Genomic DNA, 138,677 nt, shown 5'->3' with positions numbered 1-138,677 from the left:
GGTTCCTGCAGAGTTGACAGGATTATGATTCCATTAGTCATCGGGCCGATTCCCCTTGGTTGTTAGAATGACTTGATTCTTTCCTTCTGTCAAACACAGCCCTGGCCCTAAGCCCCACCTCTCCAGAACCAAGCTGGAGAAGGTACCCCATTGGATGAGGGTTTCACCCAGAACCCACCCGGCTTCCTTGGATATCACTGTCCTGCTTGCCACTGAAGCATCTCCTCTCTGTTCAGACATCCAGGACAGAAGAGTCTCAAAGGGAGGAGGGCTCCCACATGCCCATGAGGAAGGGGAGTTCTAAGTTCAAGTCCAGGAACAGCCATAGGGAGAGGAAGGTCCATGGAGCGGACAGCCTTTCCCTCCTCCCTGCGAGGATACAAAATCACCAAGCAGCACCAGTGTCACTCCACCCTAAGTGATGTCCAAGACCATTCCCTGCCCCTCCGCCTCTCCTGAAACGGTCAGTCACAGAGAGAGCTCCCTTAACGTTGGAGCAGTCCCCTGGGCCAGGCTGGGTCAGGTGACCACTCAAGGAAGCTCCCAGGACAGGGAAAGAGTAGGCGCATCCAGGCCCAGGGTCCTCTCCAGCCCCTGGCGCGGCTGCACTGGGGCAGCAGGTGCAGTTTCCCAGCAGGATGGAGCGGGTGTCTCGGCTCTTGACAAATTGTTTTTCAGGGCGGTGCACTCTTGGGTGCATGAACTGAGGATGCGAAAGAGAGACGGGGAGGAGGGAGGGAGATGAGGGGCGTCCGGAGAGCAGAGAAGCGAGGCGGGCGGGCGGCCGCGGTCCACCTCCTCCGGCGGGCGCTCAGGCAGCCGCTAGGGTGCAGCTGTGGGCCGATGCGGGCGCCGGGCCGCGGGCGGAGCGCGCCGGAGACCCGCTGGCCGCGCTGGCGAGGAGGTTCGGGTGTTGTGTTTCCACTGTAACGATAATTAGGCGGATTCTGTGTTTATTTAGGCTGAGAGCTGTAAGATAAATGACAGCTTCGAAGATGCTTTTCAGCACTTCATAAATCACCCACCGGCCCGGGCAGTTTGCTTCTGCCACGTCTGGGTTCTTCCTCGCGTCCTCCCCGCCACCCACCCCCGACCCTGCCCGCACTCACCGGGAAGAGGGCACCCCCGGGACGACCCGGGTGCCCTCGCCACACAGGGCAGAAGAGCAAAGGGGAAAGTGTGTCCGTCCTTCCCGAAGCTCGCCGGCCCCGGGCAGCGGCCGGGAAAGCTGTCAGGAGAGACGCTTCCTCCCAAAGGGGTCCCCGCGGGCTTGGGGGGCTCGCTTGACGGGCAGGCCTGCCCTCCTCCGGGAGAATACGGTCTCTAATGGGCTCTAATTCAAGCTCTCTTGCCTGCGCCTCGCCGACACAGCTGGAGATTTACAGGAGACACAGACAAGTATTTACAGTGCGGTGGACGTTGCTTCTTCCTCCAGTGAAGGTCCTCGCCTCTCCCGGGGACTCCGCCGGGCAGAGGTTCCTGTCCTTGCCCTCGGGAGAGCACATTCTTGCAGAAGGCTTGTGGCCAACAGGCCGTCTTTCTATGGGAGCCTGGGACTCCTTCGCCACTAAGAAGGGCAAAGACCTGGAAGGTGAGGCACCCCCTAATCAGGCCTGAGTCAGGTCAGTTCAGTCCTTGGGAAGAGGGAGTGCGTGTGGGGAGTCAGATGCTGAGCCTGTGGAGCTGTGACTGGAAGCTGCAGACAGCACAGTGGAGGTGATACCTTCCCACGCGGAGGTTTCAAGTCAGACACTGCGGGCTCTCAGGTCAGACATCAGGGTCGCTGGTATGTCCCCTTCTCCCCGTTTGAAAACATGGATCTGGGGAAACTGGCCTTGGGTCAGACAGCCAGGTTGTCTTTCGGTAGGCAACAAGCCCCAGTAATCTTCTTATGAGACCAGTGCTGCCAAACTCAGGTCATCCACAGCTTGGGGAAGTCCAACCAAGCCTCCAAGGAGAGGGAGGGATTTCTGGCTCCAGACACCAAACTACTGAGAAGGGGCCCACACGGCCACTGCCCTCTTCCACAAGAACATGCTCCATCACTTCAATCATGTCCGACTCTGCAACCCTATGGACTGTCCCCTATGGCTCCTCTGTCCACGGGGTCCTCTAGGCAAGAAGACTGGAATGAGTTGCCATGCCCTCCTCCAAGGGGTCTTCCCAATGGATGGAACCAGCCTCTCTTATGTCTCCTTCATTGGCAGGCGGGTTCTTTACCACTAGCACCACCTGGGAAGCCCTCCACCTGCATAGCCTTCGCCTAATAAAGGGTCTGCTGTTACCCTGGATAACAAAGGCAGCTGCCCATGTGGAACACTCTGCCTACTGATAGTCCAGGAACCACAGCCCCTGGGTTTATAGAGCCCATCCTCACTGGGAGGGAGCTATCTGGACCACCAGAATGCACCCAGAAAAGAAGAAACTGGGCCAGACACTAAGCTTCAGAGATTGGAAGATTAGCTACTGACATTTCTGATTTGTAAGACATGAAAGAGGCTGCTCTTTCTCTGACAAGGAAACTAAGCAGAAAGGACAAATGTGGTGGGTCAGGTCCCCAACTCAGGGGCTCTGAATTGTCATGCTAGTGCTGGATAATCCTATGAGCTCTAACAGAGCTCTATTCAGCATTTATCAGGCACCATCTCTGTGCCAGACACTGCAGTAGGTGCTGGAAATAAAAGATGAGAGATACATCCCTTTCGTCTTCTACTCTAAATTAAGAATGTGTGCATGCTCAATCATATCCAACTCTTTGCGACCCCATGGTCTCTAGCCCACCAGGCTCCTCTGTCCGTGATTTTATACAGCAGGAACACTGGAGTAGGTTGCTATTTCCTTCTCGGGGATCTTCCCAACCCAGGGATCGAACCTGCATCTCTTAAGTCTCCTGCACTGGCAAGCACATTCTTTACCTGAGCTACCAGTGAAGCCCTCTAATGGAAGAGATGAACATAAAAACAAAGCATTACAAACAGCTATAGTGGAGATGTGTACAAAATAGGATGAGGACTGACTGGTACTTCATTGATGAGATGTATTTCCTTTTTCAGCAAGGGTGCTCAATTCTCCATAGTGGAATATTGCTTAAATCTGAGTAAAGCTATGAAAATACTGTAGTTAAGAACATGGACTCTGCTGGGGGACATATCGAGCTGAAATTCCAGCTCTGCCACTTACTAATGATATGATCTTGGGCAAGTTTAACTTCTTGTACCTCTTCTATAAGATGAGAAGAATGATTACTGTGATTATTATTTTATTGGGGTTACCTCATAGGGTTATAGTGAAGTTTAAGTGAGAGGATGCCAAAGTGCCTGGAATATAATAAATGCTCAGTAACTGTTAACACTGGGGGTGGGGGATGGTGTTGTTGGGGAGAGAAAGTCAGAGAAATGCTCCAGTCCCCTGAATAAGAGAGCAGTAAAGCTCTTGCACAGTCACTGCAATCTTCTCCAGTTTCACAGCATTGTATCATTATTTAAAAGGCTTTGGTTCTAATCCCACCTCTTCCCTTAGCTGGTGATGTGTTCTTGCTCAATTTCTGAGTTTCAATTTCTCCCTTGTCAAAAGAAGGGTGAACTTCCTTTTACAGTCTTTTCACCTTAAACATTTTCTAGTTCTGTTTAAGAATGCACACAAAAAGTGAACATTAATATGTATATCAATAATTTTACAAATCAATTAACAAAGTTCATTGTTGCAACAGTCTCCAGCGATACTCAGTCACTGATAAATGTCCTTTGTGGCACTCAAAATGATGATATTTTAAAAGCCATCCTCAGTCTTGACAAATATCTCTGTGACGCTATCAATAGCCTGGTAACCACACGGAAGCTGTAGCAATGTCAAGATTGAAGAGATCAAATCTCTAATCCCAGACCATTTCGGAAGTTGACTCCAGGCCCAGGTTACTCGGAAGAACTTAGATCTACTGTTTTTCTTTTGGAGACTTGGATCTCTCTGACTCATCTTCATCCTTTCAACTCTCCTTGTTCATCCAATTTAATCAACTCTACTGAATATTTCCATGAGCCAGACATCTTGGTTAGATGGTTGGTATAAAGACAAATGTGACTCCTTCCCTCAAAATGTTCACTGTCTTTTAAGGAGAGATACATGAAAACATACCAAATAAATGTAATAAAATACTGTAAATGCTGTGATGGAAGTCTGAGGAATGGGACACTGAGGGTGGCCAAGAAGAAGTGGTTGATTATCTCCCATGCCTCCATAGCGTCCTACACATCCATACTTGTATGAATGAATCAATCAGCAAAGAGCCTAGAGTAGAAGATTTTGGTGAAGAGAATAGCAGGAAGGGAAAGAAAGCTATCTGCCTCCCGACAATGCTATGAGACAAAGCAGTAAATTAAAGGCAGGTGGCATGGAGTTATACATCTCTGAGAACAACTCCTTGAAGCTAGAAATAGATATACCCTTAAGAAATGAGAAACCAGACTATAAAGGTGGCATAGAAATACAAGAAATTATTATTAAGTAATTTTTTAAAACTTTGAACAGAGTTAAAGATTTTGCCATTTGTTATAAACTGGTATATGTAATTTAACCCGAACCACGAGAAAGTTGGTATTGTGTGAATTCTGAGGCACTTCGACATGTTGTAGGAGTGATGTGGACTTTCTTGAGTTTTACACATTCATAAGTGAATGGTCTGTATCTCATGCCTTTGTTGGTTTTCTGTGAGCTGTAGTTTCTGGGAAATGAGCAGCTCTCATTCCTGTAACTCTTCTAACCCAGCCATTCGTGTGCCTCCTTCATGAAGATTCAGTGCAGCTGTGGTGGTGTTATCCCTCTGATAGGAACTCTAACTCAGTGTAAAGCCCCAAAGATCTGTTACTTATTTTTATTTTATATTGTACTATATTTTATTTATAGTGTTGTGTTTGTTTCAGGTGTATAGCAAAGTGATACAGTCATATATATATATATATATATATATATATGAATTAACAAAAGCAGTTCCCGTCTTTTGATGGGGAGCTCATGGTTTATAATATAAATGGCATTATTTTGAGAGAGGGATAACTTAGGTATGGCATTGGGGTTTTTTTCTTTTTGTAGCTTGAGGCAGTTGTAAAATAATGTAGCTTTTTGCAACTGTGTTTTTTTTTTAATTTTTTAAAATAAAAAAGAAATAGATATACCCTGAAGCTGGTATTGCCTTTCTCTCTGATCTAGCTTATAGACAATTCTAAGGCTGCACATTGCCTAACCAAAACAAGTTGAGCAGGGTAGGGACAAAGGCGGGCTAGGAGGACTTTCTGCCCCCACACACCAGAAGAGCTGAATCTCCTCCTCCCCAGACTGTGATGTGGAAGCAAAATAGTCATAATGCCGGCTACTAAGGAAGTTGGACAAAGATGAACCAAGCCTCTCTAATCTTCATGATCAAAGGCCACATTGCATCTTGTTGCATCTGGGACTCACTTGCTCTATAGCTAAGGATCTGGCATGCTCAAAGGAAGACAGTTATAGGTTTATCTGTCTTATGGCTCACAGATTTCACCAAACACCAAGAAGGCTGGGTGAGAACATGTGGACAGGGCAGCACAACTAGCCATACCCAGGTAGAAGAACCCCCAGGGGGTTCACAGGGGGGAGGGTTGACACCTTCCTTGGAAAAGATAGTACATTCCTTCACTTATGCTTTGGTGTGAAGTGCTAAAGTACGAGAAGTGGAGCAGCTGTCAAATTTACTACTAAGGTCCATCTTCATAGCTCAGATCTTCAGAAAGTATTTTACAATATAATAATTCAACTCTCCTCAGAGTTTTGCTTCATTTCTGCTCCCTTGGAGAAGCAAGCAAAGAAAGCTAGGCATTTCTAACTCAACCCTGTGTTGGTTTAGATGCACTGAAATCCCCTGCGTGGTTAACTTTAGCTTTTTCCCATTATCAACAATCTCAGAGAAAGCCTCAAACACTAGCCAATGTTTACAAGCAGATCTCAGTAACTGTCACCCAGTAATCTCTTTCTGCTGACCCCTGGCTTCAAACTTGGCTCTGCCAGTGCTCTTGACTTTTCCCACACTTCCCAAGCTTCCAGTCAAAGAAAATGCAGCAGAGCCTGTTCTCCAGTGTGAGCATGTAAATTCTGCCCTCAACAACTCCAGGACTTCCCAGCTCCTGGCTTGGACCCTATCCAGAGGACAGATAGGCACAGACAATGACTTTTTTTTTTAATCTGCTCTTCAGGTTAAGAAGATGGTGTCCCTAATTCCTGCCAGGAGGACCTGTTATTTGAATGCTACTCTAGAGAGAGGAGTCACCAAAACCTGGAACACTACTTTACCAGTGTACCTTGGAAATCTAACAGTTGAGAGCTTGGACTAATGCTGGGTGATTCTATTTGACTCAACAAACATTTGTTGAGTGCATACGAAATACCAGGCACTGTGACAGGTGCTGGCAATTATTGCTAACAGCCTGCCCTTCTGATGCAGTTGGCTCGGGTTAGAGATGCTGTTACATAACTGGGGAAAAAGGGACTGACGGAAGAACTAAGCTCAATACCACAGCTCTCCCTCTTTCAGAGAGCGTCTTACATGTGAGAAAAACAGGAGTACAAAGGGGCCAGGCGCAGGACATTTCATTTGCACTAAGTCAGCTGATTATCTCTCCTTCTTCTGAATTCTGGCTTGGTAGACAGAGCTTGGGATGTGGAATCAAAAAATCTTGGGTCCGGGGACTTCCCTGGTGGCCCAGTGGCCACTGTCAATGCAAGGGGCCCTGGGTTTGATCCCTGGGTAAGGACCTAGAGTCCACATGCTGCAACTAAAGATCCCGCGTGCCCCAACTTAGACCTGGCTCAGCCAAACAAATTAAAAAAATAAAAAGACTTGGGTCCAAATTCCAGATCCTGCATTTAGTTGTATGAGCATGGGCAAGCTTCTTGACCTCTGAGTCTCAATTTCCACTGATATATAGTGAAAATAAAAGTAGTTGTCCTGCCTACCTCATACATAGAGAATATCAGATGAGATCATGTAATATGGACCAGTGCTTCTCAAACTTTAATGGGCATGTGATTCACCTGGGGATCTTGTCAAATTACAGACTCAGAGTCAGTGGATCTGGGTAGGCCTGAGATTCTGCACTTTTAATAGGCTCCCAGATGATGCTATTGAGGCTGATCCAAATCACACTTTGGGTAAAACGCTATGGACTGTTTACTGGTGGTGGTGATTTAGTCACTAAGTCATGTCTGACTCTTGCAACCCCATAGACTGGTAGCCTGCCAGTCTCCTCTGTCCATGGGATTCTCCAAGTAAGAATACTGGAGTGGGTTGCCATTTCCTTCTCCAGGGGATCTTCCCGACCCAGAGATCAAACCCAGGTCTCCTGCATTGCAGGGAGATTCTTTATCAAGTGAGCTACAAGGGTAGACTGGACTGTTTACCAATCAAATGGAAAGGATGGCTCTGAGGAACATCTCCACTAAGTAAACATCCCAAACTCATTCAGAAATCAACAGAGCCCTACTAAGTGAGTAGAACTGAGGTAGATGGTTGCTGTGTGGATAACAAGAAATTTATAACATGTCTTTGCTTACTTAGGTGAAACTATTAGAGGATAATAAGAATCCATCCAAACTTAGCAGCTGGGTCAAAAAAAAGTTGGATTCTTCTATCTTCTTCAGTTAAAAATATTTACCCTGGATGTAAAACACTGAAATAAAAATCAGGAGGTCCTTCATCCTATTAAATCATATCCTACAGATTGCAACTATCTCCTGCCAAATTCTCATTGAATCTTTTGAAACTGTTGGAACAGATATTCTTGAGGTTAGAGACCTCATAGCCTCCCCAGTCATGGGCTTGGGCCTTATCCTAGTGTTCAGAGACCCTTTAGAAGTCATTTCAATGTGCTTACAGTCATTGACATTGTCCCAGATGAGAAATATCTACCTCTTGTATCACCTCACACCAGTCAGAATGGCTAGCATCAAAAAGTCTGCAAATAATACATGCTGGAGTGGGGGTAGCCAAAAGGGAATCCTCCTACACTGTTGGTGGGAATATAACTTGGTGCAACCTCTATGGAAAACAGTATGGCGATTCCTTAAAAAGCTAAAAATAGACTTACCATATAATTCAGCAATCCCACTCCTGAGGATATGTCTGGAAAAGACAGAAACTCTAACTTGTGAAGATACCTGCACCCCAATGTTTACTGCAGCACTATTTACAATATCCAAGACATAGAAACAACCTGAATGTCCACTGATAGATGAATGGATAAAGAAGATGTGGTATATATATATATACACAATGGAATATTAATCAGCTATTAAAAAAGAATGAAGTAATGCCATTTGCAGCAATATGAATGGTCCTAGAGATTATCATAGTAAGTCAGACAGAGGACAAATGGTATTACTTAAATGTATAATCTAAAAAATAATACAAATGAACTTATTCACAAAACAGAAACAGACTCACAGACATAGAAAAACACTTATGGTTCACCAATGGAAAAAGCAGGGGAGGAAGTTTGAGATTAACAGATACACACTACCATATATAAAATAGATAAACAACAAGGGCCTACTGTATAGCACAGGGAATTAGATTCAATATCTTTTAATAACCTATAATGGAAAAGAATCTGAATCACTCTGCTGTATACCTGAAACAGATACAATATTATAAATCAACTATACTCAGTAAACAAACAAAAGAGAAACATCTATGTCTCTTTCAAATGCCTTCAGAAAATGCCTCTCCATTTCCCTAATAAGAATGATCATTTAAAAAAAAAAAAAAACAAAAAAAAAAGAATGATCATTTGCTCTCACTCTTAGCAAGTTTAATATTTGGTTAACATTTGTAGAACTCCTGTGATTGCATGTGATGTACGGTTAGGCCATTCAAGATGGCTGTTTTCTTGCTGTTTGTGCATCCCCTGTTTGACCAGTCCCTTCTTCACTCATATGACTATCCAATCCTCTTAATTACAGGGCTTAATTAGCCCCTGGTAACTGATGAGCCCACCTGATGTTGATTTCCCTTATAAATGGTAGCCTCCTTCTACCCTGGAGCCCACCATCTGTCACAGATGATAGGGTGTCAGTCACTCCAGGACCCTTTGGGTAAGATTCCCCTACCCAATTAAACCACTGATGTTTTTGTCGCTGTTCTTAGGTTCTTTCTTTGGTCTCAAGGCTGAGAAACTACAAGGGGTTATCCTAGTAGTGTGCAACAGAGAAGAAATGAGCTTGAGTCTTCGTGTCCCAGTTGCCTACAAAGAGATGATCCATTTCTCAGAACCTGCATGGCCAGGCCTGCAAAGGCCAAAACAAAGCATAAAATTGGACAATTATTGGAGCAAATATCATAATGAAATATTCCTGATGAGAAGCAAGACTTTCAGATTTTAGTCTTATCTTTGCTATCACCCAGCTTGTCTGGGATGGAGTTCTCAACATTTCTAAACAGAATTTACCTGCTTGTAATGTACATACCTCTTCTATGGCTAGAAAGAATTTATGATTCAAAAGAGAAATGAAAAAAAGAAAGTAGTAAAAAAAAAAACACAAGAAAGCAAAACACATTGCTTTTTGTTTACTTAAACAACAGAAATTTATGTTCTTAAATTCTGGAGAGTAGAAATCAGCTATCAAGGTGTCAGCAGGGTTACTTTCTTCTATAGTCTCTTGTTGGCTTGTAAATGCTGTCATCTCCTTGTCTTCACATGGTCTTCTTATGTTCTAATCGCCTCTTCATATGAGGACACTAGCCATATTGAATTGGGGCCCACTCTAATGGCCTCATTTTACCTTAATTATCTCTTTAAAGAACTTGTCTGCAAGTATATTCTTGAGGTCCTGGAGAACACATTTTAAAAATAACATTCCCCTGGTGGTTTTTACATGTATTTTCACAACAGTTGCTAATTTCCAGCTCCTCTTTGGGGCTGGAGAGTCGGATTCAGCTGGAGCTAACAGAAATCAAATACATGTCTAACGAGAGTTCCTGAAAGTCTCGACTCCAGAACTTCTCTGGAGAGCAACAGGCACTGGGGCCCCTGCTCCTGCAAGCCTGCTGCTGATGCAAAGCGGGGAGTGTTTCCTGGAGAAGGGAGGCCTGGGAGGGGTAAGTGGTGACAGTTTATCTGAAGCTGGCGCTGGGTTCATTAAGAGGCCTGGTGCAGTTTATCTGCTTCTTGTCCACAAGGCTCAGCTTCTCTGCACGCTGAGTCCAGGTCTTGTCACCATCCCAGTCCTGGTGGCGTCAGGTTGGAAGAGTGTGAAACAGAGCATCCCCCCGCTACCCCACCCCAATCTCGCCTTGTCTCCAACTGTCTGTCCTCAAGGGGTCAGATAGGAGCTGCAATTGTAGGAATAAAGCTTGAAGCCTTCAGTCAATACTTTCTTCCCCCAGACAGTAAGGTCCTGGAAGATGATTTGGCTGCTCCAATAAAGAAGAAAGCCCAGACCTCAGCCGAAGGAGCTAGAGGGACAACAGAGATATGGACTTACCTTTGTCAAAGCTACCTTGCCTTAAATGTAGCGGACACCTGTTTTAAGTGGTCCCACTTGTCTTCGACACATTCTAATAACAGAGAATGGGACAAATTTCTGTGTTTCAGCAGAGGAGGTCCAGGAATTGTGAGGCCTCTTTCTTAATGCCCCATAGCAACTCAGTGGTGGAATAAACAATGGAACTTATCCTGAGTCCTGGACCAGCCCTTCCTGGCACTGAAACCTTTACCTCAGGCTTTCAGTCCTCTTCTCCACTCAGCTGCCAATATTACAACCATCTTTGAGAGTAAAGATGCTCCAAACCCCACAACAGGGTTGTTTGATAGCCAGGGACGATCATACTGCACCATCCGCTCCCTCTTTCCTGGTTCTCCAAAATCATCAGGACAACAGGTGCATCTGTGGGGGCTGAAAGGCCCAGTCTGTGAACAGAAAGAAGGTCCTTTGGCCAGACCCAGTTCCTCCAGTGCAGAGGAAGGTGCAAACCTGTCCAACAACTCCAAACACTGACCCAGCAGGAAGGGGACACCCTCCTAGAGGGCCAGTGCATTATTCAGCTATTTTGAATAGACTCAAAAATTGAGACTATTAACCTCTGGTTCTATCCAAAGAGTACTACCACTGTCTACTATTGGAATCCACGTCCAAAGGGTTATTGACTTTTACCAGGAGTGTGGGAGACAGTAAATGGATTTCTCTAAGTCAAAAGGAAGCAGTTGTTTTAATGGGAAATCTGCCTCTTCAAAACCCCCAAAGCTGTCAGGAGCCCCATTGTCCCCCTCTCCAAATTCTGCTTCTTTGAGGGACCAATTCACACTTACTCTTTGCTATCTGCTTTCTATAACCCACCAGCTGGGTTACTTTTTCACCCCAGGTGGAAGTACCAGGGTTGTCACTGTGTATAACCAGGCAGCCACGTTCCTAAACACGTGTCAGTGGCCACGTAACTCCATACTCTCATACTCAGCTGCCCAAAGAGTGTCTCTCAACTACAGCATGGTCATTGAGAGCTTGGGACCTTGGAACGAACTCTCCTATGTTTAAATCTCAGCTCTTTTTACTGGCTGTATACTTAATCTCTCTAAGCCTCTATTTCCTCGTATGTTAAATGGATGTAATAAGAGTATTTACCTCTTGGGTTTTAAATGAGATCAAGTGCTTAGCGCAGGGATTGGGCACATAGTAAGCACCCCATAAATGTTAATTATTATCGTGAATGCCACTCTGTCTTTAGGGGCTTCTAGGGAGGAGGTTTCTGCACTCTTCACACTAAATTCCATCCTTCCTTCCTTCCTGTTGTCCATCCCAGTGGGTCTTTCTCTACTTTGTCTGTCCCCAGCCTTCACATAACAGGGTCATCCCTGCTGTTCTTTGCCCAGCAGATGTCCTTGCTGTCTTATTCTCCTGGAAGTAAAAAAGGGCAGATGGATTATTTAGCTACCTCTTTCCAAAATCTGTAAATAAAGAGCAAAATGCCCTGCCACCAGATAGCCGGAATCAGGACCCACTTGACCTTCTATTTAAACCTTCAAAAGCCCCTGCCCCATCTAGCCCTGCTGCCCTTTGGACTAGGGTGGGGGTCTCGAGAGAGGTATGTATTTGAGGTCTGTAAGTGGCTCTCCCCAGCTCCTCAGAAGGTTGCTTATCAGGGAGTGAAACACCAGCCCTAGCTTGCCATGACAGCAGGAGCTGCCTGAGAAGAGAGGCTGAGATAAATTAAGGATCCTTCATCCCCGTCAGCGTGGGCCAGACAGAAACCAGGTGCAAGGCCGTGAGCCTTCAACTTTTATAAACAATCTTCCATCGCCCACTGTAGCAGCTTGAGCCTGAGATGGGGATTAGAAGAACAGCTTCTGCAGGCCTGGGGCCTCTCAGCTGGACAGTCAGTTAAAGGGCACATAAGATAACCGGCTGCTGGGAAAGATGCTTGAGGAAACCCAGCCATTCGTCAACAGGGGGTTCGCTTGACCTGGCAGGAGAGAATCTGATATCTAAACAGTTCCCTGCGTCCCTGAAGCACTCCGAAAGTTCCACAGCTAAATATTTGATACCACACCAGATGATAGCCCAAGGCTCTTCTCACCAGTGGGAGAAGGCTGCCACTAGACAGGAGAGGAAGCCTAGTTAGTACTGGATTCACTAAAATCAGGCAGGACTTGAGGTGGTGGCATCCCAGCTATGCTGATTTTGCGGTCCTTTAAACTTGTCCAGTCCAACCAGGGGTAACGAGCTTGCCTGCCAAGAGCTGCTTCTCTGGGAATCCACAAAAAGACATGGAACCTAAATATCTTTTGAAGGCAGCTGTCCCCGCTTCCAGTCCTCCACCTGCCCCTCACTTCTCTGATAGATGTTTTGTTTGCAGGAATCGAAAAAATAGCCATGACCCATATGCTCAGATGGTCGACACCAGCTTCATCCACCTGAGATTACAAAACAAAGTGAAGTGCTTGAATCCCCTCAGGGAGGTGAGGACAGACTGGCCTGGCTGAGCATGAAAGAGCTTTTGTGTTTACAAGTCGTATTTACTCAGCAGTGGGGATGAGGTCTACAATTCCATGTTCAGAATTTCTTGTGTAACGCTGAGAAGGAAAGCACATTTCAGAGAGAATTGCCTCCAAGAGAAGAATGTTCCCCCTCTGGTTGGAAGGTAAGAAATAGGAGTCAAAAATAAGGCTCTCAGATCAGTCAGGCTCAAGCTCATGTCTCCGCTCTGGTATTTAATCCAGTGATCGTTGTGATCTTGGAAAGTTATGCGACCTCTATAAGCTTCAGTTTCCTTGTCTGCACAGTGGGGATGGTGGTAACCAGTTGTAGAGTGGTTGTGAGGAGGATTAAACAGTGAGACTTGTGAAGAAAGCACTTACCAGAGTTATTCAACATAACAGTAAATGCAGCTACTATCAGTAATGAGGTCTCTACCACTGGAAGAAAACATAGAGATAGAAAAATGAAAATTATCTAAGAACAGTTTGGAAAGGGCAGAATTTCAACGCAGAACACACATTCATTCTTTTAAAACCCCCTTGGCATTATAAAAATATTATAACATATACATTAATAAAAGGATATAATGGACTCCCATTTACCCAACAATACATAGCTTCACAACTATCAAGGCCAATCTTATATCATCCATATCCCCTACACAGGTATAGTCTGTTTTAAGTTAGCTATTTTGGCCTTAAGTGTGGATTATTTTCTTATAGGAGAGGGAATATGGGATTTAGAGTCTAAAAACTTGTTCCATCCTTGATTAGCTGTTTGACTTTGGGCATGTCACTTAATTCATTTAATTCTCAGTTTCTTCATCTGTAAAATGATGTTGTTAATAATTAGACCTGCCATACATACTTCAAAGAGCTCTTGCATAGAGGAAATTAGATGTCTGTGAAAGGGCCTTGTGAAAGGAAGTCCATGCCAATAGTACTGGTTGTTACAGCTCCACCTCTCAGTGGGGGTGGCACCGAGCATGTGCTCAGCAAACATTTATTAAGGTTATGTTGAGTGCCAGGCCAGGTCAGGTCAAAGACCTGCTCTGCAATCTTCGATTGCATCCCTGAGCCTAGCTGGTCACATTGCAAATACTGTCACTAAGGCAACAGGGATCACTCAGTGTGTCCCAGCCCTACACTCAGAGAAGTGCATCCCTCAGTATACACATCCTGTTGGACCGAGAGTCAGTTCTTATACCATATGTCCTTGTTCAATGTCAAGGCCTGGAAAATGTCAAATTATGTCCAGTCTCCAGTGCTGTATTTCCATTAAGGATCAGAGTGAGAATTACAGAGACAGTGGGTAAGACCTCAAATTACATGTTGAAAAAAGAAGCTTTTTTCATGTCAAGAACATAACCCAAATCACCCTTTCAAAAGCTATTTGGGGATAGGTCTTAGGTCCAGAATTTAAAGCTACAATGGGAAACCAGAAGGGGATCCCTGATCCAAAGGGTGACCCTGAAGCTGTTTTGGCTAGAGCTGGAGAGATGCTATTTCTCTCTCATTTTTCTTCCCTTAGAAGAGAATTTCATCTTTGCCCTGACCTCTGCATCCTGGTAGCCCATGAAAACATTTTCCTGCTCAGCAGGGCAAAACCTCTTATTTCCTGCTGTCCTTTTCCCATCTCCTAGCTCCACACTGAAGTCCTTGCTGTAGACAGATTTCTCCATCAGGTTATTTTCTCACCACTGAGCCCCAGCTGTTTTGCATCCCTGAAGCATGTCAGGGCCAGAGAAGAAATGAAAGGACTGAGGCAGTGTCAGCTACAATGGGACCCAGGTCACTAGTGATCAGATTTTTTAATGAACCTGAAGGCCAGGGACTTGAAAGGAAGGTCAGGGTTCACAGAAGGGTGATGGCAATACGCATCCAGATTATTAAATCTTGAATGTGAAGACATCGATGTTCTTCCTATACCCATTCCTCCCAGGAGCTCAATGCTACACTGAGCAGTTAGGGCTTCATGACCTGATTGCATGAGCAATCAGCAATCTCCTGGAAACCTCTGATTTCATTCTGCCAGAGGAGCATGAAGGACATTTGACAACTGGATTATATCCTAAGACTTTGGTTCCTACTCTGACTCCTCAGGTTGCCGACTTCTCCTTTCTCCCAGAAATAATTCAAGGTCAAGTTTTCAAAGTGGTTCCAGAAGAAGAATGTGGTATACAGAGGGGAATTCTTGCTTAATCGTCCCCTCTGGCCTGTCCCTAATACAACTGTTTCTCTCATTCCCATCCGATTATACCTCTGGGTTTTGAAGATTTTGATTTCTTGATTCCAACTGGAATGAGGGCTTTCTTAGTATTATGATCCTAAGCATCAGTGAAAGGAACACTTTTCTTGATGGGAATCAATCTATATTTATTTCGATTCAGAAATGTTTTCTTTATTTGCTTCTGGGAGCAAGGTACAACTCAGCCTTCTACAAAGGGGTGATGTGCAACTTTACTGGTGGTTGTGGTTAAGCCAGCCATGCAAATGTTTCCAGGACATATGTTCCCAAGAGACACAGGGAAAGACCCAAAGGGAATCTTAAAGTCATTGAGAGATCTCACGGTCATCTGGTCCAGGCTCCCATCCAAGAACTTTCCTTTCAGATGGCCATATGCTGATGCTTTAACATCCCAAGTTATAGGAAGTTGATTAGAAAGTCCATTCAAATTTGGACAGCTTTTATTGCCAAAATTCTTCCTATTACCTTCCTAATCTCACTCATAAGAGTTAAACAGGATAAATGGAAGCCCTTCCAAGAACCCCATGTGATATTCTTTCAGATCTTTGAAAATTTCTATAATATCTGCTCTAAGTCTTTTCTACTCCAAGCTAAGCATTTTCAGTTACTTTAATAATGCCCTATACAGGAAAAGAACAATGAACTGGTAGTGAAAAGACCTGGGTTCAAGTCCTGGCTCCACCAATTTTGGTCTATGTAGCCTTAAGAAAGTCAATGAACTTCTCAGAAGTTCATCTTCTTCCTCTGTAAAATGAAGATTAAATATATATGCTTTACCTACTGTTCTGAGGATCAAATAAGATAACATAATACCACAGAAATGCAAAGGATCATAAGAGACTATTGTGAACAATTATATACCAACAAATTGGATAACCTTGAAGAAGTGGATAAAATCCTAGAAACATACAACCAACCGAGACTGAATATTTAAGAAAAAGAAAATCTAAACAGACCAGTAATGAATCAGGAGATTGAATCAGTAATCGAGAATCCCTAATAAAGTAAAGCTGAGGACCAGTTGGCTTCACTGGTAAATCTACCAAACATTTTAAGAAGAACTAACATCAATCCTTCTCAAATGTTTCTAAAAAATTCAAGAGGAGAGAACACTTCCAAACTCATTTTACAAGGCCAGCATTACCCTGATACCAAGGCCTGATAAGAACACTATAAGAAAAGAAAGTTATAGCCAATATCCTTAATGAACATAGATGCAAGAACCCTCAACAAAATACTAAAAGATGAATTCAACAGCACATTAAAAGGATCAAACACTATGATCAAGTAGGATTTATCCCTGCAAGCATGAGTCAACATATGCAAATTAATAAATGTGATGTATTGCATTAACATAATAAAGGATAAAAACCATATAATCACCTTAATAGATGCAGAAAAGGCATTTAACAAAATTCAAAATCCTCTCATGATTCAAAACTCTCCACAAATTAAGTATAGAAGAAAGTACCTCAACATAAGAAGGCCATCTATGACAAACCCACTAACGTCACACTCAGTGATGAAAAGTTGACAACTTTTCCTCTAAGGTCAAAAACATGACAAAGATACCCACTCTCATAACTGCTATTCAACATTACACTGGAAGACCTAGCTGGAGCAGTTAGGCAAGAAAAATAAATAAAAGGCATCCACCTCAGAAAAGAAGTTAAATTCTTTCTAATTGTAGTTGACAGGAACTTATATATAGAAATACCTAAAGACACCAAAAAACACTATTAGTACTAATGAAAGAATTCAGTATAGTTGCAGGATATAAAATTAACATACAAAAATCAGTTTCATTTCTATACACTAACAATGAACTATCAAAAAGGAAATTAAGGAAACAGTCCAATTTATAATAGCACCAGAAAGAATAAAATACAAGAAAGTGAAATATTTGTACACTAAAAACTGTCAGACACTGATGAGAGAAATTGAAAAAGATGCCAATAAATGGAAAGATATCTCATATTCATGGATTAGAAGAATTAATATTGTTAAAATGTTCATACTACCCAAAATGATCTACAGATTCAATGCGGTCCTTCTAAATTTCAATGGCATTTTCACAGAAATATAAAAAAGAAATCCTAAAGTTCATATGGAACCACAAAAAATCCTGACTAGTCAAGGCAATCTTGAGAAAGAAGAACAAACATGGAGACATAATACTTTCTGACTTTAAACTACACTGTGAGGCTATAGTAATCAGAACAGTATGATACCGGCATAAAAACAGACACATAGACCAATGCAACAGAATACAGAGCCTAGAAACAAATCCACACGTATATGGCCAACTAATCTTTGACAAGGGCATCAAGAATATATAACTTATAAGAAAAGGATAATCTCTTCAATAAACAGTGTTGGGGAAATTGGATATCCACATGCAACAGAATGCATTGGGCCCTATCTTACACATATGCAAAAAATAATTCAGAATGGATTAGATTTCAATGTAAAACCTGAAGGATTTCCCTGGCAGTCCAGTGGTTAAGACTCCACACTTCCTCTGCAGGAGGTATGGATTTGATCCCTGGCCAGGAAACTAAGATCTTGCATGACATGCAGTGCAGCTAAAAACAAAGTAAAACCTGAAACCATGTAACTCCTAGAAGAAAACATAGGGGGAAAACTCCTTGACATTGGTTTTGGCAATAATTTTTTGGGTATCACACCAAAAGCACAGGCAACAAAAGCAAAAATAAATAAATGGGACTATGTCAAAGTAAAAACAAGCAAAGTAACATACAGCAAAGTGAACCATCAACAAAATGAAAAGGCAACCTACGGATTGAGAGAAGATATTTGCAAACCATACATCTGATAAGAAGTTAATATCCAAAATACACAAAGAACTCATAGCAAAAAAATAAAAACTGGATTAAAAGGACCTGAGATGACATTTTTTCAAAGAAGGCATACAAATGGCCAACAGGTATATGAAAAGGTGCTAAACATCACTAATCATCAGAGAAATGTAAATCAAAACCACAGTGAAATATCACCTCACGTTGATTAAGATGGCTAACATGGCTGTTATTAAAAAGATAAGAGATAAGTAGTGTTGGTGAAGATATGGACAAGGGAACCCTTGTACACTGCTGATGGGAATGTAAATTTGGACAACCATTATGGAAAAAAGTAATGAAGTTTCTCAAAAAAATAAAAATAGAACTACTGTATGATCCAGCAATCCCACTTCTGGGTATACATCCAAAGGAAATGGAATCAGTGTGTTGAAGAGATGTCTTCATCCTCATGTTTGTTGCAGTATTATTTACAATAGCCAAGATATGGAAACAGCCTGGGAATTCCCTAGTGGTCCAGTGGTTAGGACTCCATGCTTTCACTCCCAAGATATGGATGCACTGACAGATGAATGGAGAAAGAAAATGTGACACACACAGGAATATTATTTAGTCTTTAAAAAAGAGATTGTGCCATTTGCAACAACATGGATGAAACTGAAGGACGTTATGCTAAGTGAAATAAATCAGACACAGAAAGACAAATGCTGTGTGATCTCACATATATGTGGAATCTAAAACAGTTGAACTCATAGAAACAAACAGTAGAATGGTGGTTGCTAAGCACTGAGATATAGAGGCTATGGGGAGATGTTGGTCGAAAGGTACAACCTTTTGGTCATAAGATGAATAAGTTTACAGAAACTAGTATATATTATCGTGTTGTTGTTGTTCAGTCACTAAGTCATGTCCAACTCTTTGTGACCCCATGGACTGCGACACACCAGGCTCCCCTATCCTTCACTATCTCCTGAAGTTTGTTCACATGTCCATTGAGTCAGTGATGCTATCTAACCACCTCATATTCTGCTGCCCCTTCTCCCTTTGCCTTCAATCTTCCCCAGCATCAGGGTCTTTTCCAATAAGTCAGCTCTTTGCATCAGATGGCCAAAGTATTGGAGCTTCAGCTTCAGCATCAATCCTTCCAATATATATTCAGGATTGATTTTCTATAGGATTGACTGGTTTGATCTCTTTGCAGTCCAAAGGACTTCCAAGAGTCTTCTCCAACACCACAACTCGAAAGCATCAATTCTTCTGCACTCAGCCTTCTTTATGGTCCAGCTCTCACATCCGTACATGACTACTGGAAAAACCACAGCTTTGACTATATGGAAATGGGAATACCAGAACACCTTACCTGTCTCCTGAGAAACATGTATGGGGGTCAAGAAGCAATAGTTAGAATGGGACATAGAACAGCTGAGTGGTTCAAAATTGGGAAAGGAGTATGACAAGGCTGTATATTGTCATTTTGCTTATTTAACTTATATGCAGAGTGTGCATGAGTGAATGTGTGCTTAATTGCTTCAGTTGTGTTCAACTCTGCAAGTCTTTGTAGTCTGCCAGCCTCCTCTGTTGGAGAAGGCAATGGCAACCCACTCCAGTACTCTTGCCTGGAAAATCCCGTAGATGGAGGAGTCTGGTAGGCTGCAGTCCATGGGGTCGCTAAGAGTCGGATACGACTGAGCGACTTCACTTTCACTTTTTACTTTCATGCATTGGAGATGGAAATGGCAACCCACTCCAGTGTTTTTGTCTGGAGAATCCCAGGGATAGGGGAGCCTTGTGGGCTGCCGTCTATGGGGTTGCACAGAGTCGGACACAACTGAAGCAACTTAGCAGCAGCAGCAGCAGTAGGCTCCTCTGTCCATGGGATTCTCCAGGCAAGAATACTGGAGTGGGTTGCCATGCCCACCTTCAGGGGAACTTTCCAACTCAGGGATTGAACTTGCATCTCCTGCACCTTCTGCATTGCAGGCAGATCCTTTACCCACTGAGCCACCTGGGAAACTCCTATAAGCAGAGTATATCCTGCGAAATGCCTGGCTGGATGAATCACAAGCTGGAATCAAAATTGTCAGGGGAAATATCAACAACCTCAGATATGCAAATGATACCACCCTAATGGCAGAAAGTGAAGAACTAAAGAGTCTCTTGATGAAGGTGAAAGAAGAGAGTGAAAAAGCTGGCTTGAAACTCAACATTAAAAAAAAATAAGATCATGGCATCCAGTCCCATCACTTCATGGCAAAGTGGAAGCAGTGACAGATTTTATTTCCTTGGGCTCCAAAATTACTACAGACAGTGACTGCCCCCATGAAATTAAGACACTTACTCCTTGAAAGGAAAGCTATGACAAACCTTGACTGCATATTAAAAAGCAGAGATATAAATTTGCTGATAAAGGTCCATAGTTAATAGTAGTGTCTTATATATTTGGTATTTGCTGAATGAGTAGATACTAAGTGTTCTTACACAAAACAAAAGCAAACAAAATTATGTGAGGTGATGGATGTATTAATTAACTTGATTGTGGTAATAATTTTACAATGTATATGTATATTAAATCATCACATTGTACTTTTTAAAAAAAATCACATTGTACAACCTAAATACATACAAGTTTTATCAATCACACCTCAATAAAGCTGGGTGGAATGAAATAATCTATGTCTACATTATTTGATGATTGTAAAATATTACACACATGCTTTTTAATCATCATCACTTTCCTCCATTCTTGGTGACTTCCTCTGACCTCTCTAGTTCAGAGTGTTCAGCTAAATATAACACTTGCTAGTTCAATAGGGGTTTATGAGCCACTGTTCTAGGCGCTACTAAGATAAAGACGAACAAAGTGGTCTTTGCCTTCAAGGTAATCAGAGGGCTATAACACACTAGACTAAAAGCCATAATAGAGGCTCCTGCAGAGAATACTCTAGGAATACAGTTGTAAAATTTCCAACACAGATGGAGTGGAAAAAGCGACAATGGGGCTGAATATTAGAGGATGCATAAGCGCTATCCAAACAGAAGAAGGTAGGAGGACATTCTAGGTAGAGATAAAACATGCAAAGACATGAAGTTCAGTTGGAACAAAGGTATTTTGAATTTAAAAAGTCACTGTTTCATCAAAGGACATAATCAATAGAGTGAAAGGCAATCCACAGAATGGAAGAAAATATTTACAAATCTTCTATCTGAGAAGGGGTTAATATCCAGAATGTATAAAGAACTGTTACAATTCAACAACAAAAAATAAACAACTCGCTTACAAATAGGCAGAGGACTTGAATAGACATTTCTCTAAAGAAGATACACAAATGGCCATAAACACATGAAAAGATGTCCAGCATCACTGATCATTAAAGAAAAGTAATTTAAACCACAATGAGAAACCACATCACATCCATTAGAATAGCTACCATCAAAGAAAAAGAGAAAGAAAGAAATGAAAAGAAGCATTGGTAAGGATGTAAAGAAATTAAAACCCTTGCGCATTGTTGGTAAGAAGTGAGCAGCTGCTGGGGAAAGCAGTATAAAGGTTCCCCTCAAAATTATATGAATTATCATACAACCCAGCAATTCCATTTCTGGGTATATACTCTAAAGAATTCAAATAAAGGCGTCAAAAGATATTTATGCACTCATGTTCATTGCAACGCTATTCAAAATAGCATAAAGGTAGAAGCAACTCAAGTGTCCATCAACAGGTGAATGAATAAATATGATATAAATACACAATGGGGTTATCCCTGGTGGCTCAGAGGTTAAAGCGTCTGCCTCCAATGCAGGAGACCCGGGTTCGATCCCTGGGTCGGGAAGATCCCCTGGAGAAGGAAATGGTAACCCACTCTAGTATTCTTGCCTGGAGAATCCCATGGACGGAGAAGCCTGGTAGGCTACAGTCCATGGGGTCGCAAAGAGTCGGACACTACTGAGCGACTGACCAGAACAGAACAGAAATACACAATGGAATATAATTCATTCTTAAAAAGGATGGAAAATCTATATTTCCCACACCACAACATGGATGAATTTTGAGGACATTATGCATCACTTTGCCAACAAAGGTCCATCTAGTCAAGGCTATGGTTTTTCCAGTGGTCATGTATGGATGTGAGAGTTGGACTCTGAAGAAAGCTGAGTGCCGAAGAATTGATGCTTTTGAACTGTGGTGTTGGAGAAGACTCTTCAGAGTCCCTTGGACTGCAAGGAGATACAACCAGTCCATTCTAAAGGAGATCAGTCCTGGGTGTTCATTGCAAGGACTGATGCTAAAGCTGAAACTCCAATACTTTGGCCACCTCATGCGAAGAACTAACTCACTGGAAAAGACCCTGATGCTGGGAGGGATTGAGGGCAGGAGGAAAAAGGAACGACAGAGAATGAGATGGCTGGATGGCACCACTGACTCGATGGACATGAGTTTGAGTGAACTCCGGGAGTTGGTGATGGACAGGGAGGCCTGGCGTGCTGTGATTCACGGGGTCACAAAGAGTCGGACATGACTGAGTGACTGAATTGAACTAAACTGATGCTAGGTGAAATAAGCCAGTCATAAAAATGACAAACATTGTATGATTTCACTTAAATGAAGTATACAGAGTAGTCAAATTCATAGAGATAGACGGAACGGTGGTTATCGTGGCCTGGGGAAAAAGGGAATGAGGAGTGATTATTTAATGGATACGGAGTTTCAGTTTTTCAAGATGAAAAGAGTTCTAGAATTATTTGCACCAAAGTGAATGTGCTTAACACTTGTGCTCTGTACACTTAAAAATTATTAAAATTGTAAATTTTATGTGATGTGTATTATACCACAATTTTCTGCAAAAGATATTTTGGGAAAGTTAAAGGAGTTTGTAAGAACTGGGTATTCTTGCCAACTTTTTTAGGTGTGACAATTGGTTTTATAGGACAATATTCTTTATTCTTAGGAAATGCATACTAAAAAATTTAAGGGAGAAGTGCAACCTATTTTGAAATTCATGGATGGAAATATGGATGTATAAATAAAAAGTTATATAAAACCAACCTGACAAAATGATAACCGCTGGATTCAGGTGGTAGATGTACAATGTTCATTGTACTATTCTTTCAATATTTTCTCAATATTTGAAAATTTGTATAATAAAATTTTGGGAAAATAAAAACCTTCTTAATTACTTTATGAAGGTGGAAATAATGACTAAGCCATCACACATGCAGAAAATAGATGCTTCAGTAGGAGTTAACTCTGGGTATGACTGCCCCCAAAAATCAACAAAACAAAACAAAAAATAATCACAACCTGTATTAATAGAAATACAGTACTCATAGTGTGACTCTGGGCAAGTATTTACCCTCTACAAGTCTCAGTTTCATCGTGTACAAAATGAGAAAAGAATTAAATGAGATGCAGCCATGAAATTAAAAGACGCTTGCTCCTTGGAAGGAAAGTTATGACCAACCTTGATAGTATATTAAAAAGCAGAGACATTACTTTGCCAACCAAGGTCCGTCTAGTCAAGGCAATGGTTTTTCCCGTGGTCATGTATGGATGTGAGAGTTGGACTGTGAAGAAAGCTGATCGCCGAAGAATCGATGCTTTTGAACTGTGGTGTTGGAGAAGACTCTTGAGAGTCCCTTATACTGCAAGGAGATCCAACCAGTCCATTCTAAAGGAGATCAATCCTGGGTGTTCATTGGAGGGACTGATGCTAAAGCTGAAACTGCAATACTTTGGCCACCTCATGCGACGAGTTGACTCACTGGAAAGACTCTGATGCTGGGAAAGGTTGGGGGCGGGAGGAGAAGGGGACGACGGAGAATGAGATGGCTGGATGCCATCACCGACTCTGTGGACATGAGTTTGAGTGTACTCCAGGAGTTGGTGATGGACAGGGAGGCCTGGCGTGCTGTGATTCATGGGGTCGCGGAGAGTCCGACACGACTGAGCGACTGAACTGAACTGAACTGAACTGTGTGTAAAGAGCTTGAAACATAAGCGAATATTGAACAAGTCTCCATAAGGATTGGTAGGATTGCAAGAAAAAGGAGAATGCTACAGTCCTAATGGACCTCTGTGCTGGTGGCGCTATGCTGAACAGTTTATACTCTGCACCTGGTTTGGTCAAAGCACATTCCTCTGGTTTCTTGGGTGATATTGTCATGTAATATAATGAGCTGCTGAAGGATAACAGGGTTTCACCTGGAATGGGAAAGACTGAGGTAGGGAAGGCATTATGACTGTCTTCTGATAGCTGAAGGATTAGCCCTAGGAGCAAAGGGAGAAAGTTTATTAAAACAAATCTCACGTTAAATAAGGTTTGAAGAGAAAACTGACTGTGTTAGGAAGTTGTTAGCTCCCTTACTTTGGTGATGGGTGAGTTGCAATCAAGAGGCTGGACAACCACTTGATGAAAACATTGTCATAAAAACGAGACTGGGCCAGATAATCTTCACGGTTCCTTCCAATTCAGGGAGTCTAAGATGCTCTTAAAATATAGCGCCTGGAACTGAATGATGCTACAGAGATGAGTTAGTGAGACAAATACCCTCCTTACTAAAATTATTGTTACTTAAATCTTGAAGATCTCTATGTTATGTGAAGAAGAGAGAAAACTCAAAATTAAATATATTTGTTACATCTGTCTGTTGTTAATATTATGTCACCTATGCCAAATGTTTGATCTACTCATCTTTACTCTTGTATTCATTCACTTATCTTTTCAATATTTCATATTTATTTACAAGATTTGTCTTTCCCCCCAGGTATTAAGGATAAAAAAATGAACAGGCATAAGAACAAGAAACACATGCCATGTAAGGGCCCAGTGGTGAAATTAAGAGACATGGGCAGAGCAGATAAGGACAGAGATTCACTCTGGCTAGGGATGGTGGGAAATCTTCCTTGAAATATTTAAGCTGCATCTTGGAAGACGGATGAGGTTTTCCAGATATAGAATGAGTAGAAAATCTTCCAGGCAAATGGAAGAGCTTATTAGAAGTCAAAATAGAAAAGAGTACCATGTTTTGGAGGGAAATGTAACCAGGTAAGACCAGGTCTCAAGGATATATGAAAGGCCAAGAACATTAGGAATATGTATTGCAATTCTAAAAGGAAAGAGACTTAAACACCCATCTTTCTCTTTCTTCTCTTCTTCTCATTTTTCAAGATCCCCTCATAAAACCCAGTATGTTTTCATTCTTTAAACTTGTGACCTCATTTTTTCACAATGTTAAGAATTTTCTTTCCTCCCAGCTATGCTTATATTTTAAGAGAATTTGAAGCTATGCTGCTGCTGCTGCTAAGTCACTTCAGTCGTGTCCGACTCTGTGTGACCCCACAGACGGAAGCCCACCAGGCTCCCCCACCCCTGGGATTCTCCAGGCAAGAACACTGGAGTGGGTTGCCATTTCCTTCTCCAATGTGTGAAAGTGAAAATTGAAAGTGAAGTCGCTCAGTCATCTCTGACTCGTAGCGACCCCACGGACTGCAGCCTACCAGGCTCCTCCATCCATGGGATTTTCTAGGCAAGAGTACTGGAGTGGCTTGCCATTGCCTTCTCCGATTTGAAGCTATAGGAATCTAGAATTAGTCTCTTCCTGGTAGTACATTTCAGATTATTAATTCCTCAGAATACACCCTACCTCCTCCTTACTCCTTTTGTTTGGCTTGTCATGGACCTCCCATCAGAACCACCTCTGCAAGCTTGTCACTCTTGGATTCCTTTAATGTTGCCTCCAATTAATTGAAATTCCTTTTCCCTCCATTTCTTTAGCTAACAAGTAGTGCTGATGATGGGAAGGATTAAAGTGAGAGCTGAAGAGGCTCATGAAGCCTTAACTTGACCTATAAAAGAACTCTAGCATGATCCCTGTGAAACCTGTATGCAGGTCAAGAAGCAACAGTTAGAAGCCAACATGGAACAATGGACTGGTTCAAAATCAGGAAAGGACTATGTCAAGACTGTATATTGTCACCCTGCTTATTTAACTTACATGAAGAGTACATCAAGCAAAATGCCGGGCTGGATGAAGCACAAGCTGGAATCAAGATTGCCAGGCAAAATGTCAATAACCTCAGATATGCAGATGACACCACCCTTAAGGCAGAAAGCAAATAGGAACTAAAGAGCCTCTTTTTTTTTTTTTTTAAAGAGCCTCTTGATGAAGGTGAAAGAGGAGAGTGAAAAAGCTGGCTTAAAACTCAACATTCAGAAAACTAAGATCATGGCATCCAGTCCCATCACTTCATGGTAAATAGATGGGGAAACAGTGGAAACAGTGACAGACTTTATTTTTTTTGGCTCCCAAATCACTGCAGATGGTGACTGCAACCATGAAATTAAAAGATGCTTCCTCCTTGGAAGAAAAGCTATGACCAACCTAGACAGCATGTTAAAACACAGAGATATTACTTTGCTATTGATGCTTTTGAACTGTGGTGTTGGAGAAGACTCTTGAGAGCCCCTTGGACTTCAAGAAGATCCAACCAGCGCATCCAAAAGGAGATCAGTCCTGAGTGTTCACTGGAGGGACTGATGTTGAAGCTGAAACTCCAATACTTTGGTCACCTGATGCGAAGAACTGACTCATTTGAAAAGACCCTGATGCTGGGAAAGATTGAGGGCAGGAGGAGAAGGGGACGACAGAGGATGAGACGGTTGGATGGCATCACCAACTCAATGGACATGCATTTGGGTAAATTCCGGGAGCTGGTGATGAACAGGGAGGCCTGGCGTGCTGCAGTCCATGGGATCACAAAAAGTCAGACATGACTGAGCAACTGAACAACAATCATGATCCCAATATGGGTTCAGTCAGTTCAGTCACTCAGTCATGTCCAACTCTTCGTGACTCCATGGACTGCAGCACGCCAGGCTTCCCTGTCCTTCACCATCTCCCAGAGCTTGCTCAAACTCATGTCCATCGAGTCGGTGATGCCATCCAACCGTCTCATCCTCTGTCATCCCCTTCTCCTCCTGCCCTCAATCTTTCCCAGCATCAGGGTCTTTTCAAATGAGTCAGTTCTTCGCATCAGGTGACCAAAGTATTGGAGTTTCAGCTTCAACATCAGTCCCTCCAGTGAACACTCAGGACTGATCTCCTTTTGGATGCGCTGGTTGGATCTTCTTGAAGTCCAAGGGGCTCTCAAGAGTCTTCTCCAACACCACAGTTCAAAAGCATCAATAGCAAAGTAATATCTCTGTGTTTTAACATGCTGTCTAGGTTGGTCATAGCTTTTCTTCCAAGGAGGAAGCATCTTTTAATTTCATGGTTGCAGTCACCATCTGCAGTGATTTGGGAGCCAAAAAAAATAAAGTCTGTCACTGTTTCCACTGTTTCCCCATCTATTTACCATGAAGTGATGGGACTGGATGCCATGATCTTAGTTTTCTGAATGTTGAGTTTTAAGCCAGCTTTTTCACTCTCCTCTTTCACCTTCATCAAGAGGCTCTTTAGTTCCTATTTGCTTTCTGCCTTAAGGGTGGTGTCATCTGCATATCTGAGGTTATTGACATTTTGCCTGGCAATCTTGATTCTAGCTTGTGCTTCATCCAGGCGAGTGTTTCTCATGATGTATTCTGCATATAAGTTAAATAAGCAGGGTTAAATAAGCATATGTTGAATATATAGCCTTAACGTACTCCTTTCCCTATTTGGAACCAGTCTTTTGTTCCATGAACAGTTCTAACTATTGTTTCCTGACATGCATACAGATTTCTCAAGAAGCAGGGCAGGTGGTCTGGTATTCCCATCTCTTTAAGAATTTTCCAGTTTGTGGTGATCCACGCAGTCAAAGGCTTTGGCATAGTCAATAAAGCAGAAGTAGATATTTTTCTGGAATGTTCTTGCTTTTCCAATGATCCAACGGATGTTGGCAATTTGATCTCTGGTTCCTCTGCCTTTTCTAATTCCAGCTTGAACATCTGAAAGTTCACGGTTCATGTACTGTTGAAGCCTGACTTGGAGAATTTTGAGCATTACTTTACTAGCGTGTGAGATAAGTGCAATTGTTTGGTAGTTTGAGCATTCTTTGGCATTGCCTGGGATTGGAACGAAAACTGACCTTTTCCAGTCCTGGGGCCACTGCTGAGTTTTCCAAATTTGCTGGCATATTGAGTGCAGCACGTTCACAGCATCATCTTTTAGGATTTGAAATAGCTCAACTGGGATTCCATCATCTCCACTAGCTTTGTTCGAAGTGATGCTTCCTAAGGCCCACTTGACTTCATATTCCAGGATGTGTGGCTCTCGGTGAGTGATCATTCCTTTGTGACTATCTGGGTCGTGATGATCTTTTTTGTATAGTTCTTCTATGTATTCTTGCCACACATTCTTCTTAATATCTTCTGCTTGTTAAGTCCATACCATTTCTGTCCTTTATTGAGCCCATCTTTGCATGAAATATTCCCTTGGTATCTCTAATTTTCTTGAAGAGATCTCTAGTCTTTCCCATTCTATTGTTTTCCTCTATTTCTTTGCACTGATCACTGAGGAAGGCTTTCTTATCTCTCCTTACTATTCTTTGGAACTCTGCATTCCAATGGGTTATTCAGTTTTAATCCTGTTTTCGTCTCTATGTGTACAGCAGTAGTTTTAATAAAGAACTGCTGAAAGAAAGAAAGAACTGTAAACCCCCCCCCATCACTACTATTTAATGATTTCAGCAAAAATTGATACTCCCTTTGGTCAAGGGGTTGAGAGTGACTATCTGCAAAGAAGATAAAATATGGCGTGCCTGCTCGCTGTCTCCGCCCCCGCCGCCGCCGCCGCTGCTTAGGGCCTGGCTCCGCTCCTCCTGCTTCTCTGCCTTCTTGCCTGTGCACTGCCGGGCCGGCCGTCATGGCGAACGTGACCGACAGGAAACTGTACAACCAGGGCGTCCCGCGTGGCGCCAGCGAGAACGAACTGAAGGAGGCGTATAGAAAGTTAGACAAAGAATACCATCCTGATAAGAATCCAAATGCTGGTGACAAATTCAAAGAAATAAGTTTTCATATGAAGTGCTATCAAATCCTGAGAAGCGCGAACTATATGACAGATATGGAGAACAAGGTCTTCGGGAAGGTAGCGGTGGAAGTGGTGGCATGGATGATATTTTCTCTCACATTTTCCGTGGAGGCTTATTTGGCTTCATGGTCAATCAGAGCAGAAGTCGAAATGGCAGAAGAAGAGAAGACATGATGCATCCACTCAAAGTATTTTTAGAAGACCTGTGTAATGGCAAGACAACCAAACTACAACTCAGCAAGAATGCGCTCTGTAGTGCATGCAGTGGCCAAGGTGAGAAGTCTGGAGCTGTTCAGAAGTGTAGTGCTGGTTGGGGTCGAGGTGGTCACATCATGATCAAACAGCTGGCTCCAGGGATGCATTCTGTGTGTTCTGACTATAATGGAGAAGGAGAGGTAATTAATGAAAAGGGCCGCTGTAAAAAAAATGTGAAGGGAAGAAGGTGATTAAAGAAGTCAAGATTCTTGAAGTCCACATAGACAAAGGCATGAAACATGGACAGAGAATTACATTTACTGGGGAAGCAGACCAGGTCCCAGGAGTGGACCCAGAATACATTTTTCTTTTGCTAAAAGACAAAGAACATGAGGTGTTCCAGAGAGATGGGAGTGATTTGCATTTGACATATAAGATAGGACTTGTTGAAGCTCTGTGTGGATTTCAGTTCACATTTAAGCACCTTGATGGACATCAGATTGTGGTAAAATACCCATCTGGCAAAGTAATCGAACCAGGATGTGTTCTTATAGTTCAAGATGAAGGAATGCCACAGTATCATAATCGCTTTGAAAAAGGTGATCTTTACATAAAGTTTAATGTGCAGTTTCCTGAAAACAACTGGATCAACCTAGACAGGCTTTCTGAATTAGACGATCTTCTGCCATCTAGACCAGAAGTTCCAAATATTATTGGAGACACAGAGGAGGTAGAGCTTCAAGAATTTGATAGCACTCAGGGCTCAGGAGGTGGTCAGAGGGGTGACGCCTATAATGATAGCTCTGATGAAGAAAGCAGTAGCCATCAAGGACCAGGAGTGCAATGTGCCCATCAGTAAACTCTGCAAACAAGTTGCACAGGTGGATTTTCTTTCCACATTGGCCTGGTTTGTTTTCTGCAATCCAGATGGAGCATCTGGTCAACCCAGATGAACTGATGGACATCTGTTGGTCTATGTATAACTTTTAAAATTGGTATAGTACCTACAGAGTGTATAATTTAAACTAACCACAAAGCTTTACATCTTCATCTCAACTGTTTTATAGCAGAATAAAGCACTTGAAAGGAAACAAGACTCCCTTTCACACATGGGTTATAAATTTCAGTCCTGATATCTGTGCTTTATTTTTATCAGTTTTGTGTAGATTTTATGTTTCATATTTTCAATTCAAATCCCACATTGTAAAGTTTGTGTACAGTCCTGAAGCTTTGTGTTTGGCTGCACCTGCATAAGCTGCTACAAATAGAATAAAGAATTTCATAGCCTGTATCTATCATTTAGATGCATGGAAAAATGGGCTTTGCACACAGTGGGTTTGGAGCTGACTGGGAACAATAGAAAAAATATCATTAGTTGAGCTGTGGTTGTAAAGTTTTGGATGGGAGTGTGTTTCTTTTTCTTTCTTTTTTGTACCATCTTGTGAAAGGTTTCTGGAACTGAATAATAAAAGGCAGTTGGTGTTTATTTAAAAAAAAAAAGTGGCGTGCTTGAAGTCCCTTAGCTTGTGAAATTACCAAGACCCATAATTTCAGTATGGTTGTCTCCAGGCCAGCTTCAGCACAAGGAAAAAGGACTGGCAAAATGCCTTCCCCTGAATAGTTTAATTTGTTTGACACATCTTACTGGTAAAAGCTCAGGTGAAAGGATACTGAAGCTGGACGAGGACTGGGATCTCTAAATATGTTGAAAATGTTATCTGTTCTTTCTCAAATATGTCTCTCCCCTTCAGGTATTTGCTCTGTGATAGCCTTTTCCCTTGGCAGCCGTTGAGTCTCTGTGCCTCGTATTTCAAAACTGATAAGGAAAGGCGAGACCCTCCTGTTTTGCGGGGCACCTGGGGAAGAGAGGCCATATGTGACTTGGGCTGTGTAGCCTCACAGACAGTGCTCGCCCACCTCCCACTTGTTTGCAGGCCTCGCTTGGCTAGACAGCAGAAGGTAACGGAGAAGGAGAAAATAAATGGACTTTCTCTGAAGGACTCACACATGCACTCTCTCTAGTGATCTCCTTATCTGCACACTTGGCAAATTCTTTACAACATCTGATCAAGGAAGGGCTTTTTTTGATGTTTCTGCATGTTCTAGATTTACTGCCCTGCTGCTGGGATATGGTGAGATGCCCTTATCAGAAGCCTCTTCAGAGCCTTTTCCAGATGGCTTGCAAAGTCTGTGTATTTTTAAATAAACATCAAACTAGTCCTGGAATGTGGCTTCTCTGGGGCTAAAGCAACATTTGCATAAAGCAGGAGACTAGATGCCAGACCCTAATCCAAATGTGTCCCTTCTCTCTCCCCTTCCTGTCTCACCCTAGACTTCCCATCATGTTAATTCTGCTGTCAGAACCACTCCATAAGTCCCCAGGATCAGGACTGAGCTACAGGAGGGGAAGTTCCTCATGGCCTCCAGGCTTCTGCCTTTCCAGCTGCCTTGAGCCTGACTCTGTTGGCCAGTGATGGGAGGCTCACAGGTGGAAGGAGTTGAAGATTTTTGATCTGCTTATTACTCAAAGGCTTCAAAGCTCTGATCTATATGTTTTCCATGATCAGGATCTCCAATAGAGTTGGGGAGGGGCAGGAGAGGTGTAGGGGGAGGCTGATTCACGTGAAAGCAGACACCTGGGCAAAAAAACTGAAAACCCCCACTTCTTATCCATCCCTGTATCACAACTCCCAGTACCTAGGAAGTCATAGCATTTGCATACCCATCATAATGGGTTCTCAATGAGAATCTCTTCCCAAATTCATGTTAATAGCCCCCTTCCCATTGTCCTCAGGCTTGCTGTAATATGCCAAACCTGAACCCCTCAACATCAAAGTCAATTACATTCAAAGTGCCTACATATTTCGAAACTTGGAGAAGACACCCCCCACAAGTGGAAGATTCCTGAAGCAAAACCTCCCATAATGGACAAACCCTGGACCATATGGGGTTTTCATAGAATCCAGGAGTCAACCAATATCTGACTTGGACTCTGTTTGCAAGAATTCTTGATCTTTTAAGGGTTACACCCACACATATATATGCACACACACACACTCCCTAGTTAAACCTGGTCATCTTGAATATTGGGGTAGTCTGCTTGATTTCTCTTCTTCCACAGGAAAAAAGCAGTGACTTCAGACTCTACAAAAAACAACTGGTGGTCTGAGAGCTAAGGAAGGGTTAAGAGTAGGATAAGGTGGAAGACAGGCTGACATCCTAAATGCATTGCATCCAGATATGTGGACTTACATATAAATTCTAGAGGGTCAGAGTCAGAAAAAGGAAATGATATGTTGCTTTTCAGATATGTGACCTTGGGTACATTACTTATTTTCTCTGAGCCTTAGGCTCTTCATATGTGAGAATAATGATCATACTAACCTCCCAGAGATGTGATGAGACATAAAGGCTAATAATCAAGTGTTATATAAATGTCAATAACAACAATAATGATAACAAAAATAATAACACCTGCCACCAAGAAGTGAAGTAGGGAAAAGCAATGCAAAAGAAGTAGAGTTACCTGGACAGCAGAACTAGAGAAGCTGCCTTAGCCTAGGTAAATCTGCACTTCCTTCTCTTGAGATAAGAGGGCTGCTCCTTCTCACCTTCCACATTGTTTCTCTACTCTAATGCTCCTTTCTCTTCTCACAAATTACACAGACTCAGCTCAGCAAATGTTTTTTCCCCACAATGGCTGCCAATCTGGCCACTTCCTCACCGACCTTGGGGATTTGTGTGGATCATAGTATCAGTGACTAATGCAGCCCTAGAGGTCAAGTAGATGGACACAGTTTGAAAGAGAGAAAGGATTCCTCCCATTTCTCACCAGCCTGCTCCATTGTCTTTCCCTGCTCAAGCTATTCTATCTGTACCAACAGATATATAGTGCCCAGATCAAGAGATATAAATTTCCACTCTACTTAGACCTGGTCTAATCACACTTTATATTTTCTGTTCAATTCTAGACACTTTGTTTTGCAGAAAATATTAACTAAGGAAGAAAGAGCAGGATGAGGAAAGATCTGGAAATCAGGTCTTAGGAGAAACAAATTAAGGAACTGGAAATGTATATTACTCGAGGGGTACACATGACAGCTCCCTTCAAATATTTGGAGACAGCCTGTGGAAAAGCAATTAAGAGCTGTGGGTTGCCTCCAGAAGGCAGCAAAGGAGTAAGCTCAATGGATGCAAGTCCTAAGGAGACAAACTCCCATTCCATATAAAGGAGTATTTTCTAGTATATAAAACAGTTCAAAATCAGGGGAATCTCCCTTATAAATAGTGATCTCCCCATTGCAAGTGGTGCCAACTCCAGAATATTGTAGTGAAGATTGAATGAGGGTATAAAGGATAAAGTCTTTACATTCCTTCCATATCCAAGCTTTTTGTTGTTCTTTTGCCCCAATTTCATTTGTCCCACTTTCATTCTCTAAGTCTTTCTCAGATGGGCACCAGTGAGGTTGAAATAAGCAAGGAATACCCAGCAGTTGTCAGCTTCAGCAGTGATATGTCTTGGGAAACTCACTCACCTAAGGAGAAACAAAAGACTCTTGAATTATGTTCAGGAAATGTGTGGGGAAAGAGAGAAGGGAACAGAGTCCATCTCTCTCTACAGCTAAGAAGCAGCTAGATGGCCATCAAAATATCCAAAGGCAACATTGATTTGAAAGCTGGGTTAGTAGTTAATGGTATCTCATTATTGGGAAGGTGTTTCTCTCCACATCTGCCAGTTCAGTTCAGTTGCTCAGTCATGTCTAACTCTGCGACCCCATGGACTGCAGCACGCCAGGCCTCCCTGTCCATCACCAACTCCCAGAATTCACGCAAACTCATGTCCATTGAGTCAGTGATACCATCCAACCATCTCATCCTCTATTGTCCCCTTCTTCTCCCACCTTCAATCTTTCCCAGCATCAGGGTCTTTTCCAATGAGTTAGTTCTTCACATCAGGTGGCCAAAGTATTGGAGTTTCAGTTTCAGCATCAGTCCTTCCAATGAATATTCAGGAGTGATTTCCTTTAGGATGGACAGGTTGGATCTCCGTGCAATCTCAGGGACTCTCAAGAGTCTTCTCCAACACCAGTTCAAAAGCATCAATTCTTCAGCACTCAGCTTTCTTTAAAGTCCAACTCTCACATCCATGCATGACTACTGGAAAAACCATAGCTTTGACTAGATGGACCTTTATTGGCAAAGTAGTGTCTCTGCTTTTTAATATGCTGTCTAGGTTGGTTATAACTTTTCTTCCAAGGAGTAAGCATCTTTTAATTTCATGGCTTCAATCACCATCTGCAGTGATTTTGGAGCCAAAAAAAAAAAAAAGTCTGTCACTATTTCCACATCTATTTGCCATGAAGTGATGGGACAAGGTGCCATGATCTTAGTTTTCTGAATGTTGAGTTTTAATCCAACTTTTTCACTCTCCTCTTTCACTCTCTTCAAGAGGCTCTTTAGTTCTTCGCTTTCTGCCATAAGGGTGGTGTCATCTGTATATCTGAGGTTACTGATATTTCTCCCAGCAATCTTGATTCCAGCTTGTGCTTCTTCCAGCCCAGCATTCCTCATGATGTACTCTGTGTGTAAGTTAAATAAGCAGGGTGACAATATACAGCCTTGACGTACTCCTTTTCCTATTTGGAACCAGTCTGTTGTTCCATGTCCAGTTCTAACTGTTGCTTCCTGACCTGCATACAGGTTTCTCAAGAGGCAGGTCAGGTGGTCTGGTATTTCCATCTCTTTAAGAGTTTTCCAGGACACGAGCCATGTGCAGCCCATCAAGCTTGCCAGGGTCACCAAGGTGTTGGGCAGGACTGGTTCTCAGGGACAGTGCACGCAGGTGCACGTAGAATTCATGGACGACACGAGCCACTCCATCATCCAAAACGTGAAAGGCCCCGTGCGCGAGGGCAACGTGCTCACCCTGTTGGAGTCAGAGCGAGAGGCTCGGAGGCTGCGCTGAACTTGTGACTGGGTGCTGGATGTCTGGGTTGACGCCTTGGCCCACCAGGATGATCTGCTGTTAATAAAGCATTTATATTGTATGTAAAAAAAAAAAAAAGAGTTTTCCACAGTTTATTGTGATCCACACAGTCAAAAGCTTTGGCATAGTCAATAAAGCAGAAATAGATGTTTTTCTGGAACTCTCTTGCTTTCTCCATGATCCAGCGGATGTTGGCAATTTGATCTCTGGTTCCTCTGCCTTTTCTAATTCCAGCTTGAACATCTGGAAGTTCACAGTTCCCGTACTGTTGAAGCCTGACTTGGAGAATTTTGAGCATTACTTTACTAGCATGTGAGATAAGTGCAATTGTTTGGTAGTTTGAGCATTCTTTGGCATTGCCTTTCTTTGGGATTGGAACGAAAACTGACCTTTTCCAGTCCTGGGGCCACTGCTGAATTGTCTAAATTTACTGGCATATTGAGTGAAGCACTTTCACATCATCATCTTTTAGGATTTGAAATAGCTCAACTGGGATTCCATCACCTCCACTAGCTTTGTTCACAGTGATGCTTCCTAAGGCCCACTTGACTTCATATTCCAGGATGTCTGTCTTTAGGTGAGTGATCACATCATCGTGATTATCTGGGTCATGATGATCTTTTTTGTACAGTTCTCCTGTGTATTCTTGCCACACATTCTTAATATCTTCTACTTCCGTTAGGTCCATACCATTTCTGTCCTTTATTGAGCCCATCTTTGCATGAAATGTTCCCATGGTGTCTCTAATTTTCTTGAAGAGATCTCTAGTCTTTCCCATTCTATTGTTTTCCTCTATTTCTTTGCACTGGTCACTGAGGAAGGCTTTCTTATCTCTCCTTGCCATTCTTTGGAACTCTGAATTCAAGTGGGTATATCTTTCCTTTTCTCCTTTGCTTTTCACGTCTCTCCACAGTTATTTGTAAGGCCTCCTCAGACAGGCATTTTGCTTTTTTTCATTTCTTTTTCTTGGGGATGGTCTTGCTCCGTCTCCTGTACAATGTCATGAACCTCCATTCATAGTTCTTCAGGCAATCTGTCTATCAGATCTATTCCCTTGAATCTATTTCTCACTTCCACTGTGTAATCGTAAGGGATTTGATTTAGATCATACCTGATTGGTCTAGTGTTTTTCCCTAAGTCTGAATTTGGCAACATCTGCCAGAGGTCTGAACAAAACACTTCTCCCCTTTGCCTTTCAATTCAGTTCAGTTCAGTCGCTCAGTCGTGTCCGACTCTCCGTGACCCCATGAATCACAGCACGCCAGGCCTCCCTGTCCATCACCAAATCCCGGAGTTCCCTCAAACTCATGTCCATCAAGTTGGTGATGCCATCCAGCCATCTCATTCTCTGTCGTCCCCTTCTCCTCCTGCCCCTAATCCTTCCCAGCATCAGACTCTTTTCCAGTGAGTCAGCTCGTCGCATGAGGTGGCCAAAGTATTGGAGTTTCAGCTTTAGCATCAGTCCTTCCAATGAACACCCAGGATTGATCTCCTTTAGAATGGACTGGTTGGATCTCCTTGCAGTCCAAGGGACTCTCAAGAGTCTTCTCCAGCACCACAGTTCAAAAGTATCAATTCTTCGGCGATCAGCTTTCTTCACAGTCCAACTCTCACATCCATACATGACCACTGGAAAAACCATAGCCTTGCCTTTACAATCCCTTAAACCTTAAAAACCCTTCATTAAGCTTGCAGAATTGTGTGTGGTGTGTTGGAAGGAAAGGAAAGTCCTTTCTCTCCAGGTTCATCTACATAGAAAGATTACTATTCACATACATTAGGGACCCATGAGCTTTTCTCTCTCCTTTCCCAATCAAGAACTTCAGACCTCAAGAGAGAATGGACCCTAAGATTCAGGAAACAGCTCTCACTTCCAGGCTGAAATGGAAAGAGGCAGTAAGGGTGTTGAGTGAGACCCACTCTGACTCCAAAAAAACTATGTCTGGTGCCTTGTCTCAGTTGAAAGGAGAGGATGGAAGAGGACGCCTAACCCCACAGAAGAATCTGAGTTATGTCTCAGCAACTGAACAAACATTTACACTTGTCACCAAAAATAAAACTAAAAACTAGAGAGTTCTGGGGAGAGGGAAAAAAAGAGAGAATCCTGTCTTTTTTTGTTTTCCAAGGGAGAAATCTGAGATTGGGAGCAGCTCAGCCCCTGGCCAATGCAGAAGACATAAAAGCAATAAGTATTTTGTACTGATTAAATTAATTCAGACCTAAGACCCTGTTTTTCAGAGAACTGCATGTAAGAGGGCTGGAGGTAAAGAAAGAGTAAAGCAAAACATTTTTCCAGTTTCCACATCCCTTTGACTTAGAGACAGTATTCAAAGAGAGGAATTTTAAAAAACAATTTTTTTCCCCTAGTGAAACAGAGGGAGTTTTTCATAAAGGGAGGACTCTGGAAGACACTCTGATTATTTTTGGTAGATTTATTTAACACACTTTTGAATTTTTTTTTTTAAATAGGATGTTGAAGAACCCAAAGCAAGGACTGACATGGGGCACTAACTGAATGCTTTTTTTCTTTTGTTTTGTGTCTGTCTGTCTGTTCTTCATCATTACATTCTAGGGATAAGCACAAGCTCTTTTTCATTTTTCTACTCAAGGTGGGAGACTCAGGTAAAGTCTACTGAACTCTGGTCCAAACACCCAAATGAAAACCAGGGGGAAAAAATCAGCTTTCCAGATCTCTGGTACTCTGTGAAGGAGAAGTCCTGTTTGGGATTGTTTGCTTGTTTCGCTTTCTCTTAATTTTTGCTTTCCCACTGAGTGTACAGCCCCATGCCACCCAACACAGAGAAATGACTCATAACTTGCCTCCTTCCTTTTCATTTCTATCCTGGGAATTCTGTAGAGATGGATTAGAGGAAAGTGTTTTTAGCAAAGGGCCCTCTTCCTTTTCACCTCTACGCAGAAAACTTTTCTTTGAAACTTCATTTTATACCACTTAACAGTCGAAACATAAATTCCAAAGAGTGAAGAGAAAGAGAACCTTCCCATGCAGGTAACAATACTTGTCTCCCCAGCCTGCTTTCCCTAACTGCTGCAGCCACGTGTGCAGAACTGTGTACAAGGTCTGCTTGATTGTATTTCGGAGGCACAAGTAACAATGCTTGTTTATAGATAGGTCTGTGAACGTGTGAGAGAAGTTGGCATATCTCTTTGGGAATGTGCCAAGGTGTGGATTTCAACGGGTTTTGAAATATGTGGCAAGGCAAGCCTGCACACCCTTTCAAAGGTGTCTTTGCAATCCCCATCCAATGCATCCAAATCACTGAATTTGAATTGCTAAATACAGACCCCCTGCAGGATTAGGAACTTGCCTCACCCCACCCATCCTTCAGAGAAGGCGTGGCCTTTTGCCTTCCTCTAACTCAGGGTAGTGTCCCTCCTGCCAGGCCCCAAAGGTGGGGATTGAAAATTGAGTTCCAAAAAATGACTGAGTATTAATTGGAGAGACAGTGGAGTAACTGGAAGTGGTGGAGGGTGGGAAGCTCGGGGCTGGAGAAGATCGTGGGACAGCTCTTTCTGCCAACTGCCAGCCTGTTTCCTCACACATGCCTTGGAGGCTTTTCTTCCGCACAGCTTGTTGCCTAGCTTCTGCCTCTTTAGACTCCCCAGCCCCCAAAACATTAGCTTCCAGCAAAGGCTGTGTCTGAAATGGAGAATCAGAGAACTCTGGTTAAAATTGTCAGACCCATGCCTAGGACCATTGAACCTTTGAGTTTTTTCAGGTCACTGCTGAGAAATTCCCTTCCCCAACTCTGTTCTTCTTAGGGGGCCCTTGATCTAGAAATCTAACCCTAGAGAGGAACTCCAGGAACTGGAGGTGATTTTTTCTTTTCCATGACACTTTTCACTTCCTTTTTCTTGCTTTAAGTTAGGTTCCTGTTCTGTGACCAGGATCCACATGTGTAGGGCTACGGTGGGAGTAAGCAAGAGGGTGTCATTAATTCCCAACAATTTCCAACAATGCTAACTAACCACACCAGAATGGATGATCTTCCCAAGAGTTCTGAGAAACTTCCAGTAGGTAACCACTATCGCCCTTGACTTTGTTCAGCATTAAAAGTAATGCTCCCCTCAATGTTCTCTTTCAGACCCAAACAAACCTAAGAACTCCCGTGTGTGATTTCACTTTATTGGGCCTAGAAGGGGAGGACATCCCAAACATTTTTAGAAAAGGAAACCTTGATCCATTGGCGTATAAAGGACACTGCACCCTGTGGAGTTGAGTTGAGTGATGGAGAAGTGAAAGGAAGGCTTGTTCGCAGCGGAAGCACCTACCTAGATCTCCCTACAGAAGGACAGTTTCTTTATTTTCTATCAACATTTCTACCAATCTAAACATCCAGCTGGGCCTTCAAACCCCTGACATTTCTAAAATTGAGTCTTTTCTTGAGTTTACACTTGCTACAGTAAAGGAAGCTCAAACAAAACAAACAAACAAAAACTGGGAGCACACTTGTTCTGGAGCTGCAAAGGGAATTCTGTCATTAGCCTGAGATAAATACCTTTAATGAATGAACGGAAGTCGAAGAAGAAAATATTTCCTAAGTCCGCATCCATCTGTCGCCCTACTTTCATTATTTTCATATGAATCCATTGATCATGGTAACACTCTTGGACTAATTAAACGTCTGAAATGACATCATTTCAGAACACCATTTTGGGGAGTGACCGACTTCTAGACAAGAGGAATTTGCTTCAATATTCACTTGTCCAACAAATATTTACTGAGCTATGTTCCAGGCATTGTTGAAGGCACTAGAAATGCAGCAATGAGCAAAACAGAAATCTCAGCTTTCATGGATCTTACAGTCTAAAAAGTTAGGAAGTTAGAGGATATTTTCATATGTGATGCTGGTAACATGCATGTCACTTCTTTATTGTCTTAGGGCTTTTAGTATCTTTGGAAAGAGAATCCAAGCTATTACAAGTTTACTAAATTTTTCTACCATTAGATGTAGTTCAATGACACTAATAACATGGCCCTTTGCAGTCCTGGATCATGTCCCCAACCTGACAGTCCCATTTTAGCCGATCTCCATACACCCCTTCCCCAAAAAGACAATCATTTGCTGAGTCGTCTCTCCTCTGGGAGGCCCAGGCACTGGTCCAGCAACAGTGGAGAGACCAGGGCATGACCCCACGACCGGGACCCTTCCCCGCCCTCTGGCCTCCCCTGGACAGGCAGCTCCTCTGGGGCTGGGGGATGGGGGGCTGCAAGCCATTCAGGGCTGAACTCTCTGTGAACCAGGAAGGGAAGCGGGTGGGGGCTGCAGAGCAGAGCCAGCCGAGCTGGCTGGGGAGGCCAGGCTTCTGGGCAAACCTCTCTGGCTGAGTAAATACTGAGCTGCCTCATCTCCAAGGTGGGGGTTGAAATGGAGCTGTCAGGCCAGAGTAAACTGAAGGGAGCTTTGGAGCCTCTGAGGAACAGAAGGTACATGTTTTATGGGGCTCCCTCCCTCCTATGTTCTCCCCCTAGGCAGAAAGGGCTATAGGGCTCAGAATTGTCTAGACCCAAGCTAGTGATCTTGAGAGCTGGAGGAAACTGACTGGAGTGGGTGGGGGAGAAACAGTAATTTTAATTAGCTCAAACTAAGCCTGTAGACTATATACAACATGATGCTCTCCCCACCCCTCCCTACCACCCCCTTTCCCAGACCAAGTTTAACATTCTTTCTCACTTACGTCTTCTATTATCAGAAGGAAGGATGAGTAAAGCTGTAGTGAGATAATGCAACTTATATTAAAGACTGGGAAAGCAGGCACAGAAAAGTTAAGTGACTGATTCAAGGGCGCCCTTGGCAGAGGAAGCTCTGGTCTCCTGACTTCCTACAAAATTCTTCTCTGTATCCACTTATTTCCCAATGAAGAGAATGACAGTGGCCAAGAGGTCCTACTTTGAATGGAAGTCAACAGCTGCTGATCCATTCTGTTCCCCCAGGAATGGACATTAAATATTTTGCATCTCTAACTCCTGTTCTATGAAATTGCAAAAGATGAAGCATCTGGAATATTATGGTTGAGTCATATAAAGGAGGCCATGCAAGGAAGTTCATAGAGCTAGGACCGAACCATCACAAAATAAAATCTGGTACAATTGCAGGGGGTGCCAAAGTCATGGACAACGGTGAGAATGTGCTCCCAGAATTATGCAATGAGACTGTCTGGCCCAAAGCAGGTCTCATTCCAATGTTGCACTTGCTATGAACTAATATTCTGTGGGGCTACCCTGAACTGTTTCATTCATAACTGTTTTACTTCCCAGCAGCAAACTCCATGGTTATGGTACCACATGAGTCTACAGGTACGGCGCTGGAGGATGAAGGTTAAAGAATGTCTACTTCTAGCATACCAAGGCCAAGCACACCTCAATAAAAATGTCTTATATGAATACCTAAAACAGAAAACCTCTACTGTACACTGCCAGGCAGTGTCCTAAGCATGTCTCATGCATCTCACTTATTCAACTTCCCTCATTTTACATCTGAAGAAACAGAAGCACAGGGAAGCTGATTCACTGGCATAAACTCACTCACCCAGCTGATAAGAGAACCACACTGAAACTAAGGGGAACCACACTGAAAGCTAAGCTACACAGAGCCCTTGCCCTCCACTACTCTAAATTAGGAACTCAACGTGTCTGCCTTCAGGACTTCTGACCCACCCTCCCCGTAGAGAAGGGAGAGACAGTCCTGGAGGCCCAGGACAACTCTCCTCTTCTGCAGGTGAGTGGGCTGAGACCTGAAGGAAAGGGTCTCAGCCAGACCCACCTGAGTGTTCTCAGCTGCTAAGAAGGGAATCCCCTCTACCTGTCCTTAGCTCCAAAACCTGTCTCTAGTCTCACCCACCATTCAGGGATCAGCCAAGATATGAGTGTGAGAAGAGAAAATGTCTGTGTACCCCAAAGGGTCAAGATGTACCCTGGAATTGATTAGGGACATGTTCCCTTTAATAATTATAGGTGTTAACATAGCTCACATTTATTTATTAGGGACTGTTCCCTAATATTTTATACATATAAACCTATCTATTAATATCAACCCTATGAAATAGATGCCCACCTTGGAGAAAATTAAACTGGGCAACCTGCCCAAGGCCACAAGGCTGTGAGAAGCAGGGCCCACCATGTAGCCTCCACTCCACCCAACCCTCTGAATGATTTGAACCCACATATCTTGGCCTTCCTCTCAGGTTCATCTGGATCTCTGCCTCTTAGTCATCAGGAGAGGCCCCTAGCCTCCCCACCTCCTCCCAGCCCCATCCCACCAACTCCCCTCCAGCAGCCCAGTGGTATTGGTGCAAGGAATATTCACAACAAAGACATCCACGTTAAAAGTTAAGAACTTCAGGGCTTTTTAAATCTCTTTTTCTTGTCTCTCTCATCCAGATCAAAGGGCCTCACATTGGAAGAACAAACGCTGAAAAAAAAAAGCAAATGAAAGAGGAAAAGTTCACACTTAGGGCTGAGAAACAGATGGTGCAGAGGGTTGGGTGGAGTGGAGGCTACATGGTGGGGGAGGGTCCGGCAGCTACTCCTCGGAAACCTTGACAAACTTTGAACCTGAGAACTTTCCCCCCCATGAAGAATCAAGGAGGGGGGTGTATCTTTATTTCAAGAGTTTTATTTTCAAAATAGGAGACTTTTTGGAGATCTTGTAAATGGAGGTGTTGGAATGGAGGCCTTTAAAATTTTCAGAAAATGTATTTTCAGATTTCCTGGTAAATAGAATTCCCTTTGCCCCCTCAATGGCTGTGAAAAAAACCCCTACCTGAAAGGCATGGTGGAGACTATGAAGGAAGCAGCATGTCATCTATTCTGGAAAGTTTAAAAATGTGGTTTTGCTTGTTTGATTGTTTGTACCAACCACTCCTTTGTCAAGTTAGATAGGAAAATACAGTGACCTTTTGTTTCTGCAATAAATAACTTCCATGTAGACCAGTCTGAGGCCTCAGATAAGTAGGATTTGGGGAGAGTACAAAGCAGGAAAGGAGTTAGGATCAAAGAGGATGGGGGGCGCTCAGATGTATTGTGGATTCTTTTGAGCAAGCCTGTTAACAGAGAATTTTGCCCCTCATCCCTCCATGGGGGCGGGAATCAAATGGTTCCTTCTGCTATGGCCAAAAATCCAATAGACCAACCTCCCCTAGGCCCTGTAAGCCCCAGTCTGAGGTGCAGGGTCATCATACTTTGGGTCCTGCTCTAACAAAAGGTCCTTCCTCCTTGGTTTTCTGCCCAGTGGTCCAAAGTTTGCAGGATCCAGAAATACCCCAACCAGAAGGCTCTATCAGCTGACATCGAATGGCTCCAAGCAAGGGGAGTTTTGTTTCCACAGACACTGCTCTGTGCCCTCTGTCAAGGTGACCCCTTTGGGGAAGCCAACCTTGGTGGCAATTTCAATTAAATGCAGAAAAGCAAATAGATTTTTTTTTTTTAAGACAGAGGGCAAAGTATCAGCTTCTGGGAAATCTGGGCTTCCTCTTCCAAACCACTTGTCTTCTCCAGCTGGACTGTGCAATTATTGATAACTTGGCCTCTCCTATAACAGCACCAATTTCATTAGGAAGCAAATGCTTGGCGTTTCTTGCGCACACTGCTAGTCTTTTTCGCTCCTTGTCTTCCTTTGAATGGTCGAGAAATCAATAGATGGAGTGGATAAGACGCCTCCTTGGTCCTGCTGCCCGCTCCCAGCTGTCCTGGCCCAAGGCACTGGGGCTCCCGGGCTCCCCGGAATCAATAAACCGGGCGGGAAGCCGCAGACCTGCGTTCTCTGGACTGCACTTCGGGGCGGGAAAGCGGACGGTTTGCTACCGTCTCGGCGCTGCCCGACTCTGGCCCCCTTCCCTGCCCCCGCCTCCGCTGACCAAACGGGACCTGTGGTCAGTGGGACCCGCCGGGAGACAATTGCTACCCCCGCGGGCGCGGCGTCGGCTTGTTTGGAAAGCCCGGGGGCGCTTCGAGGTAAAAAGGTCAGCGCGGAACTGGGGTTTACCTCCTCCGCCCACCCCAGGCCCCTGGGGCTCCAACCTGCCGCTGCCTCCCCCGCACCCCACCGACCCCTCGGCCCGTTCGCCGCGCCTCCCACGCCGTCCAGCGCTGTAGACCCGGGCGGTCTCCGTGAGCCGGAAGGACCGCACTTCGGAGGCGGCTGCTACGGCCAGAGTCTCCCAGCCGCGCCGGTTCCCGGGCACCGATGTCCCGGTTGGGTGGAAAGGTGCCGGCCTGGGGGCGGGAGTAGAAGGGTTAACCTGTGTGCCAGTCTGATGTTTGTCGGGCGACCCACCGTCTGACTTTCGCTAAGCAAGAATTGTCAGGAAACGGACAGTACACAGCCTTCCCAGCCAATATTTATTGAGGCCCACTCTATGCCAGGCCTCGCTCTGGATATGGGGGAGGGAGGAGGGGGAAGGGGTAGAGGGCGCTTCCCTTCGCCTTTCCCCAACTTCCTCCTCTTTTCACTCCCTTTTCTGTTCCTTCCAAACAGACCCACTCTTCTCCTTTCCTGCCTTCCTCTCACGACGGTCTCCGAACTGTTTCCTCGCCACCGCCTTTGCCCTCCAGGTCTTGCCACGTTCCTCCAATGACGGCTGTCAGATTAGGAAACCTAGGACCGGGTTCTGCTTAGGCCCCACCCAGTAAGTCCTTCTCTTTACCCAGCTGAGATCATAAAGCTCAGCTGCTTCCAACTCAGCCAACTTGCATCTACTCTTTCCACATCTCTCCCCCAGCGATCTTGGAGAGAACCTCCTTTACCCCTAGACAGAGGAGCAGAAGAGGCGGGAGGAGGGGAAAACAGGCTTTATTGAAATGAGGTAGCTGGAGGTACAGAGAGAACCCGGTTGCTTGGGGCTCAGGTTTCCGGAAAGAGTGGTGTCTCCACTGTCCCAAGGTTCAGAGAAATGCTTGATGCTGGTCGGAGCTCTCCCTTCACCTGGGCCTCCCTGGGCTGCAGCAGGGGTGGGGGTGGAGATGAGGAAGAAGGTCCTGGCTTTTCCAGGAGGCAATAAATAGGGGAGAAACTAGTGGGGGCGAGCCTGCGCCTTCCTGGTAGAGGCTTGCTGGGGTCCAGCCTCAAACAACATTCCAGAAGTCTCTGAAGTACCAAGTTCCAAAACACTTTGGTAGCTTCCAGATGAAGTCGCAGCGGGGGTGGGGGGGCTGGGGGGGACAGGTCTCAGAAAACAACTTCTGGAGGCCGCTAGTGCAATACAAATGTGCCAGGAGGGGGTTAATAGGGTTCGATGGGGTGGTGGGGGGAGATTTTTTGGTCTGTCACAAGGCAGCTGGTGCTATTCTAAGGTCTGTGGCAACTAGAGAGATTAAGCATTGGTCATACGCCAGCACCCAAATACCTCCCACACAGGAAACCTTCTCTCTGTCCTGGGCCTAGAAGAGGGAATTAGGATAAAAAGAGTGCTTGAAAGGAGAGTCCTTGAAGCTCAAAGGCACTAGACTGAACAAATGGAAGTTGGAAGGGAAAGGAGAACCCGGGAGGTTGGGACTTGCTCCCACCCCATCCGAGGGCTGATCCCCAGATTAGAGGCAGAGAGAAGCCCTTCCCTCACATTAGACAGGTTGGGTCTCCAGTGCCTCTGGTCTGGTAGGGTCCCCAGCCATCAGCACCCTGCCCAGACTGGAGGAAAGCAGTCCCCCATTCCTGCCAAAGGCAGCTCTGAACTGGCGCCCCAGCCTAAGTAGAAGAGCTGAGGCCAAGATTAGGGAGAACAGAGGAGAGGGCTGGACAGGACTCCTCGGCGCTCTGGTGCCGAGGAGTCCCGGGTGGGAGGTTTAGTTCAGGAGGTGACAGAGCTGGGCGAAGCTTCCGGGGAGGTGCACGTGGACTGGTCGGAGGTGTCTCCAGTCGCCTCCTTGGGACAGCCTGGAGGGGCTGGGGGCACCCGGCCTCCCTCCCGCTCCCGCTTCTTCTGCTTCATGCGCCGGTTCTGGAACCATATCTTGACCTGCGTCTCATTGAGCTCCAGGGTGGCAGCGATCTCTACCCTCCGGGCCCGGCTCAGGTACTTGTTGAAATGGAACTCCTTCTCCAGTTCGGTCAGCTGCCGCGTGGTGAAGTTGGTGCGGAGGCCACCTGGCGCGCCCAGGCCCAGCTCGGACACCTTCGCTAGGGCGGGGCAAGAGAAGGGCCACGTCAGTTCTCTCCTCTTTCTCCTTCCCCTCCCCTCCCCCCACCCTGCCAGCTCTGCACCCCCAGTCACCATTCTATCCAGTTTCAGCTCTCAAAGTTTCCATGGATTATCAGGCACCCCTCCAGGCAACCTGGAGCAGCCCCCTACACTTTCATCCCCCAGCTCCCCCTCCTCCGAACACCAGGTCCTGGGCCTGCGCTGAGCACACAGATCAGGAAGTAGGGGTGTGTGTGGAGACTTACTCTTAAGGATAACTGGGCACTCACTGGGTGGGGAGACCCCACCTGACCTGAGACTGAGCACAGTGCTCCTACCTGCCTCTACCCGGTGGTGCAGACAGGAACCCAGCCCAGGACACCTTAGTGCAAAAACAGCAGAGCCGCTCTGAGCCCCCAGAGAGGGGGTGGCCACGTCTGAGCCCTACCTGTCTTAGGTGGGTTCCTCTTAACCTTCATCCAGTCGAAGGTCTGGGCTGTAGGGGTGCTCGTTTCTGACGCGCAGGCAGATTCCTTGTCCTCGGAGAGGAGATCAGCACAGGCCGGTGCAAAGCTCCCTGTCTGCTCGTTCCCATAATGGGGCTGCGGTGGAGGGTAGGGCCCCGGGCCCACTCCAGCGGTTCCATAGCCATCGGAGGACAAGGCCCCTAGCTGGGCCCCATAACTTGAAGGATGAAAATAGCCTCCATCTCCTTCCAGCTGGCCCAGAGGGTAGTACTGAGAAGACCCGTAGCTGGCACTGCAGGCAGCCGGGGAGTACCCCGAGGTTACAGAGCTGGGGAAGGGCACCCCTAATGCCGAGGATGGCTGTTGGGCCGGATAGCCTGAGTTCTGCTGAAGTGCAGAGCTGGGTAGCCCCCCACCATAGCGGGTCTCGCCTGCATAGCTGTCAACAGCGGAAGCCGAGCTGGGGGGGAAGGAGGTAGGGGCGCTGTGGGCGCTGTAGGCGCTGGGTCCCCGGTTACAGAGAGGGTACTCTAAGAAGGAGTTCATCCTATTATAGTCCATGCGTGGAGGCCGCAGGAGGGTCGGCCTGTTTCGGGGAGACACCCTCTTGCCCTACAACCTTTCGGCAGTATGTCACAGCGCCAAAGCTTGCATCCATGGCCTAACCCAGCTTGCCTGGGCCAGCGCTCCCCCAGGAAGGGGGTAGGGAGTGGGGGTGGAAGGGTGCATGTGATCTCTCCCAGGCCAATGGGCGCAGCGGGCCACAGTTTGGCAGCCCCAGCGCCCATCCATCACCCCCCAAGCATTAGCATGACAAAGACACTTCAATCACCCGCAGCCCATCCATCTGAGGGCGACATGGAAGCGTCAAAAACATCTTTCTTCAAAGACTTTTGGAAAGAAGGGACCAGAGGGAGAGGGGGCAAAAGTTAGAGGAATATTCAAGACTTTCCTCCCGTCTCAGTCCCCAAGGCCTTCAATAGGCTCCTAGGTTATTAGATTTGGACAAATTCAACCCAGCTGCCCTTCATTCTTCCCACCAACCCCCCCTCACCTCACAAAGGAGCAACCCCCTCCTAAAGTCTGTAGACCAGGAGATGGGGAATCCAGACTCCTTTGCCCAGAACTCCCACTCTGAGTTTCTTTCTCCTAATTTGGGGTGATGGGCTAGAACAGCCAAGTGAGGTGTGTTGTCTTGGGCCAAATGGATGACTGTGAAGGAAGAGGGTGCAAAAACACCTAAGGGTGTGAGGCAGGGCCTAGAATCTAGAGGAAGAATTCATTAAGTGAGGGGTGGGAAACTGGCATTTCAAGGAGCAAGACAAGATGACAGAACTGCGGAGAAGAGGATGAGAAATGCCCCATTCCCCTGTCCACCTCTTCACATAACCACTCTCTCCTCATTCACACATCCATTTCTCTCCCTCAGCTTCTTGTTATATTCTCTCTGTCTCAATCCATCTCTCTGTTCCTCCATCTCTCTCCATATTTATATTCCTTCCCTACCTATCCATCAACTCATCTCTCCGGATGTATTTATTCTCTCTCTAGCCATCCATAGCTGTAGCTGGCTCACTCACTCAGACTCAAATAACTCCCTGTGTCTCTCCAGAGAGCCACAATGAGCACAGAGCTAGGTGATGTTTACTTACAGGTGAAGATGAGGGAATTTTTATTCTTTTCCTGAAATGTTTTAAACTAGTGTAGTGCATTCTTCTGGTTCCTTCCTGCCCCACACCCCTCTCCCCCAGAATCCCAAGCCTCAAATCCATAAATTCAATAGCAGTTACATCTTAAAGAGTACTCAAGTTTCCAATGAATTTTCTAGGATAGATCAAAGGAGTTTGCTTAGAGAATGGGAGCTTCCATGTGGCGGTCTTGAGGCTCAGGAGGGGAGTCTCTCCCCTTTCCGCTGGGTGTGTCTGTTGGGTTATGGTTGGGGGAGGGGAAGAGAACAGGAAGTGCCTCCTTCACTCTGTTCAGACTGAGATGGAACTAGAGGGAAGCTGTTAGGTAGAGCCCATTGATTCCCCTCCTCCAGACTCTGGGGACAAGAGCTTGGCGCAGTCTAACACCCACGCTCATTTGTAATCTGTCAGGGTGTCTGCCTGGCTGAGGCCTGGGGCCGGGGCTAGGGCAAGTCCAGGAGGGCAAGAGTTCAGAGGAGGATCTCTGTAAACAACTGAGCTAAGGGGAGGAAGGGGAAAGCAGGTGGGACAGGCCCAGAGAGGACCCTCAAAACTTCTCAGGCTTCCCCACCCCAAAAAGGGCAGGGCGAGTCCTCATCTCTCTGCAAGGAGGCCCAAAGTTGTCTCTCTGTCTCTGCGTCACTGCTCCCTCTCTGTTTCCCAGTTCCCTTGCTGTGCCTGTTCTCTACTTTCTGTCTCTGTCACCAGACTCGCACTGCCTTTCTCTTTTCTTAATAACTTAGCCCCCAACTATGAAAAGGCTTAAAGCATTTCACAGGACCCCTGCTTCCCTCCCTCCTCATGTGTACTCTGCTTCAGAGGAGCAGGACAAGTTGTGGGGAGGGACCAGCTGGCAACCCTTCTAAGAGAGATGCAGTGGGGGAGGGGGAGGGAATGTTCAGTGCCAAGTGATGAGGATGGACAAAGGAAAGCAGGGTTGAGGTGGGAGGTGGAAGTTGGGGGCAGGCGGTGGCTGCAGAAGTATTGAAGAGAAAAGGAGTATTGAGGGGAGAGCAAGCATATTTCTGTTGCCCTTTTTGGGTTTGTAGATGCTCCCAACTATTTCCTCTCACTTTAAGATGTCCTCCACAGAGGCCTTTGGAAAAGAGGGAAGTAGGGAACCAGGGTTTCCCTTCAAACCTCACATCTGAGCTAGGCCTTTATCTGACCTGGCTGCCCTTCTTCTGGGAGACTTGAGACTCCACTTTCCACATTTCCCTCCCCGGGAGAACCTCCTCACCTCACCCCTTGCTCTTCTAATCAAGGAAACAATTTGAGGTCTAAAAGAGGAAGTAAATTCCAAATCAGATTGATAAAAGAGTAGAAATCATTCTGGGAGCTGGGGAAATGCAGTCTCCCTAGTTAATAGCTGAAGTCACCAATGGTCTATTATAAATACAGAAGGAAAGGGGTGGAGCAAAACTGCCTCAAGTTGTACTATTACTACTGCAGCAAAACTGCAGTAGTTGTTTAGGCCTCAGCTTCCCAGTTCATCCCTGAACCTTGCTACCTTCTCCTGTGTAGCAAAAAGATGAAAACTTTCCAGATTTCCTGCTGGCTTCCCTGGTGACTCAGCGGTAAAGAATCCGCTTGTAGTGCAGAAGACATGGGTTCAATCCCTGAGTCTGGAAGATCCCATGGAGGAGGAAATGGCAGTATTCTTGTCTGGGAAATCCTATGGACTGAGCCTGGTGGGCTACAATCTATGGGGTTGCGAAGTCAGACATGACTGAACAACTAAACAACAACTCCCAACCCCAGCAGAAAGGACTGAGAGAAAAGGCAACATGGGTTCTTAGGTTCCCAGGCTCTTCCTCCTTAAAAGAAACTTCACTGGCCTCTGGCTTGAGGAGAAAATCTGTGGAGCCTGGATTCCTTGTTAGGCCCACAGCTGAGGGCAACCAAAACAAAGTAATCCCCATCTGAAGTAACCTGTGGCCTATAGGATTATCTAGTTGACCAGATTAAATTCACCAGAGATGGTCTGGGTAGACTCAACACCAAAGTTAAAAATGGTTGATTTCCTCTTTTTACAATCTATTTAGACATAAAGGTGAGCAAGGAGAACACAGGCATATTTAGAACTGATATGATCTTTGAGAGATGCTGGTCCCTATACCACTAAGACAAGACCATTCTAATCAGAATAGGGATGTGTTAGTAGTTTATACCTGATTCTGGACTTTTCAGTGGAGGAAGCTGCCTTAGCTGAGGGTTGGCAGAAGCAATCGGAACAGATCTTTCATTAGGTCCTTAAGTGCCTCTCTGCCTGCTCTCCCAGCCAAAGCCCAAAATCAAAGACTGGAACTTAAGAATTAAAAGGATATTCGGGGTTATAATATTTTTCTCTATAAGAAATGATTTCTTGTTGCTGTTTTTGGGGAGGACGCAATCTGAATTTAGTGGTGTGTTTTATTGCAAGCTCATTAAATTGTCACATGTCTGGTTGAGAACTATAGACTGGATGGTGCATATTGTAATGGGAAGACTATTAGTTTTGGGCCTAGAAAACTTGGGTTCAAATCCTTGCTTAGCCATTTCTTAGCATTATAATCCTGGACAAGTTCTCCGGTTTCTCTGAATCTCAGCCTCAGAGAAGAAGTATGGGTTTAATACTGCTTACCTCCTTACACTGTTAGTAGGATTAAAGCAAACAAGAAAATATAAACCATAGAGAACTCTGTAAGTGTATGATATTAACATATACATGCACATTCTGAAATACTGAGTCAGTCTTCTGTTTTTAATATAACTGACATATTAAAATATGGAAATATGTGATGGGAAAATAGCAGATGTGCTATATTTTTATATACCATATCACCATATATTATGTAATGTGTACTTTGTCATATGTACATTTCATTGAAAATTCAGAAGACTGCCTCTGTTCAGGCAAAGAATTTTCTTCTAAACTGAAGAGGTTTTCTTTTTTTTTAAGTAAAGCCTAATATTATATAATTTATAACAAGCCCTAACCTTACCTAATATAACTGTAATATTATATAATCTATTAAAACTGCAGCAGAAAGATTTGAGGTTGGGCATTAACAAAAACTCCCTGACTTTCCCAATTTGGGAGAAAACTGTCCTTGTCAGGGTTGAGGGTTGAACCTGACTTCTGTGATGTCAGAACAGGATGTAAACCTTCATCTGGAAGGAAAAATAAGTCAGAGAGTTGGGATCTTGCTAAAAGGAAAGATCAGAGTGACATGAAGAGTTGAAATAATTTTCTACTTAATTGGGCTTATCCAGGTATAGTGGTTGTGGCCAAAATATCCACATTGGGAACTTTATTGAACACTGATTTAGCTGAATTTGTATCCAAATGACTCTCCAGATTGTGATTTTTCTGTGGTGGTTGGGAATTAGAGACAGTTTTGTGTGTTAGCTACACAGTCATGTCCAACTCTGTAACCCCATGGACTGCAGCCTACTCGGCTCCTCTGTTCATGGGATTTCCTAGGCAAGAATACTGGAGTGGGTTGCCATTTCCTTCTCCAGGGGATTGTCCCAAACCAGGAATCTAACCCAGGTCTCCTGCATCATAGGCAGATTCTTTACCATCTGAGACACCAGGGAAGTCCAGAGAAGGTTTTAGGAAGGCACTTTTACTGCTGACTTTCTCCTCAGAGGAGGAAGCAGTTTGTTATATTTCCTTCAGGCACCAAATATCTGCTTCTGAGTATGAAGAAGGATGGGGGTGGGGGAGCAGGGGGGCAGAGCTGGGTTGGAAAGGTCAGTGGAGTATTTGGGCCACATTAGCTGCAACAGGTGGAGAGACTGATGTAGGACCCAAGAGTCTACTTTCTGCAAACTGAGGACATGTATTCAATAGAGCTTATTTCAAGAGGATGTACAGTGGGACCCTTGAGTGTTTGTCAGAGACTTGAAGGAAAGGTGGGGAGAAGGTTTAGCAGAGCTATTTAGGGAGACCCATAATTTGTACCTATGTTCTGATACCCTAGCAACCAGATAAACACTGACCAAAGGGGATTTTTAAAGTCTAGTACGCTGGGAATTCCTGGCAGCCCAGTGGTTAGGACTCAGTGCTTCCACTACAGGGGCCACAGGTTCCATCCCTGGTCCAGGAACTAAGATCCAACATGCCTCAGTGTGACCAAAGTGCATGCATGCTCAGTCGTGGCTGACTCTTTGCGACCCCGTGGACTGTAACCTGCCAGGCTACTCTATCCATGAAATTTTTCAGGCAAGAATACTGGAGTGGGTTGCCATTTCCTACTCCAGGGGATCTTCCCGACCCAGGGATTGAACCCATGTCTTCTGCGTCTCTGCACTGGCAGGCAGATTCTTTACCACTTCACCACCTAGGAAGCCCTTAAATAAATAAATAAACGTTTAAAATTTTTTAAAAAATGAAGTCTAGTACATGATGGCAAAGAAGTTTGGTGCCTCATTTTTTTTATAAAATGTCCTACTTCTTAATACTCATATTCATTGAATATCTTGTGCCTGACACAGCACTACAGCTAATTACATATTTGTTGGGAAGATTTCTCTCCCTGCTCACTTAAATAATGCTTGGGGCATGATTGTTGGTGTAAATAGGCAAATTAAAATTCATTAAAATGGCTCTACCAGATACTTGGGAAGTGGGTTATCATCAGACATCAAAAGTCACCACCTCCATTTAAAAGCACCTAACACCATGTGCTATAATAAATATGTGATACATTGTTTGTGAAGACTAATGAATATACTTTTGGCATATACTGATGCAGAAAACTGATGCAGTTCTTCCATTTATTTTACAGTTGGAGAAACTGAGGTCCAGAAAGGGGAAGAGACTTACCCAGGCATAAGTTTTTTTTAAATGTAATGACTCAGGGTTAGAATGATTGGAAATAATTTCTCAATCTAACAGTCTTTTGCTTCACCATAATATTAATGGGCTGTTCTTCTTAAAAAATGACTCACCAAGAGTAGGGCAGACTGACCAGCAGCTTTCAGGACAGCACTGAAGCCTTCCCACTCCAGCCACAGCCAATTTATAACCAGTCTGTCCTACAGACCACTTAAGAGGAGCCATACCACATCAGGATGGGATAACTGAGTGCAGCCACCTGGCACTGCCCTCTAACCTGCCATTGAGGGGGGACAGTCTGCTGCCTTGTCCAAGAACTCCCTCCTCTTTGCCTTCCTTCTCCGTAGCCAGCCTGGAAAACTCAGGTTAAAAAGGATGACCCTAGAGATGGAACAAACAAAAGGAGCTAACTTAGAACACAAGTTAGGCACCCTGAGTCCTGGTCCCTTATGCATTCTAAATTGCCATGCATTCCTTTTAATTTGAAGTCAGATGGAACAGAAAAGAGAAGTCATTTCTTTTTAGAAATACCTTGCCTCTTTGTTCTTCTCTGGTGGCATCAAAGATGGTGAGTTTCATGAACAGGAAACAGGAGAAAGAAACAGAGGCTGTGTGTTGCCTGTAAAAACAGCTCTAACTCCTCTCTAATAAGCAAGGGAAATACTGGACCTTCTGATTTCCTGGATTGGTTGTTTCTCACCCCCAGGATGCAAAAAGGAGCCTAGAACTAAGCAGGTAGATTGAGTCTTTGGTTGGGTCCACCCAACTCCCACTCAGTTGGGCAGGGAAGATTCAGGAATGATGCAGCCTTGGGCAGAAGCTAAAATTCAGGGCCCTTTGGGTCTCTGGTTTGCGTTGGGGAGGATTGGAAGGAGGTGACCAGATAAAGTGGGTGAAAAATTGTTAAACATGGAGGAAGGCAGGAAGCAAGGTGGCACTATGATCCAGCAGTACTTCTCAGACTTTAGTATGTCTGTAAATTACTTGGGGTTCTGCTAAATTGAGATTTTGATTCAGTACATTTGGAGTGGGGCCTAAGAGTCTGCATTTCTAACTAGCCCACAGGTAGTGCTGATGCTGCTGGTCCATGGAGCAGCAAGTCTCTTAAAAAACTGGAGCCTCAGAGGCCCCTGAGTATTACAGACCAAGTCATGATTCCAGGAGGTGAATTCTCTCCAACGGAGCAGAGCCTGTATTTTTGGCATTGATGAAGTGTGCTCTCCTTTGACCAAGGAAAGCTGAAAGGTGGGCAATTAGCAAGATCCTTCTGGTATTCTCCATCTTTGTAAACAATCTGCTATAGCTGAAAGAGCATTTTTAATTAGCCCAAATTATCTAGTTTGGCTGTCCACAGAAATCAAAACCCCAGCTGAAATGTCTGTTTTATTTTGTTGGTGTAGAGATGGCTATGTGCTGTGATTTTAAAGATGTTAAACACTGCCTATAGGCATATTTTATGGAGAAATAAACACACAGACCAATGAGATGTATAGTGTGGTTTTAATATATATTCACTTATTTATGGGGAAAATAAACACACAAGCCAACAAGCTGTATTATTACTTTAATATATTGAGATTATTTCATATGTATATATTTTATGAGGGAAAATAAACTAATAAGATACATGATATTATAATAACACATCTAATTGTTCTATATTAATTTATTTATGAAAGAAATAAGTGCACTTTAACATGGCATAAGATTATTTAATGCAAGAGATGAATTCTACATTAAGACAGTTTAAGGGATTAAATTCCAGCTGAATAAGATGTGTGTACTGCCCACACTGAAAGACCAGATTTAAAAATAAATATGCAGGGTCTGTTTAGTCCTGTATGTCACGACCTGTGTCGGCTCCAGGCTTTTCCTGACAGTTGGTGCCTCTCAGCGCCTGGTACTCCAAGTCCCCGTCCTGCTGGTTCAGGGGAAAGTCTGGGAGGTCCGGGAATAAACTGCTTTTCAAGAACAGCAGCATCTGCTGGGGAGGTAGCCCTGCGGTGTCTGTTTCTGAGCCCGAGAAATATTAAATAAACCTAAGGAGGATGGATGGCTTTCCAGGGCCCTTTAAATCTCCACGTTCCCCGGAACAAACCAGGAGGCAGGTGGAAAGATCGATCCTTGCCTCCCGCTTACTGGGTTTGCAAGAAACCTGCTAAGGTGCGGTGGGGGATAGGAAATAGTGCTGAGCCGGCAAATGAAGTTGTTGGCAAAGACAGGTAGGTCTGCGTGTGGAGAACGCTCTGGCCGGGCATCACATCCCAGAGCGAAGGATCAAAAGTCGGATTTGGCGAGGCAGACCCAGCCATTATGATCCACCATTCACCCTCTCCCATTCCCACCCCCTTGCGGACTATCTGTCCGGCTCGCATCCTCAGCATCCGTTGGGCTGATTTTTCAAACAATACAAAAACAAAAAAGGAGGTTTCCGGGTTCCCTGTCTTCACGGGCATCGGGATGATCCAAAAAGGTGAAGGTGGGTGCGGGGACGGTCCCGGGGCTGGCCGCGCGCATCCTGAAGCGGCTGTCATGGCGGCCACAGTCTCTTCCCTCCCCTCCCTGCCTCCCGACCCCAGCGCCATTTTGAGCATCTTCCTGGCTTCCCTGTCTCTCTCCCGCTCTCCTCGCTCCTCCTTCGCTCCATACAAGTCAAGCGCCTCCTAACGCTGCCCGGGCCTCCCGGGGCTTGTCGCCCTGCAGCTCCTCGGACGCTCCTCCCAACCCCAGGAGCCTTAGGGTGACTGAGGGACCCGAAGAGCATTAGTGCCCGCCCCCGCTACATTTTCCACACGGCCTCCTTTCTTGTCCACTTGGAGGCCAGTGACCATTCCTGGGCACGGGACCCTGCTTCTCAAGAAAATCGCCGACCCCACTCCACTCCTTGGCCCTGCGCATGACCCCAGACCTCGGGTTCCCCAGGCGTCCTGCGCTCTGGAAAAAACCCCTCCATTCCTCTTGGGGCACTGAGGCGAGCAGCCTAGGAAGCCCTGGGGATCCTCCCAATCTAGCTGAACCTCTACGCCTCCCGCCACGACTCTGAAGCCTGTGTCTGAGATCTCTTCTTGCTCTCACTTCAGTTGGCAGCACACCCTCTCCCTCCAAGGGGCCCCTTTTGTACCACCCGGACTTACCCGACCCAGAGCAGAGCCAGAGACAAGAGACAGAGACCCAGAAAGAGAGAGGGCGGCCTGGCCTAGTGGGTGCGGGGAGGAAAGGGACTGGGTCCCAACACAAACACTAACTCGTTTCCGTATTATAAAGACATTTATTTAATCTATGAAAATAATGTACAATAAATACTTTCCCCTTTTCCTATTAGTAAAGAATTTTAATAAATAATCTACGGCCTAAAACTTGAGAGAGAGGAAAATAGGTTCCTCTAGTTCTTTTTAAGAAAGCACACCCGCCCCCTCCCCAGAGTATAATTATTCCTGAGATTTCGTTGGAAAGATTCTACCAAATGGATTTTTTTATGTGTCCTTTTAAAAAGACGCCCGTGTGTCCAATATTTTCGAGAAGAAAGGAGGTGGATTAAACGTTAGTTCAATAATACCTGAATTTTAGCAAAACACATAAAGAAGGTCCATACGACTTGGGGAGGGGGGTCCTTGGGTTTCCCCGCAGGCTGCTGAGGGGGGCCGGGGGTCGAGAGAGGAAGCGGGTTATTAAGGGAACTGCAGGTCGATGGCACACAGCGTGCTGGTGAAGAAGTCCAGCTCTTCCTCGGAAAAGGGAACCGGGCTGTCCAGAGAGCCCTGTAGACTAGGGGAGAGACCTCCGGACAGCTGGAGACAGGAGTCAGCCGCGAAGAAGCTGAGGTCGGGCAAGAAAGGCGAATCCTGCGGCTCCGAGAAGGCGTCTTCTGGCAACGGCTCGGGCTCCCGTCCGCCGGCCCCGCGCAGCGCACCGCCCGGGCTCCGCGCGTCTGCGCCCTCCACGCGAGCGGCCGAAGGCCTGGGACCGGAGGCGCCCGGAGGCCCCTGCGCGACCTCGGGCGGTTGACAACAGGCTGCTCGCGAGGCCCGCAGTACGGAGGGGCGGCCCGGGCTAGGCACAGCCTCTTCGACTGGCTCGCCGGTGTTCTGCGGCGCGCCGGGGCAGGCTGGCTCCCGGTCGGGCGGCTCTCGGTGCTGCGTCTGCCGCTTGTGCTTCATGCGCCGGTTCTGGAACCACACTTTCACCTGCCTCTCGGTGAGGTCCAGCAAGGCCGCGATCTCCACGCGTCGCGGCCGGCACAGGTACTTGTTAAAGTGGAATTCCTTCTCCAGCTCCAGCAGCTGCGTGTTGGTGTAAGCGGTGCGCAGCCTGCGCGCCCCGCCGCCGGCGGCCTCCGGCAGTCCCGGCCCATCTGCGGGGAAAGCGGGCTGGGCGTCAACGCGGGCCGTGTCCTCAGCCCAACCTCAACTCGGCTGAAATAAAAGACTGTCCCATCTTCCCAAAACAATGTCAGCGGCACCCCCGACCTGCCCGCCTACCAAAGCGGCTCGCTCCCACGGCTCTTGCCTTCTTTCTCGTCGCTCTCTAGCCGCAAGACCCGGCCAGAGTCAGCGCACAGCATTCAGAGAGCCGCCCACGGACCATGCAGGGGTTAGGGAGCGGCTCCCTTTCGCCCCCAGAACCTCAGAGCCCCTCCCAGGTCCTCCGAGTGGATCCCTCATTTCAGCACTTTCCAACTGAGCCTGGGGAGAGGATTCATAAAGAAAGATTGTTCCTCACCTCTTCTCCCTAGCCCCTAGCTCTCAAATTCCCCCTCTTCTAGAGCTAGATGGGATTGAATCTTTTCCTGACTCCAGATTCGACCCCATCCAACAACACTCCTCCACACAGCTAAATGTGAAACCTCAATCGAATCCTTTTCTCCTAGCAGAAAAAGATGCTCTTCCCCAACCAGCTTCCAAAATCTGCTGTAAGGAAAGGGGGGAAAAAATGCTGGCAGTGGCCAGGCCTGAACCACAACGGTCTTTTCTGTTTCCTAGTCCCTGGAATCGACGGGGACAAGAAACCCCAACAGGCTCGACACCTTTTTCTACCTCCCCCATCGCTCCTTCCCCCCACCGTTTTTTCTAACTGCCCCTCACCCAACCCCTATCACGCTTACCGACCTGCCGGCGATCCGACCCCGGAGACCGGGACGGAGGAGGCGGACGGGGGAGACGTGGCGGATTGGCTGGGTTTCTTGGCGGATTTCTTCTCTTTCATCCAGGGGAACTCGGGGGCCAGGGGGGCGGCGGGGAGCGGCGGCAGCGGCGGAAGAGCGGGCCCATCTTCGGCTCGCTTTTGGCTCCCGGGTCTCTGAAGGGTGGAGGCGCCGGGCTGGAGGCTGGGGAAGGTTTGCTCGAAAGGAGGAGGAGGAGGAATTAATGTCGACTCCTTGATTGATGAAGTTTGAAATGTCTCCAAGACAGCGGGGAAGGAAGTCAGACACTCGGCGAGCGATGGCTGGCTGTTTATAAACCCAATCTCCCTCTCAAATTCAAAATTCATGGCTTTCAATGGTGGGGGAGGGGGCCTGCTGGGGGGGCGTCAGGAGGGAGGATCGGAAGGGACCCCCCCTCCTGCCCCCCCCAGGTTTGTGTGATGCAGCGATTTTGGGAGGGGGAGATTTTGTTCTCTCTCTCTTTTTTGTTTTTTTAAATTTTGGGTCTTTATAATTGTATATTGCTGATAAATACAAGCGTATGGGGACTCTCTCTATTAAACCCAGGACTCCGGCGAAATTGCAGGGAATTCATGGTCACGGGACCCGCCTTGGCCAATCACTCGTCTGGGCCTGGTAGAAAACAGAGCATTATTTGCTTTAATTGATTCAAAAACTCTAGAGGACCATGACCTGGACACCATGAACCCCCCAGTCCTACATGCCTGCTCCCCATGCCCCACTTTCTCCAGAAAAGCTAAAGGAACCTTTTCTTCATCCCCTTCAGAGGAGGGGAGGTTCTGGAACCCAGGAAACAAGAGAACCTAAGGGAGAAGTCTTCCTCTTTTTAAAATATTTTTAATACAGTAAAGCTTTCTTTATAAGGCCAGCAGCATTCCCTGCCCCCACCCCCCCCAAAAAAAAGAAAGCTGAGTGAGGATCTCAATATGGGAGGAAGAGGTAGTAGAAAGAGGTTTTTCCCTTTGGGAAAGGTCTGTATTACAGTGCAATAAGGAAGAGAAGAGATTTACAATCATCAGTGTCACTATCCCCAACCCACCCCCAAAAGCAACAGATAAATCTTCGAAAATCGACAAGCACTCCTAGGCTGACACAGAGGAGTGAGATAGATAGTGAGGAGCCCTTTTGGGCCTCTGGCCTGTGGAGCTGTGAGGTCTCGGTTCTGTTCATTTGCAGCACTGCCTCTGCCCCTATGTCTGTCCACCTGGAGGCACCGGGCTCCTCTATGATACCCCAGCAGACAGGGTCTAAGATGCATATTCACCCTCTCAAGCCTATATCTGCATCTATATCCAGGAACAGGAACAAGAATCAAGAACCAAGGTAGTACCCAATTTGATTTAACTCTCAAACCTCAGGTCAATGTATTGGAAGGGGGTACTCCCCCCCACAGGAATGCCCTTGCCATTTTTATCACTGTATGTATGTATGTATAAATAAATATCCCGGACAGGATAGAATTCTCTGAACATGCTGCTGCTGCTAAGTCACTTCAGTCGTGTCCGACTCTGTGTGACCCCATAGACGGAAGCCCACCAGGCTCCCCCATCCCTGGGATTCTCCAGGCAAGAACACTGGAGTGGGTTGCCATTTCCATAGAGGGGGTTCAAAAATAATGATCAGAGATGATATCTCATTTCTAGCCCCTGGGGAAATTGTTGTTTTTATTTCTTTTCAGAAGTTCAAGATAGTGTGAACTTTAGGGAGTGCTGTAATTTACTGGAGGGAATGGGTACAAGACTCACAGCCCGAAGCAGTCGGTGGGAAACTAGATCTCAAAGCAGAAAATGAAAAGTCGATCTGGGGTAAGATTTTTAAATAAGTGGGTCAGAGGGACCGAGAGAAGATGAGGCGATCAATCTTAGCCCCCTGACAGCTCCCTCCGATGGCATCAAAGAATTTGGCTCTTTGGGAAAGCAGAGGGAACAGCCGAAATTCCCCATCCCTTTAAAAGGCCTGGAGGTGGGGGGTGTTAGCGAAAGAGAAAGGTGATTCTGGGAGAGCAGGGAAACAGATGGGAAATGGGGACAGAGGAAAGGCGCTGGGTTGGGTGGAAAGTTTTTCTGGAGAACTCCCACGGCTGCGGCCTCCCCTCCCCCTCCTTGCTCGCAGCTGCCGAGCAAGGAGGAGAAGGCTGGTTAGTAGAGAAATGGCAACTCGGCCGGGAGCTGGAACTAGAAACTTTCTGTCAGTGTAACAGCCGCGTGGGTGGTGGTAAGTATTCATCCGTGCGGGTGGGGGTGAGTGTTTAAAAAGGACAGAGAAATCTGAGGAGAAGGGTGGGGGTGGAGGAGAGCCAGGAGGAAAAAGGGGGAGCTGGACGTGGGGGCTGCAGGGACAGGGGGCGGCAGGCTCTGGAGGGCTCAGATCCAAGGGAGCTGCTCTGAAAAACTGGGCAAACTAGCCAGAGACGGTTGTGTCCAGCTTGGCTCCAAAGAAAGTAATTTTTGCCACTTGGAGGTGAGGATGGGGGTGGAAGTGGGGAGTAGGCACAGAAGAGTAGTTGTCTGCAGGTTGTGCAGGGAGGCCTGAGAGGGGTCTCCCTCCGGCCACCCCCTTGAGAAGCCCTGGAAGTTTTTTCACAGCCTCTCCAGCTGGCTGCAGGGTTGAGCGATTCTCTCCGCAACAACTCCGGCTGTCCTTGCAGGAAATACGGCTCTCTCTAACCCTGCTGACAGATTTTACGGCCAGATTAGAGAACAGCAGAAAAACTTGGGTGTTAAAAGGGGCCAAGAGAACCTTCCTTCCCAGAGTCGCTGCTTCCTCTCCCCTCTGTTGTGCTGTGGATCCTACTGTACAGATATTTTCCCCTCTACTTTGGCTGCTTAGCTCGGGGCTGAAATCTCTAAGAGAGAAGGGAGGGGGACACCAAGTCAAGGTGGCCCTTATTTTTCTTGTTTGCAATTCCAGTTTCAAGCCAAGGCTCTGTTTTTCAAACTCAAGTTAAACTTTCTGACTTGGCCTGCCTCTCTCCTGCTAGATAAATAATCAGTCCACTCTACATCCAGAGCCAAACATGGCGCTTCATCTAGTTACATCATTTAGAAAATGTTATTCAGGGAAGAGGAAGAGAGAGAGAAAGAAAAACCCTTGAGCGTTATTTGATCCCAATCAAACTTTGCACGCTCTTATGCCTTTAAATTATAGCCTGACCCAATGCTAAATTGCTTGCTGCTTGGATGAGCCTAGTCCAGTTAAAATCCTACTTGGTGGTGGTGTGGGGGGCAGGGTGTAGAATTCAGGTTGCTTTTTTATTGTTATTTATTGTTGCATAAAGGCTATAATTACTAACCTTGGACTGCCAGGATACAACATAAAAATGAAAATCAGCCCTGGCTTTAAGGCTGAGGGCCTGGAACGATTCTCACCGACACGCCCCCCCACCCCCCACCATCTCTACCACCAAATATATGCTCCTAATTAAGGAATGCGAGAGCATCGCTTACAATTAGAATTATGCAACTCTTCAGCAAGCAGCCATCGCTTCTCTTTCAACGAATTAGCTCCATATTTCAGCTTCCCTGTCTCCTAGCTCTTATCGGCTCCAGCGACGCGGCGGTGACATTTCATCTTTGACAGACCCTCTCTATCCTCGCTCCAATGTGATAAAACTTTTATGGAACCACGACTAAGAAATGAAGTTTTCCCAAGGATCGTGGAAACAGAGCGGCACATTAGCCTGGGGACCATTTTATGTACGCTTGGATCCATAGCTTCTCCCACCCTCCTCCTCTCCCCTTACCCTGGCAGGGGCAATCAAACAGGCCTCCTCTCCCTCCGCCCTGAGTTTTATTTAGTGATTTAATTTCACTTTAGTTTTAAGGTTTGACCTGAGAAGTCTAGGCCTCAGAATTTTTTTTTTTTTAAGATTAATCATTTTCCTTTGTTTTCATTTTAGACCCAATGGTGGTTGGGCTTCGGGTCACGTGACGACTTCTTTGTAGCTCCGGAAGAGAACTGTGAAGTTTAGGTTGAAGAAGCAGTAATGGGCCAGATTTCTGTTGTTGCTGATGGGTTGGGGGCGGGGGGGGGGGGCACAGGGAGGAGGTTGTCGCCAAATAAGCAAAAAGACAAAAGGTCAATCAATGAGGAAAAAGTGAGAGGCGAAGAAGCCAAACAGAAAAGACCTAGAGAGAGTCTCCTAGTCTCCCTTTGCCCCAAACTTGTTACTTAAATCTTAACTAAAGAAGTTGGAAGAATGTTCCAAGCTTGTGTGAGAAAAACCAAATAAACCTGAGACACAGATGGGGGAGCTAGGGCCCTGAGCAGGGGATCTTAAAAAGGCCAGGATAGGGTCTTCACCATTCTTCTTCCCTTGGGGAAATCTGGCAGTCAGCAGCCTGCTGCTCTGCTATCTAAATTGGACCACCAAGACAAGATAAAATTGATAACAGAAAGTTTATTCAAGAATTATATGACAGACAACCCTTTTAAGTAAGGAAAAAAAGTAACTACAGAAGAACAAAGAAAGTTCCAAGAGGGAATTAACTCTAATTCTACAAATTCAGGACTATACAGTGACAATTAGGAGCTGAGTTCATGCCTTTTAGAACTAATTACAATTGCTCATAAGTACAAGTTTAACATAAATCTATAGCTTTTTTTCTAGAGTACAATAACTAAAATAGCTGCTTTTACATGACAGGGAACACAATGTCCTTTATAACAAGTAAATACTAAAAAAAAAAAGAAAGTACAATTTTTTTCCTTTTTCCCTCATATAAATACATAATGTAGGGGGATAAATAATACAAAAAAAAGAAAATATTTTAACAAGCTATAACCAATAAATATATATGAAAATGTTCACTAGAACACACATTTTTTGAGCAATGCTGGACTCCTGCAGGCCCAGGCATCTCTCACAGTTGTTTTTATATCCATTAAAATGTAAACTCTAAGTGCAACAAAAGTGTCCTGTCCAGGGTTGAGCAAGGCACACAGGCCCAGCTGCAGCCCCCGCCTGGGACAGTTTGTCAAAATATACCCTGTTTTCACGTTAAGTCAAGAGAGCAACAGAAGAAAAGAAAAGTGTAGAACCTCGTGTCACCGACTGCTTTCTGTGGAGAGAGGGGGATGGACCTGCAGCTGAGATGGGAGACAGCAGAATGGGCAAACCTTTAGTCCTGACAACTTGCCTGCCCTCACCTCCCAGCTTTGCCATAAAAGAAAAAATATATATATATATATATTTATAATATAGACAGCTCTTTCAGGATCTCTCACCATCCCTGAGCCCTCTGAAGACTGTAATTGATAGGGGTGGGGTATAGATATTAATGTCCTAGAGCAGAAAAATATGGGACTAGAAATGGAGGGAGTACCCAATCAACCTTCTCCTATCATGGGAAGAAATCTGAGGATTCAGGAAAGTGGGAAGGGGACATGCTTTGTGCCCTTGGTTTTGAAATGTATTTACATTTTTTTTTTAAAGGAGAATTGCCAGGAAAGAAAAATCAAGATTTGGGGGAATTAACCACATAGAAGGAAGGTAAGTTGGTTGGTTGGCTGGTGATGGCCTAGCCATCTTGTCTGTTTTAAAAAGTGTGCTTCTTTGCCTGTTTCCCTATCTCTTCTTCCTCTACCCGACTCCATAAGGTGGAATTCCAACTGGATATTGCTGGAGGCCTAGGGTTGATGGGGTCATCTCCAATCTGCTGTAGATTCCTTTCCAATGGGTTGGCAGGCAGACTAAACAAGAGCTGCAGGACTTAAAAAGCAACCTCTCAGGCCAGGGGGAGGGGAAGGAGCTCCAGGCCCTTTCTTCCCAGGAAGCCTGGCTGCCATCTCCCAGCCTCCTCTTTCAGACCCCCGACTGCACCCCACAACTCCACAGCCCCCGCCCTCCTGGGTCTCCTCCACCCCAGGACCTGCCCCTCAGCCCTCCCTCTCCCATCACAGGTGTGTTAACTTGGGCGCTTCTTGGATTCTACCCTGAGGAGGAGGCGCATGGTGAGAGGAGAGGTCTGTGTAGGTGGGGTGGGAGTCGCAGGGTCCGTGGTGCTGGCTGGGGGCCATAGGGGGCGCCCCGTTGTAGTCCAGGTTCCCCGAGGGGTGGTGGGAAAGGTGGTTGAGGCCGTAGAGGGAGGGGCCGGCAGGGGGCGGCAACGGATCCGCGTAGCCGCCCCCGCCCACGTACACGGGGCTGCCCTGCATGGTAGGCGTCCCGTAGGCGCCCCCGTTGGTTTGGAGGACGTGAGGCTCGTAATCGGGCGCCGGGGTCTGGGGATACTTCTGCGGGGCGCCGCAGCCTTTGAGGGGGGGCTGGTAGTTGGAGGGCAGCGCATAGGCATTCTGGTGGGCTTTGCCGAAGGCGGGAGGGGACGGGCTCTCATAGCTGGGGGTCATGGAGTGCAAGGCGTTCATGAAGCCGGCCGTGGACTGCATGGGCTGCGAGGGGCTGCCGGCGGGGGAGGGACCCCCCGAAGACGAGGCCAGGCCCTTGGCCTTCTGGTCCTTCTTGTATTTCATGCGCCGGTTCTGGAACCAGATCTTGATCTGCCGCTCGCTGAGGTTCAGCAAGTTGGCCATTTCCACGCGGCGCGGCCGGCACAGGTAGCGGTTGAAGTGAAACTCCTTCTCCAGCTCCACCAGCTGCGCGCTCGTGTACGCCGTCCGCGCCCGCTTGGAGGCCGCAGACCCCGGGGGGCTCTTGTCCCCTCCCCCGCCGCCGCCCCCGCTGCCGCCACTGCCGCCTCCGCCTCCTCCTCCGCCGCCGCCGCCGCAGCCCTCCGCTGGACCCGAGGGGGAGGGGTGGGAAGGGGAGAAAATGAAATAAAAGATAATTACTGAACACGCCGAAATTGAATGCATCGTTTCTTAATAAATCCAGGCCTGGACTCGGAGGCCCCGCCGCCCTCCCCTTCGCGTCCCCGCCTCCTCCTCTCCACCGCCCCCCTCCCCCACCCGCCGCATTAGCGGACACTCTATAATAGTGGCATTTATTAAGAGACCTGTTCTCCTCTCACTGCCCCAGCTTATGAAAATTTGATCATGTCACGCAGACAGAGCCGCATGGCCATTTATTTAGGGCTGGATTTTCTCGCACACGCTTTCTCCCCCCCACCCCTTATCCCTAGTTCCAGGTGTAGAAGACACTCCTCCACCCTCCACCCCGCCCCGTATTGTGGCCCAGACAGGTGCTTGAGGAGAGCCCCTGGGCAAGTCTGGACATTCTGGGCAGGGCACGGAAATGGGGGGCGAAGAGGCTGCCATGCCTGGAGGCCAGGACCGCGGGCCGCCCGAGCGATTGTGATTAATACCCACAGTAGTAATACTTAATAATAATCAATCGTTGACGACTTTCCATCTACTGGCAGCGTCTCGTGACTCTGCGGCCTTGCAAAGGGCTGAGGCCGAGCACCGGGCCTTCTGGACCTCTCAGAAGTTCAGGTGGAGGGCGGCAGGAGGGAGAGGGTGCTGGCGGGGTCAGGGGTCGCCAGGTGGTGGGGGGTACGGGAAATGCGCCGCAGCTGCCGCCGCCGCCGCCGCCGCCGCCTGGGCGCCTAGGGGATGGGTGCTAGAATAACAGTGACATTCCTGGCCGGGACAAAAGCTGACGACGACGAAGCCAGAGAGCCGGTACCTGTGCCAGGGGAGCTGTTTTTCAGCTTGGACGTTTGCCTCGACTCTTTCATCCAGGGGAATATCTGTTTGGTGAGGGTGGAGTTGGAGCCGGCACCGCACTTGGGGGGGCCGCTTTTGCTGGGACCGCCCCCGTTACTGCTGTTGCTAGTGGTACTGGTAGGTGCGGCGCTGGGCGGGGGCGAGCCGGGCGGGGCAGGCAGGGGCTCCGAGGCCAGGCCCGGCCTCATGCAGCTGCCGTTGAGTTCCTTGCTCTTGGCGTGCGGGGCGGCGTTGCCCAGGGACTGCAGCGAGCACGCTGAGCGCTGGTAGTCACTTTCCAGGTGCGTGGCGGCCTGGAAGGGGGGCTGAGGGGGACCGTCGTAGCCGAAGCCATTGCTGCCAGGGTATGAGGGGTAGCCTCCGAAGAGTGCGGCGGCGGTGTTGTCGTAGTAGGTGGCTTTCTGCATCGCTGGGCGAAGCCCTGGTGGTGGGTGGCAACTTGCAAGGGCCTGATACCCTCACGACCGGACATTGGCACCCCTGGGGGTCACGTGGCACGCTGGACCCCCCCCTTTCTGCCTCCCTCCTCCCGGGATCTGTTCGAAGCGGTTGACCTGCGGGGTGAGAGAAGAGACACGGGGAGAAGAGGACTGGGGCTCGAATCCATCTTAGGAATTGAAAAGGGAACTGACATCAATAGGGTTTTCTTCTCCCCCACCCAACATCTTCACAGCAGATGCTGAGGCCACTTGCTTGGCCTGAAATGGATTTTTCTTATATCAGTGCTTTAATTTTAAAAGAAGAAGCCCACCAGTTTTCATCTTCACTTAAAAAAATAAGGACTCCACTCCTTTGGGAACTGCCTGGGTATAGAATCTTACTATGGCAAGGGCCATGGCTTCTCTCCTGCCTGCCTACTAGCCCCTGACCTCTCCTCTTCCCTCTCCCTACCCCCCACCAACTCTGGGATAGGGTGGCTCAAGGAGGGGACTCCAAAATAAAAGCATCAACACCCTCCTCTGAGCTGAGAGGCCTCTTGCCTTTGCCTCCATCTAGATTCCTTTCATCCAAGCAGTCTAACCTGGAGGAAAAAAACTGAGGCTGAGGATCGCTGGAAGAGGCAGAAGAAAGAAGCAAGTTGAGCAGGGAACCTTCTGGTGTGAGGGAGCCTCTCCTTACCCTCCCACCTCAAGAAGCAGCAGCCTGACCCAAAACTTCCTGAAGATTTTTAACCTCCAGAGCCAGTGGAACTGAGCCGCCTCCATGGCCTTTGCTGCAGGTACCACCACCTGAGTGTTTGCTAACCAAGTCTGGGATCCCACAGCCAGCAGCCCCCATGGGGCCCCCAAATGGAACAGGATTGTTTCTTTGGTGGGACTGATCGGTGCTGTGACCATTTGGCTAGGCCTTCCCCCACTCTCTGTTATTTTTCATCAGGCATAATTTTTTTTTACCCACCCTTTCCTTGACAGTCTGCTTCCTTTGAATTTTCCAAAAGAAGAAAAGAAGAAACTGGGTAACTGCTGGACTTTTCTACAAAGAGATGGGAAAGTGCTTTCTAAAACAGAAATTTTTTTCCCTAAGAAAAAATAAAGTAAACAAAGCAATCTAAGCAATATTATCTGGGCTGGAAACTGGGTGCCCCTGTTACTGAAGTTCTTTGAGGCCAAAAAATAAAATCGTTAGTTTAATGCAGGCTTTTTAAGGTGTGCTGGAAAAATAAAGGTTCAAGCTGTCACAGGATTTTGTGTGTTTCTTCTGAAACTTCTGACTGCATCCCCCCAAGCTCACCAAATCTATCTTCTCGACTCCTCACCGTCACTTTTCATAGAATCTTTAGATTGACCCTTTCTTCTGACGGATGAGTTTGAATTAGTTAAATCTCATTCAGCCGAGCTAGTCAACTCCAAAGAAAACTAAAAATAGGAAAATAAAAAGGGAGTCCAGGTGAAGGAAATCCCTCCCACACATAAATCCCCTTCTTAATGGCACAGATTTATACTCAAAAGGGAGCCGGGTAACTCTTGAGTTCGGATTGGTTTCTGGGAAGAATTTGTTTCTGGGAAACACACAGGGGTCTGCAAAGCAGGAGGTCCTTCCAGGGAGGAGAACTGGAGTTCAATTGACCAGGCTGACCCAATCCCTTTATTATTATTACCATTAGCCTCTGATGATTTAACCAAAATTAGCTTCGGAGCAGCCCTGGTTGAAGGGGGAATTAATTAACAGGCATCAGTTGAGTTTGTTATTAATAGATAAGAGAATGAAATAAAAACGTTGGAGGGGGTTGGCTGGCTGGGCCCTGGCTTTATTTAGTCTAAATGATTGTTACAGCAGTAATGATGATGATGATGATAGTTATAATAAAACAATAATTTGACTAGACGCCTGGGGCCGAAATTCCTGTCGCTCCCCCTGCAATGAACTTGCAAACCATCGCAGAAACGAGGCCAGGAGAGTGTGGGAAGCAAGAAGCTAGAGAGGTGATAGGAAAGAATGGAGGCTCCACCGGCGGCGAGAAAGGGCCGGGAAGGTTTGTGGATGGAGTTAGTCCCTAGCTGCGGCTGTCGCCGCCGGGCTGTCTCGGCTGCTGCTGCCATGGTGCCTGGCGACAAGCTATGTTGGCCCAAGGATGCGAAGAGAAAGCGTTCAGGAAGCAGAAACGGTTAGCAGCGGCAGGTTCCAAGCACACCCGGCCGAGGACCAGCCCTAGGGCGGCAGCAAGTTTGGGCGCTGAAGGTAACTAAATTAAAAGGCGCCTTAGCAACTCCACACCGGGACTTTGCCAGGTCCGGCAGGCCGGAGGGCGCACACAGAGGCCCGGCTGATGGGAGAGTGAGAAGAGGGAGAGGTGCTGAGGGGATCCGAGACCTGGGGATCCAGGAAAAGGGGGGTGGGGTGCAGTTCTACCAAGCCAAACACGTCTATTTCCCTTGCCTCCATGTTGAAAAAATCCAGGCTCCATATGGCTTCTCGGGAGGGAGAGAGGAAGGGAAGGAGAGAGACGGTGGCTCCCAGCTTCCCCTCAGGGTCTCGCTGGAGGAGGGCGTTGAGCCACCCCAAGAAACCCACCTTTCCAAGCAACCCCCCCACACACAAAAGCATGGGAGAGTAACAATAGCTGGGAAGACCAGGGAGAGGGGCTAGGCCACCTTCCAGGACTTAAAAAAAAAAAAAGAAAAACATAGAAGAGAAATAGAACAAAAAAGGAAGAGAGAAAAAAGGTTAGGCTCTTCTTAGCAGCCGGGCGAAAATTCAGTCCAGATCTGGCTGCTGAAAGAAAAAAGAAGAGAAAAGGAGAGAAGCAGGAAGAGGGAGAGGGAGAGAGGGAGGGAGGGAGAGAGGGAGAGGGAGAGAGAGAGAGAGCCGCTGCGTGGAAGGAAGCTTAAAGCTTGTGAACTCTTCTTGAACCGAGATTGGAGTCATATGGGCCATAAATCATTGAGACATACTCTCCGCCATTCACAAACTGATAGCCTATTTCAGTCCAGCTTACCTTAGCCACCGACGAGGGGAGAACAGGCAGACATAATATATATTCACATCGAGCCCCAGCGCGAGCGGCAGGCGAGAAATCTCCCCTCCTTGAAGGCAAAGGAAAAAAAGACCACTGTTTAACGCGGCGTCGCCCCCCTCCCCAATAGCCACCCCGGCTGGGGAGCCCGAGGGGCAGACCGGCCGGAGGAGCCGCTCGGCGTCCGCTTCAATTCACTCGGCTTAGGAGCGGGGGTGCGCAGGAGGGAGGGGGTAGGGGAGCGGGGAAAAAAATAGAAGACCGAAAGGTGCTCGGGCGGCTCAGCTCGCCGAGAATCCAGCTCCAGGCTCCGGCACGGCCAAGCCGCCACAGTGCAGTTGCCCTATAAGACTGGTACGCCCTACTCTCCGTAACAATGGCCTCTGCTTTTGCACAGGGAAAAAAACCACACAGACACACACACTCACACACACACACAAGCTCACACACACCCCCCACCTCTCCCCCTTTAGCAAGCTTAGATGCCTGATAAGGAAGGAAGGTGATGGTGGTAATGCGGGAGGGGGGCATTTTGAACGCCCCCCCACCACAGTTTTTTAAAGAAAAAAAGAGTGATAAAGAAGGTAGAGCTTTTAAGTTTTGTTTTTGTTTTTTAAGGACAGGTAAATTTTTAAATTCAGATTTTGGTGGGGGAGGAAGAGGAGCGCAAAGACAAGGTAAAGCTGGTGGAGTTCACAGCTCCCCACCACCACCACCACTAGTAAACCCTTCTAAGCGGAGAAATAGCTTGGGAGGCCCTGGCCTTGCGGGGGTGGGGGGATGGTTCCTGGGTGCCCCTCTGCATTCATTTGCAGTGGGAACACTAGGACTTTTTTTTTAAAGTAGTTTCACTCTTGCGGGACTGGTGGCTGAGTCTCAGCAGTCTCTGTTTCTTCTCTCCCCAACATCCTCTATTCCTCCTCTCTCCCGGCAAATCTCCTGGCCGTTTCCAACCTGGGGTGGGGGGAACCAGACCTTTCTTTTCAAAAGTCCCCTCCCATTTTTGAGAACAGACAACAAGCGGTGAGTGATTATTTCAAAAATCCAGACCATCTTGTAGGGGAGGGGGGTTGAGGAGAGGGTGACAAAAGGAAGACCTTGTGTTTAGCTTGAGTTCCAGACGCTGCTGGCAATAGAGAGGCTGTAAGAACTTCACGAAGAAGTTTTCTGTTAAGATTCTCACCTCCGGATAGGCAGAAGGGGCTAAGAGGTGATAAGGACATTTGTACTTCTAAGAAGATTCGAAGAACCAGCAAAATGGCTTAATTTTAAATGCACTGGCAAAAGAGATGGAGGATAGTTATTTTTATTATTATTATTGTTCAGAACAAATCTGTTTACTTCTCCTAGCTCTGCAAGATTTAGGACTCTTGAAACAAGTGAGGAAAACTACAAAAGCTCAAGTTGTCTTAGAGTGTGTTTTAGAAGGGCAGGGAAAGGCTAGGAGGCCTGTAGGAGGAAGACAAGAGGCAAGAATGTAGGTGTCTGCAGATTTGGGGCGGGGGTGGGGAAGAGCCGTTCCTAGTGGAAGAAAAAGACAAAAAAAGCACCAGGACTTTTCCAAAAGCAGGAGTGTTTGCAACTTGGCAGAACTGCTGACTCCGGGCTTAGAGGATAAAGTAGAAGTCCAGCAGTTTCTCTTTTCTACGAAGGCAGCTTGGAAAACTTGTTCTCTTAACTATGCGTAGACAGAGCCAGCTACTACCCTGTGACATCTTGGTTAGAATCCTTGGCTTTTGCTTTTTCCCATCTGGATGGACCAGGAGAGAAGGGACTGGGAGAACAAAGGTGAGAGATGGTTTCCAGCTATTGTCTCCCTTCCAGGAGAGGGTGGTGGTGTCTGGCAAAGCTTCCCTCACACCCCATAGCTCCCCACTCACTGGCTTTGCTTTGGGCTGATAAACGGTCCTACTGTCTACTCTCATAAGGTGTGGCCCCTGGCCTCCTCCAGTCCACACTTCTTTCAGGTTCACTAAGTCAGGGTTACTTCATGTCCTGAAACAGCCAGTTTCCTGGGGCCCTGATGAATTGGAGTGGAGAGGGGGACTCTGGCCTTCCTAACCTCCAGCAAGGAACTGGTTGAAGAGTCTCTTACTGTGAGGTCCCTAGGATCCTAATGCCTGCCTAGAGAGATGGTGGCTGAGGGTTGTGGGGAGGTGAAGATGGAAGGTGGAAGCCATTTTTCTATGTTTATTAGGATCAAGAAAAGAAAATACCCAAGCTGGAACCACTGCTGGGGCTCAAGCCAGGACCCTCAGAGAAAACAGTCAAAGCTACTGAGATCTCCAGACCCTGATTAGAGACCTGTTGGATTGGACTTTATGTAGCTCTAGGCTTGGTGGGTCAGCGACTCACTCATCGAGGCTTGGAGAGGTTTAAGAGACCAGCACCTTTGGATCTTTTCCTCCCTCACATTAAAAAGTCAAGAATGTACCTCAGACCCTCCAACTCTTCTAGCTGTTACTGCCAGTAGAGAGAGAGAGAGTCATTGTGAAATTAAAAGAGGAGGAGGATCTGGTCACTTGTGGGACCTGCACGGCTTCACCCCAATGAATAAAGAGAGAACCCAGGGACATCCAGTCAGTTGCCGGGCCTGCAAGAGGATCAGCCTGGAGCTAAGCCAAGGGCAGAGGAGTTTTCCGACACAGCAGTGGACCCCTCCCCACTCTGAGCCTGGATTCTTGTGGTCCCTTCTGGCTACATAAGGAGGTGGAATGCAGTGGAGTGGGAGCGAAAAGGAGGGCTGGGAGAAAGAAAGCGAACCTGCTGCAATAAATAGAGTAAGGACTTCTTAAGTAATTCTGAGAGCAAAGCCCCTTCCAAATGCTTGAGACACAATTAGATCCCAGTTTGGTTTCCTTCTGGAGTTTATTATTCCTTTCCGATAATTTCTGGTTGGGAGATAGCCCCTTTTGGGGGCTGGGAGGATGGTAGAACGGCAGCTCCAGGGCACCCTTTTCGTTTGAGGTATGTCTGCAGGCTAGAGACCTTCCAAATTTCAGGGGACAGAGTGGGACAGTGAGGAGCCTGGGCAAGAAACTTGGGGTGTGAAACACCAGCGGGGTTGGAGGGAAGACTTTGAGATCTGGAAAAGGAGGAGAGAGGGATTTATCATCCCTGATAGTGAAGTCATAATTTAGGGGGAGACTAGAGAGAGAAGGGGGAACAATCTCTTCCTGGATTCAAGCGGGGAAACTTGGGCAACTTACCGTGTGTATGTGTGTGGGGGGGTGTGTGTGAGAGAGAGAGAGAAAGAAATTTTTTAAAAAATTTACGAGAAAAATTAAGACACAGAAACCTTAGAAATTAATAATAAAAGGCAAAAATCAGAGAAAATGCCCCCATTCATAGACATTCTTTCCTGTTTCCCCAGAGCTAGACCACTCACTCCCCCACTCCTAATCCATACCCAGTACCAGGACACCGGGCCCTTAAAATCCCCTTGAGCAATCACGGGGCGCAGGGGGGACATCCTTGGAGGCCATTGGAGATGTCTATTTCCCTCTGCGCCCAGAAAACCACCAAAGAGCAAACGAAAATTCTCCTCTCAATAAGGATAAACTGGTTGGTTCCTTTAAAATCAATTTCTGGTACCAGCCGTGGGATGACCAAGGGATTTTCCCCAACCCCCGCCCCAGCCTAGCCCCCCAGCTCAGCCAGCTCTAAATTTGACTTGCCCACCAGGCTCCCTGAGAAGCCAGGACCTGGGAGTGGGGCTTGGGGTGGTGAGGCATTTAGCAATCTCTTTCTGGCCCTGTCTGGGTTCCGGGTCCCACACCCTTCCAGCTTCACTGTCCAACTCTGTGGCCTCGGAGAGTCGTGAAAAGTACACACACACACACCTGAATCTCCATCTCTTTTAAATATTAATAAAATTTCAAAAATGGGGGTTGTAAAATGGGAAATACTACTGCAAATCGCTCTTGGTATTTGGATCCTGAACTCCCACCTTTCTAAGATGCCTGAGCCAGTGGGAACAAAGGGGCAGAGGAAGGAAGATTTCCCGCCTGGGTGGAGGCCGGTGTAGACCCGGCTCAGTAGAAGCCAAAATCGAAAGAAGAAAAAGGCTGAGATTGAAGTAAATTGAAGTAATTTCCTAGCTGAACTCTCCCCTAACCCCAGGCGTGGGGGCAAGAAAAACAGGAAGACAAAACAAGGCTCCCACAAGGGTTTGCAAAGTCTGCTCAGTGAGCAAGGAGGCCGAATCAGTGCCCCTATGCCGTGGACCAAGTCGGTGAGCGGCACCCAGTTGGGTATGAGCTCCACTGTATCAGGGGCCCCACCTCACCTAGAAGCTCTGTCCCGGCCTGGCAAACGCCACCCCTGTGGGTGTCGAGACAAAAGGTGGGCAAGACAAGAGGGAGAAGAGTAAATCTTGGACAGCTGGGGGCCTAGGGTCAGGGGTGGGTTGGCGGGTGTGTGGAGGGGATTGCTGGAGAAGGAAGAGAGAAGCTGGCAAGGGAGGTACAGGGCCCAGGGAGTTGCTGCGAGGGACTGACTGCGCAGGTCTCTCCTGACAGATCAGATGCCTCTCTCCCACTGACCTCTGTTTAGCAGACAATAACTCACAGGATTAATGACCAATCAGTGGAAGGCCTCCCGGAACTGCCTCCAAATATAAAACTCCAAAGTCAGAATGGGATAGGCCCAGAATCTCGGCCTGCTGGTCCTTTCGTTTTTTTCTTTCTCTCAAATAGGGTTTGGGGTGAGACTTTAAGAAGTCTCGGGCAAAAACAGACTATTTCCTCTCAGGATTATCTGGCCAGGAACTCTGATTTCCAGAATCCCCCCAAAATGAATTTGTTTCTCCTCTCTTCCCACTTCTTCCACCAGAATTCATATCCCTGATAACACTTCCTAAGGTCTGGAAGCCGCCCCTCCTCTGCTAGCCTCCCCATATCCCTGATCCTATAAGAAATCTCCCTTCTCACATCCAGGCCACTTCTGAGAAGCCCCCACTTCTTCTGAATTTTATCTTTTTTTCCCTCAGTTGGGAGAAGAAATGGAAAATAAGAGCAAGAAGACAGGGGTCATCTACTTTGCAGGACTTCTGTCCTGGCCTCCCTGGGAGGAGACCTGGTGTAATGCCATGGTCCCCTGCGTCCAAAGGCTCAGGGGGGCAAAGTGAGGCTGGGAGTGGTGATGGTGGTCTGCTGTCTCAGATCTAAATTCTGAAACCATAATTCGATCCCTGGGCTGGCGCTGGAGGGACTTCAAAAGCTGTATTCCCAACAACTCCAGCCTCAGCTCCGAATCCTGGCAGAGAAAGTGCTTTGCTCTTTGAGGCTGAGTCCCTCCTTCACTAGCTCCCCTCCAAATGCCAATCCCAGCCCAACCCAGCCAGCTAGCCCCTCCCACTGCCTTCTATCTCCAGTGCTGGAGGCTTGGGCTTCTCCTCTGCTGAGAATAAGGACACCTTCAGGAGGAGGAATAGTCCAGATTTCAGTGGATTTCCTCGAGTCAGTCTGAATAACCATGTACTCCCCTGGACATACACAAACTTCATGTATACTGCAAATATGCATGCACATAGTGACTTCTATACTCAGATGCCCACAGAACCCCAGGAGCAACACAAGGTCAGAATTGGGAAGAACTGAGGGAGTATCCTGTCCAATGCTGCCATTGCCAAAGATAGAGAAACTGAGGTCCAGAGTCAGGAAGTGGCTTGCCTGAAGTCATACATAAAGGATAGGTTTGGGAGTCAGGAGGCTTGGATTCCAGGTGGTCCAGATTGACTGTGTAATCTGAAGCAGAGACTTCACTGGGCCTCAGTTTTCCCCATTCCTAAAGCCAGGTCACATGTGTGGAGGGGAGGCTTGGGCTAAATGATCTTTCCTTTTGAGCTGACAGTTTGTGATTCTCAGTGTACTGATGTAAAAGTGAGTGACAATAAGCAGTCACAAACTGATCTCAGATAATAATGGGCACCATCTCATCCAAAATTAGACTATTTCCTCTTGGAATTTAAATGCTTACACCCCCGCAACTGAGTGCCAACCCCACTCCTGTCCCCTCAGAGGCTAGTACACTGGTTTTTACTGCCCTTCTTGGTCGGGGGTGGGTTATTCTCCACCTTCATCACCAAATCAAAAGTACTATTTTCAGACATAGCAACCTGAGCAGTAAATAATTAATTTGTGTAATTAAAGGAGGAAGGTTTCAACCTGGCAATTTTTAACCAGGAGTCAATGCACCCATTGTACCAGCCCGGCCTTCTCACCCGACCCCCAACTCTGCCCACACACCTACCAGCTTCCCCAACTGCCTCCCCCCACTGGGAGACCAGCATTCCCAGGACTGCCAGCCAGGGTTCATGGAGTCAGACTCTGTTCCCTCCCCAACAATGTTCCATTCTCTGCCTTCTCCCCTACAGAAACCGGTCTGCCTGCAGCTGCCCCTCGCAGCTAGCTTTCCCGACCCCTTAAAGCTGTGCTGGGCTCCAGGTACAGGCTCTCTGCTCTTGGGACACATGTAATCCACCTCCCAGCTCAAAATGCCCCAACAATGCAGGAGTTTGCATTTCAAGAAACTCCCATTAATATCAATTTACTTCACTGAAACCTCGGGTTCTTCATCAAGTTGATGATTTATGATAAAATCAATTAAATTACAGCCACTTAGGGCCCAGCCGCTTCCTCTCAGATTTCATTGGTGCGGGGCCCAAGTGTCTGGTGGAAAAATGCAAGTTTAGCTGGAGGCGAGGAAAGATAATTCTGCGGCTGAGAAAATTTAATGCAAAACAATTTCCAGGCAAAGCCCAGTGTCTGGACAGAAATGCAAGAGCCACCGGTTGGCTGGCCTGCGGGAATAACTATCTGGGGGTCAAAATATTTTTCTCCCACCCCCAGCATCCCGCATGGCTCCTTTCCCCTGTTCCCCTTTGTGCTCACCCGCCCCCTCCCAAACAGATTTTGGGGGAATTTGAGCAGTACTAGTGGAACCCACACCAGCCTTAAACCATCAACAGCCCCTACCACTTCAGGCCTTTTTCTCCCACCCCCCTTCCCAACCCAGCTGTGCTCACTAATTCCTTAGTCTCGCATGGCAAAGTTAAAGGTTCAAAGTGAAGATCAGGCGGCGTGGGCAGATGACACAGAGAGGCCAGGGACCAGGCCAAGTGGGCACTGCTGCGTGTGGCTGTGGGAGGAAAGAAAGCAGACTGCAGGAGCACTCCCCCATGGCGAGGGAATGAGGCAACAGAGAATGTCCAGAGCAACCAGGTCCTGGGTACCCAGACCTGAGAACACCAGGTCCCCATGCAGCTGCCGGTGTGCTCACTTGTAAAGGATGCTGTACCCGACAAACCCTGACCCGACTGAATACACATGTGCACTCACACAAAACACACCTAAGTGTGTGTGCTTGCACTCTCTCCTTACATCTCACATCCTGCCCCTGAAAAGAGACAGCTCCCACCATTTCCCCACATCTGGAAAAATAAATCCCAGTGAATCAACCTGGCATCGCCTTCCACTCCAAAGAGAGAGGCTTCTCCTGCCTCTGCTCTGTTTGGTTTTTGGTTTCCAGAGGAGGCAGGGAGTAAACACAGCTTCTCTGAAGCCATAAATCACCCCGTCTCCTACCTTCTCAGTTTAACACCCGTCCTTAGCGCAGCCCCTTGTAGTTTCAGCTTCAAATAACCTGCGAGGTGCTAGTAGGCTCTGACCATGGTGGCAGCTGGACTTTGGGAGCAGGACCCAGCTTCCCCAACCCCAGCAGCTGCCCCTCACATTTGCCGCACAACCCGGAGCTCCTGGAAAACCCTCCGCAGCTTCCACCGCCCTTCCTGAGCCCCAGGGCTCCCCAGGCCCTAGCCGGGTCCTGTCCACACCCCGCATTCCTGCACACCGACCTGCACCCTCTGCCGACCCTCACTGCCTCTTCAACTCGTCCCCATTCTCTGTCTCGCACCGATCCGACTGTCCTCCCAGACCGGGGCGCGGGGATCTCGGGCACCCCGAGCCCGGCCCGGAGCCCGCACCTACCTGTGCGGTTCTGCTAGGGCGCGGGCAGCAGCAGGCGGCTGACCGGGCCCGGGTCCCGGGGCGCCAGCGGGGGCTGAGCGGCCGGCAGCATCCCGGCCCCACCGGCCGACGCGGGGAGAGGCCCGGAAGCACTCCCCCAGCCCGCCTGCCGCGGCCGCCGCTTTGTTCGGCCCTCGAGGCGGCGCGCGGCGGGCCGCGTGGGGCTGCGGGAGGCGGGCGGGCCCGGCGCGGAGCGGGGTCGAGGCTTCGAGGCGTGAGCGGGCCGAGCGGCCGGGCGAGAGGAGCGGCGACTGCCGGGGCGCGGGGAGTCGGGGGAGCCATGGCGGAAGGCGGGCGCGCAGCGGCTCTTCAATGTCACCGGCGAAATGGGTTCCATATGTCCGGCCCGGCGGAGGAGGGAGGGGAAGGGAGAGCATTCTGAGCAGGACGGGACGGGAGCATGGGGGGCGCGACGGGGGAGCCCAGCGGCGGCCAGGGGAGGGACTGGAGAGGCGAGCAAGGTTTGCGTTTTCCATTTTCCCTGGAGTTGTCTAAAGCTGCTTAGGCTGGTGGAAACTTTCCCTTTTTCCTTTTCTTTCCAGAAAGATGGAGAAAGAAGGAGATTAGAGAGGGTAGCATCCATGTGTTCTGGCTAGGGCTTCAAGGGAGAAGATGTGGATTGGAGGTGAAAGGGAAAGTTCTCAGGCTGCTGGAAGATCAACTCCTCCCTGCCGAAAGAAGAGACCAAACGCAGGAGGGGGAAAGAGGCCAAAGAAGGATTCCCAGGGTCCCCGTGTGAGAGACTGACACAACCAGCAACCCACCCCAGGGTGGGATTCTCTTTGGGAAGATTCCAATCTTTAAGTTACTGAAGATGGTGGTGGAAGAGGAGTTTGGAGTGCCCAAGACATCTTGGCCATTCCCAACACCAGTTCCTACTCCAGCTGCTTCACACCTGATTTAGCACCCCCCAGGGCCTACTCTAGAGACCCTGCTTCTGGGATGGCCTCGGCTTTGGGCAGCTGCCTGTGAGAAAGCACAGAGCCTGGAGGAGCTTCCAGACCCTACAGTCCTTTCCTCAATGCCGCCCACCCTAAGGGGATGGGCTCTTTCTCTGCATGTCTATCTCTATTTGTTTTTCTCCTCTCCCCACCCCTCCCTCCCTGCCTCCCTCCCTCTCTTTCTCTCTCTCTCTGCCTTTTCTAACCATCTCTGTGATCTCTGTCCCTTTCTCAGTCTTTTTGTCTTCTCACACTCTGCTTCTCTCTTTGTCTTTAGTGAATTTGAATTGGGCTTTGCTAAGGACTTCAACTTCGGAGTGTCTCCAGAAATCACTTCTGGACTCGCTTATTAGGCTGCCCCTCTGGGCAATGTGGAGCCCTTGGTCTCAGGACCCTGTCCTCTTGGGGGTCGGGGGGGACTCATCCTTCTGCCATGGAGACATCTTCTACAGAGAAGGGGGCCAAAGTGAGTGGTTTCCTTTCCACTTCCCTTCTCACTTAACTCTTGTGTATGTACCTATCCAAGTTCGGGGGGGTGCCTTCTGCCAGGACAGCCTCCCTGCCCCTCTGAGTGGCCTTTGTCTCCATTCTCCCTGTCATCCTCTCCTTGGGCTCTGCCTTGACCTCCCTCCTCAGAAAGGGAAACTGCTGCTTCTCTCTCTGGGACCCTCTCTTTTTTCCTTCTAACTTTCTCTCCTCATCTTTCTAACTCCTCTGCTCATCAAAGGACTGGCAGCCCAACTTCTTAAAGGCACAGGGATAAACACTATAATTATATACACAAAAGTGGACTCCAGCAGAATCTGGGAAGAAGATAAGAGTCATCAGCTTTCCTAAAGCCCCTTCTACCAAATACATTCTGCCCCATCTCCTGAACAGCACAAAAGCCAATGGTGTGTGTGTGGGTGGGTCTGCATGCAGAACTGTAAGAAGCAGGGCACTTCATGGCTACATGAACCAAATGATTAAAAGACAACAAACCTGCTGATCGGGAGTGTAGGCCTGTATGCCTGGACGGAGGGCATCAGGCCTCGCACAGGGAGATTTAGCAAGGGGCCAGAGACTGACTAAAAGATAATGGTAGAGAGGGATGCTCTCCCTGCTTTTGTCTCCAGGGAAGAGAAGAGGAGGGGGTATCCCCAGGGCCAGAAGAGACAAAGACCTGAAGGGGGCAGAAAGAATGGAGAAGAAAAGCAGGGGGGGGTGGCGGATATCAGGCCTCCACTGTGACAGGGGGCGACAGCAGAAAGGGGAGTTGGAAGAACAGGGGCAAGGGCCTGTGAGGTTGGCTCTCCTCGGAGGCTCTGGCCTGTCCAAAGGAGCAAACCCTTCAGCCTTCTTCTGCGATTCTCCACCCTCCAAAACAGGCTGAGCTCAGAAGCTACCAACACCCAACTGTTCCCTTCCCCCGGCTCAGGGATTCTAAGACTTCAGCCTCAATCCTGAAGCACTGGATTGAGGTTGAACTTGCCCTCTCCACATTTACCCCCGCCCCCATCACTTCCCAGATGAGGGAGAAGGAAATAGTTGCTTCCCACACTGAGGGGTGGGGGGATTCTCCAACACCAAGGATGGGGGGCCTGAAGGGTCTGAAGCCCCTATCCCTAGGCCTCTCTGCTGCTCCTCCAGTCCTTCCCACCTCCCCATGATCTCCAACCCTGTCAAAGCTGCCCTTGAATCCAGTCTCTCCCCCAGCTCTTTAGCTCCTTTTAGCGAGGCCAGGTAACGCCCCCACCCATCCCAGCCTAGGGTCTTGGCCTTCTCCTTCTCTTTCTCACTAAACCCTTTTCAACCCAGACTTCCAAACTGGGAGGCCTCACCGACCACCCACCCCAAAAGCTGTCTGTTAAAAAGGACAGGGCTCAGTGCCCACTTGGAGCAGAGCGTGGGAGTGAGCTCCTAGGTGGACTGGGGCCTAAGCAGTCACTCCAAAGCACAGCTGATGCCATGAATAATTAACACCTGGGCGCGGCATCACTCTAGTTTTCCTGCTCAAAGGTTTACACTAGCAGGCAGAGTTAAGTATCACAGATAATAGTGGCTATAAAGTCAGTTGGTCGGGCTCCAGCCAGGGAAGGAGACGCTAGCAGCCCCAACGGAATTTGGCCAAGGCTCTGTCCCTCTGCCTCTCATCCATAACAACTTTGGAGGCGGGGGGCGAGGGGGCAGTGCATAACATCCCCAAAAGCCACCTCTGGCTTTGCTCTCAACCGGCAGACCCATCCCCAGTGGGGAGGTACTGCGACCTGTCCCTCTCCCAATCTGTACCCCATTTGCTCCCTCTTTGGATGGGGACTTAGGGAGAGGAACACACCCTGTGTCCTGAAATGCTCTCCAACTTTCTGAGACCACCTGGAAACATTTCTCTTCTAGAAAAACTTAGAGAACTTTTCCCTCCTTTAGCCCTCAACACACAGTCCCTCACCGCTAAGGAAACTTTCTTTGTTTCAGGAGGTCGAAGGAAGGCTACTAGGGTGTGAATTCACTTCCTTGTTTTGTTAGACAGAAGGGTGGGGAGCCAAAGCTTTCAGCTTCCCTCCCTGCCCTTCAGCCTCTGCCTCCATTGTCTCCCCCAGCTTGGGTAGCTCCTATCCCACCCTCAACACTCTGTCATACAGGTCAGACCTATAGGTTAAGCTTGAACACTATAACCGAATCCCTCCAGCCTCCTCCAGTTGCAGAGGACTTCTTTTTGGTCCCCATGGATTGCAAACATCTTTGCCTTCAACTTCAGTAATTTCTTCTCCTGCCTCCACCTCTCTTTCCCCCAGACTCCTTCTGCCTTCAGAGTTGGGCTCTTTACCCCCAGCAGCATCGGAGCAGCCAAACTCCTGGAGGGGAACCGCTGAAAAATGAAGCTCTGTCTGCTGCTGCAGGAATGTTGGCTGTTATCAGGCTCACAAATATAATTTTTATATTAGGTCGTGGTCTTTGACTGGGTTTATATGCCAATGAGGCATTTCTAGTTTACCAAATTTATACAAATCTCGCCTTAATTGATAATCACAGATGCTGTAATTTAAGACCTCCAGCTATAGAGCTTTCATATTAACTGCTGATATATTACTGTAAATCGTCTGAAATAACCAACTCCTGGGAGCAGAGCAGAGAGAGAGGAAGTGCCTCCGAGAGTGACTCTTCCCCGGCTGCAGAAATAGCCCAGCTTCCACATCATTTTCTGTGAGAAATGATTTATCGAAGACATGGCCATAAACAACACAACTCGCTCACAAACACACGCAGATGCGCACGCACGCACACACACACACACACACACACACAATGGCTGGCATGCCGGCCGAGAAGCTGACACCCATATTGCTATAAATCAAGAAAAAGGTTGGAGGAGAGGGAGAGAGAGAGAGAGATAGAGAAGAGGAATATTCCTAAAATCTCTATGCAATGCCTCAATGGGTACAAACACACAGAGCGCCATGTGAAGAGAAATGGCAGGAAATGAAGATGGCTATTTGTCACATTTTACGACAATAACATTAATAACAAACAATAAATTTACATGGACATATAAGACGCGGTAGGTAGTGAGAAATCCCTTCTACTTACAATACCCCAGCCCGCGGTGTGGCTCCGGCTGCGGGGCTGTTTTATTGCTGCCTCCCTCTCTTTTTCTCTCTCTCTCCCTCTCTCTCCCCCTCTCTTTTTTTTTCTCGGGGTACAGGCTTGTTTTTCAAAGGACAGTTGAATTGCACGTCAGAAACAGGGAGACCGAGCCTGTGATTTTCCTGACGAATACATATCTATTCTGCAACCTCGGCATTAATTATTTAATGAATCACGTGACCAGGAGGGGGAAGGGGGTCTTTCGATTTCAGGCTCAAAGGACCACTATGACCTTCCCCTTCAGGAGGAGAAATTTTCCTGCGAAATAGGTTCCCCCCAACCCACCAATGGAATAGTAGCCAGTTCTCTTTCCCACATTCATATCTGCATCTGCTGTTTCTACACTTCCTAACCAGCATCCCCCCCAGACACACACTTACCCACAGCCCACCTCTCCTCTCTCCCTTCTCCTCCTGCTTCTGCTTAGTTTGTGAAGGTGCAGAAATAGTCTGCAGGGGCGTCTAGGGGGGGTGGGATGGGATGGGCACAGAGTCCTTCTCCAAGCCCCTGGATTTCTCAACAGCCAGTTCCTCTCTCTACATCTTTTAACAGTAACATTCTCCCCAACCCTACTTTACCCTCACTCCTAGGGTATTCTAGTGGGGCATACTCTCCTTCTTCCTTAAATGACCAACAAAATTTCTAAAGGGACCAGCTTCAAAAGAAACATTTCATAGATCCAGATTATATGTGTATAAAGAAGAGGGTTTCTGGCTTTAATTCTCTTTTTAAAAAATATTTTGTGATACCTTTTGAAAGGGCAGAAAAGGGACAGGGTGAAGAGATGACTTGGGAGCTTCCAGAGTTGAGAGTAACCACAAGGGGGACTTTTTTTCCTTGTGTTATTACTGTTATAGGGAACCAAATTCTACTGAGAATATGCTCTAGAGACAAAGACCTGGACTAAGAAGATTCCTACACAAAAGAAGTGGGCGCTCAATCTCTGGGTACTTATGTCACACCCTGCCTCAGTCCCTCCCCACCCCCAACACACCAGTGAAGATAGCTAGAGGTTTGAACTGGAGGGGAAGAGAGGGAAGAAAGAGGCTTTGAAGTTGGCCTGACAGCCCAGTTCCTATTTTCCAGGTGTTAGTACCCCAATCAGCAGACAATGGCGACAGATCAATAGGAAAAAGATGAGGGGTTTCATATTGATGGGTTAAACACCAGTGCTGATAGAAGAAATCCATCCTCTCTGCCTAGAGAGAGAAACATACACAGACTTCTTCATCTCAGATATAAACAAAGCAAAACATCCCTCCAAACCTTCACATACAGCTTGGCGCCAGAAGGAGCAGACCAGATATGACCAGAGTCCCAGAATCGAATCGGAATCTTTGGCCACGGTGTGGAATGGGGTTGCAAAGGGAAGCAGAGAAGACATTCCTGAAGGAGCCCCCTCGCCCAGCCCACACTTCCAGCCTTATCTTCAGCAGCTCTGGGGCAGCCGCAGGGGCCGGCGGACAGGGAAGAACAGATGTGGTTTGGGGCGGGGGCAGGGGGCCGAGGAGCCGCCAGCGGTTTGTCTGGAGGGGTATCAACCAAAAGCGACTCGAGGGGGAGAAGGTTGAGGACCTAGGTGCCCTCACCACCCCTAAAGAAACCGCCAACCCAGGTGGTGTCTGGGTCCAGCGGGAGCGGCGGCGCGGGCCCCCGGCTGAGCACTGGGCCGGCCTGGTCCCCTAAGAACACCGCTCTCAACGCTCCGGTGGGGCGCCGGCGGGCCCGGGCTCTGTAGGGGGGTGATCGGCTTTGATTGTGCAGATACAAAACCCAGACTGGTATTGAATTCAGCCGCGCGCCCGGCTCCAGCGAGGGCAACTCCCTGCAAGGTCCTGGCCAGAGAAATCCATTAATACTGCCCTCCCCCCAAGAAAAGCAGGCCACTAAAGTCTAAAAGAAAAATAAAAGGTGGGGGCGGGGGTAGCAGAGACGAGAGGAGAGAATATGTGGGAGCATGGGAAGACACCAATCTCAAAACTGGTAAATTCATTTTAAGGACGAGCTAAAGAAAAGCCGGTAACACGGAGGCAGGTTCTGTTCAAATGCCCACACTCTTTTCGGATCCTGGGAATGTCCATGTTCAAATAAACAAGCGCCGGGGCGCGAGCAGAGAGCTTTCTTGCTGCCGATAAAGCGAACGTTTATACTGTGAGAAAGGCGAGATTGATTTACGAATCTGAACGCGCCGGTTTTATGGCCGATCACAAATCCGTCAGCGCTCAACTCACGCTGGGAAACTTCCCAACTCCGCTTTCCAACCAGACCCCCCTCCCGGGGCCGCAGCTTCCATGGGAGACCCACCACGGGCGCTGAGGTGGCCCTAGCGGCGGCCAGCACAGGCTGGTCGGGCAACCCCACTCTGCCCTGGCGGGTGCAAAGAAAAAAGAGCGTGGGGAGGGCCGACGAACTGGATGAAGAGAGGTCCAAAGGTTCGGAGGATAGAGGTGGCCGCTAGAATTGTAGAAGGTGAGCCCAAGGGGCTGGGGAGCCTGCCGGCAGCGCTCAACTCTACAGAGGTTGGGGGTCTTGCAGTGAGGGTGGGGGGAAAGTCCCTCAGTTCCCGTTTGAAGGATCCCCAGCCTTCCCTTTTCCTTTGGTGGACCTGTAATCCTCACATGGCAGAGAGTATGTTGTAAAGACCCAGGTGACTAGATCTTTGTCACCTGAGCCTATAGAGGGCTCACAACTGGTTATCTGCTCTGAGGAGTTATGGGTGCACATCTCCCCTGAGTCCCAAATATTTTCATTTCAGGAGCAGTCCAGCTTGCCTTTCTGCTGGCTCCCTTTTCTTACCAAGGCCACCAGCCCCTGCACTTGTTAAGCCACCCAGGGACAAAGGAGAGGATACCAACCAACGCTAGGCCAGTTATTGCTTGTCTGAGACAGTCCCCAAGACACAGGAGACAATTTACAAAATGCAAACCAACATCCCACATATATCCCAGCAAGGTTCTATTTCTCCTAGCCTTAATTCAAGGGAACATTTCCTCTTCCCAGCTGGAGTCTGTCTGTCTCTCTCTTTGTCTCTATCCCCTCCTAAGAGGATGGCTGCTGGTATAGATTTTTTAAGACACAGAGAGTAGAATTCAGATTTGGAAAGGCTCTCTGTTGAGTTCACATCTTAGCAAATCCTCCATGCGGCTCTTAAAAGTTGTTGGAAACTTTGGTTAACGTGGCACAGCTGTCCCTGGAAATAAATGATCAGACAGCCTACACTGACCCTTCTCCCATCTCTCCAGCTCCTTTGGTAGGGAGATACTCTGTGGGCACTGTGAGTAGCTGGGGTGGGATTGGAGAATGGGGAAGGGGGTGTCAGTGATTGTAGAAATAGCTTCCCAAACAAAGGAACTTCAGAAAATGGGTCAAGAAGCTGTGGATTTAGAGAACAGACCTTAAGAGGCAGTAGCCACAACGGGGGCCCTCTCTCTCCTTAGGACCCAGGGGCATGTTCCCCTAGCCCTCTGAAGCCCCTGGACCTCTCATATCTGTCTCCCTTTGTCTTTCTTCCCTCAGTCCCCTCCACAGGGACAGGAAAGGAGGAGGGGTGAACTGGACATGGATGGGGGGGTGGTGAATCTGCCTGAGGAAAAGTGCTCTGCACAGAAAGAGAAACCAGCACCCTACTTCCCTCCCCCAGCTGAGCTATTTTTGTGTGTGTGCATTTTCTCTCCAATGGACAGTAATAGAAAAATAATCCAGAAACTTCAAGATAGAAAAAAAAGGGGGGGTTGGAGTCTAGTAAGGGGTGGAGATGGGACATGCAACAGCCCATGGATCCCTCACTGCAGAGGTGTGACTTTCCCTTCTGGGCAGGAGGCAAGAGCCAACACAATGTCCAGTCTCAGAGAGGTCAAGGGGCTTCCGAGGTCATTTTGTGGTTCTAATACTGAGCTAATCGCCTAGAAAACGTGGCCTCTCCATGAACTCTCTCTCCTGTCAGCCTCCTACTTCCAAACCCTCAGTGAGTCCCAAGGAAGAAAGGCCAGCACATTCTGGTCTGAGGCAGAGCCTACTGGCTTCTTCACCCTCAGAAGCAGGGCCTCTGAGCAGGGAACAGAGCCCCCAAACCAAGAGAGCAAAAGGAAAGCAAACTAAACTCTGAGCCTTCAGGAAAAAGGGAGGGGGCAGAGTCGAAGAGGAAGATTCTGGCGTCAACGAACCTTGCCTGCAAGCAGAACAGTTTCCTGCTCCAGAGAGTGGCAAATATTTGTCTAGAATCCCAAGCTAGACGCAAAAAGAAAAACTGAAGACATCCACCTATACCCACTCCAAGGTTGGGGCATTTCATCCAAACTCTGCCTTCCATTTTTCCAGGAGGTAGCAGTGACAACAACTCCCCGGTAAACAGACCTGTGGGATACCAGCCCCCAGGGTAGACAAGCAGAGTTATGGAACCCACAGGCCACATGTGCACCTCAACTCAGTACACACACACATATGCTGGGACTCCCCAGGCCCTGCTGCATTTTCTAAAACCAGAAAGCACTTTTGAACTGCCTCCCTATCTTTTCTGCGGGTTTTCTGGGGTCCTAACACCTCAGTCCCAGTCAGTTCAAACACTCTCTAGGTGTCAGTCCCTGACCCAAGCATCTGTCATCATAAAAGGCATCAAAACCAGACCAAGCATCCACCATAAAAACCCTGTGAAGATAGTTGAAAAAGAGAAAGAAGGAGGCGAGAGAGTATTTCTTCTTTCCCTTGTAAAAAGATCTCGTAAAACGATTAAAAAAAAAAAAAAAAGCCAACCCAGGCGGGGGCTTTGTTACCTTTGCGCCTCTCGCCTCTCGCCTGAACTCCACGGATCCCATTCATGACGAACAGCTTCTTCCAAACTGAGAGAAAAAAGTTTTCAACTTTATGGTTCCAAATTTTTTCCCCCTTGCAGATCCGGGAGTGGCGGCTAACACTTTTTTCCCCCAACAGCCGGTCTGCGGAGATTTGCTGTTGAATAATAACAAAGGAGAGAGGATACGTATTTAAAGAAAAGAAGTGATTAATGGTTTTCTGTATAATTCTCACATTTTTCTTAGCTCTTGTCTACACAGAATGGTGTGAACTTTAAGCTCCATAGAAATCTTTTTTTTATTCTATTCATACCTTCCTAAGAGCAGCTTTGATTTGGTTCTATAGAGACATTCCTGGGGGGGGGTGGAATATGCTTTTTAGGAACTATTTTCCCCCTCTAGAAGGGAAGGGCGGCTGCATCCCTGGGCAGCTAAACATCACACCAGCGATTCTACTGAAAACAAAGCTCGCTGCTCTCAACCTCCAGGTCCAGGCGATTTGCTATGAGTCTCCCCGCAGCATTGAAACGGGCGGTTCAAACACCCCTTCCCGTGCGGTGGACCCCAGACCAGTCTGTCCCGGGGCCCTACCCAGCCTCAAACACCCAGGAGCTGCACACCGGAGGAATGACAAAGATATAACAGTAAAACTCACTGGTGGATTGTCTATTTTTATTTTCTGAAGGCAGATGGGACTGAAAAACGACTTTGAATTGCATTTGCTCTCCAGAACCCTGAAATTTTGGGGGGCGGGATGGCTGTATCTGGGGCCACCACAGGACCAGAGTCCGAGACCAGAGCCTTAGAACTTCTCTTGGGCTTGACCCCAAAGTGGCCCAAGCCTCCCCAGAGCTTCTGAGGGTCACTTGCGCCCTCTTCCCCTTCCCCCATTCCATTCTAGGGGTGACTGGGACCTCAGAGACAGAAAGCTATTTGGTCCCCAGTCATACTTTCGATACTTTCTATGAGAAAGAAAATGAAAATTAATACAGGAGCAGGGCTTCACAAAAGAGGCCATTTGTCTTCTTGATTATCTATTTGCTTGTCAGAGTTTGAGCTATGGCACCGGCTAGCTCCTTTGTAATATAAAAATACTCTGAAAACCTGCAAACACCCAGAAACATCTGTGCAAAAAATTAGACTCATTAAAGCCTTAAACACCTCAGAGGAAAAGGATACCTTCTTACGGGGAGGAAAGAGGCCAGCCACGCAGAATCCTCCCTCGCAACTTTAACAAGCAAAGAGCCGTCTGTCTAGAGAGAGACAGCTTTAACCGCATTTTATTTGCTTATGACAAATAAATCACGATATGAAAGCTCTTGTGTCCTACAATGAAACATTTTCTTCCCATTAGGGGTTGTAGTCAGCCCTCCTAGTCTTTCAATCCATTTTTGGACTAGAGGGAAAAATTAAAAACCCCAAACAAAACACACCCACCCCAAAAGGAAAACACAGAAGCTACCACAATTTGCAGTCCTCTGAGATAGAAATTCCCATTGGATCCTTTGAAAAAATTCCTCAACCACATAAATGTGAGGCCGAATGGACTGGGGTAGTTAAAATATACACTGGGTGGCATTGGTCTGCATCTTTACATCAAGATTTCAACAAAAACACGCCGTGCTGATCACAAGAAACCAAACATTTATTTCTATTGTCACTCTGTACATGACACACATTTTCACACCAACGAAGGGTTCTAGACTCAAGCAGCCCCAGGACTAGGAAGGGGCCTGGTTTGGAATGTCAGAGAATAGGAGAGAGGACAGACGCACATGACATAAAATAATAATAATAATTAATAATAATAATAATAATCAATGCAACAAAGATAAACTATAGGAGAGGTCTCTGTAACCTTATCTCCCAGATGGGAAGGGTATTTTATTTCCTAGTTTCACATTCACTTTCAATCTAGGAGAAAAGGCCTCCACTGCACAACTCTAGATTGGGGAGAGGGTTGTGTCCAGCTCCCAGAAGACAACCGGTCTCTCACCCCACCAGGCATGGCTTGACCTTACAAAGGAGGGCCCTCCCGGTCTCTGGGTCCTCTTTTTCTCTCGGACTCAATTACCCTGCCCTGCTCCTGCGCAGCCGAGGCACCCTACGTCCACCTGTCCCCAGCCTGTCGTCCCTACCCCGGCCCCAAGGTGTAAAGGGGGTGAACGGGCACGGAGGGGGAAGGAGGTTGTGTGCGCGTGTTTGTTACCGTGGCCAAAACACTGTGCTATCTGGCAGTCAGAGGATGCTTTCGCTGGGTTTCAGGAATGAGGGACAAAGAAAGAAAATCCAGACTGTCTTCCAAGAGCGGCAGCAGCAGAGGCGGCGGCGGCCGAGCCGGGCCTCATTTGTTAGCCGGGTGTCGAGGTAATGGTCGCCACCGAGGCCCGTCCTCTCCTCGGCAGAGTAAACAAGACAGATGGGCCTGGGCCTGGCGTGATTAAAGATGAAACGTGGATCCATCTTCGCCAAAGCTGAAAATGAGGAGTGCAGCCTCCTCCTATTTCTCTTTCTGTCTTTTTCTTTCTTCCTTCTTCTTCTTCTTTTTTTTTTTTTTAAGGAAGAAAGCAAGAGACTTGAACCTTGCTTCTGGGGGGCCTCCCCCGGCTCCCTATTGTCATTTCTATAAATAAAGCTTCCCCTCCCCCCTCCTCCGCATTTATTCGTGTAAATAGACAAAGTGGGGGGGAGGGCAGGTAGGCATTTTCGGGCCCAGGCCCCAGGGTCCCCTCCCTCGTCTCCCCCAACCACCCCCGAGCTCGCAACCCACCCCCGCCCCGAGGTTCGCTGCTCCCGCAAGGGGGGCACTAGAGTGCCGGGGGGCCTCCGTTGGGCCGGCCAGGGGGCCCTCCGGCTGAGCCTGAGGTGCCGCCCGAGCGGATCTTGGTGTTGGGCAACTTGTGGTCTTTTTTCCACTTCATGCGCCGGTTCTGGAACCAAATCTTGATCTGGCGCTCGGAGAGGCAGAGCGCGTGGGCGATCTCCACCCTCCGGCGCCGTGTCAGGTAGCGGTTGTAGTGAAATTCCTTCTCCAGCTCCAAGACCTGCTGGCGAGTGTAGGCGGTCCGAGAGCGCTTGGGCTCCCCGCCGGCGTAATTGGGGTTGACTGGACACACACACAGAGAGGGAGAAAGAGAAAGTTTTATTGCCCCGAAAGGGAGGAGGGGGAGCCCTTTCCTCCAGCTAACTCAGTGTCTCCCTCCCTCTCCCGCCACCTCTTCTTCCTCCAGAGGGGGTGGGGACGAAGGAGAAAGCGGGACCCAGGAGGAGAAAGAGACCTCTAAGTTTTGGACGACTGTGCGGTCACGACGTTGTTGTTTGGGGAGGGGGCGGGGAGGAGTGAGGAATCTTCACAAGGTTTTAATCGCTCATCTCTCCCCCTACTTGGCCTGGGGCCCGGGATGGGAGAATGAAGGGTGAAAGAGGGAGGGGGGCTTCCCTAAACCTTTCTGTTAGTTCCCACCCTCTGTGTTCCGATTCCAAGCAGTGCCTGCCCCCAGTAAAAACTTTTGCCCACTAGCCAAGAAGCCAGACTAGAGGAAAGAAAGGAAAAAATAAATACTGGGAGTTGACTCAACTCTCCGCTTAAATACAGATTACCTCCTCCCCCTTCTCCTCCCCCACCTCTCACACCCCTCCCCAATTTCCAACTTCACTGAGACTGCATCTCCCTGGCGAAAAAGTCGCTGGTGAGAATGGCAAAGAGGATGGGGAACCTACTTCAAAGGCGCGGGGCCCACCAGGCCATAAAAATTTATGGGGGATGTAATTATGTGGCTCTGAAAACAGGCGACCGTAAATCTCCGGCAATGGCGAGTTTATAGCGGGGACAATTGGCTTCCCCTAGCTCCCCCCACCCCCATGCCTTGAGGTCCCTTTGGTGTAAAGCGCCGGGGGTGGGAGGGGGAAGGGGTGCCCACGCACTCACCCGTGCTCACGTGAACTTTGCGCATCCAGGGGTAGACGACGGGCTCTTTGCACGCGGAGTGGGACGGGCTGGGGTGCAGGGGGTTCTGGGCGCAGGGAGGCGGCGGGGGGCTGCTGCTGACCGCCTCACAGCGCTGGCCGGGCTCCGGGAGGAGGGCCCCGGACGGCTGCTGTGCGGGAGCCCGAGGGGACAGCCCGGGCGGTGGCGGGGGCGGCGGGGGCGGCGGCGGAGGCGGCGGGGGCCCAGGGTCCCGGCAGGCCGCGTAACGCTGCACGGTGCACGCCGAGCGCCGCCCGAAGCCCGCCTCCGGCTGGAAGCTGCTCTCTCGCCTCTGGCCGCCGGCGTAGTACCCCGGCGAGTGGTCGCTGGGTAGGTAATCGCTCTGTGAATATTCCTCGCACGGAGGGAACTTGGGGTCGACATAGTTTGAGTTGATCAAAAAAGAACTCATAGCCATTAATTTCTGGGAATTGTCCACAAAATATACTAAAATTTATTCCGACCCCTGACTCGTTTTCCTGTTTCCGAAAGCCCTCCTACTTACTGTCAAGTGAACAAAGTTAGGGGCCCACGTGATCCTCGGAGCCAATGGCCGCCCCGCCTGCGATTCCCGGATAAGGAAATCTGCTCACCCGGACCCTACTCCAGCCAAAGAGGTTTATTTCCCCTTCTTCTCCACCCCCCCAACACCAGGATTTACATAGGGCTCCTTCGGGGCCACCGCCTCCTCGCCTCGCCTCGCCTCTCCCGGATCGCGGAGAGGGAGGGAGGGAGAGAGAGCGAGTGTGAGCAGGTTGCCACCCGAGGGCCTGTTGGGGCGCTGGGCGGAGCACAATCCCTGGATCCCCTCAGAAGTTGGGGCTCTGAATGTGGCCCCTCCCATCTTGCCTCCCACCCCCTGGCCTTCCTTAGGGTCTTAGCCCCTCTTATCGATGGGGGGTATGGAGCATCTGCACCCAGCGTCTAAGCAGGGGAGTTAAGTGAGGGGCGGACTAGGGGCTCCGCCTGGAGAGGAGAACCCACACAGGGGAACAAGGCATCGAGCGTGGGCCTTTTCTCTGCAGCCGCTCGGGGAGGGGTAGGGAGTGAAAGAGGAGGCGTCGGAGCAACCAGGCGGGTGTACGGAGGGACTTGTCAGAGATGAATGGAACCACGGGCGGATCGATAGGAAATTCATGCACTAATTCGGGGAGACCTCGCCTTCCAAATCGCATTTAGCTGCGCTATTAGTTTGGTTGTGTCAGTCAGTCCGTCTGTTCCTCTCCACTCCTCCCCTTATCTTAACCACGCGGCCCAAGCCGGGAGAAACGAGTTGGTTTCCCACACTGAACATGAACACTGGAGAAAAAATCCTCCAACTTCTGAGAGTACGTTGAATAGCAATTTGCTAATTCCAGAAACACCGGAGCAAGGCTAACCGCGGCAGCGAGATGTTCTAATTGCCGTTAATGCCGCGCCTCAGCAGCGAGCAGAAATCTCACGTCCTTGTGATGCTAAGGATAGGAGCCTGGGTGATCCCCACACAATAACACCCTTTAGTAATCGCGTGTTTCCAGGGCATCTTGTTCTGCACCCAAACGGAAAGGCGACCTCTGCATCCGTTTGAAAAGTGAATTTCCTTTCCCTTCGCACACTGAAGACAATAGTAATTTTTACCAGATTTTCAGTGAAGCCTCCCTGAACCCAAAATAGGGAATAGCTGGACCAAAGGGAGAGGACAAAATAAAAACATCAGCAACAACTTTAACCTTTTAAGTGAAAAAGGACTAAGGCTCCCAAGGGCAGGCATGGGTAGATTTCAGGTAGATGATTCCTCCATCTCTAACCAGTTGAGGGAGAAAAAGAAAAAGGAAGAAAGAAAAAGGAGTCTTCGTGTCACCGGATGGTCCTCATTTAGGAAAAAAATTTTTTCTTCAGAAAAAAAATGAGCGGAGTGTTTATGTCAACTACATATTCCCCTAGATACGAATTTGTGATCACAAAATTCCTTACACAAATTCGGATCTACAGGGTATATACAGAAGACAGACAGATCTTCTTGGCCCAGAAATTTTCCAGTCCTCCTATTTTCCACGCATCCTTCGTTTGGGGGTATGGTTTCAGTGCTTTGATTTTTTTTTCCCCCTAGTTTTGAGGTCTGGGAGCAGGAAAAGGCACTGTGGGTCCATTCCTGGGATTACAAGGTTTTCAACCCTCTTCCTCTTCTATTAGAGAGAAACAGAAACAGCCAGTCCCGCAAAGGGATGCGAACCTTGGGGCTGCTGTGCATCTCCGAGGCAGTGCATGAATTATGAGATGTAAACATTAGCTAAGCACAAAAGGAGGAAGGGTCATCCTGAGGCTGCGGCATAGTCAGAATCAGGCCCTTCTGGGTGCCCTCCAGCCCCTCCCCTCCCCCAGGACTTTTTTTTTTTTTTTTAAGAAAAACAAAACCCCAATCGGCAACTCCATGTCCCTCTGCAGCCTTTAGTTTGTGATCAAACGAAAATCTAGATATTTTCCAAGGGGCCTCTCAGCAAAGGGAAGAGGGATAGGCGGCTGGGTGTGAAGGGGGTGTCATAAAAGTCCTTTTGGAAAAATTCAATGGTAAAAAGAGAAACAGCTGTAAAGAAAAATGCTGGGAGACCAAGCAGATGGGGCCCCAGATATTTAATGACGGGCAATTCCGTTTACAACCTGAGAAAAAGATCAAAGGCATTTCATTTCCGAATGGAGGGTGAGGAGGAACCGTAAAAGATGCAGCCAGATGATATTCCAGCCCCTCCCAACCTCCCATACCTCCTGGGGCCAGAAAAGGGGGATGATAGCTGAAGTGTGAGGAGGAGTCCCATTTCCCCCACCTCCCTAGCTCCTGGCAGGCTCTCTACATCTAAACTTGCTTATTCAGCCACCTGCTAGGGTTGCTGACAATGGGACCTAAATGGGGATCTGGGAAACCTGGGGGATCTGGAGTTTCGAAGGGACTTCCTGAGGCTGCCAGTAACCGCCGAATTTACTAAGCTGGGAGACTGGGGATGGAGCTGAGGGAATGGCATCCTAGACTGTGAAAGCTAAGGGCCTTCAGAGGGTGATGGGAAGGGTACACAGAACCTCTTCTCCACCCAGACTCCTCACTCATCACTCCAGGTCTGAGGAATACTTGCATCCCTAGTGATATAATAAAAATTTCTTTAATAAATACATCAACAAAACAAAAAACAACCCTCTAACCACCACACTCTAAAGGTCTGTGCCCATACCCGGCCCTGGGACCCTTGCACGTGGGCAGGAGGAGAATTTTCCACCTACCAGCCACTAAGTCCAGAGACCCTCTGATTTTCTATCCCAAATCTAGCTTGCCAGGTTTGGCTTCTAAGCTTGATATCTAACACTAACACCTATATTTGAAAAATCACACACACAATAATATTGCAGTTATTTTTGCCAAGAGAGGGTCCAGTAAGTAATCTCATACCTCCATTTGGGCACTCAGGAAAACTGGCACCTGGCCAGACAAAATGTGTGGATAGGACCACCACCAGCCCCCCAGTGTCAAGCAGAGACCTTTCCTAGTCTTGTCAAAGGCCACTTTAGTCAGGGGTACCATTCCAACTGGCCATACCACTTCCCCTACCCCATACCTCCTGTCCTTCTCAACTCGACACCCTAAAACCCATCCAACTCATAGGCTTTTCAGAATTGGGAGAGGGCCTCTGTGCTACTCTACACTTTCTTAAGAGATGGAGTCAAGGTGCCCCCAAGCACCCCAAGAGAGAGGGTGGGAAGCAGAACCTGTGGGGTTGATCCTGGGGACAGAGCGCAGAGATTTTTCTCCTCTTTGCGCTGGGAGCTGCCACCTGCCCATCTCACCGAGGGGTCGCACTCCCCACCCCAGCCAGTCCCGCCGCGAGGGGTGGAGGACTAGGTTTATCAGCGACTTTCCAGACGAGGTTGGCCAGAGCAGGAGGTCTCCCCTCCACCCGCGAAGAGCACTATCATCAATAGGCATATTAAAAATAAGAAAGAAAAAGCCAAGGCTCCGCGCGCTTTCAGAGCCACCTCCCCCGCGCTCCCGGTGGCTCGCTGGCCCGCCGGCCGCCTTCTCCCGGCAGCCACAGGTTGCCGCAGTGACCTCTCGCTGCTCAGGCCCTCCGCCGTCCCGGGCGTGTCCAGCGCCCGCCACCACCGCTACCTTTTGTCGGCGGGGAGGGAGGGACAGAGCGAGGGAGGGAGTTCGCAGGCCGGGGAGGCGAGCCCCCGGGCGGCCCGCACAGCAGCGGCCCGGAGGAGCGCCAGGCCCGGAGGGGGGCGGGCGGGAGTACTCACCGGGCCGCTCCCCGCGCCCTCCCGGCCGCCGGCCCGCCCGCGGGCCCGCGCGACCCCCGACAAGCTCGCTCTCGTCCACTATTGTGTGTTCGGAAAACCGAACCGCCGCGGCGGGCAGAGGTGCTCCGGGGCCCCCTTGGTGGCCGGAACAAGACTTTTTTTTTTTGGTGTGTTGTTTTTGAAGTGCAAGTTTTCGTATTAATCTCATACTTTGGCAGTCTTTGTTAAACAGCTAGGCGCGTCACCAGGCTCTCAAACATTTTAATAATTTTTAGACGCCGTGACCTGCGGTTCACCCCCTCTCGGGCCTCCCCCACGAGCAGGCAGTTACTATAATACGCGCAGTTCGCTGGGTCATATTGAATTTTGCGCAGGTCATTACTTGGGAGAAAAATGACAGAGCAAGGAATTTGATTCAGCTCATCCTCTCTAGCTCTACTTTTTGCCAGAACCTTCCCGTCCCTTCCCCCAACTCCTACCCGCCAAAGTCCCACTCGAATAGGGACTCAGCCCGCCCGCCTCCGCTTTGATATTCCATCATTCCAATATTTTTTGTCAGCGCTCCTTCTGGGGACAAAGAGGGAGTGGGTAGATGGAGACCTGCACCTGGAGAAGTGGAAATGTGGGGATCTAGATCCCAGAGAGCAGACTCGAGCCAGAACCCCTATAAATGGCCGCAGTATTGAGAGGGCCTGTATTCCCACTCAACTGCACTCTGCTTTGTTCTGCCCCTCAGCGCCAGAGAGATCCCCATTTCTGCCTGAACTGGAAGCTCCAGGGCCCCAGGAAGGAGACCTCCATCTCCTGGTGCTGAGATCTGGTCCACAGGCCAGCATATTTGGGGAAGATAGAATCCTGAGAGAACGACTGGACTGCCCTGGTCAAACCTGGGGACTTGGCTTTCAGATGCTTTAATTCTCCTTTAGAAATCAAACAATATCCTCCCCACCTTCATTTTTATTTAAAATTACTTCTCATCTATACTATAACTCTTTTGCCTACCCCCAGCACCACCACCAGGAGGTTCAGGAACAAATCAAAGAGGTACTTAAAATACTCAAGAGATTTTCTTTGGTTTATCCCTCCAGGACAGGACTAGAAATGGGTGGCATGCCAGCAACACATTTCAACAAGCAGAAGTAGATCAGGTGATTACCCCTCCACCCAGCTCAAATCTCAGGGCGGTGTCTCCAAAGGGGTATCACCCTTGTTTGGGGAGGTTGGGACTAAGCATCCCAAGGCACCCAGCTTGGCTTGGGATGACAGACGTCTTCCCTTCCCCATTGTGAGGCCCCACCAAGCCCAGGACCTAGTCTACTCCACAAAACTATCAACTTGCTAACACTCTGTCCTGCAGTGGAGGGGAAGAGACTGAAGAAGAACAGATAGATTCTCCAGTTCAGGCTTTGAACTCTACTTCCTCTGGAACCCAGGAATTCCCTCCTGGCCTGACTCCCCAGAAAAATTTGCCTGAAGGCCAAGTAGAAATGAGGACCCATACCCAATTGGTTTAATTTAAAAAAAACAACTGGGGTCAAATTGATTTGTTATCTTTTCTGGCCATGTTTCAAAACTCTCAAATTATTTTTTTTCTGGCAGGACAAACACCCAGAGAGCACCTCCAATATTAAATGCTTAGAAGGAGAACGATGACATCTCATAATGCAACAAACAGTCATTTAAAGATCCAAAATAAGCATATGTCCTGGTGTTATAATTACAGAGTCTCTAAGCGGTTATACTTATGAGCTAAGCTTAATGCATAGATTCAAAGTTCATTTCAGGTCGCCAGTTAGAAAGATCTCTCTGAGGCCATTCAGTATTTTTCCTTCTCATTTTCCCTCCCTCCTTGAAACGGGAAGAGAGGCATTCTGGAAGAACACACAAGTGCAGGTTTGGGAGAGAGTGAGAGAATTAAGCTAACCTTCTTTCAATATCCAAGTGCTTAAACTCAAGCACTTTGGAAGGAGGGATAGTTTTTAAACTCCCTCTAGTCCTGGCCCATGGTTACTGGACTCCAACTGCTTGGACCCCACTTGGGGGTTAGGAATCCCTGAAAAACTAGCCTGCCTAGAGGGAGAAGGAGCTGGGGAATCCAGCTATTTCGCCCCTTTAGAGGAAGCCTGATGGGGCTGGTGTGGGTGGGAATCAGGTCTTCCCCTTGGAAGGCTTCCTTGGCCCCACCAAACGTCCTACAAGGACGTGTGGGTAATTGGATTTTTAAAATGTGTGCGGCTGGGTAGGTTTTAATTAAATTTTATATGGCGACTCAAAGGTTATCTTTAGGAAAGAAAATTGCGTAGAGGATTGGCCATGCCCAGAGCGCTTTCTTTTGTGCATCTCCCTTGCCCCCCAGAGCCAGCCTGGGGAGGAGGACTTCTTCCCTCAGTTCTCCTTCCCCAGATAGCTGCCTCTCCGCTCTCAGTGCCGCTACCCCACTCCCCGAGCCCACGAGTCTTCCTTACCTCGAGCATCCCCCGCTCGCTCTCTTCTCTCTTCACACACACAGCCTCCTCCCCTCGCCCACCCCTCTCCCACCCCGCCCCCGCCGCGGCCGGCTCACGCACGCTGTAAACTTTTGACCCTCCAACTTCGCGACCCCTCCGGCAATAACACTGGCCTCACCGCCCAGGGTCTCATTCTGCCGCTGTGGGTGCGGAAACCCAAGCGCAAACCATTTTCCCTGACCTTCCCCCCTCGCCCCCTCCCCCCGGACCCCCCTACTACCCCCACTAAGGGCCTTAGACCTGGGGAAGAGGAGTCAATCTTTTTCCATTGTTAAATAATTCCTCCTCGGGAAAAGATGCCAACTGCACTTCCGACTTTTTTTCACCACTTCCCGCATTTTCACCATGTCTCATGTTAGATGCCTGGAAGAGCTTCTGACGACCCACCCCTCTCCATTCTTGTATCCTCCAGAGTGGGGGCGCCGTGGCCGTTGCCAGGCGAAAGGACATACGGCAACCATAGAGTGGGCTGACGGAGAAGGGTGTTTCTGGGCCGAGGAGTGGAGAGAGCTTGGAGGAAGGGTTCTTTGGGACCGGATGGGGCCCAGGCCCCAGAAGGGTGGAGAGAGAGCTCAGGGTCCAGGCTCTGCAAGGCCCAGCGGGCCCCGGCCCACCTTGCCGGACCGCTCGCTGGCGCCTGGAAGGCTCCAGCCTGGCTGTGAACTTGGTCTAAGGCGGACTCTGCTGGCAGCTTGGGGACGTTACAGCTTCTACCTCAGCTAGTGCAGGGGCCGCGCGGCGATGTGCCCTCTTTCGCTTTCCTTTGCTCCCAAATATCACCTCCCAAGCCCCCAACTCCCACAGAGAAGGATTTTGTTCCTCCTTCCCTAGGGACCCTTGGGGATCCGTAAACAGAAAAGAGAGAGTTAAGAGACACATACAGAGAAAAAGAGACAAGGACAACCAGAAGCTCCGATATATCGGGTTTATGCTCCATCGTGTCCCCAGGGTCCCAAAAGGAGATGTTTCCACATGCAAGGACTTTCCCCCTTCTGCTCCCCTAAATGCTCCTTTTTCAGGCTGAATCCACACTCCCCTCCACTGGGCCTTCCTTGGTCATCTCTTGACTAGGCAAGTGGCGTTGGGGCCTTCGAAGTACCTTCCTCTCTAGACACATTCGTCCCTACCCTACTCGGCTCCGGCTCCGGGGGTCAGGGATGGTCAGCCGCTGCATTCAGAGGCCGCAGTGGGGCCGCAGCTAGGGAGGCTCAGACCAGAGCGTGGCTGTGCAGCGGGGGCCAGGGGTGGGGGGAAGCTAGAGGATGCCAAGAGGAGATTTAGGGAGAGAAAAGATAGGACAGAGGACGCCTGAAACATCGAAGGAGAAAGAAGCGGGAGAGAAAGAGATTTAAAACTTGGGAACGTGCTGATCTATTCGGGGTCCGACAGGTCCAGAATGGCCCGAAGTCCAATCCTCTCCAGTCTCCTGAATCCCCCACTTCCTCTTGAAGACTGAAATCTAGGTCTCAGTAAATTCGCCAAAAGGAGGAAACAATCGGCCTAAACCTGTAGGAGCGCTGAAGGTGACGGCGGTGCGGCCGGCGGCGTTAATGTATGCGGCAGCGGCTCCGAGCCCCAAGTAGGCCGGCGCTTGGCCCGTCTGCTGACCTCTGCGTGATCCCGGACTCTATGAATTATTGATGAGATATGAGCGTTGATTTCCCCTTTCAGGATGCAAACTCCATTATATTGTTAAAATGGCGATTTAATCGTTGAGAATAGCTTTGGTGTGGGTTTTTTTCCCCAACTCATTTGCGCCTCCTTCCTTTTCATTTAACTCTCTTAATTAAATCCTTTAACAGATTTTAATCACTTTTTGGAGGGAGGGATAGGAGAAGGCCATCACTACCACCAACCAACAAACACTAAACACAAGCCGGAAAGCCATAAAAAGCTTCTACCTTGGGGAAGTTGAAAGGAAGGTGTGGAGGGGATGTTAACCCCTCTAAAAATGTCCTGCTGGAAGCAACCACCAGAGGATCCATCCATCGGAGTGCTGGGGCAAACTAACTCTGAAGTGTTTGGGCCTGGGAAGTGTTTAATTCCACCCTGAAGAAGTGTGTAGTCCGACTGTGAAGAGTAAGTCAGGTTTACCCTTCTTGCTGAGAAGTCAAGGGACATAGAGCTTAGGGAAGACACGTGTTTCTTGTGGGGAAGCGATTCTCCAATCTGAACCCCAGGGCAAGAATTACTGATAAATGTCCATTTTCCTTAAAGTCCCCCAATTCTCCCCTCCCCCATCCCAAACAGCTTGGTTTCCAGGCGGTGTCTGGGTTAATTAATATGGATGTGTAACAGTGCTGCAGCAATCGATAAATCCCACTGTGGGCAGATCCCAGCCTCGAAATCTGATTACTCCGAGAAACTCCAAAAAATGGAGACAGTGACCAGTGGACTCTGCCCTAAAAGAGGAAAAGTGTTCTTGCTAGCCCGTTCTCCTTGCTTGGCTGGGCTGATCCCAAGCTGTGAAACCCATACAGGCAATTGCCTTCTCTGCTCTGTCCCAAAAGGGACTGAGTTTGGGGGACTGTGCTGAGCGGTCCGCTTCTCCCTCATTTGGAATCCTTGGCGTCCACCTCAGCATTCAAACCCAAGGATAAAGGAGCCATCCTAAGAGAGGAGCTTACTCTTGGATCCTGCCCCCACACCCTGGGCTCCCCCCACCAGACCCCAGTGAATACTTGTCACAGCCAGGGAAGAGTTAAGTGTCCCTGCAGCAGTTACAGAGAGGAAGCCGCCAATGAAATATGGGCGCTTGGAACTCCAGGCCCGGCTGGCTTTCCTGTTTACACTTCTTTATACTTCCTCCCACACCACAGCCTCAGAGAAACAAAACAAAAATAATAAAAAATAACCAAGTAAAACAAAAAATAAAATTGTCTTTTGAGTGGTGGTCAAGCTGGCCTCAGAGGGAAAAGGGAAACTATAGCCTTACCCTCCGACTGCCAGTCTCCTCTACCCTGCCCCAGGTGGAAGGTGCCCACAGATAGGCGTGAGGATTTGGCTAGTAAGTTCCAGCCTGCGGATCAAAAGGTTGGGGCCTGAATCCAGCCAGGGAGAGGAGAGAGAGGAACAGCTTTCTTGGAGAATGTCTTGGGGAAGGCTGGAGAGCAAGACACAGCCTGGGGCAGAGAGAGCTCCTTTGCATGAGAAATCCCTTGGAAGCTCTCATCTTCTCCCCCAACAGATCCTTACTGGGGTTCAGGGAAGACAGTTACCCAGAGAACCTGAAGTGGGGAAGAGGAAAGCCCAGCTAGGATGGGATCTTCCCCAGACAGGATCTGCTCAGAGCAAGAGGAGATCCTCCAAGAGTTTCGGCTATTGTGGCAGAAGTGGGCACCTGCACCAGAGCTGCCCTTTGCCACTCTGGAAAATCTCTCTAGATATGCCCAGCAGATAACCCTGGGCTAATGGTCCCATACATTCTTTATCAGAATTTGCAGAACTGATGTGGAAGAGGGCCAAAATGTCTTTAGCGGGAGGCCTGGTGGTCTGGGGTTTTCTGACAGAGGGTGGCTGGTGGTATCAGAGTGAGACCAAGGGCACCATAGGAATGGGGTTACCCAGGAGGCCCCTCATCAGATTCTGTGCCCACTACACTCTTTGCATCTTATTTAACTCATTTGCTTGTTCAGAGTGGAAACCTGTGGAAGTCATGCCTCCAAAATTTACTAGTATTTTAAATGGTGCTTGATGTCCTCTGGGAACTGAGCAGAATCTCCTTTCCATGGGACACAGATGCCCCAACATTCTGGGAGAGATGTGTCTTCACACCAAGGGGAGGACACCTTTGCACTCAAAGCCTCTGTCCTCTTTGCACTCAAAGCCCATGAAGGGTGTCCAGTAAATTAGGCCTGGACAGGGATCTGAGAGCTCAGGGAATAGAGACCAGCTACAGGAGAAAGCAGAGATGGGGAGAGAGTGCAGACTTTCTTTAATGTGAAAAGGGGAGGATCTTGTGAACCTCTCCTGGTCCCAAAGATCAGAAACCCCTTAAGTTGTCACAGGTCCAATTCTAGGTACAACAGGAGTTGGGGAGCTATATCTAGAGATGGCAAAAGCAGGCATGAGGGGATAGTTGATCCCCATGTGCCTTAAAAATGGAGAGGTTGATTTGGTGAGGAAGAGGTCTCTAGCTTTCAGAAAGAGGGTGACTTATCCTTAGAAAATAACGGGCGCCCTGGGGATCAAATAATGCAATCCTTCTGGTTTGTGGTGCCACAAAACAAAGGGCCTCTAGGCTCTGGTAGGGAGAGAAGAAGAAAGGAGAGGAAAGAGAACATCTTTCCAATTTTCTCTCCCAGCTCCTGAGACCCTTTTACTCTCCCGACAGTTGGGAATCTGTGTTCTTCAGCAACTTTTATTTTTGGAGGGATCGCTAGGGATCTGCTTAAACCCATAGATCCTCTAGACATAAAAAGAAGCTCTCCCCTTCTCCTCACTCCTGGCCAGGAATTAGGTTTTGGATTTGAGGGAAATGCCCCCCTCTGCTCCCCACTGGGACCTCAGGACCCTACAGAGAATCAAGTCAGCAGGTTGGCTTGGGGCCAAAAGTCTGAAGTTGGGTGCAAATGCAGGCGCGGTGCTCCCCATCCCAGATAGCCCTGATGAAGGCATGGAGAACCCAAGTACCCCCTTTCATGGGTTCAAAGATCTAAAAGCCAGAGAGTGCGCCAGTGCAAGGCAGCCCACAGCAGCTGCTTAGCCTTCTCCAGGCTTTTTGTCAGTTCAGATGTATCCAGATAAAAGTGCCTAGCCGCGCGCCCCCACACACCCCTGACAAATGAATGTCATAAAGTTTCTTTCCTGGGGGTGGGGAGGCGTCTGTCTGAAGCTGCCCAGTACTAGAGTGCCCCCCCAACATGGGTCCCTCCTATCAGCAGTACACACCCCTCCTTTTTGCCCCCTAAATTTCCAAGAGGACTGAAGGAACCCACACAAGCCTTTTGCCCACAAAGAGTCAGGCACTCCTGCAAATAAAACCAGGCACCCAACGACTGCGGAGGCCTTATCACACTGAACCAGGTGCCCCACTTCAGACACCCAGCTGGTCAGAACTTGGTGCAAAACCAGGCTAAATCTCCCCCACTTATTACCCTATAGACCTGCTGGAGGCACGGTTTCCTTCCCCTAGTTTCAAGCCCCAAAATTTCAAGGGGAAAAGCGAAAGCTGGAAGCAACTTACTGCGGGAGAGCTGGGCCTGGGCTGCCGCCACACCACTGCCTTCTGGGCCGGGAGAGCGCTCACCTACCTCTGCCCCCTTTCCCACCACAGCGAGCAGTTAAAGTGTCACTTAACATTCTGGAGAATGTGAAATATACCGCGCGGTGTCAACTCCCCAAAACCATAAAACTAACTTTATGGACCTCACGTGACTTTCTCGAGCCAGTGAGGGGTATCTGTCTGACTTCTCCGCGATTTTTACGATCTAACTTCAAGATAAAACCCCTATCCATTTGACATCTAAATGTCATAGCGACTTTTGGGATAGTTTGCTATGGACAAAGGGGGACAAAGTCAAGGGGGAAGGGGGAAAGAGGGCCCAATAGAGCCTCCAAGACCCTCGGCTGCCTCCTCACCAGCTCCCCCTCCCCCGCAGCCCTGTAAGAAGTTGGGCCAAGCTGGAAGGGACTGACCGGGTAAGTGTCCAGACTTGACTCTTGTACTCAGGGTGGAGGCTGACTTGGATGGAAGAGGACTGGGCCTGGGCCCTGGGCCAGTTCGGCTGAAGGGGAAACCAAGGGCCTTCTAGGAGGGACCCCAGCTCCTAATCAAGAGGGCAGGTCAGTTGGGCCCCTGGAGAGAGGAAGCCCTTGATAAATGTAGAGAAGACTGAGGGTGAGAGGAAACCTTTGAAATTGAGCTGATTTCTTTTTTGGAGGAGGGGTTGCCTACTGGGTGACAGGGTTGAACTGGGATTTAAACTAGGGGACAAGGAGGCTGGGCAGGCCTGTATCTCTTCCAAAAGACCAGGAGCCTCCTGCTTAGGGCTTAGGCCCAAATTACTTTTCCTGAAGAGGTTTCCAGAGACTTTTCCGGCCAGCTGGTCAAAGGCCAGGGTGGAGTCCAGCTCAGCCTTTCCCTTGTCCCTTCCTCCAGCTTCAGGTGGGATTTCTGGGCCTCTCAGTCCCCCAGTCATGAAAGCCTGTTCCCTGGCCCAAGTACCGCTGACTAAGCAAAGACTTAGGAGGCTGAGAGGGCTGCTGGGGAGCATCCTACTCTCCCTTCCCCACACCCCAGATCTATCAAGAATGGTCTAGGGTGTGCCTGGTGATGGGAGAGGCAGGCCCCCAGAGAAAAGACAAGTGGAAGGGCAGTGGAGGAGGGGAGACATTTATTTGACTTCAAGGAAAGCTACAAACAAATACCAAAAGCGAATCACTGAGACAGGCCCGGCAAAGACAGATTTCACACGTAGCACAGCATCCACTCGCTCACTACAAATGGTCTTGGAATCGAAATGGGTAGGGAAGAGGGGATAGGTCTGACCCAGACTATCCCCATATTTACAAGCTTTGGGCCCTCTATGCCAGACCCATGGATTCACAGAGAAATACACAAGACGTTTTACACTGAGGATTATTCTTGTTTTCCGAGGCTCCCAGACCAGGCCTTGTGGGGCCTACCCAGGCGGCAGGAACTTAAATCTCACTATGTACCTTCCCTCTTTTCAACATCACCCCTTTGGTCCCCCTTAGCTCCCCCCCACCTCAGGACCAAGCCTTAGGAGACATGGGCCTGGGAGTGGGGAGAGAGGAGGAAGAGGAAGGAGGAAAGACACACAGTCATGGACTCCCGGTCTCCGAGGCCAGCTCAGCTGGGCCCGGTGCTGCGGCACTATCCCACCTCAACTGCTGCCCCTTTTAGAGAAGTTTCCAGCTGAAACTCAAAATACAGCGATCATCCTTTTATAAATAAGTTATAACACAGATGGGGAGGGGAAAGTTCACATTAAACATGCGAGTTTCTTTTTTTTCCTGGGGGAAGGAGTGCAACCACAGACACGAACATTCAGAAACACTGGCGGATTGGGGGTGAGCGCAGGGGAGTGGGGAGCATGGAGGGAAAATAATAATTATCATTATTATTACAATAATAACAAGATTAACCAGTCCAGGAGAGAGGGAGCCACAGGAAGACCTAAGACCAAACGAAAAATCGTAACACAAGGCCCGGGCTGAGGCAGGCTCGTGGGAACCGGTTCCCAGCGGGCGGCGGCAGCGCGAGGAGGCTTGGAGGGGCCAGGGCTGGGGGCGGCATGAACTCTTGGGCCGCCCGGGCTCCTCCCGGCGGGCTCAGGGCTGGAAGGCGCTGCCGGCTGTAGCCAGGCTCATACTTTTCAGTTTGTTGTCTTTCTTCCACTTCATGCGCCGGTTCTGGAACCAGATCTTGATCTGGCGCTCGGACAGGCAGAGCGCGTGGGCGATCTCGATGCGCCGCCGCCGCGTCAGGTAGCGGTTGAAGTGGAACTCCTTCTCCAGCTCCAGGGTCTGGTAGCGGGTGTACGCGGTTCGGGCCCTTTTCCCGTCCGGCCCGGTCATGTCTGGAGCAGACAGAGCAGAGCGGCGAGGCCGCGTTATTCTGGTTAAGGGAGGGGGCACTGGGTGGGAGGGGGGCGTGGAGCAGGACCCAGGCGTCCCCGGCACCCAGCTCACCGCAGCTCCGATCCTCCCCACTCCAGACGCCCGCATCCGAGCTTGCTTTCTGATGCCCCCTTCTCCTACAGCCCCCACTTCTGCCCGCAGCGAATGCGCCCGGCTTTGTCTCTTGCTCCCTCCCTGTGTCTCACCCTTCGCTGGGCTCAGGCGGCCGCTCACCCCGGGAGGGAGGAGAACGGTTGCACTTTTGCCCTGGAAAGCTCCTTTTACTGCTCGCCCCTCCTCTGCTAAAAGCAGTCTCAAAATTTCGGGGGCAAGCAGGACCCTTCCCCATGTTACATAAACCCAATCCTTCATCCTAAAGCTAGTACAGCTGGGCAAATAAAACCGAAGGCGAATCTGGGAACAAATTATTAAAAATATTCCTCTTCAACCCCCCAGCTAAGCCCTCTTTGGGCTCTGTCCCCCCGAGCTGTGAGGACCCTCTTAGAGTCTTCTCCCCCTCCGAAAAAAAGAAATCTATGTTTGAGGAAAAGCCAAGCTCTCCTCGCCGACTCCCCCCACCCCCAAACGCGGAGAAGGAAAAGCCGAGAAGACAAAAAGGGGAGCGAGAGCGAGAATTACCATGGCTGATATGAAGCTTCCTCATCCAGGGGAATATCTGCGGAGTCTGCCCCTCGGGCGCGGCTGTGGAGGTGGCCATGGGCTCTGGCTGCGCCCGAGCTAGGCTTGGGCTGCTTAGCTGGCTCGTCGCTTCCTCAGGCTCCGAGGACGCGCTGGCCTCGTCTATTTCGGTGAAATTGGCGCTGGAGCTGGCTGGGGTCGCCTGGTCGGAGGGGGACGAAGCAGAGGGCTTGGCGCCGTGGCTGTCGCCGTTGGTGCAGGGCAAGGACTCGGGCGAGGACAGGGAGCAGCTCGACGCCGCTTGCCTGAAGCGGGGCTCCTGGGCGGGCGCAGGGAAGGCGCGCGAGCTCTCGCCCACTGCCCCAAAGTGGCTGGAGGAGGCCGAGGAGCGGTTGACGCTGAGGTCCATCCCATTGTAATTGTAGCCGTAAGAGCCGGTGTGCATGGCAGCGGGATCCCTGTAAGAGCCGCTCAGAGAGCTGCCACTGCCATAATTTAGCAACTGATAGTCCGGGCCATTTGGATAACGCCCCGAGAAGGAGTTTACAAAGTACGAGCTCATTTGGGTGATTTTGGAGGGCTTGATTTGTGGATCGTGGTCGTTATAACCCTGTGCTTCACGATTTATGATGTATTAATGAATTATAGCGATGCACTGTACTTCGTTTTGCTATGTATGCGGCCAAATATGGGGGGGGGGTTGGAAGGGGGATGGGGGGGCGTTAGGGAATCACGTGCTTTTGTTGACCAGTCGTAAATTCTCGCTGATGACCTCAAGAGGTAATTCATGCTCTATGGTTACAAATAATGACGATCCGAGAATCGTTAGGGCCGATTCAATGCGAGCCTCCGAGAGAGGGGGAAAAAGGAGAAGGGGGAGAAACAGGGAGAAGGTTGGCTGCGGCCTCTGAGCAGAGCGCGCCACCTCCCGGCGAACGGCGGGAATGCGGGCCGCCGACCGCCATGGCGGCGACGACTGCCTCCCTGCTGGCTCGGTGCAACCGCCGGGCTAGAAAGAAACCCGGCCTAGGCTCACCCGAAGGGTTGAATCTTTTAGAGGAAAAACCCGATTAAGCCGTTACCCACTTTCTCGTAAGTGGAGTTTGTCTATCGTTCGGTACTTCTCCCTGTCGTCGTCGTTATTATTATTATTATTTTAACTGAAGGTGACCAAAGCTTGATTTGCTCTTCCTTTACTCAGGCCTTGCAAGTCTCCGAGTTGGGGGCAGAAATTGGGGAGAGGTTGGAATATGTGTGTGAAAAACAATTATTGCAAAGGGCTTCCCCTGTGAGCTCGGCCTGGTCTGCTTCCTGACCCAGCTGCAGTGGTCCATCCACAGCATCCAGGCCAAGCCCGTGGGGCAAAGCCGAGGGTTCGAAGGAGAAACTTTCGCTTCTCCGGGTCCCCTTAGAAGTTTGAAATCCTCTTCCTCATACTCAGCCCAGGATGGAAGGATGGCAGAACAGGATAGGGACCCAAAAAGAAGAGCCCAGCTGGAGCTAAGTGGCTTAGATGGGAGAAAAACGGTGGAGGCCACCGCATCAGGGACTGGGGTTTGGCTCTAAACTGGTCCTGAGATTCTGGGATCAAGGAAGAATCCTTTCGCTCTCTCACCAACTGCCTACTATTGCCTTGGGAATCCCTACTTGAGATCCCTTGCTGGCATCTGGGTAGTTTCAGAATTTGCCGGGCGGCTCATGCCTTCCCGGGAAAGGAGTTCGGAGGACCAGCAGCGCCTTGCGGAGCGCGCTTGGCGGCCAGAGACTGCCACAGCTGGGCCCCCTCTGCCGGACGGCTATTTTCTTTAAAAATAAAAAAGGGAAAGAGAGGGAGGAGGAAGAAAGGAAAACAGTCTCCTCATCTTGTCGCCTGGGTGAGGGTGGGGGTGGGGTGGGGACAGAATGGGACCGTTATAGTTGATGGGATGTGACCAAACTGCCCCATCACCTGGCTTCCTGCCCTCAGGTCTCCAAAGAGCAGGGGAAAGTCTTGCCCTTAGCCCAGGCGCCTGCCGGCGGCTTCGCATCCCCCTACTTGTCGCTGAGCCACTACTTGAGGCAGGAAGGGACGCCTGGAGACTGCAGCTGTGGGCAGGGAGACAGACACCCGGTGGCCCCAATTTAGGCCGGGAGCCGAGGGCCAAGGCCGGCGGAAATCAGGCCAAGTGGGCAGGCCAAAGATCACCGGCCTCAGGGATCCTGCGGAAAGAACCCAGCGCTGAGGCACAGAGGCCCGCCTGGCTCAGGCTCTGCAGGAGCTCCCGGCTAAGGGGCCTCGGTGGCCTCGGTGGCGTTCCCTCCTGCCACGGACAAACGAAGAAAAGCTAGAGAATAACAGGGGAACGACTCTTCTCCGTCCCCCAGTTCTGCACCAGAAGAGGCCGTTGTGAGCCTCAGCACCGGCGAGACGCGGCATTGGAGCCTGGGCCGGACCGCTGCAGCCTTTATCTTAACTGTAACTTCCGAGTCGCGTCTGGCCCTCTGGGGCCGACCAGAGCTCCGGCCTTCGCTGCAGAATTTCCGGCACCGGGACGCAGGGGTGGCGGTGGGGGTGTGGGAGTGGCAGGGGAGGAGCAGAGGTGACTGAGCAGCGAGGTTTTACGTCTTTATTATTATTATCATTATTAATAATATTAATATTATTACCGAAGTATTTCACGTCCAGAGCTAAGACACGACTACAAACACAACACATAGAAAATTAATAAAATAGAACTTTGTTTTCTTCTGAGGCTCCTCTTCTTACTTCTAGGTAGTGTGTGCTCCTTCCAGTGGCTTTGGGGAGGGGCTGGGAGAGAGGTCTGGGGTCAGGGAGTCTTCGAGGCCCCCGCTGAGGGGACTGCGAATCTACCATTGAACCGTGCACGGGCGACATGGACGAAATGAGACGCGACACGGACAAGAGCATTTTGCTCTGCTTCCAGGAAACATCAAGTGAGTCCGGTCCTCAGTTCTCACGCGGGAGCCTGTTCGGGCTGAGGCGGTTCTGCGGGCTTGGAGGCGGCGCTGGGGTGCCGGCTGGGCTCAGGCAGCACGACCTCCCAGCGCCCAGCGAGCGCTCTGCGGGCGGGGGCGTCCAGGAGAGCGCGGGGCCCCGCCTGTCGCGCTCTGGAGAGCAGGTCCCGGGCTCCCCCGCCCGCAGAGCCTTCCCCGGAGCTCTTCGCTGCCCTCCGTTCCCCGCAGGCCTCTCCCTTCGCGTCCCCCCGCCCCCTGCCAGCGCCTTCATTCGGTCGGTTTTTCTTCTTCCTCCTCCGCACTGAGCTGAGACGCGCTGAGCAGTTTGCTCTCCTTTTTCCACTTCATGCGCCGGTTCTGGAACCAGATCTTGATCTGCCGTTCCGTCAGGCACAGGGCGTGCGCGATCTCAATGCGCCGCCGCCGCGTCAGGTAGCGGTTGTAGTGAAACTCCTTCTCCAGCTCCAGCGTCTGGTAGCGCGTGTAGGTCTGGCGGCCGCGCCGGCCGCTCGGCCCAAAGGAGGAACCTGTTACGCAGAGAGGAGATGTTGAGGCCTGGGGTCACCAAGGCCAGAACCCCCCCTCCCCCATTCGACCCTCAAACGGGGACTCTAGCCTGTCCCGGGATGCCCTCCACTCTCCCTGGTTCCCTGCCCCCGCTTTTCCTCACTCCTCCAGCGCCCCCTCCAGATTCCCTCCGGGTCTCCTAGGCTCTTGCCTTCTGTCTAGATTCTTGGTGGGGGGATGGGAGGAGCAGTTTTAAATCCCACCTGAGCCTAGGGGGAGGGGCTGGAGAAGCACTGGCCAGGTGTGTCTCTTCCTAGACGCATCTTTTCTTTCCATCTGGCTCCCCCACCACCCCGTGATAGATTCCGGCCCTTAATCTGTAATGACGTGGATCGATCCGTAGTCAGCATTAAGGGCTCCTCATTTTCGTGTCCCGTTAATGGACATCAATTTGGGATTTAAGACCGACAAATAATCCAACCTGAGACCCCGGCGCCTGCTTCTCCCTCTCTCCGACTCCGCCCGCTGCCTCTCTTTCTTCCCCTTATTCTGCCCCCCTCCTCTGACTACCACCCCTTTCCGGGTGCCTCCTCTTTCCCCAGCCCCCGACCCCCAGGGAAAACCAGTCCGGGACAGACTCAACTCTCCCTCGCCAGCGTCACGCCGCCCCCCTTCCCATGACGTACTCCGTTTTTAATGAACAGTCTTGGGGTGGGGGACCGGGCCAGAGCTGGGGGCGCCAGGGAGAGCCAAGCCAGTGGCTGCGCGGGCTCTGCCTGCCTCCCTGACCCGGATCTCGGCTGCGGCCTGGCCCTCGCAGAGAACCCACTCGCTCCCCCTGGCTCGGAGTGCATCTGGGACTTTGCAAACTTTGCAACTCCTGAGGGCGTGAGGGCAGCGCGGGAGATCGAGGCAGGCGCCCAATCTTCCCTAAGCTCCAACCCGAGAGGCTCTCTCCGTGGAAGAACTGGGGAAGGAGGGCTCTCTAGTTCTGACTCTGGGGAGGGGGGGGGTTAGCCCGCGGGGGTCGCAGCGGCCGCAGCAAGTCTCACTCACTGTTGCATGAATTCATCCGCTGCATCCAGGGGTAGACCGGGGTGGAGCACTTCTGCTCCTCGGCCTCGCCGAACACGCTCTTGTCCTGCGCGCAGTCGGACTTCCGCGGCTCCGGGTGGAACGGGGGCGGCTCGTCGGCGCCCGAGAGCGCGCAGGCCGACTCCTTCTCGCGGTAGAAGGCCGGCGCCGGCCCGTAGTCGCAGGGCGCCGCCCGGCCGTAGCCGCCGCCGGCCGGCGGGTAATAGGAGGAAGCGGCAAAGCCCTTGTCTTGGCCGGGCCCGGGCCCGTAGGGCGCAGGGTAGTGCCTCAGAGGGTCCGCATAGCCCGACGAGTAGAGCGGGAGCTGGCCCAGGAAGGACTCCTGCCCGCTGGCCAGAGTGACGGGGAAGGTGGAGTTCACGAAATAGGAACTCATTGGGAGGGGAGGCGCGCGCGGCCGCTGCTGCTCCGCCGGGTTTATGATTTGTTGTGTTTTATAGTCCGAGCGCCGCGCCTATTAGTAGTATATCTGAGATTGGGTTTTAGCTGAGGGGGGATGGCGAGGTGCCAGTGAGGGCCAGAAGGAAATACAACCATCTGATCCAACACTGACCAATGGCAGAGGCAGGAATTGTCAAATAGCACCCAGGAGGAGCGCAGCCCGCGCGAGGGACCCGCGCGCAAACCTATCAACCTTTTTTTCCTCCTTCTTCTCCTTCTGCTTTCTCTCTCTCTCTCCCCAACAGCACAACGCGTCCCGTTCCACCTACGTAGGATCTGCGAAAGAGGCGTCTGTGCCTTTGAGGGAGGAGGGAGCACTTGGATTGAGACCACCCCATCCTCCAGTGATTAAATAAATATATCCCTCCCCTCCCCACGCAGAATAGGGAAAAGTTAATTGTGTTTTCAGAAAAGTTAACCCCTGACTTGCTTGAGTCCCATTCCCTCAAGGGAAGGTGGATAAATATCTCGGAATCTCGAATCTCAGTCTCCCTAGAAGAGAACTAAAGGAGAAGGCTGGTTTCTCGGGTTGTGTGTTGGTAGAAGGAGAGAAGAGTTCTCCGCTGATTAGCATCGCTTTCAGAAATCGAGAAGCAAAAGAAGACGACACCGTCTCCTTCCCAGGTTTTGAAAACCGTTTTTCCTGTTTCTCAGACCTATTCCATCTCCTCCAAGCCTGGGCTTATTATTCCTGCCTCTCTACAGCTCTTGTAGTCTGAGAGGCAGGCCAGAGGACCCAGAAGACTGGGAATTGGGAGGAGGGTCTGAGCCTAAAAGCTTCTCCCTTTTGCTGTGCAGCTAGGCTAGGAGCTACTTGGAAGGCTACCGCTGCCGCTGCCCACGATATCTTGCCTGGTTCTAGTATGTACTGCTTGCTCTTGGCACAGGAAGGGGCACTGGGAAGAGGGGGATAGGGAGAGGAGGGGTGAGAGGTTTGTCTGATCCCTATCCTGCCTGCAACCCTCCCTCCACCCCACTTCCTACCCCAAAAGACATTAGAATATCCTGGGCTACAAATTCTTAGGTATCAAAGGTGTCTCAGTAAGTAGAGGGAAGAAAATTGTTCCTCCTCCAGTTTCAGGTCCTCAAACCCTCCTGATTTTGGAGACAATCGGAAACCACTGGGAAGAGAGGAGCCATCGCTCCTTTTCCAGGTCTCTCCAGAAGCGGACAGTTCTTTTTTAATTAATTCTTTCTCAAGACTGTTTTTGTTTCGTTTTATAAAGGGGAGGGTTGGGTCCTCCTGGGGCCGCAGCAGGCAGCTTACCACTATCATTCCCTATCCCCTCTCCAGATGCTCACTACCCTTCTGTCTCTCAGCATCTCTACAATCCCTCCCACCTCTCATATGTATCACCAGCCTGCTGCCTACAAGCTTTGGTGTGAGAGAGTGTGTACATCTCTGACTCTTATTTTAGGAAAATGAGCGTTGGAACCAGCCTGGAAGACTGAACCACGGTGTATTTTCAACATTCTAATGCGCATAAAGGATGACAAGCTTTGGACCTGGGGCCAGGAATGGGCCAGAATGTGGGACAAAACCTGATAATGAAGGGACCAGGCTGACCCTTCTCTGACTTGTTCTTTGGACTCCTTTTTGTGGGCCAAATCTGCCCACTGAAGATGGCACAAGACACTAGGAAATGTGGTAAAGGATTGAGGTTAGTGACCAGAGATGGAACTTGGTTGTTACTTAGTGGCCCACAAGGCTCCCTAAACTTAGGACAACTTCTTGGCTGTGCCTTCATGGTTAAGTGGCTATTCCTGGCTGTCCCATCAGCCACTTTCTAGCCCCTCTTTGGAGGGGGGTTGTCAAGATTAAAAAAAATAAATTCTAGCCTCTTAATGATGTAGAGTCATAAGTGCTCAAATCCAGCTGTGATTAGGCCCACTCCTGGAAAGGAATGGAGAACATTTAGGCTGGAGAAGCAAGGTGGGGAGAGTGCCTTGTGTACCTCCCTCCTCCTTGGTACTGAGGCTGGGCCTTGGGCCTCAGCCCTCCCTTCCTCCTTTCTGGTCACAGTGTCCTCAAACTAGGACTGTTTGGTATGGGCTTTCCCATGAAGCCTGGATAACATAAGATTCAGTGAGAGATGAAGACTTCCCCTATGATAGAAGCACGAAAACAATCGCCTTATCCTTAGAGTCATAGCCCCAAATTAACCTCACCTCTGCAGGTTGCCTGTCGTGAGATGGAGCCGCAAAGGCAGGGTCTGGGCGCCTGGAGTCGGGCATGAAAGGAAATAGCGCCTCATCGCTCTTATCTAAGCCCAGAGGTATTTATGAGCGTTTATTCGTCTGATCCGTTTGTTTGGGAGAAAGAGCAGGCAGGCAGGGCTGGGCCAGAGGCTGCCTGACTTCTGGAGTCAGATCTCTATGAATCTGTCTGTGGTTGCATCCACTGTCGTCGGTCTGTCTCCAAGAGGGAACATATAAATACACAGTGGGCACAGTCATCTGCCGGTCTGGGGTGTCTCTCCCTGCTCAAGGAGGAGGTGTGTGTACGGAGAGATGAATGTAAATGTGTCCTAAGTCTTCAGTACACAACAGGAGGATTGTATAGAAATCCCATTGGCAGGACTTATAATTGTAATTTCCTGAGCTGTGAATCTGTGGTCCTGTGGATGTACGCACATTCCAGCTCCCCGGTAAATGTCGAAGTTGTGTTCAGCTCCAGAGTAGAATTCTCCTGAATGGGTAAGCTCAGGGAGGATATTTGCCAGTAGGTGTTTGGAGGGGAGGGGTATTGAGACATTGTCCAGGCTTCCTACTTCCTCTTAGCTGCAAAGCTCCCCCCTACCCCCGGCTCTTAAGAGTTGTGGGCAACTTCCCCCACCCCAATTGGGGTGGGGTGAATTCAAACATCTCAACCCAATTCCTCCTCTAGATTCCATGATTCTCTGGGTTTGGAGAACATATATGTTCCCAGAGGAGCAGTGTGGCCTCTCCCAGTCTCTGAGAGCAGTTTACAGGGAACACTGCCTTAAAATTGGCTCCTCCAAAGCAGGGTACAAAGACATTTCCATTATGCAAATGACTGGCATCTTCTCTGTTGGAGGCGGGAGCAGTGGCCCTCAACTCCCTCTCCCCAGGCCCATGGGCACCCTAAAAGCCCTTAAAGGTTTCAACCCTCTGTACAGCCCCCTTCCCCTCTGCATCTGTCCTTACGATTGTCCGCAAGAAAAATCTCCGAGGGGCCCAAGACTTTCAGGGAGCACTCCCTTGGGGGCTCCTGCACTGGGCCGGGCCTTCCAGCCGCCTGAAAGTCACTCTCTGCTGAAGAGCTGAAAGGGCTGCTCCTGCGAGGCAGACTCGCAAGGCGCCAGAGGCTCGGGCCGCAGAGACCTTGCGTTTGCCCCTAGTACCGCTGGGCCCCTCGACTTCGGCAGCTCCTCCAGCTCCAGAACATGTAACACCTAGGCCTGCCTGGCACCAGAGGCAATTTCCTGGAGCCCCCCGCCCAGGAACTGGGGCCACAGCACCTTGAAAGGAGCGGCCAGAGCTTCCTCCTGCGGCTTGAAAGCCCGAGCTAATCAGTAACCCGTGAGACGGGCCAATATTCAAACTCGGCGGCAGCGGCGCGTACCCTCACCCTCGCCACCCCCTCCTGGGAAAGCAGTCGGCTTCAGCGGGTGTGAGGAGTCGGGCAGGAACGGCAATTACAATGGTTTGCTTCCTTAATGATTGAGCCCCACTCCCCGCTTTTCCCCAAAGCATGTTTGTGTCGATTTCGCTTGAAGTGATCGGGAACGGGGAAGGGGACACACACTCACTTGCAGACACCAACAATTTCCAGAAAGCTCGGTTCAGTTCTTTCACCATACACTCAACCAGCCAAGGAACTGGCAAGACCCACCAGTCAACCCGAAGAACACAGACTCGGTTTGTCTTTTGACAACCGAGTGGAACTGCCCGGGCCGGCGCCTCCCCTGCAGGACCCCTCCCTTGGCCGAAAAGAAAACCAAATAAACCTTGAACAGCCTTGGCCTCGGATGGATCTCCCTAGCGGCCCTGGTAATCCCCTCTTGAGTTTGGTGGGGACGTCGGGGAGAGGGCTGTCGACTCTGATTCCCCCAACCCTTTGATTCAGGGCCCCGTGCTCGCAAGATGCAGTATTAGTCCTTTTAAAATATGCCCTTGAAAAAAGCCACTTCCCTCAGCCAGCCGCCAGGTTTGGAGCTGGGATGGGCCTGACAGGACAGAGGGATCCTCGTTCTCCAATCCACATGTGGACAAGCTGGAACCAAGATCCAGCGGAAGGTGATAATCTGGGCCGAAAGTCCCCAGAATCCCGCCGAACCTGAGGGGCTGCGGGCTCCAGGCGTGGGGCCGGGTTCAGGCAGCGTCGCCGGGCTTGCGGCGCCGAAGCCGCATGTCTCCAAACGGACGGTAGATGGCAGCAAACCGCATAATTTGGGTCAGAGCGAACTGTCTAAGGGATGATTTATACCCCGCCAAGACTATAGGAGAAAAAGACCTTTAGTCTGGGTAGGTTTGGGGATTTTTTCCTTTGAGAATAGGCTCCGAGTGCCACGGGTGCTGGCCGAGAACTTCTCTGGCTTCGTAGTCGAGGGGTCCCTTCAGGCACCCATACTGGGCCTGCTGTGAGGGCATCTACCTGTGCCACCAGGGGCCCCCTTTCGCGCCACAAGTGGCTCTGTCTCTCCTCAGCTCAGTATTGAGAAGGCCAATCAATATTCCCCTATGCGCATCCAGACCCTGCAATTCCTAGGCCACCAGAGACCCGAGATTGAAATCTCTGCATCTGGTCCTTAAAAAGAGGAAAGCAATCACCTATTTCTGCAAACCAAACTAAATCACAGTCTCTCCTGCTCTCCGCGCCCTAAGTCTCTTATCTCTCAGCTGGCAGCTTCCCCAGAACCCCTCTCTATTTTTAAGTCTTCACCTAGCGACTGGCGCCTTCTTCAACCCCACCAGCTACTTCAGGAATCTCGGCCTCCCGCCCTACGGTTCTTCTCCCGGCTCCCCTACCCCAACCCCCCACCCCCCACCCCAGGCCTGGCTCGGGAATGGAATCAGGCGCCGGAGGGACAAGACTAGCTGTCTGAGCTCAGTGCCAGGCAGCTTTCTAGTCCAGACACCATCAAATCTCCCAATGGGAATTTCTTTTAATTTTCTTCTCTTTTTCTTTTTTGTTTCCATGCCTAAAACAACAACGTGTTAAACAGCTTCTTCACAATCACCACATTTGGATCCAGGAAAGTTTGAAACGTTTCCACATCAGACACACATGGCAATTTTCTCTTCCACAGAAATCCACACATCCCATACCAATAAAACACAAGGTACAGAACCAGTATTACACAGAAACCAACAAGCTGTAACCTACCGCGTTAAAAACCACAAAATTGTCTCCCTGCAGAGCGAGCCTCCGTCCTACGGGAGTGGCCAAAGATCTGAGCATTTTCAGGCAGGCTTCTTGGGAGGAGGGGGTCTCCCTCAATTTGGGTGCCTCCACCCACAGCCCTTTAATTTCAGAAATGTTTCTGAAGGGAGATAATGAGTATTTCTCTGTGAATTGTTCTTTCTGTATCTCTCTAGCCGCCTGCTCATCCTCGCTGGCCTCAATGGAGATTCCAGGCCCGCCAGAGACCAGGACGTCTCTCAGCGCCACCGCCCCTCGTGCCAACGGTGCCGGAAAGCCACGGATACCCGTACCCACACCGGGCAAGAGAATTGCGCCGGGGCAATTGGGGGAGGCCGGAACAAGGGAGAGATGGTGGGAGGGGGAGGGGGCGCAAACCCACAGAGGCCGTAGTAACCGGCTTTATGCCGGCACCCCAAGCCCAGACACCCCCATCCTTTCTTTCGCAGCCCTCTAGCTTAAACCTCTTCTCCCAGCTTAAAAAGGCCACTTAGAGCTCGCCTCCGTGGCCCCTTTCGGTTCGTCCGACCGTCTTCCCTGCCTTGCTTCTCCTCCAGGAAACAACCACCCCTCTCTCAGCCACCGAATTTCCTAGGCAGCCTCTCCCTGCAGCGCCCAGAGGTGGGGTTCAGCCCTGTCTTGGAAGAGGGGGGAGAGAGACAAACCCAAGCCCCACCCCCTACAAAACCGATGCAAAAGAATAAGAAGAAAATTGTAGAATCTCCCTTACCTTTGCAGACCTTGGGGTTTCTTTCCTCCGATTGAAAGGGGTGGGAGAAAGGGAGGGGGGAAGAGCGTTCGGTTTCTTCTTCATCTTCCAGATAATATTGTCCCAACCTGAGAGCCGTTGCTTCCCCTTCTCTGACTTGGGAGAGAGGGTGTTTCGCTTTTCTGATATTTGCATAGAAAATGGAGTAAGTTCTGGCTTTGAAAAATGGTATCAGGCTGCAGTCCTGGGCAGATTGTCCATTTACTCTCCATGATGACTAAAATCCCAGATCAGCAAGCAAATTAACTTAGAAATTAAAATTATTTTTGGTTCTCTCTTTTGTGTAATTCCCACCCCTCCTTCTCTCTCTCTCTCTCTCCCCTGCTCTCTCTTCTTTTCTCTCCCCCTCGGTTTTCCTCTCTCTCTTTTGCTTTATCGAGCTGATACTGAAGTATAAAAATATCAAGAGGCTGGAGCCCTGAAGGACGACAGTGCTCCGACCTAGGTGTGGTGTCCAAAAGAATGCTGCATTATAACCACCAGGGAAATGATAAAAAGTTCATGTTCACGATCGCCCGGCCACATGACCGGCGCTGGCCAATCGCTGGATTCAACCACTCATAAACTTCTATCACAAAGTTGTAAATTTTCATAAAACAACAAGGAATTTATTGCATTTCTTCATGGCTGCTCCACCAGCAACCCTTTTCTCAGTCGCCATCTTCTTTTCTTCTCCTTCTCGATTTTTGGGGAAACCCCAATCTGAGAAGGTGTGAGATTCGGGGTGTGGGGAATCAGATAGAGGAGGCACAAGCATCCATCTGGGAAGGGGGTTCTTTTTGGAACCTCCCTATTCTCACTGGAGCTCTGTCCTTCTTTTCTAGTAAAAATTCACCCCAAAACCTCCACACAGGGTCTTTTCTAAGGCAATTTGGGGGTGAGTTGGGAGCAACAGCCAATGTCCAGAGCTGCCACTAGCCTCAGGGCAAAATGAAAGCGTCAAAGCCCCCTTTCTCCCTCTGAATGCCCCCCTCACTCCCAGCCCTATAAATGGCAGGACCCCACCTGTGAGGGTTTGTAGCACTGCGGGTGTGGGGGCCGTAGATCCCCTAGGGCCTATCTTTTGTCCCAAGTAAAGTGGCCCTAATGGAGGCCAAGGCAGACACTCTAGCCACGGAATGATTGCCTCTGCACCGCAGGAATTGGAGGAGAGCAAAGCCAGACCCAGACGCTTGGCTCTCTCGCCCAAATGTGCACTTGCCCAGGTTCCCAAGGACAACTCCCCATGCTCCCTGCAGGGCGAGGGGGTGGTCTGCGGTCCTTAATGCAGGCTTAGGATCCTTTTACTTACAAATTTAGAATAAACAGATTCTCCTTAACCATGCTTCCCTCCAATCCTCTTCCCCTTTCAGTGCCGATACCTGTTTTTTAAATTTAAATAAGCCAGGATTTATAATCGAATAAATACTAAAAATCAGCTCCGAAAGTCTAGACGGCGTCGTCCGGTATTTCTCTCTCAATCAAGGGGATGTTTTGGAGCCAAACAAGCAAAATTCACCCCGGGTTTCCCAGGTCCCTTGATATACGCCGGTATTTTGAATTGAGCTGCCAGCGCCCAAATTCAGGAAAGGAAATAACCTCCCTCGCAAAATGTTTTTCTTTTTCCCTTTCTCTGTACCCCGGAGAAGATTTCCAGGTTGCCGGCAGCGCGGACAGTGGGCAGAAAAGCGCGGAGGCAGCCGGCGGAGCCCGGGAGGCCCGGCGGCCGGGCGACCAGGCTCAGAGCGGCCGGGATGCGGCCACAGCAGCCGGGTAACTCGCACTCTCAGCCTCTCGCTCCTGGGCTCATGTTTTTCTCCCCCAATTTTAAGTTTTACTTGGGTCGATGGATCAATTTAGAATGAGGTAAATTAAATGAAAGTAAAATAAATTGAAATAAAATAACCGAATAGCTCTTGCGGAAAATATTTGCGGGCTGAGCGGAAAGCCGGGAGCATCTCGAGGTTGAGGGCCTGCCTGGGGGGCCCGGGAGGTTTCTGCTCGCCCGCCTGGCCTGTGCCCAATGCCGCCTGCCCACCCACCCACCGGCCGGAGAAGGAGTGGATTTGGGTGGTCACCTTCCCTTTCCTTCTGCTCTTCCTTAGCTTGGGGCCTAGCACTTTGGATTTCAGCTCTGTATGTTTGTGCCCGTGGCGGTACCGAGCCACAGCCTGGTGTGAAGGCTTGTATGAGGAAGGGTCTGTGGAACTCTGGGGTTTGGTTTGGCTTGGTTTTGTGAATGTGTGTGACTGAGCATGTGGACTCAAGGACATGTTCACTTGGGGGCAAATGTGAGTCTGTGTGTTTATAAGACAATGTGTGAGTGTTACCCTGGTATGTATAAATGTGTCTGTGAGTGAGTGTGAATGTAGGTTTACTTGTGTGAGTGAATGTGAATACATGTGTTCTGGAAAGGGTTTGGGATGTGCGAATGCTTGTATATTTATTTGTGAACATAATGAATATGGGTGTTTGTGACTCTGTATGACAAGGTATATATTTATGTGCAAAGTCAGCCTGTAACTAGGTGTGATTGTGTGCGTTTGTGTGTCAATGTGTGTAAAAAATAAAGTAAAGGGACTGCATATGTGTGGTATCTGGCCAGAGCAAGGGACACAAGGAAAAAAAGAGCAGATACCAGCACATTAAGAAATGAGCCACAGCAGAAGTTGGGCACCGGTATGCATGAGTATCTCTCACCCACTCCCAACCTTAGAGAGACAGAAAATAGTACATATGTTTATTTTTAATTTCTTTTATTTCTCCATCTTTCAGATATACATAGAATGGAAAGAGGATCACAGGGCTGGCAGGAGCAAGGAGCAGCGGGCAGACCAGTTGCACAGAGGGGACACGAGCTAGTTGGTGGGTCCTTGGGGCTCCCTAAGGCCCCTTCAGTGCCACTACTGGGAAGGCAGGGGGCTCAGGAAGGCAGGGAACCACACACAGTCCAGACCCACAGACCACAAAGACAGCATCAAAGAGGGGCCTTACAAAACAACAAGATTTTACCAAAGACCTTACAATTAACGACATAAAAAAAAGGGGGAGGCAAATTCCAGAAAGCTACAGAACAGGTAGATGATGTCCTTTCCATATTGTACAAAACAAACCTGACGGACTTTCCTATAGGTAGTATTTTTTTCAGTATTAAGAAACCAAAATTTCACCTTCTCTCCTTAAAAAAAGTTCGGCTGCTTTCCACTTAAATAGTTTTGTTTTTTGCTTTTTTTCCTCTCTATTTGACTCGAGTTTCCTGGTTCAGTTCCCAGAGCTGCGCTTCTCCCTCTCTCTTCTCTCTTCTTCTGCCCTTTCTCTGTCCCTCACTCCTCCTCATCCTCCTCCACCTCGGCCTTGTCCTGGCTGGCGGCCCCGGGGCCTGAGGTCTTGTTCTCTTTCTTCCACTTCATGCGGCGGTTCTGGAACCAGATCTTGATCTGTCTTTCTGTGAGGCAGAGCGCGTGCGCGATCTCGATGCGCCGCCGCCGGGTCAGGTAGCGATTATAGTGAAACTCCTTCTCCAGCTCCAGGGTTTGATAGCGGGTGTAGGTCTGGCGGCCGCGCTTGCGGTCGGTCCCTGCGCAGAGTATTTACGGGAGAAAAGTCAGTGCGTGCAGAATAAGCCATGACAACAAAAACCATGCAAGTGACCCTGGAGTGCGACTCTAGGCCTGGCCTGAGGGCTTTTCGCAAAAAGAAAAGGAGACAAACCGCCTTACAGGTCCAGCCTACCCCCTCCCCCATCCTGTTATGGAATGAGGAGGAGATGAGAATTTGCAGATTTCCTTGGCGCAGTGGAGCTGGTCTGAGAGCAGTTGCCCTCTGCTGACTATTTTCCAATGAGTGGCTGAGGTTCAGACCGTCCTGCCTGCCCACCTGCCCAGACAACTCAGCCCTCCAAAGCAATCCTTGGGCCTCTGGGAAGGCACAGGGGGAGAGGAGAGACAGCAGCCTGCTTTGGGGTGGAACACTCAGTACCTGGCTGGTGGGGGCAGAAGGGCAGGGGAGAGCTTCCCAGGTTAGGTCCCAAACCCTGAGGAGGCAGGAGGGAGGTTGTGCTGGGGGAGGTGCTGGTGCCAGCCCTCCTAGGAAGGAGACAGGGGGAGGAGGGGTTGGGGGCCTAATTTCAAGTCAGATAAAAGCCAAGCTGAAATGTTTATGAGCAGAAAAATTGGGGCTTTAATAAATTAAGCTGGAAAGGCAGTTGAATTATGGAGCAGGTAATGGGGACTGTGACCACTAATACTGATGGAATAAGAGCTGGGCTTCTCTTGGCCCTCAACGCTGGCTGGACTGGGAGCCTCTGACCATGTATCTTGGGTTTCCTGGATCTTGAGAGAGGCCTCCGAGTCCAGGGCAACACAAAGAAGCTGTCTGGGACAGGCTTGTCAGGAGACCCCCACAGAGCCTCTGGTCTCTTGGGGTTTCTGCAGCAGCTGCCTCAGTGGCCTGCACTCTCTAACTCTTGATTTGACTTCTTGGAGTCCTTGTTTCTCCCCCAAGAGGACATCCGTCCTTCTGGAAGGACACTTGAAAACTTGTTGGCCAGTTCTCCAGGGGTGCTAGGAAGGGCACCTGAGGAAGTCAGCTGGCCTCCCCATGAGGCCTCTGCTCCTTTCTCTAGTTCTCCTGCCTCCCCCTCCCCAAGTTCACTGGGGAGTCAGAAGCCTCTCTCTATTGGCCTCAGTCCCCATCTCTCCACCTGCCTCTGGGTCCCTGACTGAATCCTCATCTCCTCTCACACCCCCTCCTCCCGCCGTGCCTCTAGAGCCCACCTCTAATTGTCCAGAAGGGAATAATGGGGGAGCGGGTTGGCTGGGAGGAAAGGGGGAGGGGAGAACTGCTCGGAGCTACAGCCCCCTCCCCCAGACCTCATCCAAGCTGGGGCTGAGGGGACACACCCAGAGATGAGATCCCCGGCGGGGGAAGGGAAAAGGGAGGGGGGAGACCCTAATGGCTATTCTCTGCAAACCCCAGCCTTCCTCCGCAAGACAAACGGCCTCGTCTCCAGCCCGTGCCGGCGCGGCTGATAAATATTTAAAGCTAAAAGGCTGGGAGGAAGGGTGGGGGGTGGGCTGGGGGCTCAGAGCGCCGCGGCGTCGGCGAAGAGGGATCCGCCAGGGAAGCAGAGCGAGCCTGAGAGCACCAAGCAAAAATGGGAGGGGGGCGGCGCGCCGTGTCGCGGCTCAGGGGGGGCCGCGTCCCCAGGGCCGATCTCCTACCAGGAGCACTCTGGACGCGAAGAAGGGCGGTTGGCCGGGAAGGGGGCGCCTTCCGGGATATGTGCCCGGGCCACTGCGGCTCGGGACGGCTCGGTGCGCGGCGTTACCTGAGCTTCGCATCCAGGGGTAGATCCGGAAGTTACTCTCGGCCGCCAAGTCCGAGTCCCTCTGCTCCTTGGCGCCCGTCGCCTTGGCAGAATCGCCGGGACACACCCCGGAGAGGTTCTGCTCAAAGGGCGCGCAGTGCATGTTGAAGGAACTCGGCTCGAGCCCGTAGCCGGCCGCGTAGACGCCGGCTGCGCTCTGGCCCGCCATGCCCCCCCCGCCGGGGTACAAGCCCTGCATCGAGGCGGCGAAGGAAGCGCCCGAACCGGCTCCATAGCCCGGGCGCTGGGGGTTGGAAGCAAACGCACAAGAAGTTTGTTCGGGGAAGGCTCCGGTAGCGAAAACCGAACTTGCGGCAGGATATTTAGAAAATAAAGCATTCGCATAATACAATGAACTCATAATTTGGCCGGATGATTTGTAGGCAGGGACGTTTTAGTGTCGGTTTTACGAGATTCCTTGATATATTACAGAATTAGAGTCCAGATTTACACCAAAAAGGACCCCCTTTTTCCTCTCTGGACCACGTGACCCCGCCCACGTGACGTCCCCTCAGCCAATGGCCGAGCAGCCTCCCCACGGCTCCCGGTAATGTGGAAAAAATTGTGTGGCGTCGGATTTATAAAATATGATCAATAATGAATGGGGAAACCAGGCCCTGTGGATTGGGGCTGGGGGGCTCCAGGGCCGCTGTCGACCCCCGTGGGCTGGAGGCAGCTTGCAGGCGAGATTTGGGGGAGGAAGGGATTGAGTGGAAGGGAAAACAAATAACCTGAGAGGGATCCGAGTTGTCACCCAACACCCCCCCCCCATCCTCCCCAGCCCGTTACCCAGCCAGAAACAAACGTAGGGATTGCACACAACCGGTGGGTGGGGACGGGCAGGCCAGGTCTTCATTAATCTGGAACCATTCAGCCTGGCTGGCCCTTTGGGGAAACTTGTCCAGACTTGGTCCGTTTCTCCTGAGGTGAGGCGCGAGGTGAGCCTGGCCTCACGCTTTCTCTGTGTGCGGCCCAGACAGAACGGTCAGGGATGCAGCGAGGTTTCGTGGGTGCTCCCAGCGGTGCAGGATCCAGCCCGGGGGGCGTTGGATGCTGCAGTTTCTGATGGCTTTAAAAAATAAAAAAAAAAGGTTGAAAATAAAAAAAGGAAGAAGGTGGGGTGGGTGGGAAGAGAAAGGAAGGGAGGAGGGTGGCCCGGTATGCAGCTCTGGTTCTGGGAGGCGGATGCCTCAGTCAAGCGTGGCTGCTGGAGAAGCAGAGCGAGAAAAGGAAGGAAGGCGGCGAGCCACCACCTCGGCGCTGGGCAAAGGTAGCCAAGTCCCAGAAAGGGAGAGGCAGGGAAGAGCATCTCCCTTCTCCTCCCCCCCACCAGAATACGAGAAAAATAAAAATATAAGCCAGTTTAGCAGCTCGGTACTGCACCTCTACCCCTGCGCGCGCGCGCACACACACACGAAAGAACACGCAAAAACAAAGGGGGAGGTGCGGGGGTTGGGGTGGGATAAAGTCAACAGCCCAGGCGCATCTCTCCAGCGTGGCCTGGGCGCTAGGGTCTCCGGGGCCCGTAGCCTCGGAACGCGAAGGGAGGGGGTTTCTCTCGGCTCCCCTCCCTCGTTTCTCTCTCCTCCAATCGCGCGCAGCCGCCTCCCTCACCCCCTGCGCCCCTGGGCCAAGGGACTGCACCACCTGCCTCCAGCCTCCGCCCCCTCCCCTGCGCGGCCGGGCCTGGCGGGCGCTAGAGCCGACAGACCGGCTCCCCCAGCAAATCTGCAAGGCGCAGGGAGCAAATGAGGAGCGCGGGTCGGGCCAGTCTCGGGTTCTCGCTTGTAAACTTTATTGTAACTCTTCCGCCCTTTTCAGGCGCAGACAACAGAACAAAGTATAGAGGAACAACAAAATATATAATTAGCCCTCCCTCCCCCCAATAAAGCAATTCACGGATACAGGATACATTCTCTTCACAGTAAACCTAAGAACACTTTTAACAATTGCCCACAGCGCGCATGCTAACTAAAGTAACCTCTTTTGAGAAACACTTAAGACGAAATTGTCAAACCAAAGCGGCGGGCGGGGGCGGCGGGGGGGTGGAGGAAAAGAGAGAAGCCAGAGAGAAAGCCAGCGAGCTAGGAAGGACAGCGGGGAGGAGGGGTGGGAGGGGAAATGAGGACGAGGCGAGAGAGAGAGAGAGAAAGAGAGAGAAAAGAGAGGGAGGGAGACAGAAAGAATTACGGCGTGAATAGGCAGTTTCATGTTGTTGGGAGAACTTAGCAGAAATCGGTACCTCGGTCATTACAAAGAAGCACGTTCAAAGGAAAAAAAAGACCATTGCACAAGGAGGCTTTTTACACGGGGCGGGGGCGTGGGGGGGGTGCTCAGCCAGGCCGCAGCCGCTCACCCTCGCAGGGCGAGGGAGTCCATGCTTAAAATCCTTTTCTTTCCCCCAGGCCCCCAAGAGAAGGGAAGGAGATCCACGGTAGCTCACACACAGAAGCTATTACGAGATACTACCACTAGCGGGGACTGGCGCGGCGGGGACGCTGCGGTGGGAGGCCAGGCTCCGGGCCCCGCTCGCGGGGCCAGAGCTCTCTCGGGCGGGGGCGGGCGACGGTGGCGCGGTCGGGGGACCAGCGGCCGCAGGGCGGCCGCGGCCCTGGCAGTCCCAGCTGGAGCCTACTTCTTGTCGCCCTTCTGCGCGTCGCCCTCGTCCGCCGCCTCCGGGGCCCGCTCCAGCTTCTGTTTCTCCAGCTCCTCCTGCTCGCATTTGCTGCTGGGGAACTTGTCTTTGTTGTTCTCTTTTTTCCACTTCATCCTCCGGTTCTGGAACCAAATTTTGACCTGTCTCTCTGTCAGTCCCAGCGCATGCGATACCTCGATCCGCCGCTTGCGAGTCAGATAGGGATTAAATAGGAACTCCTTCTCCAGCTCCAGGGTCTGGTAGCGGCTGTAGGTCTGTCGGCCTCGCCTGCGTCCGGCGGCTGCTGGGAATAGGGGAAAGGGCGAGACAGAGGGGAGGGGAGGGTGGGGGAGGGGGCAGAGACGGAGAAGGTTGGAAGATTCGTGAACCAGCCTAGGAGACCAGAATAATAAGGGCAGGGGACCTTCTACCCCGCGCAGGGGCGGGGGCGCTGGGAGGCCGCGGTCAGTGGAGGGGGGGTGAGGGGGATCAGACACCACTGAATCTAAGGGAGCCAGAAAGGGGTCCCCCCTCCCCTGGTAACCAGCTCCAGAGAGTTGGGCGGGGGTGGTTGAATCTATTAAAAGTGCCATAAACTTTAGAAGGAAGGATGTGAAGGAGGGGGAAAAATAAGAATAAAAAAAGCCGGGATGGGGACGAATGGACCCACCTTGAAAAGCCCCCAGAGCCTCTGCCCCAGAAGAAAAGTTTCTTCAGGGTAATTAAACTATAAAGCAATTGAGAAGTGCAAAAGTTGAGCGCCCCCACTCCCACCACCCTTTCTCCACTACCCCCCATAAAACAGTAAAAGGGGAAAAAAGGAGGGGAAGAAGAAAAGTCAGGCAGGGTGAGGGGTTTATGGATTCAGGAAATGTCGCTTAGCGACCTCCTTCAAGGGAAACAAAAAGAAGAAAAGGAAGGAAAGGGAGGAAGGAAGGAAAGAAGGGGGAGGCTATCTGAATCGGAGCGAGCACGTCTTCCAGGAGCTGGGGACACCGCTGCCCGGCCCCCTGCCCGTCCTGGGCCCCGGGTCTCCCTTCCTCCCCCGCCCCCCGCCGGCCCCCGACGCGAGCTCACCTTGCGGGCGCATCCAGGGGAAGAGCTGTGTGGGCGACGGGCTCTGCTCGGACCCCTCGGCCTCCTCTCCCAGGCCGCTGGCGGCGGCGAGCTTGCAGTCGGCGTACTGCACCAGGTCTGGATCCTGCGCACCGAACAGGCTCTGCCGCTGCAGCGGGTCGTAGCCGTAGAAGTTGCCCGGGTCCCCGTGGCACGCCACAGCGCACGGGTTCTGCTGGTAGGGAGCCGTGGACAGCGAAGACGGCCCGTGGTAGAACTCCTGGATTTGCGACGGGTGCTGGAAGCTACCGCCGCTGCTGGGACCGTACACCACGGTGGGTCGGCCGCCCAGGTCCTGGGCGAAGCCGCAGTCATAATAATTGGGGCGCAGGGACTCCCCGGTTTTGTATTTGGAGAACAGTGAGTTGACGAAATAAGAGCTCATTTTATTGAATTTTGAGGCGGCGGCGGCGGCGGCGGCTGTAGTTGGGGGCTGTTGGGGAGGGGGTGGGGAGGGGGAAAGGGAGGGAGAGAGAGAGAAAAAAACGCGGATTCGCCGGCTCCTAGTCACCCTCGCCAGGAAAGGAGACGGGAAGGGAGGAGGTGGGGGAAAGAAAAGAAAGAAAAGGCGAAGAAGATCTCGAAGCCACCACACTTTTTGTGATTTCCAGGAATAGAAAAGGACAGCGAAGCCTCCAAAAGTCTAAGCTTGCATGGCAGCCGCGGCTCGCTCGCCCTCCCCCCACCCCCCACCCCCCACACAAAAATATACCGCCACTTAAAGAGGTCCTCGCTTTACATTTCGAAGAAGGGATGCCAGTTCATAAACAGTTTTCGGTGATTTACTTCCCTGCAAATGAGTTGTTTCATATTTTGCACTGTCTTTTCATGATCATTTGCATCCATTAGAGACCCCGCATCCTATTGGCTTCTCCGTACTCCTCCCGGACAGAACGCAGAGCGAGGGTGAGAGCGAGAGAGAGCGAGCGAGCGAGAGAGCGAGCAGAGAGCGCCAGGGAGTGAGGAGAGAGCGGAAAAAAAAAGGAGGGGAAGGAAAAAAAAAAAAACACCCAGGGAGAGAGAGAGGGGGAGAGGGGGAGAGAGGGGGGGAGGAGAGGGGGGAGAGAGAATGAATACGGATTAAATCTGTTTAACTACCTACATTAATGAGATATCTCTTGCCTCACAACAAATCAAATACCTTCGCAGACCACCCCCAAAGACTGATGTGGGGGAGTCACGGAAAAAAACACGCACACACAGACACAACGCGCCAGGCGTAGGCACGCTGTTAATTTCGCGATTTTAACGAGGCAGTTGGAGTCTTTTTAAATGTCAGGGTCGCTTCGGAAAAATGTAAAAGAACACGGTTTAATTGCGCCGAGTTTTAAAAGGTCCTATAAATGTAATTGGTATTTTAATACAAGTTATCAAATCATACAGCTTCCTCTCCTAAACATATTTTCAAACAAACGAGGTAGTCATATTTAAAGCTTTAATGATCAATTTCCTTATTATTGATAAAGGTTTAACTATCGTGTGGAGGGAATTGGCTGGGTAACCGGCCCCCAAAAAACGGCTGTAAACTCTTTAACAAACTATAAAACGCAATAAAGCCGAGTCTGTTGTTGTTTATGCCGCGGCGCATAAAAGCTGTTAGCATTTTACGAGTTCTTTCCTCTACAGCTATAAAACTGCAGCTTCGATCGCCCCCGCCGCCCGACTGCAGCACGGTGGGGGTGACAAAGCCGAAATGAGAATGATTATGAGGTTTTTTTTTTCGGCGCAAACGGTGACTTTTCTGAGATTTTCCGCCTCCTTCAGCTGTGGGAGCACCTGCCCCCACTCCCTCTCTGGAGCCCCCAAAGTAGCCCTCTCTGCCCCACCCAGGCCACTCACCAACTTTCCTCCATTAAACAAACAAGGTTTTTCTTTGGAGAAGGGATCCAGGAGGCTTGAGGAGGCATCTGGAGGAAGAGCTGAAACTTTCTGGTTAATGGGCAGTGGAGAAATCCTGAACAAAGCTCACCCTGCAACTCATTCTGCAGTTTAACACAGCCTTGGGTGGCCTGGGAAGGGGGTGCTAGAATGAGGAAGGGGTCTCTAGAAGGCACTGGGGCCCAGTAAGCAAGCCTTTAGCAGACCAACTCTGTGTGATGGGAGAGGGGCCTGATGCCACCCGCAGGATGACACCAGCTGGGCTGCCCTAGTCCTGCACCCAGGCCTTGGGACCCAGTAACCAAGCTCGACTGGCTCCCAGCCTTCTCAGGCCGGTTCACTACACCTTCCACATCACCGCTAGGTGAGAGGGCACCACCAGGCCCATCAGCACATCAGAGGGAGGGAAGAGCAACTGAGGCTGCCGTCCTGGTTTCTGGCCTTGGTGTCCGCTGTCCTGTGCCTTCCTTCCTCTGCCCTGGGCAGTGACTGCACAGGGTGTATGGGGAGGGGCACCTTTTAGCCTTCACTGTCCTTTCAGCCACTGTCACTGCCTCACCTGACCTTGGGGTGGAGGGATTTGGATACAGCAAGGCCAGAGTCCCCCATGTTCTCTCCTTTCCCCTTGGGCGCCTCTACTTAAACCTGGCTCTCCCTCCAGACCTAAGGACCTAGGCTCTGCAACACAGAGTGCAGAACCCAGCTGTCTGGATGCTACCCTGTCTTGCCAGTTGCCTTTGCCGGCCTACTGGGCCTAGTGACAGTGGTGGCCAAGCTTTAGAAGGCCCCAAACTGAGGATCCGAACCAGTGGCTTCCTGAAGAGGCTCCTTGACCCAGGAAAGGAAAGAAGGAAGGAAGGGAGACAGAGAGAAAGACATTTTCTAGCAACAAAGGTGGAGGCTTTACAAATACATTCAGTCTATTGTTTATTCATGAGAGAGTGGCTTGCTTTTGGAGGGGTGTTTTAGGGGTTCCACTCATCTCCCCCTTTGTAAAAATGAAATCTATTACCTCTTCTAAGGGGAAGGTACCAGTGGGGCCATTTGATCCTTCAAAAGCGAATCTGAAGACTAGAGAGGGGCTGATAGGGAAAGAGAGAAAGAAGAAAAGGAGAGGAGCAAACCAGGGTCTTGAATGTTTAGCGCCAGGCTGATGGGGTGGTGAGGCAGCGGGAGGCAGAGTTAAGTTGTTGCCGAAGCGAACATTTTTATCAAGTGCAGGGGATTTTATGGTCATGATTTGAGGACTCACCGGTGAGGTAGAAATTCAATGGCTTGTTCTAAATCATCCCTACACCGTGCCAGAAATTCCTGATGGAAGGAAAATGTTTCTATTATAAGAAAAAACAAGAAAGAGCGAGGAGATAATTTATAAACACCCAACGGGGCGCAGATTTATTAGAGAAACTCAAGTTGAGAAACTCCGCTTTCCGCTTCGCACCGGGTCCAGGGGGAGGAGAGGCGAAGCTGCAGAGTGGCTAATTTTAAGGAGAAGGGGGGCATCTGTTTCTTGGGCAGGTTTGTCCGAAATGGGGAGCAAGGATTGGGCCGGGCCGGGTGGGGAGGAAATGGGAGATTTGGGATCTAAGGGGCTATGGGCAGGGGCTGACAGCGCGCGGGTCACCGAACGAAAAACTCCTGGAGTCCAGGCCTCCAGCTGCTAACTTGAGAAGGGACCGGTGCTCTCCAGGTCTGCCTGGGGCCGGGGCCAGGGCGCACGGAGCCGGAGCTCTCACCTGGAAACCACGGGTCGCGGGGAGAACCGAGCCCCTGCTTCCTGCACTGCGCCTGTCCCCACAGCCATGCAGAAAACGCATTCCTTTCTGGCGCCCAACTTGGCCCAGAACTACTCAGGAAATACACGAGCCTTTCGCACCTCGCCGTCCTGGGGGGGCCCCTGCCCCAGCCTGGGTCGCCCGGCGCTGCCCCGCCCAGCCCTGGCCACATACAAAGGCTCTGGAGCCTCGGTTCTTGCCGAGCCGCACCGCCGACTCTGGGCATCTCCGAATCCCCGCCAAAGCCACGGATCCGTTCCCCACATAGTGCCCCTATCCCCAGCCCGGCCTGGCTCACCCGGTTCCCTCTCCCGCCGATCTTGCAGCAGCCTGGGGCGGCTTCCTTTCCATCCGACCCGCTTCTGCCCGCTCGCCCTCTCACCTGACCTGCTCACCCGCATCCGCAGGCATTCTTCTCGCCCCCATCCCGGAAAATCTCATTTTTATGAACCAATCCTCTTTTATTTGGATCCACTGGTCCTATAATTACTATTATTCCCCGTTTTCGTGCATTTGTTGTCCCATTCGTTTGTTCTCACATAGAAACTGGGTGAGAAGCCCTGAGCACTCCTTCTGGGGGAAATCCAAAAAAAAATGATCATTTGAGGAGAGGAGGTCAATCAACATCACTATATCTGAAATCTATAAAATGGGGGAAACGGCCATAATGAACCCTATTTTTATTCTGGGGAAATAATTCGTGACTTTTGGTAGCGCTCAATTCATAGGTTTCAGGGCCGACCGAGGTGCGAGGTGCAGCCGCGGGCGCCCGAAGCCGCCGCACCGGGGATTTTCACGTGGAGCAAGGATGCCATCTAGCGGTCGTGTTGAGGAAAGGCGCCGCCGCCACCGCTCCCTCCTGCCTCTCCGAGAGCCAGCCACCGCACCAACCCCGAGAAACTTTCAATATTAGCCTAAAAGGGGAGGAAAACGAGAGCGGGAGAAGGGGAAGGCGTCGGAAATCAGGAAATGGTTCATGAAATTGTGCAGTTAAGTTAAAGATTTAAAAAAGAGAGAGAGGATGGGAAGGGAAAAATAAGTCAGCTTTTCTCTCTCTCACCCTCATCTCAAGCCCTTAATTTCGGGCGGAGACGGCCGAGCAGTGCACCCTGTACGGCCCCTAAAAAGGGGAGCCCAATACTTTTCAAACCCAACACGATTGTTTCAAATTCTGAGGGAAAACAATTGGGCTTTCTGTGGGGGAGAGGAGGCCCGAGAGGGTGGGACAAGACTGTAAAAGGATCAAGAGGCTGCTCGCGCCCAGACGTCTGGCCCCGCCGGACCTGCGTGTGTGTGTGTGTGTGTGTGCCCGCGCGCGTGTGCAGGGGGCTTCTCTTTATGACGCCCGATGGGGGGGGCGCTCACGAAGAACAAAGACTAGAGTCTCAATTGCGTTCTGTGAAGCGTTTGTGACAACAAAGTGCTCTTCCCTCGCCCCTCCCTCCTCGCCCCTCTTTGCCCCCGGGGCCCCCCGGAACCCCCGCGCCCCGCGCTCCGGGCGGGTGTGGGTGGGGGCGGCCGAGCCAGGCCCACCCATTCATTCGCCCGCCAGGCCCGGAGCTCAGGCCCAGCTGTGGCTCTCAGCTCCGGAAAGTTTCCCCTCACTGTTTGCTTTGCTGCTGTTTAGTTTCTTAACCTTCAGAAATTTATACGCTATAAACTTTTATAGCGGTCATATTCTTTTATTGCTGCGCACACGGCATTGAATTCCTCTCCCGGCTTCTCTCTGGCTCGCACTCTCCCGGTCCCCCTCTCCGAATCTCTCTTTTATTACAGCAGATTTCCCCATCTCCGGCTTCCGAGCCTCTGCATCTTCGCCTTTGTTTGTCTTTAAAGAAGCCACCCGGGGCTGGGGACCCAGACGCCGCCGCCGGAGGCTTCCCGGGGCGCCCTCGGCCCCCTACCCAGCAGCACTCCGTTCAGTTCCTGCCTCTCTTTTTGCGTTTCCTTTTGGCGGAATCTGGCCTTCTCAGCTCCGTCTCAGCTCAGGCTGGCTCCTGGGAGCCCAGGATGGGGAGGGAGCCTAGTCTACGCAAGCTCTAAAGGCAGATTCACTTGATATACCGACTGGAACCCTCGGAGGAGGAGGCGGGTTGGGGCCCCGGCGTACCAGGAGCTTCGCATTCTCCTGCCTCCGGCTGTCTCTCCGATCTTGCGTTCGCTGGAGAGGGGTAGGCCTGGCCCTTTCGCTTCCAGGCCGCTTTCACAAGGGCCAGGCTTTCTCCCCACCTCTATCCCAACCTCAGGGTCTCCGCGGACTGCAGCGCTGCTGGGTGGGTCCGGTGGGAGGCTCCGGCAGGAGTCCGGCGCCCAAGAGCCAGCCCGGCAGAAGCGGAATCTCAGCGCCTGGAAGAGAACCGCCTGGCGGCTGACAACAGCGCTCCTCATCTGAGGCTCTGGTGGTGGACGCCGCAGTCTGAGAGGGACAGAAGGTGCCTTTTGAAACCGAATTTAGTTTTGGGGTCCGATTGGGGAAGGGATTCCCACCCCCCCGCCCAGCCTCAACCATTTCTGTTCGACACACAACCGTCTCTCCCAGCCTGTAGGAGCTGCCTCCCCATGCCCCCACTCCCACCGAACTCCACCCGCATTACACCAAGGCTGCTACCCCAGGCTCAGATTGGAGCCTCAGACTCCAGGTGGGGATTGAAAACCTGGGGTCCATTCTCTTTGAGGGGTGGAAGAAAGGACAGCCTGGCCTTGTGGAGGCCTCTATTTGCATCCTGTCCCTCTGCTGCAGGGAATAGCAGAAAGAAGTTACTGCTCTCTTCACTTGCGTGACATTTTGGTGGCCAAATCAAGGTGCCTTTCTCAGCCAGCTGAGAGAGGACTGCTTCCAGGCATAGCAGGGCAACCTTGCCTTTCCTCTGGCTCTGCAGGTGGTGGGGAAGTCTCCAGCATAACTTAAGAGGAAGGTCTCATTGCTCCCTGCAGACCCAGACCCCATCTCTAATCTTTCCTTTTCTTCCCCTCCAGTCTCCCAGCCCTCCTGTCGGAAGGTTCTTCTCAGTTTAAGCAGAGGTCCTGGGTCCAGACCAGCTCTCAGCTCCTGCAGGAAGCCCACCCTACAAGGTCTAAGGAGAAATCTCTTGGACACAGGACTTTCTCTTTTTTCCCAAGCCACCCTCTTGGAACTAGCACCTCTACTTCTGGTCAGGTGAGGAGAGCCAACACAGAATGACACGCGAGAGGCTTATTGTCTAGAGTGATATATATTTTTTGTTCTTTTTCTTGTTTTTTTTTCTTCCAAAACAATCAGAGCTCTAAGCCCCTCACCCTCCCCACTCCCACCCACAACCCTCCCTTGTAAGCGACAACTGAAAACAGGCGAGACAATCACCCCCAAAGAAATCACAAAACACAGCACAATTTCACGACTGCCACTGACGAAGCAAAAAAAGTTCTACTGGAATGTCCCCTTGAAGGGTCGGGAGAAGCGGGAGCCAGAGTCTATGAATTGCGGGGGGGTTGGAAAGGTGGGGAAGCAGGGGGAAGAAAGGAAGCAGAGAATAAGCCCTAGTCTAATGCTTAGGTGCGATTTCGGCCTCTTTCCTTAGCAAGCGGGACTGCTCCCCAGAAGCGTGCGCTCGCAGGTCGCCATCCAGGCGGGTCTCAGCGCTTCTGCGCTGAAGCGGCAGCTGCCAAGCCTGAGGCTCCTCCGCAGGGGTCGGACTGGAGGAATAAGTCAAGCTCCGCGAGCCCAGAGTTTTTGCTCCTCCCTGTCCTCCACGACTTGCTCTGGAGAGGAGCCCAGGAATCGATGCACAATAAATTCTCCATCGGGTTCTCCTGACCTGCTTTCCCGCCTAAGGAGGAGTAGAGCTAGTAGAGGATGGAGGGTGGAGGGGGGCGGGTTTCTACAGGAGCGACTTGACTCGCTGGTGCAAGGTGGACTGGCCGAACAGAGTTGATTTCAGAGCTGGGGAGGATGCAGAAGAATGCAGCAGGGCCGGTGTCAAGCAAGAGAAGCCACAGTCTCTGTCAAGCAGGGCACAGATGAACGGGAGGATGACATTGTCAAGGCTTATGACCCACGATCTGACCTCCTTTTGTTGGAAGGATAGGAAAACAACATGCAGAATTAAACATTTCCTGCAGCAAAACGTGTGTATGTGGACTACTTTCATAAAACCTAAGAGACTCTCATAAGACCACCACTGCCTTTCCTTGCCCTTTCTAGCCCACCAGCTGGGGAACTGAGTTTATCCCATTTGGCCTTGAGTCCAGGCCTGGGGACAGTTAAGGATTCTGTGGGGGTGGTGTTGTGATGCTGGGCCCCTTGAACTGCAGCGCCTCATTCAGGAATGTGTCTCGAGACATCTTCTTGGTGTGTATTGCATTAGGGGTAGACCCTGGACTTTTCTGATGGTCTAGGGGCTATTCTGCCATATGTGGGGTGTGGTGGCACTTGAGGTGTCACTTTGAGTGTTGACTGTGGGCTTTTCCCATTGTTACTGTGGGCTCCAGGCTTTATGCAGGCGGGCATCTGTTGGACTGTGTGCAGTTGGAGTGTCCCCGGGTGACTTTGGGATAGGTAAGTGGGAAGGAGCAGGCAGGTTAGAAGTGAGGAACTGGGGTTGCCCAGAAAAATTAGGAGGGTTACTAGGGACTCTACTAGGGGTTGTCTTTCCTTGTGGCCCATCACCTTAGGAATCAACTACATCTACCTTCTAAATCAATAAAAAAAAAAAAAAAACAAACTCCTCCTGAGACCCAGGGAGAAGAGAAGGACAGGTGAGGGCAAAGGAAAGGAGAGAGCCTCTAGATACAGAAAAGGACTTTGAAGAGAAAGATCCCCTTCCCCATTCACTTGAATACATCCCAGACAGCACTGGCTCTTCAGCCATCACTTATAAATAAGTGTGAGATGAAGAAGGGGTGGGGTGGGCTAGGGGAATCTTTACTCTTTGCCCTGTTCCTTATTCATTTTCTTCATTTTCATCCGCCGGTTCTGAAACCAGATTTTGACTTGTCTCTCACTCAGATTGAGGAGTCTGGCCACTTCGTGCCTACGGTCCCTGGTGAGGTACATATTGAACAGAAACTCCTTCTCTAGCTCCAGCGTCTGGTATTTGGTGTAGGGACAGCGCTTTTTCCGGGAAGAGCGAGCGTGCAACCAGTTGGCGGAGGGGTTGGCTGAAAGAGAAGCAGCGATAGAATCAAAGAAAGAAAGGGGGTGAAGGACCCCTGTGTTCTCCTTCCAAGGGGGTGCCCCTTTGGTCTCTACTCCCCATTTTGCATTCGAGAAAGGACCACCTGGGCCTTCAGCTCCCAGAAAGGGTCTCAGAGATGGGCCAGGAGTTGCTATAGATACCTCCAGGTGAGAGATTTTTGGACAGGATAGAGCCAGACCTGTGCCAGGCATCCCACAACTTCCAAAGTTTTGCCTGTCCCACGTCCTCTCGCAGTCTCTTTCTCGGCTTGGGTCAGGACTGGTTAGGATTCAGGTCAGAGCCCAGCCTGGCTAAAGCCCCCTCCCCCACCAGCTCTACAAGACTAACTAGAGGTGGCTGGCTGAGTAAAGAGTACTGGCTCTCAGTCTGAGAGGTAAGAGAAAGACTGAGCTGGGGGAGAAGAGAGTGGCTTCTGCTCAGCCAAACGAGGGACTTCCTGGCCCTCCAGTCCAGTTGAGTGCACCCTCCTGTCTTGATCACAAGCTTGGGTCTCTTGGCCACATGGCAGCAGGCATATGTGTCTATGTGATATCTCGCCACACACACCCCCCAACACCACACACCACAAATATGGTTTGCATTTAGAGACGCAAACATTCAGCACACTCCAATTCACATGCAACCCAATTACAACCATTTATCACCTCCAGCCTGTGGACAAGAGAGCGCTGGGGGCTCACAGATAAGTTATGGTTGCAATAGTCTCCGTTTCCGCTCCTGCTCATCTCGCAGTTTGGTTAAAGCAAGTTCAGGGAAATTGGGAAGCAAGATTGCTCCAATCCCAAGGTGGGGAGCCATGGATCATGTGGGGGTAACAGAAGCCCATCACAGCACACCTAAATCCAACTGGCTCCACCCGGTGAAAGGGAACAGAGAAAGGGGTGATTGAGGGGAACTGGGGGATAAACAGGAAACAAAAATATATACAGGCTTCTCTTCTCCTTACCCCTGAGCTTAGGAAAGTTGCCAAATAAAGCAGAAGCTAGATTCCTTCACCCCAAATGAAAAGCACTGAATATTTTTTTAAAAGTAATAATAATCTAGTTCATCCTCCACTAAGTACCCTGTCTTACCAATTTGCAGTGCTATTTCCTTAATGTGATTGCCTGGGATGGGACCCGCAGTCACATTAAATATGAAAGAGGGGAAAAAAAAACTGTTAATAATTGATCCTAGCCAAACTGCTGCCTTGCAATAATGGACTTTCCAGGCAGAGTTTGGGGGCCTGGGGTGGGGGGGTCTGCTTGGGTGTGAGCAGTGAGGCTTTGGGAAGAACCGTATGTTACCCAAATGTCAGCTCTTGTGATCCCACCTGGCAGGTTGGAAGGGGTGACCTGAGGGAGTAGGACAATTCTCTTCCCTCCAGCAGGTAACACACCCCCAAAGGACCCGTGGGCCACTCTATTGGTGGGAAATCCGGCAGGGCAAGCAGAGATTTTAAAAAATCTGACCCTCACTCTTGAAAAAGAGTAAGGGGTGAGGACTTGTCCCCATCAGCCTGCAGGTTATTGTTCGGGGCCTAAGAGCTCCACCCAACTTGCCCTTCTCAACCTTAAAAAAACGAAAAATCCGAGACTCTTTCTGATCCCCTTAGGGAGCAGCACCTCCTGGAAATTAGTCAGACTGGGGTTCCTGGAGGGGGTGCATTTGGAGGGGTGGGAGACGGTGAGAAACTACCTTCCGAGGATAAAGTTCTCCGCCTCTCCGCAAGCCTCTCTTCCCCCCACCCTTTCTCTCCCCAGGGTCCTTTCGGGATCTGTCTCCAAGCTGCGGGTCGGCCCTGAAGTTCGGAAGCGATTCCTCGACTCCCCGCGAGGCGGACAGCTCCGGCTGGGGCTAGGGAGCCCTGCGGAGAGCAGCGGGAACCGCAGGAAAGGAAGCGGCAACCCCGGCGAGGATGCCAAAGGACGGGAGGGGGCGACCGGAGGGAAGGCTCCTGGGGAGGGGCCGGCGCATCCCGAGAGGGGGCTCAGTCTCTGGGACCTGGGCTTCCCCCGCCCCTCCCGGCGCCGGCTGCGGACCCTGAACGGCTACTGAGCGAGATCTGCTAGGAACAATCCTCCGCCAAGCTGTTGCATCGCAAATAAAATCCTAATGAGCCCCCTCCCACTTCCCCTTGGCCGGCTTTTACGGTGTGCGCGTGGCGCGGGGAGCCCTGCCAGCCGTGCAGGGCCCGGCTTCCCGGCGCGCTCCCGCCCTGGCCCGCGCGGGCTCTCGGCCTCGCCGGCTGCCTCCCCGGCCCCGCCAGCTCCTCTCCCAGCCGGCGGTGGTCGGCCTCTTCCCGGGCTTTTGGCCCGGGCCTCCGGGGGCGTGGGGGAAGGGAGGCCGAGAGAGCGGCGAGCTGGTCCCTGAGCCCCGGGTTCCCACTGGACTTGACGGAGTGGGGCGGCGCGCCTCCGGCGGCCTCAGCCTCCCTTTCCGGGGCGCCCAGCTGCCTCCCTTCCTTCCTCCGTCTTCCCTCCGCCCTCGCTCGCTCTCTGGCCATCGCCGCGGTTTCCCTTCACATGGTCCGCAGTTTATTGCCTCTCCCCTCCCCTCCCCCTCGCCTGGCCTTCGGCCTGGGTATTTCCTCACTTTTTATAACTTACTTTGATCCGGCCTCTCTTTGTCCTCGCTTCCTTCGCAAATTTTATTGTCCCCGTAGCCGGGTCTTTGATTAGACAGGACGGCCTCCCTGCCCGCCGAAGTTTCCAAACTGTACTCGGGCGTACCCTGCTTGAGCAGCTCCCCAGGCGCGCCCAGCAACGGCTCCGCCTTCACAGCCGCCTGGCCCTGCCCCGGAGCAGCTTCGCCGCGCGGCGCCGGCTCCAGCCAGGTGCGGAGGTACCTGCTCTCGGCCGGCGGGACGCCCTGGGGCTGGATGTAGGGGTGGTAGACGGACGGCAGGCTTCCGGACGCGTGCGGGCTCAGCGGCGCCCAGGATGCGCCGAACACCGGCGCTTTGGGCTGGAAGCTGCACGAGGGGAACTCCAGGTGCTCCGCGTGGCCCGGCTGCCGGGGGCTCGCGTACTGGCCGGAAGGAAACTTGGCTGGAGGCGCGTCCTCACTCTCGTGACTTATGATCGAGTCGACATAATAGCTGCTAAGCGTCCCAGAAATGGACATTCTCAGACATTATCCGGGCGCTCGCAGGGGGAAGGGAAACGCTCGCGCGCGGCGCTCAAGCAGGGAGAGGTGGCACCCGGACCGGTGTGAGGGCTTTCGGACGCGACCCCCCCCCAGCCCCCCACCCTCCCACCCCCACCCCCTGCTCAACTTCTCAGCCAACAAAGTACAGTGGAGCAGCCCGGCTCAGCGCTCCTTGCAAAATGATTGGTCAAAGTTTTTCCGACTGCCTGATAAAGCGTCAGCTCGGACATAAATCAATCGGGCGAGGGGGCTGCGCTCTCGCTGTCATACGTCCGCACCGCATTCCATATCGAGGATGGATTGTTTTATGCTGATGCAATGTGCTATCACGTCAGGGCTCCGGCGGCCACGTAACCTCAGCCCAAGCTGCCGGCCGCCCGCCCCCCACCCCCCCTCTTTTGCAGGAAGGGGGGCAGTTCTCGACGTGGGGCGGCGGGGGCGGAGGAGAGGCGGAGGGAAAGCAGCGGGCTGCCTCGGGAGGGACGCTGGCTGTGGAGCCCTCTCCCCAGGCGGGTCCGAGAGGGAGCGCAGGACAC

General features: G+C 49.9%; 9 protein-coding genes, 1 long non-coding RNA gene and 1 pseudogene across 15 annotated transcripts; 2 read left to right on the top strand and 9 right to left on the bottom strand.

The window, feature by feature from the left end:
• Positions 1-28,892: 28,892 nt before the first annotated feature.
• Positions 28,893-35,319, top strand: LOC129537285 (small ribosomal subunit protein eS28 pseudogene; annotated as a pseudogene).
• A 10,725-nt stretch (positions 35,320-46,044) lies between these two features.
• Positions 46,045-47,402, bottom strand: HOXB1 (homeobox B1). The gene is made up of 2 exons (XM_055396827.2): positions 46,823-47,402; positions 46,045-46,373 (listed from the first exon to the last, which is right to left on the bottom strand). The coding sequence occupies exons 1-2, from the start codon at positions 47,400-47,402 to the stop codon at positions 46,045-46,047; spliced, it is 909 nt and encodes a 302-aa protein (XP_055252802.1).
• A 9,208-nt stretch (positions 47,403-56,610) lies between these two features.
• On the bottom strand, positions 56,611-58,944 carry HOXB2 (homeobox B2). Its single transcript, XM_055407645.2, has 2 exons — positions 58,460-58,944; positions 56,611-57,705 (listed from the first exon to the last, which is right to left on the bottom strand). Exons 1-2 carry the CDS (start codon positions 58,839-58,841, stop codon positions 57,023-57,025), a joined length of 1,065 nt encoding a protein of 354 aa, XP_055263620.2. The 5' UTR covers positions 58,842-58,944; the 3' UTR covers positions 56,611-57,022.
• Positions 58,945-59,027: 83 nt separating this feature from the next.
• LOC129544298 (uncharacterized) lies at positions 59,028-65,145 on the top strand. Of its 5 annotated transcripts, none has more exons than XR_008683426.2 (6): positions 59,028-60,729; positions 62,048-62,210; positions 62,414-62,485; positions 63,950-64,006; positions 64,417-64,467; positions 65,006-65,145. It is a non-coding gene; the product is annotated as an uncharacterized LOC129544298 (long non-coding RNA). The 5 variants fall into 5 exon arrangements; XR_008683428.2 differs by having other exon boundaries at positions 62,414-62,497; XR_008683423.2 differs by lacking the exon at positions 62,048-62,210.
• Positions 63,784-86,999, bottom strand: HOXB3 (homeobox B3). Its single transcript, XM_055407643.2, has 4 exons — positions 86,954-86,999; positions 69,578-69,665; positions 66,101-66,695; positions 63,784-65,249 (listed from the first exon to the last, which is right to left on the bottom strand). The coding sequence occupies exons 3-4, from the start codon at positions 66,546-66,548 to the stop codon at positions 64,411-64,413; spliced, it is 1,287 nt and encodes a 428-aa protein (XP_055263618.2). The 5' UTR covers positions 66,549-66,695; positions 69,578-69,665; positions 86,954-86,999; the 3' UTR covers positions 63,784-64,410.
• A 2,731-nt stretch (positions 87,000-89,730) lies between these two features.
• On the bottom strand, positions 89,731-92,553 carry HOXB4 (homeobox B4). Its single transcript, XM_055407646.2, has 2 exons — positions 90,900-92,553; positions 89,731-90,077 (listed from the first exon to the last, which is right to left on the bottom strand). Exons 1-2 carry the CDS (start codon positions 91,354-91,356, stop codon positions 89,779-89,781), a joined length of 756 nt encoding a protein of 251 aa, XP_055263621.1. The 5' UTR covers positions 91,357-92,553; the 3' UTR covers positions 89,731-89,778.
• Positions 92,554-104,039: 11,486 nt separating this feature from the next.
• Positions 104,040-106,652, bottom strand: HOXB5 (homeobox B5). The gene is made up of 2 exons (XM_055407641.2): positions 105,935-106,652; positions 104,040-105,255 (listed from the first exon to the last, which is right to left on the bottom strand). The coding sequence occupies exons 1-2, from the start codon at positions 106,494-106,496 to the stop codon at positions 105,008-105,010; spliced, it is 810 nt and encodes a 269-aa protein (XP_055263616.2). The 5' UTR covers positions 106,497-106,652; the 3' UTR covers positions 104,040-105,007.
• Positions 106,653-108,435: 1,783 nt separating this feature from the next.
• HOXB6 (homeobox B6) lies at positions 108,436-115,868 on the bottom strand. The gene is made up of 2 exons (XM_055407642.2): positions 110,453-115,868; positions 108,436-109,416 (listed from the first exon to the last, which is right to left on the bottom strand). The coding sequence occupies exons 1-2, from the start codon at positions 110,865-110,867 to the stop codon at positions 109,157-109,159; spliced, it is 675 nt and encodes a 224-aa protein (XP_055263617.1). The 5' UTR covers positions 110,868-115,868; the 3' UTR covers positions 108,436-109,156.
• Positions 115,869-119,815: 3,947 nt separating this feature from the next.
• HOXB7 (homeobox B7) lies at positions 119,816-123,493 on the bottom strand. Of its 2 annotated transcripts, none has more exons than XM_055407638.2 (2): positions 122,396-123,475; positions 119,816-120,643 (listed from the first exon to the last, which is right to left on the bottom strand). In XM_055407638.2, exons 1-2 carry the CDS (start codon positions 122,793-122,795, stop codon positions 120,390-120,392), a joined length of 654 nt encoding a protein of 217 aa, XP_055263613.1. In that variant the 5' UTR covers positions 122,796-123,475; the 3' UTR covers positions 119,816-120,389. The 2 variants fall into 2 exon arrangements, with proteins under 2 accessions (XP_055263613.1, XP_055263614.1); XM_055407639.2 differs by having other exon boundaries at positions 120,513-120,643; positions 122,289-123,493.
• A 720-nt stretch (positions 123,494-124,213) lies between these two features.
• On the bottom strand, positions 124,214-126,600 carry HOXB8 (homeobox B8). Its single transcript, XM_055407637.2, has 2 exons — positions 126,147-126,600; positions 124,214-125,370 (listed from the first exon to the last, which is right to left on the bottom strand). The coding sequence occupies exons 1-2, from the start codon at positions 126,568-126,570 to the stop codon at positions 125,066-125,068; spliced, it is 729 nt and encodes a 242-aa protein (XP_055263612.1). The 5' UTR covers positions 126,571-126,600; the 3' UTR covers positions 124,214-125,065.
• Positions 126,601-134,504: 7,904 nt separating this feature from the next.
• On the bottom strand, positions 134,505-138,209 carry HOXB9 (homeobox B9). The gene is made up of 2 exons (XM_055407635.2): positions 137,601-138,209; positions 134,505-134,974 (listed from the first exon to the last, which is right to left on the bottom strand). Exons 1-2 carry the CDS (start codon positions 138,115-138,117, stop codon positions 134,739-134,741), a joined length of 753 nt encoding a protein of 250 aa, XP_055263610.1. The 5' UTR covers positions 138,118-138,209; the 3' UTR covers positions 134,505-134,738.
• Between the last annotated feature and the right edge of the window lie 468 nt (positions 138,210-138,677).

Source organism: Moschus berezovskii, chromosome 20 (assembly GCF_049115385.1).
Source record: "Moschus berezovskii isolate FMDL1 chromosome 20, NW_MosBer_1.0, whole genome shotgun sequence".
Taxonomy (NCBI): domain Eukaryota; kingdom Metazoa; phylum Chordata; class Mammalia; order Artiodactyla; family Moschidae; genus Moschus; species Moschus berezovskii.
This window is presented reverse-complemented; position numbering and strand designations above follow the sequence as displayed.

Bases quoted from the DNA above. Each gene is read 5' to 3' on its own strand.
- HOXB3 (XM_055407643.2), bottom strand. From the start codon at position 66,548: ATGCAGAAAGCCACCTACTACGACAACACCGCCGCCGCACTCTTCGGA. The intron at 65,250-66,100 runs GTACCGGCTCTC...CCTCGGGTCCAG, and splicing joins AAACAGCTCCCCTGGCACAG to CGGAGGGCTGCGGCGGCGGC.
- HOXB9 (XM_055407635.2), bottom strand. From the start codon at position 138,117: ATGTCCATTTCTGGGACGCTTAGCAGCTATTATGTCGACTCGATCATA. The intron at 134,975-137,600 runs GTAAGTTATAAA...CTTCTCTTTCAG, and splicing joins CAAAGAGAGGCCGGATCAAA to CCAACCCCTCCGCCAACTGG.
- HOXB7 (XM_055407638.2), bottom strand. From the start codon at position 122,795: ATGAGTTCATTGTATTATGCGAATGCTTTATTTTCTAAATATCCTGCC. The intron at 120,644-122,395 runs GTAACGCCGCGC...TACTCTGCGCAG, and splicing joins CCCCTGGATGCGAAGCTCAG to GGACCGACCGCAAGCGCGGC.
- HOXB1 (XM_055396827.2), bottom strand. From the start codon at position 47,402: ATGGACTATAATAGGATGAACTCCTTCTTAGAGTACCCTCTCTGTAAC. The intron at 46,374-46,822 runs GTAGGGCTCAGA...GCCCCGCCCTAG, and splicing joins GAGGAACCCACCTAAGACAG to CGAAGGTGTCCGAGCTGGGC.
- HOXB6 (XM_055407642.2), bottom strand. From the start codon at position 110,867: ATGAGTTCCTATTTCGTGAACTCCACCTTCCCCGTCACTCTGGCCAGC. The intron at 109,417-110,452 runs GTGAGTGAGACT...TCTGCGTAACAG, and splicing joins GCGGATGAATTCATGCAACA to GTTCCTCCTTTGGGCCGAGC.
- HOXB5 (XM_055407641.2), bottom strand. From the start codon at position 106,496: ATGAGCTCGTACTTTGTAAACTCCTTCTCGGGGCGTTATCCAAATGGC. The intron at 105,256-105,934 runs GTAATTCTCGCT...TGTCTGCTCCAG, and splicing joins GAAGCTTCATATCAGCCATG to ACATGACCGGGCCGGACGGG.
- HOXB4 (XM_055407646.2), bottom strand. From the start codon at position 91,356: ATGGCTATGAGTTCTTTTTTGATCAACTCAAACTATGTCGACCCCAAG. The intron at 90,078-90,899 runs GTGAGTGCGTGG...GTGTGTGTCCAG, and splicing joins CAAAGTTCACGTGAGCACGG to TCAACCCCAATTACGCCGGC.
- HOXB2 (XM_055407645.2), bottom strand. From the start codon at position 58,841: ATGAATTTTGAATTTGAGAGGGAGATTGGGTTTATAAACAGCCAGCCA. The intron at 57,706-58,459 runs GTCGGTAAGCGT...CTTTCCCCGCAG, and splicing joins CGGGGTCGGATCGCCGGCAG to ATGGGCCGGGACTGCCGGAG.
- HOXB8 (XM_055407637.2), bottom strand. From the start codon at position 126,570: ATGAGCTCTTATTTCGTCAACTCACTGTTCTCCAAATACAAAACCGGG. The intron at 125,371-126,146 runs GTGAGCTCGCGT...TATTCCCAGCAG, and splicing joins CCCCTGGATGCGCCCGCAAG to CCGCCGGACGCAGGCGAGGC.